The sequence below is a fragment of the Rhinolophus ferrumequinum genome, chromosome 5, assembly GCF_004115265.2.
Source record: "Rhinolophus ferrumequinum isolate MPI-CBG mRhiFer1 chromosome 5, mRhiFer1_v1.p, whole genome shotgun sequence".
In the NCBI taxonomy this organism is placed as follows: Eukaryota; Metazoa; Chordata; class Mammalia; order Chiroptera; family Rhinolophidae; genus Rhinolophus; species Rhinolophus ferrumequinum.
The window spans coordinates 70,151,138-70,295,316 of record NC_046288.1 but is presented as its reverse complement, the minus strand read 5'-3'; the positions used below and the strand labels follow the sequence as shown (position 1 = coordinate 70,295,316).

Genomic DNA, 144,179 nt, shown 5'->3' with positions numbered 1-144,179 from the left:
TTGGTAACTTGCCCCAGGTCACATGGTCTCTAAACCCTCCCCTGCCACCATGTTCTAGCCACACGGGCCTCCTTACTGTTCCCCGTATATGTCAAGCCACTCCTGCCTCAGGGCCTGTGCACTTGTGTCCCTCTGCCTGAGACGTGTTCCAGGTCTCTCAACCTGGCAATGAATATACATACACCCAGGGAAATCACAAATAAACTGAGGAAGCTCATCTTATCTTTAAATTAGAGCTTTGGGTTCAAGTTCATTCTTTCTGTTTTAAGCAGAATTTGACATAACCTGAGAAGGAGCCAGGACAAATAGTTTAAAGAAATGGAAATGTGTGAAGAAAGCATAAAAACCAATCTATTCATGGTACAGGAGGGGAAATGTTGCAACAGTATTTCCTATACTTTCCTGCTCTAAAATTATTTCTCACTTTGCAACTGAGAAAAATCATGCTTATTGGGCTACTTGATTTGAACTTATGAATGGGCATATAGTAGAATAGGAAAGGGTGATTGTAATGTTTTAAGAACTGCATTTTACTTTAAAATAAACTGTTCACCTACACATTTGGGGTAGTCAGAGGACAGGGGCAAATGCCATTTAAATATGAGTTCTCCATAAATTGCAAATGAAATTAGAACCGTAATGTAGTATAGACTTACTGTATTGTGTATATATTTTGTCATTGCTCTTGTCATACTGATACAGGATCCAGGCGTGTTCCCAGGATCGTGACCTGGCAGTCGCAGAAGAATGGGAATGCGGGTTGGAGGGGCAAGGTCTAAGTAGTACAGTTTTATTGTAAAGTGCAAGAGAACAGCTCTCCGAAGAGAGGGGGGATCCGAAAGTGGAATGCCCCCCGGGCTGAGCTAGGCTGGGAACTATTAATGCCTCTGAGTCAGAGCTGGTTGGTCTCCTGTACCTGGGCAGTTCATCTTGGAAGGCTCTGCCGTTTGAAATTGTTTTTTTACAAGCTGGTTGGCCCTCTTCACCCGTGCTGATAATTCTGACGGGCCTTGCAGTTTGAATTTGTTTGTTAGCTCTTTTAAAGTTGTTTTCTTTGGCTTTGATTTCTCTCGGCCTTAATCCCCTCCACCCTGGCCATGTCCGTGACTGCCGGTGGTTTTTCTATCTCAATACTGTATCGTAACTATTTGTGGAGCGTTTCCCCTATTGATTGTCAGCTTCATAACAGTAACTTCTTTTTTCATCTCTATAGTTCCAATGTCATATGGATTGTTGATTTTACTTATAATAAATAATGACCACCAATTTTTACATTAATTAAAGACAAATTAGAACCCTCAAAATCTGTTAGTGAATTAGAATTCAGCCAACACATATTAGCTATGACTCTGTCAGTTGTAAGGGGGAAGAATTTTAACTCTAATTGACTAAAGTTAATTGTGGATCTTATAGTGGGTAGTTCACAAACTTAAAGCACGTCTTGCAGGAATCAGGGTAGCTCCAGGGGTATCTGGGATTGAAACTGGACACCAGTGCTCCAGAACTTTACACCATCTGTCTGTCATATTATCTGGTCTCTCTTTGTTTATTTTCACTTGTTGAAGATAAGACTTCTCTGTGTGGTAGGGAAGAGGGCCACCAGCAGCTCTGTGTGTTTTATCTCCTTCCCCCTTCCTCTCCAAATGGAAAAATCCCAGAAAAGGCCACGTTTGCTCCAGCCTGGTCACTTTCTTACCCTAGAACCCTTTAAGATGGCCCGGGGAGTGGGAGGCCGTGACCTTCCACAGAGGAATGGCTGAAGGACGAAGGAGCAGGCTACGAAGAGGGAATCACTCAATTGAGGGAGAGATCCATCCCTCTGCTTGGAGGAGATATGCTAGATAGGCAAAAATAACAGAGAGCCACCTCAGAAATATTTTGCTATTTGGAATAAATCTTACATTCATAGATATTTACTGCGCTTCAGAAGCTTGACACTGAAACTTAGGTATAGCAAAGTCTGAGACCCAATGTCTCTTCAAAGAGTTCCCATATTGTTTGGGGAGGACCGACACCATCACACATGCTGATTTCACCTTCTCAGCCCTCAGATCCCAGGTCAAAAGTCGGTTTTCCTAATCTCTAAAACTAGGCGCTCCCCGATAGAGTTCTGTCGCTTCCCTTCAGGTAACTTACGTTTATATGTCTGCTTGTGTGCCTTCTGTGAATAAGTTGATGTTCTCCCACCAGATTGGAAGCCCTGTGAGGCAGGGGCCAATTGACGAAAGCTCTCCATTGCATCCCCAGCACTGAGCACAATATTTATTATGGAATAAAGGATGGATGCCCTTGCTGAAGATAACCATCGTGATTAACTTATTTGAGGAAGTGTGAAAAGAAAGCAAAACTGAGAGCCAAGACTGAGCCTTGGGGAAGGCCTAAATTACACTGAATAAAAGGAAGAGACAGATGCTGAACCAAACAGAGATGAGCCCAAGAAGGGAGATTTGGCTTATCAAGCATCACTCTAGCAAAGATAGGATGAGGTTTCAATGAAATGGAGACGTGGCAGTGTTTACTGCAGTGACTCAGAAAAGGATTTAAAAAATAATTATTTTTAAAGTCACAACCCTCTACGTTTGTTCTAGAAGAGCGAGATGAGATTCAACTCACAATCCCTGCTGAACCAAATTAAAACTGGTCTTCCCTTGGGTCAGGGAAAGCTTCCCTGCTTAGAAAAAAGCCTAAGTACTTGGCCTTGAGCCCAGCCTACAAATTTGAAGCCTTTAAGGGGTCATTGCAGCCTATAAGGAAAATGAATAATTTTTAAAAGTTTCTGCTTGCTATTTATTTTGTTAAAGGTCAGAAGTCGGGATTCACTTCTCATGGGAGAAAGGAGTGATTAAGTCTTTTGCTATGCAAAAAAAGATGCAAACTCTTGTACTGGCATTGAGGAGCTGAAACAGTGAGCAGAGCGCTGGGGGCTTCTTTACTCTGGCTGCACATTAAGCCACATGGGGAGCTTTTAAAACATAATCATACCCTGGCCCTAATCTTTATAGGTACCATGCAATCACTGGAATTTTTTAAAAGCTCCCCAGGTGACTCTAATGTGTAGCCACTATTGAGAACCACTGAACTAAATTATTTTATATGATAAGGTGAAAGTATAGTATTCCTTGGGGGCAGAGATTGTATGAGACTTTTGGGGATTTACCATCCTCTGCATATTAGAACTAGGAGAGATCAGGAGATAGGAGAGGCAGAACAAGAGAGGGTGGTCTTTGATCTGACCCAGGAGTGGACCCTCTGCAGCTTTGTGGCTGGCCTAGGGCTAAGGAGATAGCCACCAATATTAGCTGTCCCCTAAGTCCCATTTCTGCCCCCCATGAAAGGGCACAGCCAGCGAGTGAGCTTTAGGATTTGTGGCATCTGATTTATGACCAATGTCACATTTAATTTGTTTTGCACTATGTGATCATTCCTCCCAGGAAACTTGTGTTAGTAGGGCCATGCGGAATGAGGGAAGGGGCTATGTCCCCACTCGGGCAACTATGGCAAGATGGCAAAAGGTACCAACAGAGCAGCCTGGTACAACCATCTTGAGGGAGGCGACAAGTCTATCTTTCACCTGGAAATCTTAAGGTGTATCTGGTAAGACACTGGATTTCCCACAGTACTGCAGAATGAGGGCAAAAGATTTTATCTGAATATAGTTTTTAAAAGTAACATGAAAGGGCAATACATTTGGGAACAAAGAGGTCAAGGACCAAGGAAAGACTTTAAGATTTGGTGCTAAGATCTGTGGGAACATCAAAACCACCAGTTTCAGGGGCATGGGGTCACATGTGCAGGGTCTTATGAACAAGGTCTGTGCGTGCATGGGCATGCTTGAAAGGTGGTGAGAACCAGAAAAGCAATAGGGGTACAATTACTCAAGCAACACAGGCACCATTGAGTAGCACTTAGTCCAGAAACATGGCAATAAAGAGAGAAACAGAACCTCAGCTAGTGGAGGTTAAAGGATCAAATGAGGTTAAAGGATCAAACGAGGATGCCCTTCTGTATTTGATTTCAAGACAGGATGGAGGTGTGTATGCTTGAATAGAAAGGAAGAGTCACCAAGGTTAGCTAAAGAAGTGGCAGAGGGCATAGGTGTGAGCCCACAGACATAAGAGAAACAAGCATTTTTTTAGGTGAGTGGTCTTGAATCTTCTGATTGGGCCATGCCTATTGGTAAAACATGTTTGAGGGCTTTCACTGCATCCAAGTATGTTTACTTACTTATAAATTCCTTATATGTGCCATTATTATATCATTATAACATTTGCAAAATGGATATTTTAAAATGACATAAAAATGAAATATTTTGAAATAGTTTCAAAATGTGATTTATATCCATTACATTATTAATAGTCATAATATTTTTAGCGGCAGTGAAGTAATTGAACATGCTTCACGAGTTTTGAAAATCTTGATTTAATATTTTGTATTATGGCAATTTCAAGGTCTGGTTTTAATTTCAGCTTCTTTTGACACTTGATTTTATGTCTGTCACAGCTGAAAAAGATACCTCACAAAGATATGTAGATTGGACTGGAACTAGTGTATCATTTGCTTTGCTTACCAAATCATGATACTCATTTTTCACCCCGACCCATCAATTATGCAAGGGTTGTTACTGAAATTCAGCTAGGAAATTTCCATCTTCCCTGATGTCAATCATCTATTCTTTTAAACTAACTGTAAAGTGTTTTTTCCTCTATATTTTTAACAAATGGGTTTCAAATCCATTGAAAGTCTTTGCTTAGGAAAAAAAATTATTTTATATAAAATTCACTGATCTTAAGCTCAAAAGAGGATTTTTAAGCAGTGGAAAATTCAATTTCCATGTTTTTCAAATGTGCAGATATGGCTGCCTTTACAGGTAACAAACTTTAATTATTTGGAGCAACAACATGAAATAATTGTGGAAAACTCTCACCTCCAGTTTCCAAAATGATCCCTCCATAGCATAAATATATTTTTAAAAACCAATGACTTTTTTTAACTCACTGTTAAAAATCACCTTTACCTTGAAGGGATAGATTAAACATATCTACTTATTTCAAAAATATCTGCCAGGTAGCATTATATTGACCTTCACTTGTCATCACAGAGCAGATTGGGAAGATTTATGTTTATTTGTAAAAAAAAAAAAAAAATGAGTATAATCTTGAAGTTTGACAATGATTTTACCTTGAGATAACTATTTTGTCTGTGGTATATCTGCCCTTGCTGCAACAATGCTGTGTGAGAAAGCACTGCAGGACCTCAACGGCCTGTGGTATAAATATTTGTTCTTGCTGCAGGCTTGGCCCACTCTGCTTTTGGCTGTGGGTTAGTAGTTGGCTCTGGGCGGTCCCATGGGTCTTGCTCCAGAACCCAGGCTGACAGGCAACAGCAACCCAGGACACATTCTTCTTATGGCTCCTGCCATTGAGCAGGGACTGGCTAGTGCCTTTCAATCCTCTGCTCATGCAACAGCCTCCAACATCTCCTTGGCCAAAACGAGTCACACACTCAACCCAGAATCAAGGGTGGAAAGAGCATGCTGCTCACCATGAGTCCATGTGAAGGGTTTTGAAGTGTAATTGTATAGTAGGAGAAAGAAGAATTGAGACCACAATTCAGTGCACCACAGGGTCCCAAGATTTTCGTGGTCACGTCTCATCTCATTAAAATATATCATATGAGGTCTGATAGTTAAGTTCGCAAACTCATCCTAGAAAAAGGGCTACATGCCTCATTGCTGAATTATCACTACAGTCACCTTTGAAGTACTCCCCTTGGGAAGCTATGCACCGACGCCAGTGCCTAGTCCACCCTTCAAAGCAATTTTGGAAGTTTTTTTCTGGATTGGCCATCAGAGCTGTCGTCAAATTATCTTTGATGTCCTGAATGTCATCAAAATGTCTTCCTATCAATATTTCCTTTATCTTTGGGTAAAGAAAGAAGTCATTTGGGGCCAGATCAGGTGAGCAATGAGGGTATTCCAACATAGTTATTTGTTTACTGGCTAAAAACTGCCTCACAGACAGTGCCGTGTGAGCTGGTGCATTGTTGTGATGCAAGAGCCATAAATTGTTGGTGAAAAGTTCAGGTCGTTTAACTTTTTCATGCAGCCTTTCAGTACTTCCAAATAGTAAACTTGGTTAACTATTTGTTTGCCCAGTTGGTACAAATTCAGAATGAATAATCCCTCTGATATCAAAAAAGGTTAGCAACAGTATTGCAATAAGTTCACGAACTTAATTGTTGACAAATTCCACCAGGGCAGTCCTATTTTGGTAACCTTTCCCTAGACTGTCTTTATTTCTATCAAGGCTCTTGTTCTATCAGGAGTTACATGAACACAGCTTTTAACTAAAACGTCTTTTTTTTTTTTTTTTAATGGAAGTCATACCCTATTGAATTGACCATTGAATTCTTTCACTGGATACTTTTCCTTAGAGGTTCTCACACACACAAAAGTAATTATTGAAACAGAACCTCAAAAACTCTATCAATAAAGTGAAGCATACCAGCAACGTCTGTGTTTTCCTCCAACAAAATAACCAAACTTCCCAAACCACATAATTTGTACTAATACTAATCTGTTCTATTTTGCAGGATTGTTGTTTTGTTTTGTTTTTTCATATCTTCCAACAATATTTTTTGGCTGATTAAAAAGTATTTTTTTTGTAACCATATTGTTTTCAGTGTTTTGTTTTAGCCATTTTCACCACCATGAGAAGAACTAGAGTTTCCACCAAGTGGTGTTTGATTTGTTTGTTTTTCAGTCTTAAGACATCTCATACAAGCATGCTAAACATTTATCATTCAGTTTAACAAAATGTTGTAAAGTATTAGAGTGATATCACATGATTTTAAATATTGCTAAAAAGTAATAGGGGTCTTTCACGTTTTGCCTGCTTGATTTCTTTTTTATGTGACTTGGTATACTATCAAAGGAGAATATTCACAATATCTGAAGAGAATATCAAAACACTCTTCCCTTTTCCAGTTACATATCTGTGTGATACTGGATTTTTTTAATCAACCAAACAGTCTAGCACCACAGGTTGAATACTACAGCGAATTGAAGAATCCAGCTGTGTTCTGTTAAGGCAGACATCAAAAAGATTTGCAGAAATCTAAAGCAATGTCCCTTTTCTCACTAATTTTTATTTCTAAAAATACTGTTCTTTTAAATAAAAATATTTAGGTTAATACATAATGGGTTTGTTATTGTTATTTTAAAATGAATTAATAAGCAATCTTTTTATTGTGGTAAAATATGCATAATAAAATGTATCCACTTAATCATTTTTCAGTGTACAGTTGGGTGATATTAATAAACATTCATACGTTGGGCATTTATCACCCCCATCCATCTCCAGAACTCTTTCCATCTTGCAAAACTGAAACTCTGTATCCATTAACTTTCCATCCAATAACTTTCCATCCCCTCTCCCACCCGCCCCTGGCAACCACCATTATACACTGTCTTCATGATTTTGACTACTCTAAGTGCCCCATATAAAAGGAGTCATATAGATTTGTCTTTTTCGTGTCTGGCTTATTTCACATAGCATGTCTTCAAGGTTCATCTGTGTTGTAGCATATGTTGGAGTTTCCTTTTTTTAAAGCTGAATAATATTCCATTGTATGTATATGCAACATTTTGTTTATCCATTCATTCATCCATGGACACATGGGTTGCTTCCATGTTTTAGTTATTGTGAATAATGCTGCTATGAACATGGGTGTACACATATCTTTTTGAGACCATACTTTCGATTCTTTAAGGTATGTACCAGAAGTAGAATTGCTGGAACATATGGTAATTCAATTTTTAATTTTTTGAGTAATTGCCATACCCTTTAACATAGCAACTGTACCATTTTACATTTCCACCAACAGTGCACAAGATTTCAATTGCCTTTTTATTTCTGTAGAATCAGTAGAAATGTCTCCACTTTCATTTCTGATTCTGATAATTTGAGTCTTCTTTCTTTTTTTCTTAGTCTAGCTAAAAGTTTGTCAATTTTGTTGATCTTTTTGAAGAAGTAACTTTTGATTTCGTTGATTTTCTCCATTGTTTTTCTATTCTCTATTTTGTTTATTTTTCCTCTAATCTACATTATTTCCTCTTTTTTTTTTTTTTTTTTTTTTTTTTAGCTTTGGGTTTAGAGTATTCTTATTTTCCTAGTTTTTTATGTTGTGAAGTTAGGTTGTTGATTTGAGATCTTTCTTTTTTTTTAATGTAAATGTTTATAAATTTCTCCCTTAGCACTGCTTTCTATATGTCCCATAAGTTTTGGTATAATGTGTTTCCATTTTCATTCATCTCTAAATATTTTCTAATTTCTCTTGTGTTTTCTTCTTTGATCAATTTGTTGTTTAAGAGTGTGTTGTCTAATTTTGACAAATTTGTGAATTTCTAATTTTCCTTCTGCTATTGATTTCTAACTTCATCCAGTTGTGGTCAGAAAAGATATTTTGCATGATATCTATCTTTTTAAATCTATTTAGATTTAATTTTTTGCCTAATATATGGTCTATCCTGTAAAATGTCTCATGTGCCCTCGAGAATTTCTATTCTATTGTTGATGGGTAGAGTGTTTTGTATATGTCTATTACATATAGTTGGTTCATTATGTTGTTCAAGTTCTCTATTTCCTAGTTTATCTTCTGTCTGGTTATTCTATCCATTATCAAGAATAAGGTATTGAAGTCTACAGCTATTATTGTAGATTTGTCTATTTCTTCCTTCAGTTCTCTTAATTTTTGCTTCATTTACAAGTATTTTGATGGTCTGTTATTAAAGGTATAAATGTTTATAGTTCTTTTATCTTTATGCTGTGTTAAAACTTTTGCTAACATATAATGTACATTTTTGTCTCTTATAAACTCTTTTGACTTAAAGTGTAGTTTGTCTAATATTAGTATACCCACACCTGCTCTCTTTTGATTACTGCGCATAGAATATCTTTTCAATCTTTTTGCTTTCATCCTATTTGTGTCTTTGAATAAAGTGAGTCCCTTGTAGACAGTATATTGTTGGATCATAGGTTTTTGTTTTTGTTTTTAAATCCATACTGCCAATCGCTGTCTTTTGATTGGAAAACTTAATCAATTTGCATTTAAAGTAATTATTGATGAGTGACTTACTTCTGTCATTTTGCCATTTTTTCTTTGTGCCTCAGAGTTTTTTGTCCCTCATTTCCTGTATTACTGTGTTTGATTTTTTGTGTTTAGTTGATTTTTTGTAGTTAAATGTTTTAATTCCTTTCTCATTTCCTATTGTGTATACTCATATTCTATAGCTATTTTCTTTGTGGTTACTATGAGGATTACTTAACATCCTAAAGTTATAACATTCTGATTTGAATTTATAACAGTTTAACTTCAATACATACAAAAATCTCTGCTCTTTACAGTTTCATATCTAAGATTTTCAGTTGTTAATGTTGCAAAATTACATCTTTATGCATTGTAGTTTCAAAATCGTAAGCTATTAATTTTTAAAAAATGAATTGGTCTTTTATGTAGAAAATAGATGTGGAGTTATAAGCCAAACTTAAAATAATGCTAACCTTTATAATTGTTCGTTATTTACCTTTACTGTGATCTTTATTTCTTCATACAACTTTGAGTTACTGTCTAGTGTCCTTTCCTTTCAATCTACAAGACTCCCTAGCATTTCTTGCAGGGAAAGTATAGTAGGTATGAACTCCCTCAGCTTTTGTTTATCTGGGAATGTTTTAAGCTCTCCTTTACTTTTCAAGGACAGTTTTCTCAGATATAGGATTCTTGATTGACAGGTTCTTTTCTCTTAGCACTTTAAATAAATCAGCCCACGGCCTTCTGGCCTCCAAAATTTCTGATAAGAAGTCTGCTGATAATTTTATTGGGGACCTCTTGCATGTGACAAGTTGCTTCTCTCTTGTTGCTTTTGAGATTATTTCTTTGTCTTTCAACAGTTTATTATAATATATCTCAGGGTAGGTCTTTTTTGAGTTCATCTTACTTGAAGTTTATTGAATTTCTTGGATGTTTATATTCATGTTTTTCATCAAATTTGGGAACATTTTGGCCATTGTTTCTTCAAATATTCTCTTTACCCCATCCTCTCCCTCTGTTCTCCTTGGTGGTGTCCCACAGGTACCTTAGTCTCTGTTTACTTCTCCAAAGTCTTTGTTTCCTATCCTTCCACCTTGATCATTTTTATTGTCCTATTTTCAAGTTGGCTATTTCTTTTTTCTGCCTGTTTGAAGCTACCTTTGCATCTCTGTAGTGAATTTTTCATTTCAGTTATTGTACTTTACAGCTTCAGAATTTGTTTTAGGTTACTTTCTAGGATTTCTATCGCTTTATTGGTATTTACATTTTGTTCAGACATAATTTTCTTGACTTTTTCCATGTCTTTCTTTAATCTTCGAACATCTGTTTTTAAAATTAAATTTATTGGGTTGATATTGGTTAATAAGATTGTATAGGTTTTAAGAGTACAATTCTATAATACATCATCTATATTTTGCATTGTGTATTCACCACCCAAAGACAAATCTCCTTTTGTCACCACATATTTGGCCCTCTTTACTGTTTTCTACCTCCCACACTCCCTTCCCCTCTGATAACCACTATACTGTTGTCTGTGTTTATGAGTTTTTGTTTGTTTTTCTTGTACATTTGTTGCTCTCAGTTTTATATCCAACATATGAGTGAAATCATAAAGTTCTCAACTTTTTCGGTCCGACTTATTTCACTTAGCATGATAGTCTCAGGATCCAATCATGTTGTCGCAAATGGCAGTATTTCACCTTTTCTTATGGCTGAGTAATATTTCATTGTATATATGTACGTCTTTAAGACAGTTGTCTTAAAGTCTTTGTCTAGTAGATCTGTCATCAGGTCTTTCTCTGAGAGTTTTTTTTTTTTTTTTTTGAGTTTGCTTTTTTCCCTTTGAATGGGCCACATTTTCCTATTTCTTTGTATGCCTTGAGGTTTTTGTTGTTGTTATTGAAAACTGGACATTTGGATCCAATAATGTGGTAACTGGAAATCAGATTCTTCTCTTTTCCACGTTTTGCTGGGTTTTGTTTTGTTTTTCTTTGCTTAGTTTTGATTACTGTAGGCTGTGTCTTTGCCAAGGATCAGCCTGAGTTGTAAATTTAAGGCCCTTTTTAGGTCTTTTCTGAGCCTGTACCTTTCCCTGGGCATGTATGGTGACTTTCTAATTTCCCCCATACATGTGGTTGCATTGAATATCCTAGTCTTTAATGTCTGATTCCAAAAAGAAAATAAAGAGAAAAATGAAGGGAGACAATAAAGCCTCCAGCCTTTTAAATTCTTTGGAAGTCATGTCAACTGAAGAAGGAGGGGCTTGAAACAATGGAGAGAAGTGCAACAAAAGTGGGCACTGCTGGGTCTGTACTTCTGTGATCAGAAACAGAATACAGATCTTTAGTATTGCATGGTATTTATTGCCCACCCTTGTTCCCACACACTGCATGCAAGTGGCTCCAGGAACATGTACACAGCTGCCTGCCACCAGCATGGGTGATGGGGAGCTGTTGCTGGGCTAAGAACTAAAACTGACTGAAACTTGCCATCCAAGCCTTCCCCTTCGACAGACTCCAGAGTTCCAACATAGTTACATGAGACAGGTTGTGTGTGTGTGATTATTGTCTGAGTGGGGAGGTGAAGTCCTGATACTTCCTACTCTGCCATCTTCCCAGAATCCTTGCCTGCTTGATTTTAAGGGTCTTGAAATTGTGATGCCTCCAAACTATAACAAATATCTAAACTACAAGGTACATTTAAGGTGAGGGTCATCATTTATGAAAGTAGATAGGATATATATGCTATAACCCTATATTTCAAATTTATTTATTAGTAGTTTCAAGGAATATGGCCAATTTCTAGTGATATCATTGTCTTTTATAATGTTTTACGTTGTCATGTGGTTGACAAAGGGCTTGTACCAGGAGTTGGAAAATACAGCTATGCTATTTTGCATGTGTGTCCTTACATTATTAATACCATATAGTTGGTCTAGTCTTTCTTTTCATGTATAAAATTGTTGTTGTTGTTGTTGTTAGCCCATTTGAGAAGGGTGATTTAATTGAAACATGAGCACACAATCTGTAAAACCACCTTCCACTACTCAGGTCCACGTGTTCTAAACTGCTGGATGTGAAATGCCTGAGGCTATCGTGATCAACCCTCCTTGAAACCCTTCCCCCAGGACACTTCCCATGCTGAGTGTGCAACATGGCCAGTGAACACGTAGACTAAATGTGGACAGTCCTTTTACTAAACACTGAAGTTTAATTTTATTTTCATAAGTGCATACAAATGCAGCTTCTAATATTGATCCTACAATCCTGTTTTGGAGAATGCAAATTCAGGCCAATACTTAACATAACGGTAAAACTTCTTAATAGAAGATTTTAATTGTTTGTTCAGGATTAAGTTCTACTGGCAGGATCAGAAAGGTTACCCCAAGAAGCCTGCTTCTCTTTCTTGGCTCTCTGACCCAATAGCAGATCTTTTTCTTGGGCTAGCATCATGTAGTAAGGGAACAAACAGAGTTTCGGTTTAATTCTCAGGGTTTAAAAGTTTCTTCTTTTTTCTTTTCTTTCTCAAGGTTACATTATCTTTGTGACCTAAATAAAATGTAATCTGTACAGTATAATTTAGAAATTTCTCAATATGTCTGTGCTTGGCTAAAATTTGTGTTTCTGAAAATGGGCTATGGCTTTTCTTTGCTGTTTATGGCTGTTTAGCTATCCATTTTGCTATAATGAGCTCTGGCAATATTGAAAGAGTCATTTCAAATTAAAGTTGTTTTTTCCTTCCTGAGCTTGTTAGATACCTATTTATGCCAAGACAGAGAAAGTATCTTTGCATTTCCAGGAAATAGAGAAGATCATGAGATTGCAAATAGGGGTCAAAAACAGCACAGTGGCTAACAAAGTGTCATGCACTTCAGGAAATAGGAAAGCAATGTGAAGAAGGTGAAGAGCAAATTATGAATGGATTTCTTTTTCTAACAAAGTGTCCAAAGAATTAGAAGAGGAACATTAAGACTCATAAGAAGAGTAAAGAATAATTTGACCTGTTGAAATAGCATACTCTGAATCATTGGGCAATGAGCGAGGTTTAGCTTAAGCCATCCAGCCTCTCCCTGTTATTAATAACAATTTCTAATATTTTTATAGCACTTTGCAATTTACATAGAGCTTTTCTTATTGGTGGCACCCTCCTTCTCATGTTCTCCCCTGGCCACCATGAGCTATCACCAAATCTGATCTCAGAAATGCATTTACTCAACTTATTCGCAGTAAGCAGCTTCAAATCTTTTATGGAACAAGACAGGGTCAAACTGAAAAAAAATTCATTCAAATAAAGGTAAAATGACTGATAATGTTTAATGTGTGACCTTTCCAGAGGCAGTTTTATTTTACCAGAAGATAAGGTCTGAAGTTAAACAGATGAATCTGCAATTCTACAGGTCAGGTGACAGGAGAGGCTTTCTGGGGGAAGGGAGAGCATAGGACTTGAAATGCCCTTTTGATATTCCTGAAATAAAACTACTTTGGAAACCATTTTTCTTTCTGTCAAGGTATTCCTCTGTCAGGGTCTACATAGTGAATTGCATACATTTCTTAGATTGGTTGAATTTTATTAAATAGAATCCAGATTTTCAAACCATCCAAAAATTTAGACTCTCAGAATTTTAGAGATTGGGAGATACCTAAGAGTTATTTTGGTCAAACCCCTTATTTTATAGATAAGAAAATTGAGGACAAGAAAGCCTAAACCGTTCTGATTAGTTAGAGCCACAAAGATTAAAATGCTTTAATGATCAAGGAAGCTGATCATGTAAACATCGAGTTGCTCAAGAAAGTCTTTTAAGATGTATTGTTGTTATTTAGACACAGGCCAGGTACTGGATGTTGGGTATTTGTTGTTGTCATTGGTCCATAAATCCAACTGAATTACATCTGTGCAGAAGGAGATGTCACTATTTCCATGCCTAGCAACGTGCTGCTCTTATCTACTATAATCATTACCTTTTTTTCCTAGAGTCATCATTATTACTTGCATTAATCTTTCGTAATTCTCTGTATAGTCATAAAGTTAATATACAGCAGAATACTAGAAAGTCAACAGATTCTTTTTAATACCGGGTCCTTTCATCCCCTTAGAGATGTCCTTCCTAAAAATACAGTATTTTTGAATTGTTGGACTCCTTGTTACTTTTCCGCCATCACGGGTTTTTGATGGAAGATCTTTAGAGATCATCTTATTTAGGCATATCGTGTTTTCAGATGAGACACAGACCCAAAGAGCCTCACACCTCATTTGTAGCACGACTAGAACAAGAGCCTGGGTTCCCTGAATCCGTGTCCAGCTCCTGGCCACCATACCACATGGTGCTATTTTACACGCTTAGGAGACTCTAGTGACTCCAGAAAGACACTTATCCCATACATTTCAAACCTAGAAAATATTATCTGGCACGATTCATTTGGAGTAAATTCAATTCTGGAATAGGAGAGCAGACTAAGTTATTCTCTTCCCAGGCTTCATGAGATCACTGGAAATTATGTGTTAGTGTCCAAGAGTTTGATTTTTCCATTCAACATTCTTCTGTTTTGTTTGGCCTTACAAGGCAGGAAAACACTTAATTGAGTGATAAAGCCAATAAAATCTGAATCGGCTGTTTGTTTTTCTCATTAAGTGTCTCTATTTTGTGTTTAAAACTCAGAAACTCATCTGAAAGAGCAAAGGTTGCATCCAAGATGAACGTCAAAGAATTCCTAAGACAACTGACTGGTCCTCAGAAGAACTGTTCTTTCTGAGAAAAAAGCCTGGTGACTCATGCTGGTAAGTTTGTAATCTGCCATGAAAATTGACCACTTATGATTCCTTGGCTGCTTGTACACCGATTCATCTGAAGGAAAATTGGAAAAAACAAAACAAAACAAAAAAACAAACCCAAAACAAAACCAAACAATCAATTGTCTGGGTTATTTGGCTATATAATGACAAACATATAGCTAGGTATTTGCTAGTACCTATGACTGCCGAAATTTTTTATCAGCCAGACTGGACACAGTCTCACTGAAACCTGCATTATAGTCAAGGAGCAATTTGTTTCTACCTGGCATATAATTGAAAATTTAAGGCACAATTTTTGATGATTACTAGCTTAATGAATGAGCAAAACTTAGCTGGATAGGAAACAGCACAATTCATAAAATCAAAAATTAGTTGAAAGGAAAATATATAAGAGAAAGGACTGAAGCAATCCAGCTGCGACTTGTAATCAGAAACCAGCATACTGTTGGCATAATGAGGTGCATTTTGAATGTAAATGCTCATTAAGACAATCATTTGAAAAGTCTCAGTATAATGGCAGGGTCTCTGGAAGGCTAAGAGCTGAGTTCTCCTGATTACTCACAAGAAAGAACATCGACCCATAACTGTCTGAGAGTCCAGCAAAGAAATCCCTGATGCCTAGAAAACAGGGGGGAAAAAACCACACCAAAGCAGGGAATTGTACTGAATGAGGAAGGCCGGTCCTGACGCACATCTATTCATCGGTCTTCAGAAGCTTTACTGCTCAGAGCTACCAAATTTCTAACCACTAGCAGCCTGGGCTTTTGTTTCCTTTGTTTTCCATTTGTTCACAGAAGCAATAATCACATTTAAATTTATATTAATTGTTTGGATGATGGGCATCATTTGATGTCAATGACTAAGTAACTTGGGTCGGCCCGGTCAAATATCAGAGATGCTGTTCCTGACCACCCAATCTACGTATCAGACATCTCCATCCATCACAATGTTTTGTTTTCTTCACTCCAACCATGATGATTTAAAATTGTCCTTTTTAAACAGAGAAGTTGTTTATATTATTACAGCACCTGTCCTTCATGGGGTGTGAGCTCTGTCAGATCAGGTTCCTTGATGATCCACTTCACTGCTGGATCTCCAGCGTCTGGGATGGATCCTGGCGCATGAGAGACACTGAATAAATATTTGTTAAATGAATATCTGAAAGCCTAAGGCATATGGCCTTAATTAGATCTCTTCCTTTTCTTTGGAATGAAAACTAACTTCCAAGTAGCCATGCAAAGGAGAAAGTCCTAATAGAAGACAAATAGAGAAACTGGAAAAAGTTAGGAATGACTAAAACACAAGACTGAATTAAATACACAGAGCCAGATGATTAAAAATAAAGACTAAAGTTAAATAATTGTTAATTGATTATTATCAAATGATTTAATTTAAATGAATTTACAGGTAAAAATTCAAAACAAAATAAAAAGATTAAAAGGCAGAAATAAATTAGGCAAAAAAAGGTAAGATAATGTGGAGAAGGTTTGAGATACAGGGTTGGGATGCTTCCTGCAGTGATCCCTGGGGAATTACATGCTGGGTGGGTCTGGATCTTCCTGGCATCAAAAATCAGATCCCATTTACCAGAAACAACTCAGATTCAAATCCTGAAAAGCGTAGATCATTCTGAGGTGAGGCTTAAAGGAGACAAACATGTAAAGGTCTTAGCTCTGTAAAGGTCTTAGCTCTTAGTGAATATTCAAAATTGTCACCTATATATATAATTTTAATCAACAAACAGGGTGCTAACGAGCAAAGCTTCTGCATCTCCCTTCCTGTAGCTACTGTGTTGCCCTTGAGGTTGAAGGAGTGACGATTTGTGCAGAAAGTCAGCAACCACCTTCAGGCAACATTTTGTACCATTGCGTTTTTCCACTGTTGGGCACTGAGTTTGCACTAGAACCCTACATCTGGAATGCAAAGGAAGAATAAGGATAAGGATTCCACTTACAAGCTCTATGGAGGCACATATAACTCGTCGTCAAAGGCGCACCTACGTCCTGTGCTATATTTTCACCATAATCTCTATCTACTTCTGTTATGCCACTTAGCACTGGCAACTGTGTCTATAACCTTTTCTCCTACAGTAAATTTTTCCAGGGCAGAGGCCTGTCTTACTCATTGTTATGGATTGAATTATGCCCCCCCACACACACACCAAATCCACATGCTGAAACCCTAATTCCCAATGTAACTATGTTCGGAGATAGGGCCTCTAAAGAGGTAATTAAGATTAAGCAAAGTCGTAAGAATAAGGCCCTCATCTAACAGGACTGGTGTCCTTGTAAGACGAGGAAGGGACACTAGGATGGGTGCATTCACAGACAAAAGGACAACTGAGGACAGGGCAAGAAGCAGCCATCTCCTTGGAAACCAAGCATAGAGGCCTCAGGAGAAACCAAAGCTATCAACACCTTGACCTTGGACTTCCAGCCTCCAGAACTGTGAGAAATAGATTTCCGTTGTTAATGCCACCCAGTCTGTGGTATTTCATTATGGCAGCTCTAGCCAACTCTTATATTCATCATTGGTGGGAATGGTAGATTGGCACTCAACCTCCCTCCAGTGTGTCTTCCTGTCCTATGGAGGCCAGAGAGCTCAAAATGTCCTCTTTCAGTTTCAAATGTAAATTAATTTCCCCAATTAGATACCCTCATGGGCGATTTGGGAAGCAGGGGCCATCTTGGATTTGCTACGTTGTTGTTGAGACAAAGCCCTGGAGGTTCCGAGGTTTTCAGCAGCAGCATTCTAGTATCCTTAGTTTGAGGGTGTTGACAATTGTAGGGGTAGGGGTAGCCTCTGAATCACTAGCTGGCAGCTAAGGCATTTTATCCTCAAACTCAGCAGTTCCTGAAGGTGATTTGATTCTCCCAGCCCTGACTGTGGCAGAGGGAGCAGCCACCTTGGTGGGCCACCTTGGCAGTGTTGTTCTGATAGCCATTTCTGGAGCCCTGGCCTAAATTTGCTCCTCAAGGCTTTGCTACTCTTTTATAAGTATGCAATGGTCTGTTTCAAATCTCTTTCTTAAGAACACTAGAGAATTTTTGTTTTTGTCACTGAACCCTGACAGGTGCATTCTTCTCTGTGCCTTTGGTATTGAGCATAACACCCGGCATATGTAAAAGACAAACCTGTGTTTATTGTTGTTGTCTAAACCTGTGCATCTTCATCTTTGATATGTATCAGAATCACGTGAAAAGCTAATAAAGAAGACAAAGGCCCATGCTCATTGAGAATAGAGCCCTAGTCTCTGTATTTCTATTGAGTTCCTTAGAAGATTCTAATACCCACCAAAGTTTGTGAAGCTCCGGTTTAAACATTTTCTGAGGCCTACTGGGGACCAGGCACACTCCTAAGCACTTGATACTCAGTGACTCATATAATTCTCATAATAACCTTATGAAGTAGGAAGCAGTATTATCTCCATTTTATAGATGAGAAAACTGAGGCATGGAGAGTCTTGGAAAAGTACCCAGATCATACAGCTAGTAGGCGGTACATCTTAGTATCTAACTTCAATTACCAATGGACTTTGAACATGAGCCCCAAGCTCATGACCACTATACTCTTGTGCTTAGATGATCTCCTCTCTCCGCAGAGGCTAAAGATGAATCTCATTTAAATTTAAATCAGATTGCTCCAAATATATTTTTTAAAAAACTTAACAATATCCCAGGATCTCTGATCAGGTTATTTAGTTATTATAGAAAAACATTGGGCTACCAAAAATCTTTCTAGCAAAACAATAGTCTCTTGGGCAAATGCCAACACTTCAAAGTCTAATAAAACCTATTTACATCAAGGAATAGCTTGAAGGAATAATTGCTCTCAGATACAAAACTAATAATTCCCTGAATTTTGTTATTATCTGTGAAGTGAAGAATAGCAAAAGTGACCCTTAGGTCCATTCATTTGAGAAAACATTATACATTTTTCAAGAAGAGTAGATGAAAATAGTATTATTTCGCTGTAGAGTTCCACACTCCTTTTTCTTACTAATCGTGCTTTTACATTTTCAAGATTGCATCTCTAAGATTTAATAAAATCTTATTATTCTTCTAATGCCTAGAAATTAATAATGTGGAGGAAGATATTAGAAGATGTCTAGAGAACTTGTTATAGAGATGTGCAGACATGCACAATGAATAAAAGGAAACATTCTCCTCTTTTATACTTTGTAACCCCTTTAGTCAGTATAAGTTCTGAAATTTAAATTTATCATTATTAAGAGGGAGGATTTCTGAAAACTTCTGGAGATGTCATTTTTATCTCTAATTGGGTTCATAAGACTAAAGTGGGACCTGAACATTTTTGAGGCAAAAATGACCCTCCCTTGTCTCAGAGAGGAAATGTGATGCTAAGCAAGCCACGTACAAATCACAGCTCTATTATTATACACTTTATTGTGACTTTTGATAATCTAACTTTCCAGTTTTAGTTTGCTAGTCTGTAAAATTTAGAGACAATAACCCCTACCTTATAAGGTGTTCCAAGGGTTAAATGAGATAATATTAGTTTTTTTCCCTCCAGATTGAATCTCTACAGCTCTGAAGCTAAAAGATAAACAATATAAACAAACAAACAAATAAATAAATAAGAGAAAATACACAACAACAACAACAACAAACCATGCACACCAAAAATAAACATTCTGGAATCATGGGTACGCACGAGACATATCGTCAGAAAACTCGGCTATGAACTTGGAAGCTCTGCTTCCCTCTTGTTGTGTGACTTGAAACAATTCTATTAATTTTACTCTTGAAAAGACCAAATTTCACTCTTGTCAAAAGGAAATGAAAATTTTGACTTCCCAAGTTTGCTCTAATTTGGACAGTCTATGTTACAGGAAAATAAAAAGTAATTATGAAATTTATTTTAAAACTTTACACCATTACTCATATCTCAAAAACCTTAAAATGTGCTTTTCAACCATCCACTTTTTCTGTCCCCTTTCTTTATCTGTATTGTGAAGTTGTTACAGCAAATGAGTCAGTTGAGATGGAACCATTTATTTATCTGATGTCATATGTCAATGTCAATGACAATCTCTTAAAGTGTTTCCAGTATATTTTGATATTAAATAACATCACACACATATACACACACACGCACACGTGCACACACACACACAGTCTTACTAAAATACTAGTGGTGAATCATAGCCACCCCTCCCTACCCCCTAGGGGCTGTGGTTTGACTTTGCCATCTTCCTTTTCCCTTATCAAAAGTGCTATTTGACATGTATGTTATGTTTAGTTCCATGAATTAAACTTTGTTTTGTTTGGGGAATCTGGATAGAATATCACTCTTTGTTAAAAACCAGCACAATGGACCACTGGACCTAGATGTCTGCCAAGGGGCACCCCAACAGTGGAATCCAACTCATCAGGGCCAAACCAGCAACAGAAGACCAATACAGCAGTGTAAGGGGCCAAAGACCCTCATAAACCAGAAAATCAGAGTAGAAGTGCTGTAGAGACAGTCACAATGTTAGGGAGACAAAGAGGGGTCCAAGTAGAACGGGACTTTGTGGAGGGAGGTGTGACTAGAACAAGGGCTATTAAAGAATTATATTAAGAAGACAGATACCTCTTGTGATGGTTAATTTTGTATGTTAACCTGGTTGGATTGTAGTGCTCAGTTGTTTGGTCAAACACTAATCTAAATGTTGCTGTGAAGGTCTTTGGTAGATATGGTTAACATCCACAATCAGCTGCCTATACATAAAGCAGATTGCCCTCCATAATGTGGGTGGGCCTCATCCAATCAGTTGAAGGCCTTGAGAGGAAAAACGGGTGTTTCCTGGTGAAGAAAGAATTCTGTTTCAGGACTGTAACCTAGAAATCCTGCCCGAGTTTCCAGCCCCCTGCCCTAAGGATTTTGGACTCACAACTGCAATGTCAAATCTTACCTGAATTTCCAGTCTGCTGAGCTGCCCTACTGAGATTTCAGATTTTCCAGACCTCACAATCACGTGAGTCAATTTTTAAAAGTGAATCTATCGATATCTATATATCTATATCTGTATCTGATCTCTCCATTTGGTTCTGTTCCTCTGGAGAATCTTGACCTCTGTTGTTATTTTTCTTCTCTAATGCAAAGATGTAAAGTTTGGAAGACCGTTGGGCTGAAAGTTTGGACTTAAAGCAGAAAGACTTCAGCTAAGCAGCCCCATCTAAAGAAAATTGTTGATGGTCATTCTTTCCTGTGACGAGCACTTAAGAAGTACCTGCTACCTTTTAGGCACCGTATTAAGTACTAGACTTAGGTTAGGTTCACACTTCATTGCCTGGGGCCAGAGGCATGAAAGATGGGAAAATGGACGAGAGCATGTTTCGATACTCAGCCTGGACTCAGGAAAAAGGTATGACCACCTTTCCAAACAGAGGTGGAAAGTAGAATCAGAAGGGGGTTTTTTTTTCAAGAGGGCTTTTGTGAGCCTTGGGATTTAAGCATGTCTGGTGTTTTGCAGTTGTGGGAACACAAGAAGCAGCACCCTGGACAGTGGCTTTGGGGCATCAGACATCACTGAAGCAGGCAGAGCACATCGCAAGCAGAGTTTTTCCTGATCATGCATGTGCCACTTCCTGAAGACTTCCGGAAGTCACGGGGAGAGACTTTGAAGAGGAGCCTGATGTTTTATTCCAGCAAATGAGAGCTAACTATCCAGCAACAGGTAATTGATATCACTATGAGCTCATTTGTTCACAAAGACAGCGAGGTCTGTGACATTCATGACACAACACACATAATACTTTTTCTTGATTTTAAGTCAATTCCTGACAGCACACAGTTCAATCTAACCTACAGGCACAGCCCGCTAAGAGAGGTGTCCCCTTCTAAAACAACAGCTGAAAACACTTTTCCTTGTAGATTATAGAGTTTATGCAAGTCATGCTCCTATAAATAAAGTAATTACATATGCCAGTATACCCTAAAGTATGCCCCATTTTTGTGTTAAGCTGGCAGGGTGATTTTGATGTTGTCTACACCCTTGCTCATGTGAGGTCAGTGGTTTGCAAATATATCCCTGTACCCTCTCACCCACAGTGAAATCTGTAAATACATCAAAGCAGAGTAGGTCTGAGAAAGGCAGGATTGGACCCAGAGCCCTACATGTGATGACCCAGAAGTGTCTGTACTCTGAATTTGAGGGAATTTTGAGGAGACTTCTCTCTGCCTCTATTTTACTTTTGTCCCTTTTGATATAGTTTTAACTACTCAGATGAGATTGCTAGTCCTCTGTTAGACTGGATCATGTTTCACTCTAAAATGGCAGGAATAGAATGTTTTCTCAATCGCCACCCATTCTGGCTAGCGTAAGGATTCCCGAAGCAAAGTTCTCCCTTGTGGGATGGATATGGGAATCTACACCTTCTGTTTCTTATGCAACAGCGACCTCAAAGCATATCATTTCCAGATAGACAGATGGGAGACTAAAGGGGCCTGTCTACCATTACAGCTCTTTGTGTACTGGTCTCACCATCCCTTTAGGACTGAGAATTCCTTGAGAGAAGGGACCATGTCTTACTCATCTTTGTATTCCTAGCGCAGAGCAGTTGTTCTGAAAAGTTCTGCTAAATTGAATTGGAAAAAGAGAACAGAAGGCGTTCTAGAATTGAATTATACTTCAACACACCTGCTTCTATCTATGTAAGAAAAACTTTTTATGTTAGGATTAAGATTTTTTTTTTGCTTGAGCATGCCTTCAGAATCAAATCCAGACTTCTTAGTTGTTGCTTTAAGACTACAAATTGTTCTCCCCTTTAAAATAATTTAAAGCCTCTACCTGTGCAAAGAATGGTGCTGGGTACTTGGGCACTTTCATGTATTTTGCTACATTTATTTCATTACTTTCCATTCATTCCCTTGTCAATAGACCAGGGCATTATTGTTATTTACTTATCTCAATTTTCATATTTAATTTATTCATACTTACTGATATTTTAATGGTACCTACTTTTGTTCTTCATAATATCTCTTCAGGTGGGTAATTTGCCCTCTTGTTACAGATTAGAAAGCTGAAACTCTGAGTGGGGAAGGGACTCGTGCAGTCCCAAAGGTACATGACAGTAAGGGAGCTAGGCTGTTTTCTGACCCCAGGAATCATGCCTTTTCTTCTGCTCCACAGTTTTATCTTCTTTCCCCTCTATGACTTTTAACCCTTGCAACATAATCATCCTTACCTCTTCTTTCAACTCAAAAGAACAGTCTCCATAGTTTTGTTTTCTGGTTCAAAGTGAGGTTTGTGCTGGGAGATTCATGGACGAGTTGGGTGTTGGGATGGAGAGATGATAAAGAGTTGAGAAGATTTACTTATCTGCAAGTTTGAGAAAATCTGCGTTGTGGGGGAATGTTTTGTAGAGAAACCACATGTTTTGTGGAGAAACTACATGTTTTGTAGAGTCTGTCATTATTTGCCTTTAAGTACTTCGCCCACCCCCCGCCTTCCTCTTCCCAAAGTTGTTTTAATAAACAAACCTGATGAAACAGGTTTTTGGGAATCTGTCTTTGCTATCACAAGATTCTGAACAGTGGTGTTATGAACGTGAGGTTGTCGTGCAAAGAGGCCAAAGGTCCAGTAGCTTTGAATAGCTATTATTTACCTGCTCTTGTCTCCTGCTATTCAGAGTGCAGTCCTTGGATCAACAGCATCACAATATCCTGGGAATTTCCAGAAATGCAGCTAAGCAGGTCTCGCTAGTGGAATCTTCTGATCCTGAAAGCACATTAAAGTTTAATGTAGTTTCGCTAGAGTTTTGCAGCAATCTTGGTCTGTTCTCTTGGAATCTTACCTGTGCTTTGCTTAAAATAGATGCATCACATTTGAAATAAACTCTTGATGATTTTGGCAAGGTTATTCCAATGTGTGTATTATTTCATAAGCCTTTTTTTTTCTAGCTGCCTTTGGGAATGCCATTCAATTAGTGAAATCAGTTACTTCTAGTTCTCCTAAGAATCTTTGATATGTGTCCCTGAAGGCAAGAACCACGTTGTATTTACCTTTGTATGGAAATACAGTTTCTTGTATGTAAATACTCAATAAATTGAAAGCTGGATGACATTTGAAGGAAAGCTGATTGAATGAATGAATACCTGGAAGAAGAGGAATCGAGATGGTACATTTCTTGAAGAGTGGGACAGTGACTCAGTCATCCTTGAATTGCCAATGTGTCCCAGAAAACCTCTCAATAAACGCTTCCTGGTTAAGTTAGATGAGAAGTCCTTGACTGTTTATTCCTGGCATCAGACCACAGAGAAATAAAATGGGTTGCAAAGGACAGTGCTAGGTACCTTCACAGTTATTATCTCAGCCAGTCATACAACATCCTGTGAACTGGGTAAATGAGTTCTGAAATCTAAGAACCTGGCCCAAGCTCACACAGCTGGTGTCAGACCTGATAATTCTTGCAAGCAGTAATTCCACATGTCATTGTGTGCATAGCCCCGTTTCTGCGGAGATTGAAAGGTGGAAGATGAATGATCCTTTATAAGAAAATACAAAAATAAACAACTCTCTGAATTCCCCTCGTACATCGGAGGACCCGTGGCTTTGGAGGAAAGAGCTCCTCTTCTTGCCTTTAAACTACAGACGAAGCAGGAACAATGCAATAAAAAGCTACTCCTTAGCAGGTCGTTTTCTGCAAACGGAACGCAGGTGCTGGGACCTTCAGGCGCGGGGGGGACCAGAGAGGAACGGACCCAAGGCCCGGCAGTTGCCTGGTAACGCCCGCTGGAGGAGTCCCAGCGTAATAAGGTCCCGGAGAAGTGTCAGTAGCCCTAAGTGGGACCCGGTAGCCTGTTCTCTTCGCGCCGGCGGCCTGTCCCCGCTGCTCGGCGGGCTAGGGCAGGGGAAATGTTGCAGGAGGAGTCGGATCTATCTCTCACTATTGCTCAGATAGTTCAAAAGCTCAAGGGCTCCAATTTGTACGCTCAGTTGGAACGGCAGGCCTGGGTAAGTGAGGCAGAGTGTGGGAAGGGATGGAGACGGGCGGGGCTGCGGCGGTGCCCGGTGTGCTGCACCCCGCTGACCTGAGCCAGGGTCCCCCTCTGGTCTCTCCAGCTCCGCTCCTGTGCACGGAAAACCTCTCTTCCAGGTGTAAGGTCCACTTGCTCAGCCTCGTGCGTGGGGTAATAGATTTTTACAGAAGGGTGGGGCGCATCATGCCTTTCTTCAGGCCAGAGAAACGCTGAGGCTCTTCATTCACGTTGCAGTCCATTACGGGGTTTAATTTTTTTAACAGCTGGAATCAGTGGAGGTAGGTTGGATCACTCCTTCGTTTTAATGTTCTGTAGGTGGGTTTGGGCCCCAGGTGCCTTTTTACTTTAGTGTCAGTCTGTCACCTTTTTGCACTCGACCCTCCCTGCAATAATAATCTCTCTATCCATCTACCCTGCATTTATTATTTTCCAATGTGCTAGGTTCTTTGGATGCAGAGATTGACTAGGAGATCTTTGCCTTTGTGTGTGTGTGTGTGTGTGTGTGTGTGTGTGTGTGAATGTCATATTAATGGAGACGTACAGTATGTAAGTTTTTGTGCCTGGTTTCTGTCATTTATCATGATGCTTTTGAGATTCATCATGTTGTTGATATTTCAGTAGTTCTGTTCCTTTTTTATTGCTAAGTAGTATTTCATTGTTTGGATAGACCACTACTTGTTTATCCATTCATTGGTTGCTGGGCATTTCAGTTATAATGAGTTGTTTCTGGTTGTAGAGATTATGAGTAAAGCTGATATATACATTTTAATATATGCAAGCTGATATATAATTTATAGGTTTTTGTTTGAATATTTGTTTTCTTTTCTCTGGGATAAATACCTAGGAGGAGAATTACTGAAATGTATGGTAAGTGTATGTTTAATTTCATAAAAATCTGTCAGACTTTTCCAAATTAGCTGTAGCATTTTGTGTTTTCACCACCAATTATGAGAGTTTCAGTTCTCTGCCTCCTTGCTAGTACTTGATGTCAGTTTTTTATTAATTAGTCTTCATTTATTAATTACACTCCTCGGTAGGAGCACGATGAATCCCATTGTGGCTGAATTACATTTCCCTAATGACTAATGATACTGAGCATCTTATCAGGTTTATATCTTCTTTGGTGAAGTATCCTGTTCAAATCTTTTACCCATTAAAAAAGTTGTGTTTGTTCTCTTATTGTTGAATTGTAAGGATTCTTTCTATATGACACAGTCCTTTATCAGATATGCATCTTGCAAATATTTTCTCCAAGTCTGTGGCTTATCTTTTTATTGTCTTAACCAGGTCTTTCAAATAGCAAAAATTTTTAATTTTGATGACACGTAATTTTTTTTATCAGTTTCTTCTTTTATGATTTGTGCTTTTTGTGCCCTACTTACGAATCTTTTACTGTTTTGTTCTAGAAGTTTTGTAGTTTTAGCTTTTACATTTGGATCTGTGATTCATTTTGAGTTAATTTTTTAATATGATGCAATGTAAAGCCTTTTTTTTTTTTTGCGTGTGGATGTCCAGTACTATACTATACCTATTTCTTTCTAATGCCTATTTGTTAATTTCCTTGGTACCTTTGTTGAAAATCAATTTAGTACACACACACACACACACACACACACACACACAAACTATTTCTGGCTCTCTATTCTGTTCCATTGATAAATTTGTCTATCACTACGCTAATAACCACACTTTTGATTTTTGTATCTTTAGAGTAAGTCTTGAAATCAGGTAACTCATTTTGTAAATTACTACAAAAAAACTTGCTTGGATTTGGATTAGGATTCTGTTGAATTCTAGATCAATGTGGGGAGAATTGACCTCTTAACAATATTGAATTTTCTGACCCATGAATATACTTTATCTCTCCATTTATTTATATCTTCTTTATTTTCTATTGTCAGTGTCAGTTTTACACTTCAGTATACGAATCTTGCAAATATTTTGTTAAGATTTTCCCCTAAGTATTTCATGTTTTTTGATGCTATTTTAAATGTTGACATTTCTTCTCACTTCAATTTCCAATTGTTTCTTTTTTTATTTTAAAATTAAAGTTTTTGTTTAGAATTTTTCAAACATAAAAGTTGGTACAACACAAATTTCCCCAATTATTCCAAAACATCCTTTTGACTAGAACTATATTTTATCATTCAAACCATAACACTTTAAAAAAGTAATCTATAACTTGCCTATAGTAAAACATATACTTCTTAAGCACAGAGCTCTGTGGATTTTTACATATGGATACGCCTAAGGAACTCCCACACAAAACAAAGTAAGCTCATTTAATTATGCTGGGACAACAGGTATAATCAGGACTGTTTGCTTCCTTGTGAGTAGATTCCTGTTAGATCTTTTTGGCAACAGTAGTATCAGTCGTATATTGTAGCCAATCAGAAAACACATTTGTTTGTATCATTCCCGGTGATAATTTTGAATACTTGTTTAAGGTGGACATAACCAATTTTTGTCTTTAAGCCCCATTCTTGCCAAATGTAGAAATTTACTTGAGGCACTTTAAGGTAAATTAATTCCAATTCAGTGAATTAGTATTTAAAAGTCTTCCCATCTATTTCCTTCTCCCCACCTCTGCTCCTTAGGGCTAGGGATCCTTGGAAATGTGCCCACTTCCACTTTTGCTTCCTGTCAGTGAGTGCACAGGCTTTCTTCACGCAGATTAATTTGCCTCAGTCCGCAGTGTGTTGGTCAGGGGCCAACTCCAGAGCTGGTACTTAGGCACCAACCCTTGGAGTCTTAACTGCCCCTTGGAGCCCAGCGAAGGGTGGAGGGCTGATACCAGATTTCTCACATCACATTCCTGTTGCCCCTCACACACATGAACACACCACACATGTGCTTGTGGGCACAGACATATTTTTGTGGCTGTTAACTTTAATTTCCAGCTGGGAAAATGGCTCTTTGCTTAGCTTGCTCCAGTCAAGGTCATCACACCACCTTTGCCACGGAATTCATCTGAGGCTCCGAGTATATAGCTACAACGTGTCTCTCTTCCTTGAAACGATATTCTGGGACAGCAAGGGGGGGAATAGAATAAAGTAGTTAAAACTCTATAGGAATTTTGGGAAAGGCATGTGGATTTTAGGGAGAGTTGGGGAATAAACATGACTTTAGAGATTTTTATCTTGTCAGGGGAAGTGAGGAGGGGTAAATAAACCATGTTAGTGATAGGACATGATTTTATAGAGAGAGAATTTTAAGTTTATTTTAGTGTGTTAGGAATAGGGAGCTACCTATAAGCAGAATCAGAAAGCAAAGTAAAATTCCCAAATTAATAAAGGCAGAGGGGAAAGAAATAGAATAGAAATTTGAGCAATCCAATGAAAATAAGGAAAAAAGTTAAAAAGAAAAAAGAATAAACAAAATAAGATGTAATAAGAAAAACGTGTGTATTATTTATTACACTGAAAAATTCTGACCACTAATAATCATGCCTTTTGGCTTAATCCTATTAAGAACACTAATTTGCGTACAATACATAGTTTCCTAAATACAATAGATGAATTATTTTATACACACATTTTAAACATATTATGTATTTCTGATTCAGAAGTAACCTTGAACATTTTTAATCAGTAAGAATATGCAAAACAATTACAAGTGGAAATAACACTGACCAAGTGCCCCATGTTTTTATCCCAGAGACGCATCACATCAGAGAAATCTCAGGTTAAGAAAACTTCGAAAAATGTTGTGTTGTATATTAAGAATGTGTTTTGGGGACTGGAGAGAATAACAGCGTTCCCTTTGGCTTAAAACAGTCAAGAGTTAGAAGCCACTGAACTCAGAATTAGAAGGCAGCAGCCCCTGGAGGAGTCGGCATTCTGCGGGGGGAATCCAGGACAGCAGCACATTGTTTCTTCACTTTAACCCCTACACAAGGCTCAGCTCCAGCTTCCCCTTTAAAAGAGATGCTGAGGTCACTTCTATTTCAGAAGAGTAATCACTTTTTCACTTTTTCATCTTATTAACTGCAATGAATGATAATTTGTGAAATGCTTTTCCATTTTAAAACATAACACTCTGTATCCCAACCAATGCAGACACAAGGCATTGTTGGGCATCTGCGGGTAACATCTGCACCCCACCAGTCTGTGTGCCTTCTCTAAGCAGGAAGCATGCAGGGTGTGGAGCAGCCTGGAGTTCAGCTGTCAGTAGCACCACGGAGTTGATAGTAGTCTCCTTTCCACTGTTAATTATAATCATAGCTATATCCCTTTTCCTGGCATTGTAATCTCATTGGAGGCTTTGCATCAACCCCTTATTCCTATGAACACATTTGGGACACAGCATATTATCCTCCAGGTTCGAGGGTGGAAAGTGGCAGGCAGGCAGCAAGAAGAGTGCACACAGTCTCCCTTGTTTTTCAGGAACCCAGGCTTGCCCAGCATAAGACTGTAGCTGGACCCAACCCTCTGTATCCGCTGGGAGACCTCGCCCGTGGACCACACACCACCTGACCCAAGGCCTCTTGTGATTCCTCTGTCTCCATCTTCCCAGCTCCGGCTGCAGTTCTGGTCCAGGAACAAACATATCATCCAGGGCGGACATTGTCACCACGACATTGCCCATTCCCTCAAGGAGAGCAGGCGCCCCTTGCTCAGGAGAAGCAGTCACTTTAGAAGGATCAGAACTTTCCAGACTCATTCTCCCTTTCCCATCTTAAATTTCCTTTGTGATTTTGTCAGGCTCTTGGCCTCCATTGCTGTGACATCCTTTTGATTAGGGTGAGGATAATCGCAGAGTCTCTTACATGCTTCCAATTTCAAGCCTTTGGTGGCCAGCTTTCATTGCTGGCACCAGGCCCTCACTATGTCTTGGTGAAGCAAGTTGATTGGTGGCAGTTTAGAGGGTAATGGAGGAATTGGTATCCTCATCTGAAGTCTTGCTCTTTCATTGCCTTGTGCCATCTTTTGTGGACAGGAAGCTCCACCATCTTTCACAGATCTTTTTCGATTGGTTCCCTTCCCTGAGCTTCTTGTGTACTTGGTTCACCAGCAGCCCGCTGTTCCTCTTCAGCTTGTGCTGAGACAGGCTGGCGTTTGCAAGTCATATTTTTCTCCCCTGACTTCTTTGTGCAGTTCCAGTTCTTGCCTTTGCATTCTCCACACTCAGAAAAGAAGTTGAGATTGATAAAAAGAAAATCTTTCCAATTGTTTCTTGTTTGTATACAGAAACACAATTGATATTTGTCTACTTACTATGTATCCTGCGACCTTACTAAACTTACTCAGTTATAGTACCTTTTTTGCGGATTGCTTAGGATTTTCCAAGCACGTTTCATATGTGAATAAAGATAATTTTTACTTCTTTATTTCTAATCTGTATGCCTTTGATTTCGTTTTCTTGCCTTGTTACACTGGATAGTGCCTCTGGTGCAATGTTGTATAGGTGCTTTTTGTTAGGTTGAAGAGGTCTGTTCTATTCCTTAGTTTCTGAGAGTTTTATTGTGAATGAATGTTGAATTTTGTTTAGTAATTTTCATGTATCTGTAAAGATGCTCATGTGATTTTTCTTTTTAGTATGTTGATATAGTGAGCAATATTGATTGGTTTTGAATTTTGAACCAATTTTGCATTCCTGAGATAAATTCCACTTTGTTACAATGCATTATCCTTTTTTATATATTTTTTGATAATATTTGCTAATATTTTGTTGAAGATTTTGCTTGCATTTTCATTAAAAAATGGTTTATAGTTTTAACATCTCTGTCTAGTTTTGATATCAGATAACGCTGATCTCATAAACTGAGTTGGGAAGTATTCCCTTTGTTCCTTTTCTGGAGGGAGTTGTGTGGAATTAATATTATTTCTTCCTTATGTATCTGGTAGAATTCTGAGTAAGGTCATCAGGGCCTGGAGTTTCCTTTGTGGGAACATTTTTAATAAAAAATTTAATTAGTAAAATATATGCAGGGCTATTTAGGTTATTTATTTTGTTGAATGTTCCATGTGTACTGGAAAAGCATTAGCATTCTGCTGTGGCTTTTCTATAAATATCCATTAGGTCAAATAGATTGACAGTTTTGTTCCAGTGTTCTCTATCCTTACTGAGTGTGGAGACTTCAGTCAATACAGACAGGAGGCAAGCCAGGTTCACGTTTTGTTATTACTGTCATCGGCTTGCGTGCGCCACAGGCTTCAGATTTGGTGTACTGCTGTAACTTTGTCCTTAGAAAGGGATGGGGGCATTAGAGGGCTTTTCTCAGTGTTTCTACTACATCCTCAGCTTGCATCTGTCTCTGCTTCTCTGTGCCACACAGGGACGCCTCTCTCCATCTCTTAGTCCTTCCTCAGCAGTAGTCTGTTGTTTGTTACTCAATCCTGACTCACGCAGGTACAGATGTTCTCTATTCCCCTGGTCCTGTCTCAGTCCATGTGCGCTGGGCGTGGGTCTTTCTCAGTATTTCTGCCTCTTCTGCCTTTGGCAGCCAAACTCTGCCTTGTATCTGTGGCAGGTAACAGGTGAAAGAGGAATCCTGTTCCTCCTAGTGCTGGCTTACCTCTGCTTTGTGCTGGTGCAGGATCCTGGACCCAGGAGAGTTTTCTTACCTTTCCATGAGGAAGATGATTTTTGCATCTATCTCACCCCCAGAAACAATGAATTATTGCCTTGTGTTCAAAGTGGTTTGGTTTCTGAACCCTCCCCTAAAGGTTTAAGGCTTTACTCTCACATCAGAGGAGAGTTTGGACAAGCTGACATTGTTTTATGCTTGTTCTGCAATGGCGGTCTATCATTCTTGCACACCTGTGCCACAGAAAGGGCCTTTCTGCAGTTTCCTGCTCTTCCCCCAGTCTTTTGTGGGGGCACCTGGTAGAGACCTATGGAAAAGAGCATGCAGGGGAGTGTGAATTCCCTTTGTGCTTTGGGCTCCCAGTCATTCTAAACTGACACGGTAGCCCACATCTAATCTATAACAGTTAAATTTTTAGCTGATTAGCCGACTCCTTCTTTCTCACTTGTATGATAGCCACCTTTTCCTCCTGTGCTTTGCCAAAGGTAAAATATAATAGTTTGGAGTTCCCTCTTGTTACTCTTTAGAATTTAATTCACTTGATTGTCTTACATCTTCAGTTTTCTGATGGGTTCAAAAATTATGATTTTGTAGATTATACCACTTTTTCTCATTGTTAGGGTGGGAGTGACATTTCTTATACTGGCTTTTTTATATCCTATGCATAAGCAGAACTCCAGTAATAAGTGTTTAAGAATTATATCTGTATCCACGAGAAAGATTGGTCTATAATTTTCCTTTCTTGTAATGTCTTTGACAAGTCTTATATCAGGGTTATGCTGGCCTGATAAAATGAGTAGGGAAGTGTTCCTTTCTTTTTTATTTTCTATTTGCTGCAAGAGTATTATGAGATTGTTGTGGTTGTTTTTTTTTCCTTAAAAGTTTGAAAGAATTCTCCAGTGAAACCTGTGTCTCAGATTTTATTTGGGGAAGTTGTGTTTTTTTTTAAATTTGTAGGCTTTATTTTTAGAATAGTTTTAGGTTTGCAGAATAATTGAGCAGAAGATACAGAGTTCCCGGACATTCTTCCCCCCCCACACACACATAGTTTTCCCTATTAGTGTGATACATTGTGGCAATTCGTGAAACAATATTGGTAAATTATCATCAACGTCCTCAGTTTACATCAGGTTCACTCTTTATTTATTTACTTATTTATTTTTTCATTAAAATTTATTGGGGTGACAATGGTTAGTAAAATTACATAGGTTTCAAGTGTACAATTCTGTATTACATCATCTGTATATCACATTGTGTGCTCACCACCCAGAGTCAGTTCTCCTTCCATCACCATATATTTGACCTCATTTACCCTCATCTGTCATCCTCCTCCCCTCTGATAATGACTGAACTATGTGACCCAGCAATCCCCTTTCTGGGTATATATCCAAAAAATCCGAAAACATTTATTCGCAAAGATATGTGTACTCTGATGTTCATTGCAGCTTTATTTACGGTGGCTAAGACATGGAAACAACCATAGCATCCTTTGATAGGTAATTGGATAAAGATGTGATATATACACACAATGGAATACTATTCTGCCATAAGAAAAGATGAAATAGTGCCATTTGCGACAACATGGTTGGATCTTGAGATTATTATGCTAAGCGAAATAGACAGAGAAAGTCGAGAACCATATGATTTCACTGATATGTGGGATATAAAACTGAAAGCAACAAAGGAACAAGACAAACAAATAAAGAAACAAAAATTCATAGATACAGGGTTCACTCTTTATGTTGTACAGTTCTATGGGTTTTGACAAGGTATAATGTCATGTGTCCACTATTCCAGTATCTTATAGAATAGTTTCTCTGCCTTGAAAATCTTATGTGCCCCACCTACCCATTCCTCCCTCTTCTCCCAAGCTCCTGGCAACCATTAATTGATTTATTTATTTTTTACTGTCTCTATAGTTTTGTTTTTAAGAATACCATATAGTTGGAATTATACCTTATGTAGGCTTTTCTAACCGGCTTCTTTCACTTAGCAATATACATTATGTTCCTCTATGTATTTCTTTCTGAATAATATTTTATCATGTGGATGTATCACAGTTTGTTTATATATTCACCTATTGAAGGATGTCTTGGTTGCTTCCAAGTTTTCACAGTTGTGTATAAATACAACTGCTATAAACATTCCTGGGAAGATTTTTGTGTCAACATACGTTTTCAACTCCTTTGGCGTGATTGCTGGATTATATGGTTAAGACTATGATTAGCTTTGTTAGAAACTGACAGCTTGTCTTCTGATGCGGCTGCACCATTTTGCATTCCCACCAGCGATGAATGACAGTTTCTGTTGCTCCACATCCTCACAGCATTCGGTGTTACCAGTGTTTTAGATTTTAGCCATTCTAATGGGTATGTTGTAATATCTCACTGTTATTTAAATTTGCAATTCCTTAATGGCACGTCATACTGAGCATCTTTTCATATGTTTATTTGCCACCCGTACGTCCTCTGTTCAGATCTTTTACACATTTGTTTAATTGGGTGTTTTGTTATCGTTGAATTTTAAGAGTATTTAGTATGTGTCAGGCACATAGTAGGCCCAGGGGATACAACAGTGAATAAGATAAAGTTCTGCCCTCATGAAGAGATGATAGTGTTACAAATAAATACAGGTTTACAAACCACGATCTGAAACCTGGGGCCAGATTTGTTTTGGAATTCATATGTTCTTCCAGTTTTTGAAAGCTAATTTATGCCTATGCTGTATATTATTTAATAGCCTACCATGGTCTTGCAGGATCTTGTAATTATACACATTAATATTTATGGAGCAAAATGTATGAATTTTCACACTAAGTGTGGTAAATAAAGGACTAAATAGTCTCATGTCAATTCAGGTCAGATCACATTTTGCTCTTAAATGAATTCAAGTCAGGACATATTTAGCCACCAATTCAGTTATGAAAAAACTTTGATTTTCAATGCTTTTCCAAGTTTTGGAATTTCAAATATAGGATTATATATCTTTATTCACCACACTTAGTGTGAAAATTCATACATTTTGCTCCATAAATATTAATGTGTATAATTACAAGATACTGCAAGACGATGATAGGCTATTTAATAATATACAGCATAGGCATAAATATATCATCAGACAGTTAATTGCCTTGATGTAATAAAAAGTCGAGCAAGGGCATAGAAAGAAAGATAAAGCAGGGTAAGGAGATGACTACATGGGACACTCACAAATGTGTGTTTGACTAGTTCTTAAGAGAAATAAAATAATAGACCTATACTATAAAAATTTATAAAAAATATAGAGATCTTTTAAAAGTAATGCAATCTTGGGCTTGAAAAATATGTGATGACAACTTTAGTTTATATCCAGTAGCACAAATTCTATACCCATTTAATAGAAATCAGCTAACTCTTAAAAGGCAGTTTTACAATCAGCTTTGATAATATACTTTTAAATAATTGGATGTTTATTTGTTACCTGTCTTTAAAAATTTATTCTAGAGGGCATTTTCCTGTCACCAGCATTTTTTGGACTGCCTCCATTTTGTCTGTTTGAGTATACTCAGAAAGTGTTAGAGCAGTGTTGGTTCAACTTAATTAGAAAAATAAAAGCACACACAGAACATGTCAAAACCAATATAAATGATTTTTAGATTTTTCCCTACCACTATTGCTTCTCTTTTTGTATTATAATTAAACACAGACTGTATTGTAATATATCCTTTTATATATTGAAGTTTAATTATTTAAGATCTTAGTGTGATAACATGGAGTTCTGTGTTTCTAAGAAAGGGTTATGTTTTTTATTTCTGAGTTTCCTGAGTTACGTTGTTATGAAGTAAACCTGCATCTTAAAATTGAATTTGCTCACTCATCCTCTAGGCACTAGAATAATAGCCTAAATTCAAATTTGATGTCTAACACTAGATCAGCATTATTATTTTGGATTGTGTGTTATTTGTATTTAAAATGGACGTTGTGTAAAACCTCATGTCATTTCCATTCCATTAACTATTTAGTAAGTCTTTTTGTTCAGATTGTTACTATAAATAATAGAATTGTGAAAGGAAGAAAGCTGGAGAGAGAAGAAATAATACAAAGGATAGGATGTTGTCACAAGTCTAGATAGAACCCCAGAGCATCTTAATGCTAGTGTCTCTTTACTAAAAAACTTATGGGATTATACTTCAAGTATTGTTTGTTTTGTACTCATCATTATCAGAAATAGGTACCATGTACAGAGAATTTCAAGACCATAAAAAGGAGAGAAGAAGCTGTCCATTTATTATTTATTTTAGGGAAATGAAAATTAAATGGATTTAATTAAGTTGATTTCAAGTAAATATATTTTTTGTAAGGCATGGATAGACAGAACATATATTGGTATTGAATTCCTGTGCCGTGATTAGAGCTTACTATCTTCTGTCTTTTTTTTTCTCTCTAGGGTGGTATTTGGCACATACTAGGGAAAGCTCCAGATTGCACTACTCCCGATGACATATAAATTAATAATTCAGGGACTCTGATTATGTTTGGTGTAAGTCAAGGAGTGGTATCATCCTCACTCATATGTTCCTTGGCTACTGCCATGTCCTTTAACCCTGGAAAGTAAGACAGTGAACAAATAAATTTCAAAATAAGGAACCTCTTGTTGTCATAGAATATACGTACCTGAGGGATAAGATAACTATTAAAATGTGAGTTTACTTTGCGTAAGTATATCTCGTCATGTTTTATTTCAGCACTGAGTTGCTTAGAGAAGGTCGTGTAAGATTCTTGAATTAGAGAAGGCCAAGTTGAAATGAGAGGGGAAAGACAGATTACTAAATGTGAACTGAAGACTGTTTCAGGCATAAAGTCTATTATGAAAGGAGGCTAAGAAGTAAAGATGTGGGCAGAGTAAGGGGGTGTGAGCCAGCCAGCCAATGCTGGCAGAGAAGTGGATCAGCTTGGGGATATCAGCTAAAGAAAGCCAGTGAGGGAGCCATCTCTAGGTGAGAGAAACCAGAGCAGGGCTCCAGTTATACAACCCAGATTGAGCATAGGGCATGGTCAGCTTGTACAGAGCCAACATTTCCAACTAAATTTGAAACGAAAACTCATTCCTGGCTACAAGCCATGTCCACTGGGAGGACTAAGATTACAGAAACAAATCTGGTCGATTCAAAAGTATTAGGAAGAAATGGGGATATCCAATTCAACATGTTTTGATGAGCCTCTCTTCTGTGGTGGTGATGGACTCTTGAGAGAAATTAAACAAAGTCCAAAAGAATTATGTTAATGATAAGTATGCTTGGAGGTTGATGTGGGAGAGGGCACCGTGTCCTTTCTTTAATCACTTCTCCCTTAGCTTTTTGTTTATGTCCCTCAATGCACTGTGAGTTCAAGAGTGAGGAGAACTCTGTCTTATTTTTCTTTTTATATCCAGCAACTGCCACACAGAACGTGTTCAAGTAATTGTTGGAAGAAGAATGCAAATGAATAGGCTTATCGTAGTTTACAAATTATACTGAAAGGAACTGTCTGGGATGGAGAAGCCTTGGATGGCACCCAACGTGGTACGATGGGAGTGTATTCCCAGTGTAGGAACGGTGAGAAGGCCAAGCCGAAGTTCTCGGTTGGAGGGCGCTTCTAGAGAGACAAGGTTAGATAGGTTGGGTGGGTCTAGATTTTTACAGGATTGTAAATGCCAGAATGAGTTGGCCTTTATTCTATAGGCAGGGAAGGGGTCAATGAGGTATTTTGAGGAGGGTGGTTTTTAGGAACATTCATCTGGCACCGGTGAGATGGACAGGAATAGAGCAGAGTGTTCCAGCTCCATCCTCCACTTCATTCCTTCCCACGTGCATCGGAGCTTCCACGTTTCCACAGCCTGTCAGTGCACAGAGCATCCCCACGCCTTTGCTCCCCTTGTCCAGTTCCTTCGATGAGAATTACGCGTAATTGTTCCTTTCTCTATGAATGATACCTCTGCTGTAACGTATTTTCTTTCTTATAGTGGAATTAGTTTTATTTTTTTATTGGCTCTTTTCTTTTCTGGACTAAAATTCCAGAGAACAAGGACAATGTCTTATTTGTTTTGTGTTTCCCATGGGGTTTTGCAGGTGTAGATCAAAGGAACCTGTAGTGCGAATGCATTCACTGGAAACATATTTCTGAAGTACTGTGTGACAGCTATTGTGCAGGGTGTTGGGGACAGTGATGAAAGACACTTGTCCTCAAGAAGCCTGTAGTCCAGTGCAGTAGTTCTTAAAGTATGGTCTGTGGACCCCTGGTGGTCCCTAAGACACTTCCAGGTCAAAACTAGTTAATATAATATAATATAATATAATATAATATAATATAATATAATATAGTATAGTATAGTATAGTATAATATAGTATAATATAGTATAATATAGTATAATATAGTATAATATAGTATAATATAGTATAATATAGTATAATATAATATATAATACAATAATACCTGTTTTAAAAAAGAAAATCTTATTGTGCTGACATTTGTGCTGATGGTAAAAAGCAATGGCAGTGGATTTAATTGCTGGTGTCTTAGCACAAATCAGGGAATTGGTACCAAACTGTACTAGTAGTCATTATACTCTTCACCACCACACATTTACAGTTAAAAAAAAAAAAAAGCCAGTTTTACTTGAGTGCCCTTGATGAAACAGTAAACAATTATTAATTATATTAAATCTCATTTCTTCAATATACATCATTTTAATATTCTGTTTCAGGAAATAGAAAGTATGCATAAGGCACTTCTGCTGTATATTAAAATAAGATGATTATCTAGAGGGAAAGCACTCCTGCAATTAATTGATTGAGTTACAAGCAGAACTGCTTTTTTGTTGTTGTTAGTGAAACACCATTTTTACTTCAAAGAGCAATTGACAAACTATTGTTATTCAGACTTAGGTATTTGGTAGATATTTTCTCAAAAATGAGCAAAGTGAGCCTCACTTCAAGGAAACCATTATGTGTTGCCAATGATAAAATTCAAGCTTTAAATAAATATTAGATTCTGTAAAACTTGTATCCACCACTGTGAACTTGATGGCTTCCCAATACTTAAAGATTTTTCTAATGATATTGATGGTGATATTAAGAAATGTTACTTTTTGGATATTGTTTAATGAAATGTGTCCACTGCATCACTTAGTTAATCGATATATTTGAAATGATCAATGCTTAATGTTACAAAATCATGTATAAGTAGAAGATTGATTCAAAGTGCAAGGCAGATCGATCATGTTTATGTAATAAAGTATGAAAAGTTTATTGATATTCAGATTCAACATTGCAACTAACCTTGAGGAAATTACTACTTGTCAAATTTTGGTATACTATCAAAGAAGAATATCAGCCTTATTAGGAAAGGACATTACAATATCCTTCTCTTTTCCGGTTACATATCTGCGTGACACTGATTTTTTTTCATATACATCAATCAGAACAAGCTAGTGTCACAGATGGAATATCACAGCAAATTGAAGAATCCAGCTATCTTCTATTAAGCCAAGCATCAGATTTGCAAAAATGTAAAACAGTGCCTCTTTTTCTCATTCATTTTTGTTTCTGAAAATACAGTTCTTTTAAATAAAAATATTTAGGTTAATAAACAATAAATATTGTTATTTTTAGATGAGTTAAATGATTTTTATTGTGGTAAAATATACATAAGATTTACCATTTTAGTCATTTTTAAGTGTATAGTTCAGTGATATTAAGTATATTCACACATCTCCAGAACTTTTTCATCATCCCAAACTGAAAGTCTGTACCCAGTAAACAATAACTCCCGATTTCCTGACCCACACAACCCCTGGCGACCACCATTCTACTTTCTGTCTATTTGAATTTGACTATTCTACCTTATTATAAGTGGGATCATATGGTACAGTAAGTCCTCACTTAACATCATGGATAGTCTGTGTTTATAAGTAAAATGTTGTATAACGAAACCAATTTTACCACAGACTAATTGACATAAACGAGAGTTAAGTTCCGATGGCATCTCATCAATTTTATAACGAAATGGCGTTGAACGAAATGATATTATTTGAGGACCTGCTTTATTTGTTTTCCTGTGACTAGTTTATTTCACTTATAATGTTCAAAGTTCATCCATGCTGCAGATGTGTCAGAATTTTCTTCCTTTTTAAGGCTGAATAGTATTCCATTGTATGTGCATGCCAGTTATGTTTATGTATTCATTTGTCTGTGGACACTTGGTTTGCTTCCATATTTTAGCTATTGTGAATAATGCTGCTGTGAACATGAGTGTACAAGTACCTGTTCAAGTCCCTGCTTTCAGTTCCTTTGAGTATGTACCCAGAACTAGAATTGCAGAATCAGATGGTATTTGAATTATTATGATATTTTTTGAGGAACTGCTGTACTAATAAGCAAAGAGGTTTGATTTTTCTGTTTTAATTTCTAATACTGTAAATTATCAGTGGACACCATCCACTCTTAGATCATTAGTAATTTATAAGTGTCCTGAGACTTAAACGTTTGAGAGTCAGTCAATGGTCTAGTGGAATGAATGCTCAAAGAGGAATGGCCAGAGTGGTAAGAAGAATCTGTCATAGGAGGAGAACTTCAAGAAACCTGGAAATATTTGTGACCTTGAGAAGAGAAGCTTTTAGGAAAGACACAATAGCCATCTTTGAATATTTGTAGGTATCTCACAGAAAAGGGATTAGGCTTATTTTCTGTGATATTGGGGTGGAGGTGGGGTGACAAATTTTAAGGGGAATCAATTTTAGCTCATAATGAAGATTTTTTAAATTAGTTTCAGGTGTATAAAACAATGTAATAGACATTTACACCCCTCACAAAGTGATAGCCCCCTCCCCCAATCTACTACCCCTCTGCTGTCGTATTTAACTGTTACAATTCCATTGACTCTATTCCCTATGCTGTACTCCATATCCTGTGATCATAGCTATATATAATATATAGATATTTTTAATTAATTAATTAATAGTTAACATTCTGTATTATTCAGCTTCAGGTGTCTAGTCCAGTGGTCAGGCATCTACACAGTCTATGAAGTGGTCCCCCTAATAAGTCCAGTGCTCATCTGATCTACAAAATCTTCACAACATTATTGACTATATTCCCCAAACTGTATTTCATATCCCCGTGACTATGTTGCAATTACTAATGTGTACTTTCTAATCCCTTTACCTTCTCCACCATCCCCACCCACTTCCCACCTAGCAACCCTCAGTTTTTTTCCCCCCTATATCTCTGAGTCTATTTCTGTTTTGTTTGTTTGTTTATTCTGTTCTTTAGATTCTACATATAAGTGAGATCATATGGTATGTTTCTCTGTGAGACTTATTTCATTTAGTATAATATTCTCTAGGTACATCCATGTCATTGCAAATTGTAAGATTTTATTCTTCTTTATGGCCGAATAATACTTCATTGTATAAATGTACCACAGTTTCTTTATCCAGTCATCTACTGATGGGCATTCAGTTGTTACCATGTCTTGGCTATTGTAAATAGTGCTGCAGTAAACATAGGGGTATATGTTTACTGCAGCACTATTACATATATTTTTTCAAATTAGTGTTTTGGATTTCTCTGGATAGATACCCAAGAGTGGAATTGCTGGGTCATAAGGTAGTTCCATTTCCAGTTTTTTGAGATGCCTCTATGCTGTTTTCCATAGTGGCTGCACCAATCTGCAATCCCAGCAGCAGTGTATGAGGGTTCCCTTTTCTCCACATCCTCCCCAGCACTTGTTTGTTGATTTATTGATGGTAGCCATTCTGACCGGAGTGAAGTGGTATCTCATTGTGATTTTATTTCTGTTTCTCTAATGATTAGTGATGGTGAGCATATTTTCATATGTCTGTTGGCCATAGTAGAGAAATGTCTCTTCATGTCCTTTGCCCATTTTTTAAATTGTTTGTTTATTTTTTGGTGTTGAGCTGAATGAATGTTTTATAAATATTAGATATTAACCCACTGTCAGATGTATCATTGGCAAATATCTTCTCCCATTCAAGAGGATATCTTTTTGTTTTATTGATGATTTCCTTTGCTGTAAAAAATTTTTTAGTTTAATGTAATTCCATATGTTTAATTTTTCTTTTGCTTCCGTTGCCCAAGGGGATATATCAGTAAAAATATTACTCAGGGTAATGTCTGTAAATTTACTTCCTATATTTTCTTCTAGGAGTTTTATGTTTTCGGATTTTATGTTTAAGTCTTTAATCCATTTTGAATTTATTCTTATCTATGGTGTAAGGAGGTGGCCCCGCATCATTTTTTTGTATGTTTCTGTCCAGTTTTCCCAGCACCATTTATTGAATAGACTGTCTTTACTCCAATGTAAATTCTTGCTTCCGTTGTCATAGATTAAATGACTATATAGGCATGGATTTATTTCTGGGCTCTCTATTCTGTTCCATTGATCTATGTGTCTGTTTTTATGCCAATACCATGCTGTTTTGATTACTGTAGTCTTGTAGTATGATTTGATGTCAGGTAGCATGATACCTCCCGCTTTGTTCTTATTTCTCAAGATTGCTTTGGCTATTCAGGGTCTTTATAGTTCCATATAAATTTTAGAATTATATGTTCTAGTTCTGTGAAAAATGTCATTGGTAATTTGATAGGGATTGCGTTGAATCTATATATAGCCTTAAGTAGTATGGAAATTCTAACTATATTAATTCTTCCTATGCATGAGCATGGTATATGTTTCTATTTATTTGTATCTTCTTTAATTTCTCTCTTCAGTGTCTTATAATTTTCTGAGTACAGGTCTTTTACTTCCTTGGTTAAATCTATTCCTAAGTATTTTATTGTTTTTGAAGCAATTATAAATGGGATTGTTTTCTTAATTTCTCCTTTTGATAGTTTGTTATTGGTGTATACAAGTGCTACTGATTTCTGAATATTAATTTTGTATCCTGCTACTTTACTAAATTTGCTTATCAGTTCTCATAATTTTTTGGTGGAGTCTTTGGGTTCTCTATGTGTAGTGTCATGTTGTCTGCATGTAATGACAATTTTACTTCCTCCTTTCCAACTTGGAGGTCTTTTATTTCTTTTTCTTGTCTGATTGCTGTGGCTAGAACTAAGTTGAATAAAAGTGGTGAAAGTGGGCCTTTTAAAGTCCTCTAAAACTGACAGGTTTTTTCTCTCCTTTCCTTCTTTTTCCTTATAATTTATCAGCTGAACAGCTGAGCTGTTTGACATTTAGAGTTTCTCACATCCTGGATTTTCCTGATTGCGCACTCATGATGAAGCTTAACGTGTTCCTCTGTCCTTTGTATGAATTGTAAGTTGACAGCTGGACCCAAAGGCTTAGACTTGAGCTGACTCAGGAGGCCACATCATTGACAGTGGTATTCTCTCACTGAGAAGGACATAATGTCTGGTTGTCTTTTGCAAGGTTAAGAGCTGCTTCTGCTCCATGCCTAGAATTAGTAATTCATTAGGGGTTGCAAAATGGTGATATTTTAATTATATCTGTTTTAGTTATTAGCTGGAATACTTTTATAAAGAGACATTTCCCCTTATCTATTATTTTGTTACCCAATAGTACAATTCCTATAGGAAAGGCAGGATAAATGACTTTTACCACTTTCCAAGATAATAAGTTGGTTCCCTATCATCTTCAATTTTTATTACTTTACCAATATTTTCTCCTCAATGTGGCCTTGTGTGGAAAGGATGCCCTGATGAGTCAGTTTTAAAAATTCATAGGTTCTAGGCTGCTCCAGTCTTTTCAGACCTCATCTGTTATACTGGATTAGACAGAACCCCTCCCAGTGTCAGCTCCTGTTCTAAAATTGGCTTATCATATATTCCAGTGAATACTTGTTGGCTACTTTGGAGTTCTCCTGTTTTTACATCCATCAACTACGCCACTCCTTCCTTCTGCTTCTTCCCGCACAGATGCTAATATCATATAGGTCTTGTGTCTATTGGTTTGTACACAGATGCTGGTATTTTAGGTTTGTGGAGCATATCTCATCACCAAGTTTTATTGTACATCTTTTCCTTGGGGTTTTGGTTTTTCTACCTAGTTGCTTGGTCTGTTTTTATGTGGAAATTAGGGAGATTGAAAAACCCAAAAACTCACTGCCACCAATACCATCTTCCCAGGAATGGGTTGAATCCTAGAAGAGTTAGAGCGGCATTGAGAATAACTGAAGTTTCTATCTGGAAAATCTGGTGGATGGTAATTACATGGATGAGGATTAAAAAATAGAAGAGAAAGAGCACCAGATAGTGAGTAGAAGAGATGAGCAATTTTTTATTTCTTAGGTTTGAAATGCTTACAAGACACCCTAATACAAATTCCTTCTCAAGAAATAGCCTTCTAGAATCTGAGCTACAAGGTTGGACAATTAAGTTCGCGAACTTGTTTGCAAGGATGTTGCTAACCTTTTCTTGATATCAGAGGGATTATTCCTTATGAATTTGTACCAACTGGACAAACAGTTAACCACGTTTACTATTTGGAAGTGCTGAAAGGCACTTTTCCAGTGCGTGAAAAAGTTAGATGACCTGAACTTTTCGCCAACAATTCATGGCTCTTGCATCACGGCAATGCACCAGCTCACATGGCACTGTCTGTGAGGGAGTTTTTAGCCAGTAAACAAATAACTATATTGGAACACCCTCCCTACTTACCTGATCTGGCCCCCAATGACTTCTTTCTCTACATGAAGGTAAAGGAAATACTGAAAGGCAGACATTTTGACGACATTCAGGACATCAAGTGTAATACGATGACAGCTCTGATGGCCATTTCAGAAAAAGAGTTCCAGAATTGCTCTGAAGGGTGGACTAGGCCCTGGTGTTGGTGCGTAGCTTCCCAAGGGGAGTACTTCGAAGGTGACCTTCATGATATTCAGCAATGAGGCATGTAGCACTTTTTCTAGGATGAGTTCTCGAACTTAATTGTCCAACTTCGTAGGTGATGAAAGAGCAACATGTTGAAAGTAACTGAAGCCATTATAAGTTGGAGAAATTACTATTTTTGGTAAAAATTACAGTATGAAAAACCAGTAGAGTAGATAGCCTGCACTTGAAGATGAAAGACATTACTAAGCATTTGTGAAATAGTTTTATATATTTTCTATAAATATGCACAACAGATGCAGGTTCACCGTGAGCAGCAATCCTAAGAGGATGCACTCCCTTTTATGGCGGCTGCTCCGGGTTTCTGGGCGTTGGGTGTAGGTGCTGTACATGTTGGATATAATAGTAATAGAGGGAACTTAAGAAATCTAGGTATTTTTCCTACCAGAAAAAATACATGTTAAGTATTCATAAAAACCCTACATGATGCTAAATATTCATAAGCTGCAAGTTTTTATATTTAGACTACAGTCTACTATCACAGATTGTCTATTTTAAGAGTAGGTGAAGAAGTCTGTCTTGTGAGTTAGTCCCGTTAATTTTAAGGTGCTCTCATCTCAATGGGGAGTTTTTAAATAGTATGCACATTTGGACATTCTTTTTAAAATTTTCATTAGCGTTAAATATCAACCCAATGACTTAGTTTTGACCTCTGTCTTTTTCTTTTTTATTCTTCTGCTTTCTAAAATTAGGCCAGTCTTCAGAGACCTGAGATTAAACTTGAATCATTAAAAGAAGATATTAAGGAATTCTTTAAAACATCAGGTTTGTAAGTTGCTTTTTTTTCCTAATTTTTTTACAGCAAAATAAGGAAATATTTTACTTGAAGGGAATATTTTATCCCCAGGTGTCCAATTACTTGCTCAAAATTGTGAAACAGTGTTTGGATAGGTTTCTATTTGGAAAGAATAAGAACTTTCAGACATATCAATAAAATGCTGCAAAAATTCAGGAGCACAGGGGGAATGACTGACATTAATCAGTTGTTTCTTTTTAACTTCTGAGGTTTTTTTAATTCTTTTTTGGGTTTTGTTGTCCATTTATCAGTTTTCAATACTGTTACCTTCCTGATCAAAATATATCCTGAATATATATTATATAAAGAATCGCCCTAGTTAAGCAACTGATCTCTTACTTTTTTTTTGTGAGGGATTTTTTTCCTTCTACACTTATTTTCTCTCCTCATTTTTACCCTTTCAAAGAACAAAAGAAAATCCTGCTTCTTTTTAGAACAGGAAGAGAGGTTCCCTATGGCAGCCTTTGCACATGGAAACTGAGTTGTTAAGTGGTTTGCTTACCCAGAAAAGTTCAAGTACTAAGCAGCCATTCTAACATGTCTGACTGGTGGTACCTTATACTAATCTGCTTCTGTTGTTCAGGAGTTAACTGACTAGTTAATTGTAACTAATACTTGTGATCCGTGTTTATCAAGTGCCTGCCTGTTTCTTGCCTTTCCCTTAGAACATTCCGCTTAGCACGGGTAGTACAATGACTAAAGATTTGGGCATTCACTGAGTACCTCCACAGCAGAAGAAGGAAATTTTCCTCCATCTTGAGAAAATGGTGCAATAGTTTACGTAAAAAAAATAATATCATGTTGACAGCGCGGCTACTCAGTGTCTGCCAATGTGTATAGTGAATATATAGGAACTGATTCCTTAATTGACAGTTCATAAAGTTCTTTCAAAGATAAATATGCTGTACAGTTTTAGATAAATTTCATTATAATGTATACTTATTTTGGAAACTAATATGTTTATATATCTTACTATTTTTTAAAACAGGTTGGGAGAAGAAACTTCAGAATGCTGTTTATAGTGAACTGAGTGTGTGAGTTTTTCCTACCTATTTTGAGATATTGTTATTTTTAGCTATATTTACTTTGTAAGTACTGAATACAGTATTGCTATATACTCTCAGTGTATTATTATTTTCTCATTAGTATTTATATACCATTTCAAATAAGTTCATCCTTTTAAAAATTATAGTTCTGCCCCCCTCCCCCCCATTTATATTAACAATTCACTTATGCAGTGTAATTAGGGAATAAGATGTTTCTCATAAGTTAACATTTCAGAAAACTGAAGCCTACCAACATTTTTTTATTGTTGCCATTTTGATATTCTCCTTTTTTTTTTTTTTAAATAAATGACCACTCTAAATATAATTAACTTTTTTTTTGTTTGCAAAATTGGAATCATTATTAAAACATCAAAGTTTTTATTTATGTGGACTTGCCCTCAGAGTCTGTTGAGCTATATAGAACTATTTTTCATTACAAAAATACAGTTTTCGATGTTAGCTTTTGTCATTTATTGAACATTTATTATGTGCGAGCGCTGTGCTAGGTACTGGGAATATAGTGTACAACAATAAGAACAATCCCTCCCTCACAGAGTTTATAGTCTAACGGAGTTCTCATTATGTCTGCTTTTTTTTTTTTTTAACTGCTATCAATGTATCTGTTTCTCTGGCACTCTCTAGTCTCTAACACTCCCATTTCCAACTTGTGCCTTCTAATCTGCTGTTAACTGGGAAACAAGATAACCCAGTCTACCAGAACAATTTCTAAATAAAGAGACTCAGATGAAAGCCTGTGGACCTGTGTTTAGACACACATTTTTAAAATTAGTATTTGCTTCTTTGCTTATCGCCATTTTCCCAGCTGGATTTGAAGTCTTAAATTACATCATATGTAATTGTTATCTATTAACTAAAGTTGACTGTGACTATACCTTGGGTACTGGTCACCAAAGGAATGGACGTTTATCATGACAAGTAAGGTTTTAAATTCACAATATGTCTAGAAATGTCACATTAGGCTGATTAACATGAACATGGTGACTTATCTGTCTATTATGTATAAAGCTTGTAACTTCAGTGTCTTCGTGTCTGATACAAAGGAATCAAAGCATATGTTATATGTAATTCCATTGATTTCCATTTGATGATTGCTATTTCTGTGGTCTAATACAATCCTGAAAATTGTTCTATTAAACGAGCCTTTTACTTGTGTCAGAACAGCGTTTCATTCATTGTCATACCTTCAGTGTCCTACACAATAGATGGTAATTAAATATTTTTGAATAACTTGTTGGGATTTTTGAAGGAGTCCAGTAATGCGACCTTTTTTTCCTCAGTGGGATTCTGAACAAATTGACAAATAACATAAATGCCAAAGAGATCAAAATTATACTTTTATTTCTGATACAGACTAGGTGGGAGGACATAGCTGAGTGCAAGAGCAAAACGAGTCCTTTAACTAAACTCCAGGATTCAATAGATTCCAGTTACACAGTGTTGGTGAGCATGTCCAGTTTATTCTTCCACAATTTAACAGATAAGGCATTGAACTTCTTCTGTGGTATAGAGTAAAGCCCTGCGAGAGGCCAGGAACGTACAGTAATAGAGCCCTTTTCAACATGGAAGGACACGTCCAGAGTGGGGAGGAAGTGTTTCCCCTAACATAAATCTGAATAAAGTGGGACTCAGCGTCTGTTGTTGCATTATTCATTGGCAGAAACTATTAAATGGACAAGTAAAGAAAACAAAAAGTAATTGGAGCCAAAAAAAATAACTCTGATGCCTAATAGAGGTATGGACACATGAGCTATACGATGATACCTAAAAATTGCTCAGTTCATTTGACTGATTTTAGTAAACTGTCCAAAGATTTTGTCAGATTCTGATTTAACAAGTATAACCGAAAACTTTCCATATTCTGTTATTTATATGAAATGTGTAACTGTAGCCTAGGTTAGCTCTTCCCACTTAAGATTGCCTTTGTTGTTTAATTATTGTTCATTATTTGGTAGTAACTATTTAATATTATATTAATAATAATTTACATTGATTGAATGCATATTTTATAACAAGCACTGTGCTGAACAATTTATCTGCATTGCCTCATGTAATGTAATCTTCAGAGCGACCTTATGATATAGAATTTATCATCACCATTTTACAGAAGAGAAAACTGAGGCTTAGACCACTTAAGTAACTTACTGAAGATCAATAGCTAGTAAATGGCAGTGTGGGGTTTTGACCTCCAGAGGTCTGATTCCAAAGCACATGGAGTTTCACTACGTCTCACATAGGTTTGTATCTTGCCTGGATTAAAAGTGTTACGAAACAAGAATTATGTTTTACTTTTCATTTAGTATCTCCTATAGTATCACATAAATGACATTGAGTCAGAAAATAGTAATTGAGCCATCAACCAATGCTAACACACGATAAATATTTGTTGAATTGAGGAGCTCAGTGTAATTATTAGTCCTAAACTTACTATAAAGATTTCACTAAGACAATCTTTGCATTGAAAATGCACCAATTTCTTTCTGTGTCTTAGTCTTCATCGTACTTTGTGTAAAGCAGTTTATAAAGAATTAGATGACTTATCATTTTTCCTTGAGGAACATAAATTAAAGAAGTAAATAAACCTTTTAAAAATCTTTATATATACAGTATAAAACCATACATCATAGTACTGTTATAGTAGGTATACGCATATTCAAATGTCTACCATACTTTAGAGAAGTAGTAGGCCAGCAGTGGGCCAAAATGTAAAGATTTTAGAAAATGGGTATTTTACACTAGACCTCAAGACCTGGTTCGTGGCGTTTGCGGGAAGAGTGCTCAGGCAGACCTGAATCAAAATATTCTAATCATGTGGTTCTTCTTGCCTTATTTGAAATGTTACTGTGCACTTGTTATGTGTGATGTTTTGAGGATCATGAACAAACTAGATCGTCTCTGCTTCTGTGGAGCTTACCTCCTGGTGGGCACACAGACACCTTAGGCAATTCCAGAGCAGTAGAAGGAGGCGTGTGGTGGTGTGTGTGTGTGGGGGGGTGGGTACCGGGAGCACAGAGGGCAGGTGCTGACTCAGGTTGGAGATGTCACACTGGCTGAGCCCAGGAAACAGTGCAGACCAAGATCAGAAAGCTCAGCTGGAGTTAGTCAGAGGAAAGAGAGAAAAGAACTGCTTTAGGCAGAAGGAAACAACCGCCTCAGAGATTTCAGAAGGGAACAAGAGGCTCCGAGACTGAGAGGTGGCAATATGGCACATTGGGGAACCAAAGGGGTGTGGCTGGGTGGTACAGGGGAAAGGGGCATGGTAACGGATGATGCTAGATAGGTAGGCCAGGGATGTGCTTCATACTCAAAGCTTTATAGACTGGGTCTTAAAAGCATTTGGGTGTCAATTTAGAATTTTAGGCACGGTAGTGACACAATCATATTTGCATTTTATTCATTCGGCAATGTGCTGGTTATCCAGTATGTGCCCGCCTTATGCTAGTCACTGGTGAATAAGGAAGGCATTGCTCCTGCATAACAGCCAGGCAAATTGGAAAATGGTTTGAAAATAGTCTGGCAGCAGGGGACACTGCTTAAGAATCTGTCAGATAAATGCTGGCAAAAGATGTTGGTTGCCTAAAACAGTGTCAGTGGGGTGGAAACAGATGAAAAGTAATGAGGGGGATGGAACGAGGCAGGAGTCAAGTTTGCTGCACAGTTTCCGTGCATTCTTCCTGTCTGACAACCCTCATCTCTTCAGAGTACTGAATGTGAGTGCCACGAGGACAGACATTGTAGCCTGTTTTGTTCACTGCTGGGTCTCTGTTGCCTTAAGTACTTAGTAGGTTCTCATTAGATATTTCTGAATTAATACATATCTAACTTGATTTGGGTTAATATTAATGATTTTGGGGTTGCCACTTCTTGCTACTTGGTGTTTTTGGATACATTTCTTTGAGAGTTAAATAACTCTTACAATCATCAGTAAGTGTTCTCCAGTTTCAATCCTAAATTTCTAGGTTTTTCTTAAGTTTTGAAAGAATTAACATTAAATGGAAGGATTTTAAAGTGATATTTAATTTTAAACTGCATGTCCCTTTGCAAATCATATATTGAGCAGTATGAAATATATATTTTTAAAACTATCTTGTATATAAGAAGAAATACTGAGGTATCTAGATATTATCAATTTTTTTTCCTTTGAAAAAGGTGATTTACTTAGGTATGTGGAATGTAGATTTCACTGGAAAAAACAATTAGCTAGAAATAATCAGTAAGTGAAACTGCTTTATAAATTAGGTAGAATAGGTTGCCTTTTTCTATTCTAGAAATGTTTCTTATGGACATTTGAGCTTAGGTTCTGGGATTCGTACAAGTGACTTGCTATATCATTAACGCTTCACATGCTGACGTCCCAGTTTGGATGAGGAATGTATAGTTCTTGATTATTGGAACATGGTTGCTTTGCTGTAGGAACGAGTCCTATGACTAACTTCAGTAGGAGTTATATGTTGTTGTGAAAGAAATATATAAGGACCCGCTAAGTAAACGTTGAACTTTCATGTTCTCCTATTGCCTTCTCTATGATTTCACGTCACCCTGTACCTCAATCGTTATATTCCAATCATTCTGGCTTCTCTGATTTTTAAACATTGCAGGTTTCCACCTCAGGTTCCTGGCTGTCCCTCTGCCAGGAATGTTCTTCCCCCAGATCTTTGGATAGTAGGCTTCTCATTCTCACTCATGTCTGAATTCAAATATTAGCTCCCCTAGATATCTTTCCTACTCTCCCAAATCACTTCTATATCATTACGCTGCTCTCATTTTTTCATGGCACTTACTACTACCTGATATTATTCTTTTTATTTATTTTTTTTATAATTATTGACTGTCTTTCCTTACTAGAATGTTAGGTATATGAGAATAGAGGGTATTGTTTTAATCACCACCATATACTCGGTACCTAGAATGGCTCAAAAATTTGTTGCGTAAATAAATGTTTTCTTAATAAAAACAATACATTTTGAATGTAAAATGTAAAATTACTTAGAAAACAGAAATAATTTCTAAGACATTAAATTTTTTTAATTTTACTAAATTTGTGAATTTATGTATTATGTATTAAAACAGGGCTATTAAAATAGATAGTATGTATATTGTCATTTCAACTGTATAAAAAATATATAATCACATAGAAAAGGAAATTGAGGTAAATGAAAAGAGTTGATATGTTAGTAAGTCAATAGATTTTTTTTGACCTTAAAAAATTCCTCTAAATGTTATACTTATATGTTAAAATTAACAGTTATGACAATTTTCCTATGAGCATTTACAGAGCTAAATAATTTTAAAATTAACCTCAATTTATGAATTCAGATTATTATGCAATTTAACAAAGTAATTCAATTGCTAATCGAAAACTACAGTACTAGTAGGATAACAATTAACATTTTATTAGCCTGTTGCACCTTGTGTAAACACAGAACTGCTAACAAATATTGTTTAATTAATAACATGGACTACAGAGGTAAGTAATTTCTAACTAAAAGAATTCGTGGATTACCAAGAACAATGTACAATATTTAGCTGCCTCTTTTTCCCCCTAGGTTCCCTTTACCTAGTCATCCTGCTGCACCTCCCGAACATCTTAAAGAGCCTTGGTGTACATGAGAAAAGCACAGGTTGGCTATTGTTCATTTTAATTTTATTTTTCCATGCCAAGTTATACAATGAAGAGTGAAAGATCCTTGCTGAGATCAGGGTATATATTACTCATTACGTGAAAAGCTGGGTAAGAACCACTAAAGTGGCGTGAATAGTATTTGCGTACTCTTCCTTTTTACTTACAGTAACCGAGGATCACACCTATTTCACTAAAGTAGTCCTGAAAATGTTGAGTAGAAGAAAAAAAATTGTGTACCATACTTGCCTGAAATTTAAAATATGATGAAAGTATCATGCAACATTCATTCTTCATGCTCTGGGATATTAAAGAAATGAAATGGTAATGAACTGACTCATTCTTACCTTAAAATTTTGGCTTTTGAAGCCAGTGTTATTGATACTGTATTTGAAATATTATTTGTTCTCACGTGCTACTAATTGTGTTCTGTTGCAGCAGTCAAATGAATTTGCTGTCTAAAATGAGCCGAAAACAGCTAAAATCACTTTAAAAGAATAAAATAACTTAAACAGAAACAATGTAAAAAGCTGTTAAAATACAAAATAAGTTCTGTCACATGCCCCTGACTCTACATTGTCCTTTGCCCTGGTGCAACCTGGCCCACCTGTCTGCCAGGTAGCACTGTTCCTACTTCACAGTGCTGGGTAGGGCTCTGTGACAGCCGCTGCCGAGGCATTTGATGGAAATCACAGAGTTGATCTTCTTTCTCCATCACAGTCTCAGAAATTATTATGAAGCATTTCAAATATACCCCAAAGAACTTCCATCGTCTAACTTCAACAATTATCATAGAGGTTCTGCTGCACCAAGAAATGCCTGTGGCTTTGAGTTACCATGTTGCATAGAAGTGGATCTTAGGCAGATTTTATTTTTCAAGTTTTACTTAAAAAACCCTCAAAATTAGATTGTGAAAGGAAGCAATATAAACAAAAATCATGGAGATATATGAGGAAATATGTAATGTTTTTCTATCTCTACATGGTACCGTTAGGGCTAACAATTAGATAATAGTTATTTATTGATATGTCATAAAGCATAATCATTAAATGATACATGTGTGAAATAATTGTTTGATATTCTGTAGTATAGATATAATTCACGCCCCCCCACCCCCAAGTAAAAAGGTTGGGTCTAAATATCTTTTTGTGAAATTTGAAAATTTCCAAAAAGTTTGGAGAAAGTATCAGTTTTGGCATATTAGATGTAAAAAACAAAACAACAGTTGGTTTTTCTGTTACGACTGAAGAGATAGGTAAATAATAGGTCCATTCTTACAGCCTACTGCTAGTTGCTGCGAATATATATGAATAGTAGGTGTATGTATTCTCTCTTTTATCTTGTGACCCATGAAAATTATGGGAATTAATAAAACACGTTTTATTAGAAAACAGTCTCATTTATTTATGTCGTATATGGGTGCTTTTGCACTACGGGGTCGGAGTTAAGTAGCTGCAAGAGACGTTATGACATGCAAAGTCTAAAATGTTTACTGTTGCCCTATTACAGAAAGTTTGCCAATCCCTGCATTGAATGATTCATTCTGTAACAGTAGGGACTATGTTTTTTTATCCTCAGCATCTAGCACAGTGCCTAGCCCACAGAAACCTGTCAATAAATATTTGTTAAAATAACCGATTCTTTAACCATGGTCATGCTAAATACCTCGTCTACCAGTTAGTGTTTGCCTATCTTCCTATATTTGTTCTCCTCAAGTCATCTAGTTCTTCAGCTTCCTGTTCTATTGAGCAGGTCTCTCTTTGCATGAAAGCAACCTAGTTTGGATTGCATCACTGCCATTCCATCATGTCCCTCTTGCACCATTAGATTTCTATTCTGTTTACCATTCCAGTTTTCAGGCTAAGGCTACCTCTACCGTCCACTTTTTCCTTCTCCCAAATTGTTGAATACTTAGGAGGAAAATCACCTAAGTTTTATTTTTACCGTTAATTTGGTCTAAATCCATTTATTCATCTTTCAGTGGATTCATTTTGCTTCCTGTCAATCCTTTTATTGTTCATCATTCATTATCTGCTTTCCATTTAGGTTTTCCCAAAGTTTTTCCATGCAAGTGTAGCCTGAAATTCTACCTCTACCTCACCCATTTTTAATATTTGCCACTTAATATTTAGGTCAAACTTTCATAGCTTCCTTTGGTGCCCCATCTTTTTGGCTCCAGTCCTCTATGATCGACTCTCTACTGTGTATTTCTCTGTGAGAGCAAGCTCAACATGTCTAAAAGTGAGTTTATGATGTTATTCCTAAAAGGAGTGTCTCTTCCTGACTTTCCCATTTCTGTTCATTGGTTTCCATCATTATAGTGATTTAGACTTGAAATACCTTTGATCTCAATTTTCCATATCCAAATAGTCCCTCAATTCTATAAATTATTTCTTCCCATAGTGTTATGTATGGCCTTCTTTTCTTTTCCATGATCAAGGTCATTGCCATAGTGATCACAATGACCATGATGATAATGACAACTGTCTTTTATCGAGTGCTTACTTTTTTCAGGCATTAATTCCTATCCTTGTCTTATTCTTACTTTCGATGTGTCTTTCCCATCACCTTATGTAATTTCAATACAATTATTATTAACCACAAGCAGATGAATAGCTTTACCATATCTTACTGCCTTCTAATGAACTTTTAGTGACTCCCAATTGCCTCACAAGTTAAGTTCCTGCTCCAAAGCCCCCGCTTCCCCTTTCACCTTATCAGTTTCTGCTGCTGATAAGTGTCCTATGCACCCTTCCAAGTGAATCATGTTGTCTTTCTCTCTTGCATCTTTAACACCTTTCTTATTTTTTCTTGTCACGGAAAGCCCTTTCTGCCTGCTTTGCATTATGAAAATCCCACCTGTTTTTTGAGGGTCAGCTCAGGTCACATCTCTTCTCTAATGTTGTTATATTACTCCTGTTGTAAAGGATCTCTCTTTTGGACTCTTTTAGCACACGATCATTTTATGGCCCGAATCATGAATTCCATTCTATTATAGTAATTTCTGTACACATCTTTCTGTCTTTTGTTATAAGTCTTTTGAAAGCAGTAAAAAGTTAAAAATGTTTTTGCATATCCATCAAATCTAGTATACTGACTTTTATGTAGCAGAAGTTTAGTAAGTTTATGTTGAATGAATAGTAAAGACGTTTGCTATCACACCAATGATTACAATATTCATTTAAAAGATATTTACTGAATACCTGACCTTCTCTGCTATGTGCCATGGGAGATTCAGAAATAACTGAGATACAGATTCTGCCTTAAGATAACTTCATGGTTTAATAATTGAAAGAAGACTTGGATACAAGTAGTTGTAATAGAAACTAGAAAGTGCTGTATGTTGTAGAGGAGGTGGCTGGGAGGCTTTGTAGGAGCACTGGGAAGGAACTGGGACAGGTGGTTCCTTACCAGGTTGTTCTTTGCTCTTCATAATCAAAAAGAACTTGAACAATTTCAGTTAGTGTTTCCTTCTCCTTTTATTCACTAAAATATGTGGGCAGAAAATATTTTGGGACTGGACCCTGGAGAATATTTTTCCCATTAAAATTTTGAGTTATTTAACTTCACTTAGCTCTTGCTTTTGTCTTCAGAGTTGGGATGTAAATCAGCTCTCCACAGTTTTTGGCAAGCTGGATTGGTGTTTAATTGTCTGGGCTAATGAAGGAAAGAGGCTTCTTATCCTGTATCAGCATTTCCCAGAGTAATTTCTGCTGAACACTAGCCCTGAGAGACGCTCCACAAAAAGGGTTCCGTGGACAAATAAGTTTGGGAATGAGGCACATACTGCCTTCTTCTTGGTGAATCACAGTGTACTTTATTATTTTTAATAGACTTTATTTTTTACAAGAGTTTTAGAAGTACAGAAAAGTTGAGAGGGCAGTACAGGGAGTTTCCATAGATCCAATACTGGTTTTCTTTATTAACTCCTTACATTTGTTACGATTAGTGAACTGGTATTAATACATTATTATTAACTGAAGTTCGTACTTTACTCAGATTTCCTTAGCTTTAACCTAATGTCGTTTTTCTGTTCCAGAATCCTATCCAAGATAACACATTACATTTGGTTTTCATGTCTCCTTAGGCTCCTGTTGGCTATGACAGTTTCTCAGACTTTCCTTGTTTCTGATGACCTTGACAGTTTTGAGAAGTACTGGTCAGGTATTTTGTAGAATATCGCTCTGTTGGAATTTGTCTGATGTTTTTCTTATGATTAGCCTGGCGTTGTAGGTCTTTTGGGAGGACGACCACAGGTAGAAAGCGCCATTTATATTCATCACATCATATCAGGGTACACACTATCAACGTGATTTAGCACTGTCGATGTTGACCTTGATCGTCTGGTTGAGGTACTATTTGTGAGGTTTCTCAGCTATGATGTCACTCTTTTTCTCCCCCTTTGTATACTGTACTCTTTGGAAGGAAGTCACTGTATATGGTCCACACTTAAGAAGGGGCAGTTATGTCCTATTTCCTTGAGGAGGGAGTATCAACAGGAATTATTTGGAATTTTTCTGCATGGAAGAGTTGTCCCCCCCTTTTATTTGTCCAATCACTTATTTATATTAGTATGGACTCATGGATATTTATTTTATTCTTTGGGTGTTAATCCAATACGCATTCATTTTGTTGCTTACAATCTATTTTGGCATGTTAAAGGCTCAGAGAAATTCTGCAGTAAGGAGACTGTTCAATTTTATTTAATCCAGTGTTGTTCAAACTTATGAGACCATGAAATCCTATTTCCATGTAAAATACTTTGGGAATTGCTTTGCTATACCTCTCAGAGAAAGTAGTATTTGGAGAAATTGATACACCTCATGATAAATATAAATGCGTGAGTTTTCTTGTGTGCTAATAAGCACACAGAGCTCTAAGTGTTTGCCAGGTAATACTTTAGTGCTTTACAAGTATTCACTCATTTCGTATGCATGAAAAGCCTATGAGGTGAGTTACTCTTATGATCTTACATCCAACTTCCTAAAAGTAGTAAGTGGAAGAATTGGGGTTTGAACCTGGAAGTCTGGCTCTAGATGATATTCAGCCCATTTCTGTATCCAGTCCAGAACTGCTCAGGCAAAATCATAATATGCTATGATTGTATTTACCCTGTTCTCTGTCAATCCAGTAACCTAAGCAAAAATGAGAATTTTCTTAGTTTTACATTATTTCAATTTGAATCCCCTTCCTGACTCGTCTTTCTGTCTTCTGTATTGTCACTCTATTTCTTTAAAATTTCAAGATATTTAGGATATAATTCTAATCTTCTACTCATGTCTGCGAGGTTGTTAATGACGTTGTCCCTTTTTCCCACTCAGGTCTGATTTCTTGCCTTCTCACACCGTCCCTCCCCCTCCTGCCACTCCGCTCCCCACTTCCACACATACACATTCTGTCTGTCTAATCATACTCGACCTCTTAGTTGTTCCAGTAGGGGCACCATTGCTCATGCTGTTGCTTCTACCTGTAACTGCCTCCCACATATTTCGGGCTAACTTATGCACATTCTTCATGTGTCAGGTTACATGATAGCTTTTTTAGGAAGGCTCTCCGACCCCCAGATTTCAGATTTTCAGGTACTTTTCCTGTGTCTCCAATCCTTTACATGGGAGGCACTGTGTACTTCCTCCCACAACATTGGGTTGTTTGTATCATTCCCTAGATGCCGTAGTGTCCTGTGAACACGCACGATCAGTGTCTCTTTTCACAACTGTATCTCCGGCATCTGGCATAGTGCCTGGTACATGGTAGGTGCTCGATATACATATCATTACAATGACAAGTGAATTGAATAAACAAAAAAATGGAAAATATTCTCTCCTAGAAAATATTCATACCCTTTTCCCTAGTATAATTACACTTGTAGAAGCTTATCTAAAGGAAAGCATCAGAGAAACACAGAGACTTATGTTCATGATAATAGTGAAAAATTTAAAAGAATCTAAATGAACAATAGAGCTTGGCTTAAATATAACATGGTATCATGTTACACAGGCATCAGATATGTAATTTTTAAAGAAATATGAAATATGAAAGTGCATACAATATCATCTTAAATGGAAAAAACAAAACATAAAACAATATAATTCCACTTTAATTAAATATGTACGTGAATATGTATATGTATATGCACATACATATCTCAATTATATACATACATGCATAGAAAAATGAAAGAAGAGAACAAAATGTTAACAGTGGTTATTTTTGGCCGATGGAAATTTGTGGATGCTTATTTATTATTTTATTCTTTACATAGTGTTCTGTTTTCCAAATTATCTTAAGTAAATGTGTTACACTGATAATCAAAGAATTACTACAATCTTTTTCCATTAGGTAGCTGGGTTATAATTATTTTGTTTTACTTTATTTTTTGAGAGGGTGAAGAAAATAGTTGTTAATTTCGTAATTTCATAGTTTTGTTTTAGATGCTATATATTATGCAGTTTTTCAAGATTCCTTATTTACTTTCATTGTTATGAAAAAGGTGATAGCTAATACCCATTTAAAGATTTCAGTACAATTGTGATTCTTTTATAAATCTTTTGCCTCTCATTGATTAGAAATTCCTTTATTTATAAAACTGTTGAAATCCTTTGAGTTAATATCGTGGATTCCAGTTATTAGGGAAACTGATTTGAAGTCAGCAGTAATTTCATTTGGAGAGGATATGGGTTTGGGTAAAAGGTAATGTCTTCCTATTTAAACATTTTAAATGTAAAAGGCCATTCATTTTCCTTTAAATAACATTTAAAGCTTTATTTATTTTGTAAGTCTTTTGGGTAGAAAACATTACTTTCTTTGTATTTTGTATTAGTGCACTGTCATTTTTTAAGAACTTATTTGCTACTTCCACTCTTTTTTTGCTGCTAAGTATATATTGGAATTTTTATTTAAATGGTAGCACAGGAATGACTATGATTTTTTTTTTTTTGGAGCATTTATTTTTGAGATTTAGGGCTTATTCAGCTGCCTCTACAAATAGAACCTGAGAAAAATTAAGTATCTATAAAACTGGAGCTAAAGTGGACCTTTACATTTATCCAGTTCAACCTCTGGAGTTTATCTCCTTTTGCTCAAGTACTTCTGAAAACAGGGAACACACTATTTCACCTACTTACATCATTTTGGTTAAGTCTTTTACTTGTTAGAAAGTTTCTTTTTTATATTCAATGGTCATATGCTCCTTATAACATTTACCTACTGGTCCTAGTTTTGTGCTTAGCATATAGAAGGCACTCAATATACATCAGTGAGTCAGTGAGTAAGCAAAGGAATGAGTGAATACCACTTAATTAAGATTATAGTTCTTGAGGGACCTAAAGGATGACCCAGCTTGAAAGAAGCCACTTTATTCAGCTTAGATTTCCCCTCATTGTCAGGAAATTCTAGCCTATTTCTGACGTCTATGGAAATGGCTTCTCTGACCATCTGACTGAGATTCTTGCAAGGGGCAGCTTTGAAAAGCCCTACCAACCTTGTCATTGTATCATAAACATGGAACAGGGTATGGAGAAGACATGGTGAACCACTGTGATCACTTTTCTTTCAGTTTTTAAACAATTTTAAAGGAAGTGGTATGTGTTCTTGACAACTAGAAGTTTTGGTATATCCAGCTTCCTGTTTCTTTGCTCATTCTTTTATACTCTTTCTGTGGTTTATGATATATGGACTGATAGAGCCCCTATGAAATTTTTGAACCTGTCCCATATTATTATATTTATCTGTTTTATCCTCCCCACCTCCACCACAAAAGTGATGTGTTTCTTAGGGGCAGGAAGTTGTTTTTATTCTTCTTTAGTGGCATGTGTTGAACTAGGTGCCCAATACATATTTGTTGAATCAGTTTCTTTTCATTATTTGGAAACTCAGTGACTACACTTTATTTTCCCCTGTTCTAACCTCAAAAATTCCATTTTTTCTGAATATTGAACATACTTTTCCTCTTTCCTTCCTTCAGTTTTCAGTCATATTCTTCTGGGTTATTTCTAAGATTCTGCTTTAGTTGTGGAGCACAGAAAAAAATGGTAATTGAATAAAATTTGATCAGCTTTGGTTCAGGTCTTAAGATTCTTTCCATTCTACTCTCATGTGTTCTTTTTAAAAGCTTCCTTATTCATATAATGAGGGTAATGATACATATGTCACAAGATTAATAAAAGAACATGTAAATTACATAGCTCTGTTTCCTAAACTCTTCATTCAGAATGCTTTCTTCTGATGTCTGATTTCTGTGTAACTTTTTTCTTAACTATTTTCTCTCTCTATCTAAAATATGTTAAAGTTCATAAATTGAAATACTTGGTACAGTGGGGTATCCATTTAGGAGAACTGTAATTAATCACTTAAAATTATAGTTTATAGAAAATAAATACTTGAACGAGATGTTTTTGCCAAAATAATTTTTTAAAGGAGAAGTTGACATATATGTTATAGAATATCTTATATATTGGTGTCGTTCCAGAAGGTGTCAAACACACGCTATCCTGAATGACCTTCATGTTTGAGGTTTTAGTGGGCTTTTGTGCTGTATTAAAATTGTATTTTGCCATCTAGAAAATATGTGCAGTATATCTTATGAGCCACACATTGAAGTTTAGTGTGACTTAAAAATTTTTTTTATATCTGAGAGTTGTCTTTTTATCAGTTTAATAGCTCTTTTTATGAGTAGTTGAAAATGAGGATTTTTTTTAATTAGAAAAGTGAGTTTTTGCATAAATTTTACAACTTAGTAAGACCTCTCGCCAAGTTCAGAAAAATTTAGCTCTACATTAAAGAGAAGCAAGATCCAAATTCAGCTAATCCTGAGCAAACATAATTCACATTTAAGAAAAAAAGATTAAAACTAGATGGAAGCCAAATGACACATCTGAAGAGCACACTGCTCCTGCTGGGAGGTGTAGCTATAGTGATTTTCTCTAAAGAACCACTAGAAGCTTAAGGACGAAGCGTAATGAAATAATGTACACACACAGCCCAAGGTCAGGAAGCCATCAGACAGGACAGTCAAACTTACCAGCAAAATGGTCAGTGGCCAGAAAGTCCGTCCCAAGGCCGCCTCTGGCAGCCTGCCAGCTTTTGTGTGCGGTGCTTGCGCCGCGGGTCCGTCCACCGCCCGTGGGTGAAGCCCGTTCCCTGCTCTCCGCTCTGCACGAACATTAGGACATTTGGAATCATAGTTCAATAGATAGCAGTTTTGTTCTTTATATAATAGGAGAAATAATAAAAATTCAAGGATTGGATTTTTAATCTTTATGCAAATTTTATTTTTATAGTATTGATTGAATTAAAATTACTTAAAAAAAAACACAAAACACCTCTCTTGTACCTGCTACCGCCACAGTTGGGCGTGGGGGGAGCAAGGGACAGACGATCTGTTAGAGGAAATGTTATTTAAGCTGAGATCTAGAAGTTGAATAAAATTGATCCCGATAAATTGAGAATAAGGGTGTTGGGGTGAAAGTGGGCTGTATTGTTGTAATTAATGTTGATCAGGAATCAAGTACTCTCATGTATTTTAAGTTTTGGATCTAAGAGAAATATTTACAGTGAAAAAATTAAAGAGGATTGAAAATAAGCCAGTAAATGGAATTAATTTCGGGGGTATTTTATACAGTTTATTTAAGAGTTTTATTTTATTCTTGAAAAATCTATTTGCATATATTTAATAAAATAAACCTTATACATTTCACACAGCTCTACATTTCTCCTATAGATGAGTATTTTGTTTTTGTTCATTCATTGCTTAGGCCATTGTATCAAAAATAGGTTTAAATTCTTGCAACATTACTTAGAGTAGAAATCTGTTCAATTATTGAGCGTCTGTTGTGTGCCAGACAAAGTGTGATAATGCACCATAATAGGTGAACGAATCGGTGCTTTGAGAGCCCATGAGCAATAGGCACCTAAGACCAGCTGGGGTGGGGACTCCAGGCAAGAGAAGGCTCAGCAGAGGTGAAGACCTGAAAGGTGAGTAAGGTTTATTCAGATAAAATAGGAATAAGTATGCTGAGGATTGGAGGGGCGCATTGAGAGTATATGCCAGATAAAGGCAGTAATGAATGTATTCAAATATGTGTTAACAGAGAAGCTATGACTAATGATAGTGTAGTAAAAGCTATCAATTATTGAATGATTATTATCATTATTATGTCATTGTTCAAAGTGACATAATAATGTCTTGTGACTTTACATCTTTAATTTTATAACAACCACATAACAGAGCTATTATTATTATTCTACTTTTATTGACTAGTTATAATTGTCCTTTGTGAATAATATAATGTATAGTTCTTTTCTCTTTATTTGGTCTAAATTTTGGAGCTTTGGTATTATTTTATTTTAGTTTCAGTGAGTCAGAAGTGGCCTTTTTAGGCTTAGGCATGTTTTAGTAAAAAGCCAAAAAATAATTATGACATTTTATCTTGGCATTAAAAAGAGTAGTTTGCTAAAATATGATATATATATAGATAATCAGTCTATGACGTACTATTAAAATTAACTTATTATTTCAAATTTACAAGAGATGTAGGTGATAGAGAAGAAGGTAATCAATAGTGTGAAAAGCTGTAAGACAAATCCTGATTGTGAGACATTCTAAAAGATAGCTGTCTCGGACACTTCAAAAAGTCAATTATCATGAAAAAGAAAATGACAAAGAGACGCTGGATTAAGCTAGACTAAGAGACCTAACAACCAAATCTAATGTAATGAATGAATTTTTATTGGATCCTAGATTTTTAAAATCTGTAAAAGACATATTGGGGACAACTGGAAAATTTTGAATATGGACTATATATTAGATGATCTGAAATATTATTAATTTTGTGTGTGTGGTAGTGGTATTATGGATATATAGGAGGTGGTTCTTATTCTTAAAACATTCATGCTGAAGTATTTAGGTCTGAAAAGTCATGTTTGCAAAAATGATAACATAATAGTTTCTATAAAATTTTATTTTTTACTAGGTCATTAGTATGATTCCTGAGTATCAAACATTTATAGAATGCTTAAATTTAATTTACCTTTTTATTATCTGCTATTTTTTCTTATGATGTTTATCACCATATGACTTACTGATTTTTTTTTCTAATCTATCCCCATTCCCATCCTTCACTAGACTGTCAGTTTTATGGGAACTGAGACTTTTCTGTTACTCATGGCTTAATTCACAGCACTAAGGATAGTGTCGGGCACATTGTAGGCAGTAATCCATATTTGTTGACAGAACTAATAAATGAAGATAACCAATCTCAACCAACCTCACCATTTCTGTATAACCATATCTTTAGTGTTTTTACCAGTGTTTTTTTTTTTTTTTTTTTAAATCAGTTTCAGTATTATTAACCAGAAACAGTGACAGATTGTTCCTTGTTTCAGGGAAGTTGGGAAAAAAGAATTTTGAAGAGTTTAAATAGTATGTGCACTGAACTGAGCATCCCATTGGCACGAAAGGTACTTTTAACATTTAAGTTTTTTACTGTGAATCAAGCACTATGAAATATGAAGTTATAACTGTTAGGCAGATTTATCTGTTTTTTTTACTAGTATATCACTTTGTTTTGAAACAAATCTGTAAAAGGCCAATTATGTGGCTGTATTCTGTATAGATTTCTATTACGTATGCTGTAATGCTTTTTGTAATAAACCTATAACTTGAGAATAAATAGAAATAAAGGACAGAATCTTCGGTATAGATTATTTAGAGATTTGGCTGTACTTTAAATGCACTTTAAAGATTTTAATTACCTTTAGTCTCCTTACTTTTCTGCTAATTAGCACAATTAACCATATTTTTAAATTAGAGATGGAATTCAGGCACTGTCATCTTGTAATAGCCAATATGGTACCATCTTTATTAACAATCAGTGTTAACATAGGGAATTAAAAGAATGATTTGTCATCTCTCTGAACTATTTAGATTGAATACTATTAGATTTACTTAGGTCTAATACTCAACATTTGTTTGTCAATCTGGGCTTTGAGGTGGGAAGAGATGAAAAAGGAGAGAAAATCCACTTGAGGAATGTTCTGGATTCTTTACAGCTGCTCACGAGTAGGAGAGAACAAGTTTCTCTTCATTTCATTCTCCCTACCTGATATTTATTCCTTGCTGTTGGACAGAATATAGTGGGTGTACTTTGGATAATATCCAAGGACAAGTCATGGAAGACACCAGAAGGATGGTGTAAAAAAGGATAAATTTATATGAAAAACTGTCTAAACATGTAGTATTGTGTACTATACTGTCTTTCATATAGGACAGGGGTGTCCAAACTTTTTTCAACGTTTTTCACCAAGGGCCATATGCGGTAAAATACACAAACAGCCGGGCCACTCACTCGAGGTGAAGTACGTATTGCCTCACCTGGTTTATTTAAGTAAACTAAATATATTTTTGGAATTTGCTGCAGGCCAATAAAAAATGGATCGCGGGCCGCAGTTGGCCCACAGGCCGCAGTTTGGACACCCCTGCTCTAGGAAGATGAGGCTACTGACTCCCATTCATGCTCTCTTGGCCAGTCCCTCTTGCGATGCATTTCTGAGATTGCTGGATGGGGTAGGAGGTGTAGTGTGTGGCGGAGGAGCAGTTTTTCTTAGTCAAAGTTACTGGCCTGTACAGATCATTTACCTTCTTTTCCTGGACTCATTAGCTGAGCCATTGAGACTAAATATAATAGTTAAATAATAATAGTAATTTAAGTGTAATTCCAGAAAAGTTTACCATGTGTAATGAAATGATTTTTTCTTGTGTTATAGTAGCTTATTTAAACCTTTAGATAAGTTATTGATTCTAATTTTTCAGCTGCATTGCTAAACTTCACAAAATGAAACCAATTTTTAAATTACCTTTTTTAGAGGCCAGTTGGGGAACAGAAAGAACTTCTCAATAAATGGAATGAAATGGGAACTGATGAACCAGGTATATGAAGGACTTTTTTCAAAATGTGGTAGTGGGAAAAAAATTGCCTTCTTAATTATGGATCCAAAATAACAATATTAACAATTTTTTTGGACAGGTAGCAACTTTCCCTTCCCATGAATTTACTATCATCTGTTTTGTTTGCTTACACTTGTACTTTGATCTTCAAAAATCCCTAACCTTGGTCAGTGTTCTCCATTCTTTTGAGAACATTTAAATCAATTATACTTTTTTTAAAGCAGCATTTGAAAACATTTTTATAAAAGAGTAAATCATTCCATGGATTTCTTAGACTCCTAGTTAAGGTAAATATTTTTCAAGCTTTAATTACATTGAGATGTTAAAGATAGGTTAAATGGTGAAAAGTTTTAAGACATTTAAAATGTTTTTAAGAACTTATTTTGGTCACTCTAACGTTTAAAATTGAGTCAACCAATTTTATAAACACATAATGAGTGACAACTACATATAAGGGAGAACAGTTCAATACAACCAGAGGAGCTCACTAAGAATGCATTGCTTGTATTCTACGTGTTTTGAGAATTCTCATGTACAATTTTTATATTATATTGACATTGTTTTTTTCAGTTCAATTGTAAATAATCTATTACAAATTTATGAAAGGGAGACTCTTAATTTCTTCCAGAATATGTCATCTAGGCTGTGAAGGGAAGGACTGTCTTTTCATTTTTATGTTCCCAAGACTTAAGAAAATGTATGACAAATAATCAATACTCTACAAATGTTCAAATTAATCTAGCTGCACAGCAACGTATGAAAGAATCATTAACATTTATTATTAGTAAACATTCATATAATGAGTTAACTGAAATTTTGTTTTAATCTATCTTCTTAATTCTAGATTTAAGCCTTTTCAGACCTGTTTATGCACCTAAGGATTTTCTTGAGGTATGTTCTATTGGTTAAATATGTGTATATTAATAAGGGAAAAATGTGAAAGAAATGATGATGTAAGAATATCTCCAGGCAGAGGAATCTGCATGTAAATAGCCCCTGAGCCACGGGAGCAGTGGAGTGACATGATCAGATTTGTGTTTGGAAAATGTTCTTGGAAAATACATTGGAGTGTGGAAAGATTAGAGGCAAGTAAATCAATTAGGAAGATTTTTAGTAAAAAATAGTGACTGTGAATCATGTAGCCTGCTGCCTGGAACATAGTTTCTCGGTGAATCTTTTCCCGTTTTCTTCCCTCCCTGTTTTAGTAGTCCAGACAATAAACAATGTAAATACAGGCTACGTTAAGTAGCACATTATAAATGACTAGTTAGTATATTCTATCCCATCTTGACTAAGGGTCACTACAAGACTTCCGGATATCCCTGGAGATGAGCATAGACAGATAACCAGCTGGAAGTTGATCCAATCTTTAACTGCTGAATCGCCAACACATGGAACAAGACTTAGCATACACTTGCTCAATGAATAGGTTTTGAATGAATGAATGAATCTTTCACAATTTATTTTTATTTCTTTTCTGAATCTGTTGTCTCTGATACCAGTTTGCCAGCATTAAACGTTGTTAGAAACTATTTCAGGCCTTTTGGAGTTGTAGTCTCCTTTTAACTTTAAAGAGAAGTTATATTGGTCAGAAATTGCCTTTATAGCGATCCCATTATTTCTCTTAGCTTCTTAAAGGTTTCTCCCAAACTCTTTCCTTTTCTAGCACTGAGGGCTGAAATTTCATGTAATTTTTACATGTTACCTTTAACTGTGTTTTCTCCTTGATAGTCATACATTCTGTTTCCTTAAGAGTTGTTGCTGAATTGATCCTTTAGTATTCATGCTAAGATTCTTCTTTAGTTCAAGAACATTCTCTATCATTATTTCCTTAATTATAGTTTCTGCATTTCTAGTATTTTCTATTACCGCTGTATTCATAATTTCTTTTCCTTTTCTGTTTTTATAAGTTTATAAAGTTCTTTTTAAGTTCTTTTCCTTTTCTGTTTTTATAAGTTCATATTGCATGATACCTTATTTGTGTAATTAGAGTAAAATTGTGTTGTTCTTTATTAGTCTGTGTTTAACATTGTTGATTCTTTGCTAAGCCATTTATTTTTAATTTTTTAAATTAATTAATTCGTTTATTTTTTTCCTTCTTCCACCTCTCCCCCCCCCCCCACTCCAGTTCAAGCCGTTGTTTCTCAGTCTAGTTGTGTAGGACACAACTCCCTGGCCATACTGGTGTTATGGGCCTTGTGCTCCCCCTGGCTGAGGGGTCAGTCGCCAGTCGTCGGCTGGCCACTCACAGCAGCTCTTGCCGGCTGCCAGCCACGCTGGCCACTGGCCACTCATGGTGGCACATGGTGGCCCACGGCAGCCCACGGCAGCCTGTGGCAGCTCATACATAAGAATTTTTTTTAATTAAAGTTTATTGAAGGGACAATTGTTAGTAAGTTACATAGATTTCAGGTGTACAATTCTGTAATTCATCATCTATATCTCACATTGTGTGTTCACCACCCAGAATCAGTTCTCTTTCCATCACCATATATTGGAAGAAGAAATTTTTAAATAAAATTACTCATCATAACATTATACAGCAATAAACACTACAAGTACTATTTTTAAAAACATAATATATTATGAACATTTTTTCATATCATGACCTACATTACTTATATTAATTGAGGCATATTACACTGTATATTCTTATATAAATTAATCATAATTATTTAAATAATTCCCTCTGATGTGGGAATGCTTAAGTTGTTTTGGTGGGATGCTTAAGTTGCTTTATGTTCTTCGTTATAAGCAGCACTTCATTAACATTCTTTCTGCACTATTTTTACAAACATCTTTATTTCCATAACTACACTCATAGAAATGAGATTCCTAGATTAATGGATATGCAAATATCTGACTTTTTTATCTGCTTAATTTTGAAAAGTATGTAAATGGTCTTTCTTGTTAGCTTGGCGTCTGAAAATTTCCTCTTTTTTTTTTTTCCACGTAGGTTTGATTTAGAGATGATACTCTGCAATATTACTTCACCCTCTTTCTTAAAACATTGTCTGTATTTTTTTTCAAAAGGGTTAGAATTGGTTCTAAAATTTTCCCTGGTAAATTTTATAATCAAGCATTTAAAAAGTTTTTTTCTATCACCTTCCCTGGAAAATTATTATAATCAAACAATTTTTATTTTTTCTTACCATCAAAAAGTTTTCCTTTAAAACTAAATTCCTAACATTTTAGTTTTATATGGTAGATCATCAGTTGGACTACTAAGCCATCCTAATTAAAGCATGTTTATGGCATTTTTACAGTTTAGTATAATTTTACAGTATTTTAGAATGTCACTAGAGTATATGCATGAACCCAGCAAGTTTTTAATTTTGTGGTGATACAAGAATATGACTGCCAATTTTATAAGTGTAGACATCCTATAAGGAAACTAATTAATTTTGTTGGATTTGTTTTTAAAGGTATTAATTAATCTTCGCAACCCAAATTATGAAAATGGTGATTCTCTTAGTTTCAGGACTCATTTGGGTTTAATTCAAGTTCCTCTGAAAGTAAAAGACATCCCTGAATTGGTAAGTATAGGCATTTAAAAACCAATGAGCATATTTTAGAAAACAATCATTAGAAAAATACTTTAGTGCAGCATATATCTAACCAATAGGACCATCTGCTAAATAAATTGAAAAGTTTCTTTTTTATTGTAAATGTGTCATATAGAGAGTGAGTTGCTCTGCTAGTGGGATTAAAGATGAGCTGACATTGACCTCTAAATGCTTTTGCTTATTCCTCATTTTACTAAACAGCGTAGATTTATAAGACAGCTTGTTGGGGTTCAGGTGCCTGATGTATGACTATAAAATGTATTGAAACACATTGTGAATTTCATAATTTTTTTAAAGAATATACATTTTTTAATTTAACCAACCTTTATTAAGCTCCCAACATGGTGAGGCACTGAGGGAGATAAGGGAAAGTAAGCAGAGAAATCAGTTGATTGTCTTTCAGCTCCAAATCTACCTTTTTCTGCTCTGCTTTGTTATACTGGAACTGGACCTTATAAACTCTCTTTTGCCACCTGGCTTCGTATTAGGCTTTGTTACAAGGCTTCTGCAAGGACCCTGCAGGATCATCATAGCAGGAGAAAGAGGCTTCCTTTCCTGGTTCCCTTGTGTGGGAACCAGCTGATCGGCATGCAGAAGACCCAGTAGCACTCACCTGGGAAGCCCTTAACCAACCAGCACTGGCCTGTACCCTCTGGCAAGTTTCGTCATCACCTCTGGCCTGCATGTTCCTGTGGCAACCACTCCATCGCCATAGAGATCTGAATCTCAGTCTTGAGGGCAGGGGAGGAGATGCTTTCCTGGATTCTTTGTTCCTTCTTGATTCACTGTCCTTCAGCCTAGAAGTCATGGTTGCTTTCTGTATTTGCTAATTCTGTTTTTTCCTGTTCACATTTCTGGTATGGTTTCTATTTCCTGATTGAACACTGACTGATACAAGAAGCAAGATGATTATTTACATAGGACTTTGGAAAGCTCAAGAGTTGGAGACCCCACATGTTATAGAAGGCCATGCTGAGCCATGGGGCTGAACGTGGAGATTGTATGCAAGTCTGTATCAGGAGGAGTTAGACATGCCCCAGGCCCCTACCCCCCTGCGTAGTCAGGTGACTACTCCTCCCCATAGGAGACCGGAGGCATGTTCATTAGAGAAACAATCAGAAGGGATACGAACTCAGAGACCTCAGATACAAAGCAGGACAGGAATGAGGCACTGTATGGAAAACAGAGGGATTAAGTGAAAGTTAATCGAATGGTGAGATTAATTCCCTCATCCCTTACCACCACGACTATGCTTTCCCGGTTCTCTCCTTCCTCATCCTCTACCAGAGAAGAGACTAAGAGAGCTTTGAGGAGCCCTCACAAACAGGGCAGCTGGCTGGCTATCAAGTTGCCTCACAGTGAAGCCCACCACACTCTACTCCCAATCCTTGCAGACGGATCTTCCATCATAAATGACCAGCCTGGGATCTACGGATACTTGAAATCTTCCAATTTGAAAGGCAGCAACCAAAACTAAGACAAACAAATGAAAAAATAATAATAATCGCAAAAATAGCCAATGTATGGAATGAGCACTTATGACCACTGATAGTTGTTTCAGGTTTGAATTACATTCACACTCACAAGATGCAATAGGCCATAACCTGTCACCAGGTTCACTTAGATTTATAGAGTGACACAGAACAGAAAACAGAGCATGTCAGTATATCAGCATGCCATTATCAGATAGATCTTCACTGGAAATCCTTACATCCAACCAGATGCTACTTCTTAGCCCCCACAAGGATTGCATGCAATGGGAGGTGACAGGGCCACACAGGGAAGTCTCATATACAACGATAACCACTTCTTGCAGTGCACATGAACACAGCTTCCAAGTACTCTCAAGGGACACCACAGCAGGCAGCTAAGTCCTGTGTTTTCCAGTAGATTTTTTATAATCCACTCATAGTCTTCCATTTCCGATGTAATTTACCAGTTAAGCGTCAAGCATCATATTTTTTTTCAGTAAATGACATTGCTTAGTAGTATAGCTGGCTCTCTTTAATTTTATAAAATTTTGTATAAAATAACAAAATATAAGAGAATGGAAAAGAGCTTTTAGGAATAAAAAATATGGTATGCAAAAAAAAGGAAATCAGTAGAAGAGTTAAAAACAAAGCCAAGGAAATCTGTCAGAAGACCCAGCAAAAGAAAAAAGCTGAAAAAATGAAAAATAAGAGAGAAATGGTTTGGTTTTTTTGTTGTTTTTTTTAATTAGAAGATCAATCCAGGAGAGCTAACATCTGACCAGTCGGAGTTCCAGAAAGAGAAAACAGAGATAAGGGATTATTAAAATTTCCAAGGACTGAAAGACAGAGACCTCCACTATGAAAAGGCCCACCTAGTACCCAACACCATGGATAAATGAAGACCCATAGCAAGGCACCTGAAAAGAAGACTAAAAACTTTTTATAGAAGAAAAACTGAGTACATGTCTAAGTATCAGGAGTCAGAGTGGCATCTGACTTCTCAGCAGCAGGACTGGAAGCCAGAAGATTTTGAAGTCATGCCTCTAAAAATCCAAATGATTTCAAGCCTAGAATACTGTATGTAATCAACAGTCCGTCAACTGAGAAGTTGGAGTAGACATTTTTAGATGTACGTGATCTAAAGTATTTACTCTCATTCAGGGAGCTATTGGTAGACGTGCCCCCCAAACAAGGCCATAAACAAAAAGAGCAAATAGAGGACTCAGGAAACAGGATTTCCACCCAAGGGAACCATTTCCAGAATGATAATGAAGAAAAAGAAACTCCAGGACCAAGTCTGTGCACAGCGATTCCGGATTGGAGCAGGAGATTGGAGGATTCCAGGATGAATGCCTGCGAGAGAAACGCCAAAAGTCCAGATGGTCAGACAGGTTTGTCCAGAGGCTAAATTACATTGAGGAGGGTGTTGTCAAAGTTGTTCAAGGGTGTAAGAAGTACATGATTAGAGGAAATTGTCTAAGTGAAAAATGGTTTAATTATGAACTGAACAAAGTGAAGTGCAAGAAAGGAAACACATTTATAGCATATTATGTGGCTCAGCAGTGAATAAGATTTAAATGGTCATAATAATGCAAACTCTTAATATGGATTTAATCAAGAATTGATGTATAATTATATTGGAATGATGGAGAAAGGAAAAGAGAAGTACATGAGCTAAAATCCTCATTTAACATAAAAATCAATAGATACCTGAAACTGGTAAATTAAAAATAGCAATATGCACTTGTTACTTGAAATATGGAGATCTATACCAGAAAGAAAGCTGAAAGTGATTTTCCCTGGATTCTGGGTCAGTTATGAGTGAATGTGTGTATATTTTGTTGGGGAGAAATGTGTAAGATAGGGAACTGCTATTTTGTTGTTGTCACAAGTCTTTTAGCCTATTTGACTTCTTAAACTACTTGCTGCATGTAGAGACAATATAGCATGATGGTGAGATGATTAGATTCTGAAGCCAACTAACCTGGGTTTAAATTCTTGCTCTGCCACTTACTGGCTGTGTGACCTTCAGCAAGTTTTCTTGACCTTGAGCCTTAGTTTACTTTTTTGTAAAGTTGGAATAATAGCATCTCAGAGAAGTGTTGTGCAGATCAGTAAGTTAAGATCGAAGTTATGGGTTGAATTGTGTGCCCCCCAAAAGATGTGTTGAATTCCTAACCTCCAGTACCTGTGAATGTGACCTCATTTGGAAACAGTCTGTGCCGATGCAGTCAAGTTAAGATGATGATTCCGAGACAAGGAGAACGTCATAGGACAATGAAGGCAGAGATTGGAGTGACGATGCAGCTATATAAGCCAAGGAACCCCCAAGATTGCCGGCAACACCAGCGCTAAGAGAGAGGCGTGGAGCAGATGCTCCCTAGAGCCTTCGGGAGAGCATGGCCCCTTAACACCTTGGTTTTGGACTTCTGGCCTTCAGAGCTGTGAGAGCAAATTTCTGTTGTTTAAGTCACCCTGTTAGGGGAATATAGTAAGCAGCATGTAACTGTTCACTATAACTACTCACTATAACTTAACTTGATAACAAGTTAAGTTTTAAGAAGTTATCTTTTAAAATTGTTTAAAGTCTTATATTTGTACACTGGTTTTGTACAAAAGAGGAAATGGCAGATTCTTCTCCTGGAAGTGGTGGGAAGTCCTCTCCAAGGTACTGCGATTTGCACAAGTTTGAAGGATTTCCAGTAAAGAAGCAGGGAAAGTTGATAATATATGAAAACCCTGTGTGTGAGTGGGACTAATTGTGTCTTCTGTCTGTCTGAGGGGACCTGGAGCTGATGTGGATTCATCCTTAGCTATTGGCACACAAAAGCCTGTGACTAATTTTCAAGAAACTGGCTATACTAAGAGTATGGTTAATCCTTCTCTTCCTGTGGTCATTAGGCATAGTTGTTCCCGCCTTCACTGAATCACGTGGCCTGGAGATGTGATGATTCAGAATGCATGGTTTATCTGTGACCCTGGTCTGTCTAGATGAACTTGGTGAGGCTCAGTGAGTCTTGTGATTCTATAATGGATGGCCCTTAAACATAGTTCACAATGGCATATAGACGTATACAAGTTAAAAGGAAATTTCTTAATACTGATATAGATTAACTGTAAAGTGAAGTTGCTGATTAATTCCTATTTGCTAATTCAGTCATGTGGAGGCAGCAGATTGGAACTAAAGTTCAGTAGTGTGGTTTAATATTTATTGAGCCCTCTCCTATGTGCCACTTAGCACTATGCTAACTACTGGGGGTGCAAATGTGTATGAGGCAGTCCCCTTCTTCCAAGAGCTTCAGGATAGTGGGGAGATGGGTACTAAAAATGGTCATGTCAATATGATGTGATTATATGCTTTGGTAGACGTTGACAGAAGGTAATACATGTGCATAGAGAATTGCTTAAATCAGCCTGGAATATCAAAGAAGATGTCCCAGAAGGCACTGTGTCTTGGGTGAGTTTTGAAGGAAATCTAAGATTAGGGCCCAGGTCTACTGATGTTGAGTAAAACGTAGTCCAGAGCAGTGAAATAGAAAATGGATGTTCAGAGTTGTTTATGTTCCTAACATGTCTTAGCATGAGTCTAATTCTCCATTGTGAGTATAGAACCTCATACTGAAATATTTATTGGACTTAAGTCCCTCTATAGTATGAAGGTCAAATTTATTAAAAAATCAAATACATTATTAATTCTAATGATTTCAATGAAGGATGAGTTTTAAATAAATGGCAGACAGTGCTTGAGAATGGAAGAATTAACATTAAATTTTTACCTCTTTAGTCATTAAAAATTAGTAACTTATGATGCAGTGCTTTTTTAAAACATAGACAAAAATGAAGTTTAGTTAAAAATTGAAATATAATGGCAGTTATTTAAAATCAATACAAAAATGAAATGTGCGTACATATTAGGCTGAAGACCTGTCTTGTGAGGGACATTAATAAATTACTAACTTAAATAATAATAGATAATTTGGAAAGATTAAAACTAATTCCATTTTTTTAAGGAGAAGGAAGTTTGGTTTTAGCAATTAGAATAGTAACAAAACACTGAGGCAAATATTAATAGAAATATTTAATTACTTAGGAAAGAAAAATAATATCAATAATATGGCGTTGTTATGTATTTTAAGTAACAGACAAACATGATTACTTCCCCTAGACATTACTAGATAAATAGAGGAAGTCTGGAGAATAAATCTAATTTATTTGTATTTTAGCAGAGCACTTGATGGTCTAATTTTACTTAAAAATTAATTTACGTTGTTTTGGATATTTGCAGTGTTTAGTTGACTAAGAGCTGACTGAAGTACAGTACCATAGAAAGTAGAGATACAGAATTATGTTGGTAATTTTAGACAATGATTGCGCGAAGATAAAATTGACAATTGCTGCATATATTGTGTGTATATTTGTGTTTCAGGAAATATTTGAATGTTAATAGTTTTTTACTCAAAGGATAATTATAATTCCTTACTTTACTGATTAGCCTGTTACCTAAAAAAGGCAAAATCAAGAACTACTTTAAAAACAGTTTTTCAAAAAAAACATTGGCATCCCTCATATTGGTCAGAAGGCATCAAAGTAAAACTTTTTCTTAGAAGAAATTAGGAGAAAGAAAAATACTATTAAAGGCTCTACATTTGGGAAAATATTGTGTGTTTCTTTTCCCAATATATATAATTTTTTCCTAAAAGCTTTTATCTTTTCTATTCATGTTTATTTCACATGAAAATAATAAATGTTACATAGCAATACTTATAATAAAAAAAATTATAGTTCTGCTCCTTAATTTTGAGCTAGTGTGTTACTATTTAAATGTTCAATAATGTCCTTTTCTTTTTTAGATATTTGAATGAAGCAAAGATTTTTTTACATTGTGATTTTTATTTACACTGATATTTAGGTGAAGGTGATTTTTTTTTTTAATGATGTGTAGCAAAGTCAGAGATGTACATTAACACTGTGTGTGTTATTTTTCAGAAAGAATTCTTTGTAGAACTTGGCTTAACTACAGGACAACTGGGTATAGATGATTCCACACAAGTGCCTCCTGGTTAGTATTTCACCCATATGGCATATAATTCATGGTAAATGAGAGTGAGATGAAGGTTGATCTTGTCATCTCCAAATTAATCTAGTAACTTTTTTATGTCTGAAAACTAAGCATGCTTTTTGCCTTTCCTTGGTTACTCTTAATTATCGAACAGAATCCTGTATGTTCTAATTATCAGAGTTCAATTAGATCTTATCTTTTTATTTGAAGATCTTTAAAATAATTTTGAAAAGTCATTGTACATACATAAGTCATTTTGTTGGCAAAATCTTCATTGGCAACACTCATATTTCCCTTTACTGGCCATCAATATCTATTTTTATTATTTTACATATTACCAAACTAAGCTAACATGACAGTCTACTTTGAATAAACTTAGCCTTTAAAATTAGGGTCTTTTAAACTTTAACCATCCAGAAAACTTCCCTGACCTTTCTTTTTTGTCATAAATACATTACGTTTTTCATTAAAAAACAGATTGATATTGAGGTATAATAAAAGAAAGTAAAAATTGACTTAAAATATGGGAGGCCTATGTTGTACTAGAAATAATACTAGACAGGAGTCAGGAAACTGTTTTAGTCTTTCATCTGCCGCTGGCCAGCTGTGCGTTGTGGACAAGTCGTTTTATGTCTCTGCACTTGTTTCTTCCTCTATAAAATAAAGAATTTGGGTATTTATTGTTCTTAATAATAATAAACATAATAATAAATAGTTACTGAGCATGTACTATGTGTTATATGTGTATTATCTCATTTTAACGTCTCAGCAATCTAGAAGGTATGTTTATTACCACTTTTAAAACTTTATTAATATGAGGTGTGATCAAACAATACAGTGAATGTTTAAATAAAAAAATTTATTACAGTAAAAGAAACATTGCCATTAATCCCCCTCAAAAACTCCCCCTCGCTTCGAACACACTTATCCCATCTTTCTTGCCATTTTCTGAAGCAGTTCTGGAAGTCCTCTTTCATAAATGCCTTTACTTCATCCTCCACCATGACAATGCTCCATGTCACACATCGCTTCTGCTATGGCAATTTCTGACAAATTAAAAACATTATGGTCATTCCTCATCCACCTTATTCAGCAGATCTGACACGATGTGACTTCTGGCCTTCCCCAAAGTCAAAATGACCATGAAAGGTAAATATTTTGAATTGATTCAGGTCATTGAGGCAGCCGTGACAGTGCAACTAAAGACACTCATGAAAGAGGACTTCCAGAACTGCTTCAAAAATGGCAAGAACAATGGGAGAAGAGTGTCTGAAGCGAGGAGGAGTATTTTGAAGGGGATTAATGGCAATGTGTCTTTTACTGTAACAAATTTTTTTAAAATTTAAGCATTCACCATATTTTGTGATCACACCTCATATATAATACATATGGAAAAGCATATATATCATGAGAGAATGGCTCAATGAGTTTTTATGAATTGTATACATACAGATCAATAAATTGAAGCCCCCTCTTAACCTCTTTCAATCTTTATCATCGTGTCAAAGATAACCACTATTCTGATTTCCACCAGCATAGATTAGCTTTGACAATTCTATGAATTAAAACATACAGAAGTATGTACTCTTTCATGTTTGACTTTTTTTGTTCAACATTATGTTTGTGAAATTCAGCCATATTGCTGTATTTATAAATCTTTTTTTTTTCTTTTTTACAGTATAGTGTTCCATTGTATCAACATAGCACACACTTATTTATCCATTCTATTGTAGGTGGGTATTTGGGAAGTTTCAAGTTTGGGGCTATTCCAAATAAGGCTACTAAGAACATTCTAGTATGTGTCTTTTGGTAAATATATGTATACCCATCTGGGAATGCAATATCTTGGTCCTAGGGTTTGCATTAAGTTCACCTTTAGTAGATAAGGGCTAAAGAATTTTTAAAAGTGGTAGTAGCAGTTTACACTTCTACCAGCAATGTTTAAGAGTAGTGGTTGCTCTATATGCTTGTTAATGCTGGCTGTATCCCATCTTCTTTGCCTTAGTCATCCTGGTTGCACAGAGTGGTATTGCATTATGTTTTATATGATACGAGTAGAAGTGTTACCAACACTTTAAAGTTGAAGATGTGGAGATGTTAAGTAACTTGTCCAAAGTAACAAAACTAGTAAGTGGTGGAACCGAGATTCAAAACTAAGCAGTCTGCCTTCATGAATGGCAATTGGTGTCTTTGTAAAAGATATCCGACAGATCCCTAGCCCCTTCCGCAGCGAGACGTCAGTAGTATACCACCTGAAAGATGGCCCTCACCAGAACCCGATTATATTGGCACCCTGATCTTGGACTTCTAGCCTCCAGAACTGTGAGGAATAATTTTATGTTGTTTATACGTAAATTACCCAGTCTGTGGGTATTTTGTTATAGCAGCTGGGAACTAAGACAGCTATCTTCTACTTCTGTATGATAGCCGTACATATCTAACAAAAGGAAAAGGGAACAGTAATATACCTTGAATGATATTTATGTGTTTCACTTTTGAAATAATCCTAAGCAGTGTTTTAAGTTATTCTAAACCTTATAATAGCTATGCTTTAGAAAACCTATTTATTATTATTCCTTAGAGTACAGTTCTTTTTTCTTTGATTCACTCATAATATAACAAATATGTGTAAGACCTGGCTAAGGGTCAGGGACTAGTGAATACATAGATAAGACGTAATCTTTGCTTTTAGGGAAGACATAGTAGAAAATAAGTTTCACATAAGAATTGGTATGGTACTTGCTATTATTATATGCAAAGGGCAACTGGGATAGAGTAAAGAGCACCTGAGTCTGTCTGGTGGAGGTTGATAATCTCTTTAATTTATGCAGTCATTTTTGCTCTCCCTATTTCTCAAAGTGTTTGTGTTTGTCTAGAAGCAAGTTTTATGTTTAGGATTAAGTTTAAGTGTGACTTAAGGAAATATATCCTTTTTACTCATCTTTACAAACCTGTGTTATCTATGTTTTATCAATACTTTTATACAATTTTTATATTTGAAGTGCATTCCTCACTCACTTACCAGCTGTTGTATAAAGGTCAGGAGAAAAGTCCCTACCTTTGTAATACAGAATCCTTATTTTAAATACACACACACACACACACACACACACACACACACACACTTACTACGAAACCATTTATAAGACCCATGGTAAAAGGGGAGCAGGATTTGCATTCTTCCATAAGGCTTTATGATGAAGTAGGGGTCGTAATCTGATACTATTGTCTGAATATACATAATAATGAATCTTATTAGGTATGGGTGCTACTAAATAGATTTTCTACAGCTTATTATTTCTAAAAGAAAAAAACATCTCCAGTTGGCCCACCATTTCCTGAAGTGCGTTGCATGACGCATTCACCCAATGGCCTCTGAAAAAGACCTTGTTGTCAAATAAGGTTTGGGAAAGGCTGTGGCATATATCTTTTAAAAATATGCAGTGTGCGTTACTATCTTAAAGACTATGAGACTAAGTGAACTTTTAGCTCAGCATCTCGTAAACTCATTTTACCAGAGAATTTTTTGTTTCCAAAAAGATCCATTAATATAACATAGATGCATATATTAACATAGTGGTTCTCAGAACATCCTTTGAGAAACACAGGTTATAGTTTGGAAATTCTGGTTCTGACCTCTTTGGGTTTTTTATTCTTGGACTAGAAAATAGCATTTATCGTGTTTCCCCGAAAATAAGATCTAACTGGAAAGTAAGCCCTAGCATGATTTTTCAGGATGCTCGTAATATAAAGTAAGCCCTACTGTATTTCTCCAAAAATAAGACCTGGTCTTATATTAATTTTTGCTTCAAAAGATGCTTTAGGGCTTATTTTATATTACGAGCATCCTGAAAAATCATGCTAGTGCTTATTTTTCCGGTTAGGTCTTATTTTGGGGGAAACACGATAGAAAGCAAAATCATTGTATTTCACGTAATTGAATAGTTACTTTCGGTAAAGAAGTCTTTTCATTTTTATTTCATACTACTTTTAGTGATAAAACACTATTATCATCTACTTATAAGAGACATGAATTTACTGACAACTTTTGATTCTTTGGTTACTGAGTCTCAGCAATTATAGCAAATTAAAATGAAACTGGTAGTTATTTTATATGCTGTCTTTGAAATAAATATATTCAAATGCTTTAGTGATAGGAAATGATTATATGTTGTCAGGGCCCAAACATGTAATCATTTGTTTACTTGGTCATTATATAATCTGCTCAACTACCTAATTTAGAGCCATTCAGAGTAGAAAAAACTAAAAGAAATAGGGTACTCTGGTTCAAATATTCTATTTAGTAAAATCAGCTTCATGGATAATTTTTAAAATCTAAAAAATTAGGGTCCTGGCCACCCCTCACGGGGGTGGAGGACCAGCCCGGAGGCTTGACCTCACGTGAGGCTCCAACACCCCTCCCTCCGGGCAGAGGGAGCAACCCGCCAGGCCTGCGCGCTGCTCAGCCACCTCTGGAGTCGCCAACACTGCCCTCCTGCACCGAGCCCACGGCTGCCCCTCGCCTGTCAGCCTGTCGCCATAAAGATCAAAGATGCCAAGAAACCCTCTTTCCCATGGTTTGGCATGGACATTGGGGGGGAACTCTCATATTTTGAACCTATTGATATCACAGCAGAGGAAGAACAAGAACCTGAGAGCTTGAAAAGTGTTCGGAAATATTTTACTTCTAATGTAGTATATGGATCCACTGGTATTCGGGATGTATACCTTGAACTAAAGGATTTAACACTTCTTGGATGAAGAGGAAACTTGCACTTTATCAGATGTCCAACCCAGGACCTGCCTACTTTTGTTCAAACGGGAAGAGATAAATGCTTCCCAACACTAGGCATGGTGCTGTGTGCTACGGGAGGTGATGCTTACAAGTCTGAAAAAGATTTTTGTACACTTGGAAATCTCTACCTGCACAAACTGGATGAACTTGACTGCCTTGTAAAGGGCTTGCTATATATAGATTCTGTCACTTTCAGTGGACAGGCAGAGCGCTATTATTTTGCTAATGCCTCAGATGCTGAACGAGGCCAAAAGATGCCTTTTAACCTGGATGCCCCCTGTCCACTGCTGGGCTCCGGGGTCAGCATTTTAGCAGTCCATTCCAAAGACAACTATAAACGAGTAACTGGGACAAGCCTTGGAGGGGGTACCTTTCTGGGCTTATACGGTTTATTGACTGGCTGTGAAAGTTTTGAAGAGGCTCTTGACATGGCAACCAAAGGTGATAGCACTGACACTGACAAGCTGGTCTGTGATGTTTATGGAGGAGATTATGAAAGATTTGGTCTGCCAGGTTGGGCTGCAGTGTCTAGCTTTGGGAATGTGATTTATAAGGAAAAACAAGAATTTGTTAGTAAAGAAGATCTAGCAAGAGCTACTTTAGTTACTATCACTAATAACATTGGTTCTGTGGCACGAATGTGTGCTGTTAATGAGAAAATAAACAGTTGTCTTTGTTGGAAACTTTTTACATGTTGGTACTCTCTCAGTGAAACTTTTGGCATGTGCACTGGATTATTGGTCAAAAGGTCAAATGAAAGCATTGTTTCTAGAACATGAGGGATACTTTGGAGCAGTTGTCGCACTTCTTGCTCTGCCAAAGTTAGCTAACGTGTCAGGTTTCTCTCTGCTAATAAATGTCATCCAAGAGGAACTGAAAACCAGAGGAATTATTACTGCCTTATTTGTCACTGGGAACCAAAGGATAAAAAAATAGCACTATTCGTGTTGATTTTTAAATGTCAAAATGGTAAGCTGCTAAATGTTGCCATATTAAAGGAGAGAACTCGGCAACAGGTGAAGTATTTCTAATTGAAATTCTTTCCCTTCTGTGTATAGCAGGTGTTAAATCCTTAAATGCAATACAGCCTCTGATTTTTGAGCTTTCTCTTAAAAAAGATTTTCTATTTATTTTATGGGGCCAACTTGACAGTACTGTATGCTCAAACACAAATCTTAACAATCTCAGAAATGTTTAGCTCGTAAAAATGATTGATTCTGAATATTTGTTACAAGTCTGTTCTGCTGTGTGTGTTTTGGTTACTAGTAAGCAGAAAGTAACATTCCCTGTATCAAAATTAATTGAAATGGCAATCAAAGGTGGTCATTTTTATGTGATTTTAGAAATTGTTAAGGCAATATTAGTTATTCATTATTGCAGTTTTCCTAACATGCCCCTGCCCCAAAACACATTTACATGAACTTTCCCCAGAAGTACACGTTTCAAATGCCACAATTTAATTGAAATACTATTGTTAAATATTAGCCTGAATTTCAAATGAATCCTAGAAAATGCACGTTTGGTGACGTTGAACTTTCTTTATTTTATTAGTTAATCGGTACATTTTTAAATGTTTGATTACTTATCTGAAAGCCCATTTAATGAGGTCCCAGGACTATTGTAATGGAGTATGGTTTGCATGCATTGGTAGAGAGTTCTGTGCTCTTTCTCTACCACATTTATCTCAGGCCCAAACTCAGTCATTTCTGTTTAATTAGGTCTGAACCATCAAAGCTAAAGATTTAATTCCATTATGAACAAAATCAACAAAATCACATTTATTCTAAATGGATGTTATGGAAATCTGAAAGATGAGTTGTTTTGAAACTCTGAGATTCTGAGGCAGTAGCAGAATTAGAAAAGGATCAGTGTTTTGTACAGTGTGGTAATAAAAGAATTATAGTTCCAAAAAAGTTACCTAATACTGAAAAGATTAGCAAATGGAAAATAGAAAATTTAATAGCACCCTATTAAATATTGCTGTGCAAAACCTGGGCATCATAGAACAGGATTGTAGAAAACTGTGTGGAAATCTTAGCCTCGGACAGGTCTCCGTCTCCTTCTGTGACCAGATCTTACCACCAGCCTGCTACCGAGTTCAGGTAAGAAGTTCAAAGTGCCTGAACATGAGCTTTCTGCTCAATAGAGCGTCAAGTGCCAAGATGGCTGCCAGATTGTCAGGGAACCCCGGCTGTGCTTCCCCAGAGAGTCACATGGAGTTCATGACCTTTAACACACAGTGACCCCATTAATTAGAAAAGTTTAACTAATCGCTGTTGTAGAATCTAACAAAAGCAATCAGCAGGTCCTCTCTCAGGTGGTGGGGAGAAAGAAGAGGAAAGGAAGTTAAACGGATTTTCTCTGGGATGGGGAAAACAGCTAAGTTCTCCCCCTCATGGTTTTATATATTCTTTTCTTTTTTTCAATACAATTTTATGTGTATTCATATAAAACAATGAAACAGCACCAAGGACATTTGTAAAATTTCGTCATACAGCATTGCATGTAGTTGTAGAAAAACTTTAAAACTGGTCATCAGAAACGACGTGGGGTTTTCCTAAGATACTTCAGATATTCAAATCCATACAAGCTATCTTCTGCGTTCCACAGTTTAAGATGAAGACCCCTCACATAATGTTGAAGATGTGATGCAATCTGTACTTGAATTGGCATCGTACTTCCTCAGACTTAGGCTGCCTTCATCACAAGTATCTTCCATCCCTGAGAGAGATCAGCTACGCCAAGCTGGCTCATCACCTAAATCACATTGGTCAAAATACCTAGTAACCAAGCAGATTAATGAATTCAAAGCAGGAACCCTTTCATCATCTTTGCTGTCCACTGAGAGCCTGACTTCACAGCGCCTTCTTGCAAGCTGTCGAATCAGTGAGTGAGCCTCAGGTAATAAAGGTTTTTCAAGACAAGCCAATAAAGCATAAAGCCATCTTCCCAATTCTGGAGTAAAGTCTCTTTCTCCAAACCAATTACTCAGATATACCAAGACACTGGTTACTGTTGCCTGATTCATTCTGCTAACAATACTAAGCAAGGGAGGAAAACCAATTTGTATATAATCTATTCCAGGATTTTCATTTTCAGTTGGTCCAACAGCCCCTTCAGCACATAGCTGTTCACCCAGACAAAATTTTTTCCAGCCTTCCTCATCTTCAGATTTTCGCATGGTCATGTTACTATCCAACTGCTGTGATTTCTATGTCTGTTCACTCTTTCGAACAACTGAAAACTGTGCCACTTGCTGCTGTGGCCACTGAAGTGTGGGGGAATATCCTTAAGGAGCAGGTTGGCATCCTGAAAGGGAAACATTCACACTTTGCTTCCTTTTCAACTTCTTTGGGTCAATTTGAGCTACCACGACATCTGGACATTAAGCTGCTTCGATCTGGACCCGCTTCAAATATTCTTGAGGCGTCCTCGGTGGTACAGAGGGATCGAAACTTTCTGTCAAGTCGCAGGGATCCATTGACAACAGCCGGGGCATCAACTCTTCCACTGCAGACTCTGCTGGTACCACACCACACCATAGTTTCCAATCCAGCCAGTTCCCTATATATTCTTTTTCATTTGGTTTTAATTTTTAAATAACTTTTATGGAACTATAACATGCATACTGAAAAGGACACAAAGGATACATAAGTATACAGATCAGTAAATTTTTACAAAGTGAAGACCTTGTGTAGCCTCCAGCCAGATCAAGAAATGATAATATCAGCATCCCAAAATCCCCTTACGCATACTTTCAGACTCTACCACCCCCCACATGTAACAACAATTCTGACTTCTAACATCATAGATCAGTTTTGCCTCTTCTTTTACTTTATAGATATGGAATCATACACTACGTACTCTTTTGCATCTAGCTTCTTTAACTTAGTGTTTGTGAGATCCATAGTGGTGTGTGTGGTTATAAATCATTCATTCTCATTGCTGTGTCATATAATCCATTGTATGCTATTTATCCGTTCTATTGATGATCATTTGAGTTGTTCCCACTATTTGGTTATTATCAATAGCGCTGCTATGAATATTCTTTTATATGTTTCTTGGTAAAAGTATATTTGCATTAGGGTATATACCTGAGACTGAATTGCTGATTGTTTTAGGATTTGCATGTATTTAGTCTTTCTAAATGTTGCCAGTTTTCCAAGGTGGTTGTACTAATTTACATTCCTGCAACCTTTGTATGAGAAGTTCATTTGCTCCATTTCCTTTGCGTTTAGAATTGTCAGTCTTTCTCATTTTAGCCATTGTGTTGGGTATGTATTTCACAACAGTTTTAATTGAATTTCTCTGATGATTAATGTGGTTGAGCACCTTTTCATATGTTTATTGGTCCTTTGGATTTCCTCATTTGTAAAGAACCTGTTCAAGTCTTTTGCCTATTTGTGTCAGATAATTGCCTGTCTTTTTCTTCTTGACTTACTAGGAATTCTTTATGTATTCTGCACACAGGTCTTTTGCTGGATATACATATTACAAATACGTTTTCCAACTCTGTGGCTTACCTTTTTCACTCTCAGCAGTGTCTTTTGATGAACGGAAGTTTTAAAATTTTAATTTGGTCTATTTTGAGTCTTCTCTTGTTGATCAATACTTTAAAAACCAACCTTTGCTTCTTTCACATGATTTTTTTAAATGGCATTTGTATAGTGGGATTTTACCTAAGTAGTAATAAGGCTTTTTTTTTTTTTTTCAGATTTGCTTTAATAGTAGATTACAGTAGAAGTAGGACTTTGCAAATGAAGCTGACAAATATATTTATAAATTGAGATTTAATGACATACAAAATTATATTAATTTCAGGTATACAACATAATGATTCAATATTTTTTTACCTTTATTAAAAATAATTCCAAAATATTCAGATGCTATGGTTATAATTCTGAGTATTAACTGTTGGTATTAGCTATAGACAATGTATCAGTATTTCCAAATAGTGAATGAGGCACAACAGTAACATTTGGAAATCAGATGGAAGTATTACCTTCTGAAATTGTAGCTGAGAAGAATCAACCAAAAAAATGATACAATAAGCCACCTGCAGAGTTCACCCACAATAGGAAATGTTTTAGAAATAAATACAAGGTGTCACCAAAAATTACCAGGCAGATGCTAATCAAAATAAAACTGACGTACAATAGATTGAAACTCCAGAATTTATTCCATGCTTATGGCAATCAAGAACACAAATGTTTGAAGGCAAGGATTCTTTTTTCTATCTATTTAGTGGACATGTTGCCCACAAAGAGATCCACTACCTCAGCAAGTACACAACTGGGTCCAGGAAAGAGTCCTAAAATGACTCTTGGGCACTAGCTCTTCCTATTAGAAAGCTATGCTCTGTTTATACAACCAGTCTCAGTGATCTGGTCGGATGAGTCTCTCATGGTAAATTAAAACATTGGACTTCTGGCTTATACATTTACTTGTTATCTGTTGCTTATTGTGAGTCAGAACCCAGGATATATTAATCCCCGAGGGAATTGACAAAGGGAAGTCCTTCATGTGTGTAACTGATGTCTGGACTCTGGAGTGGGGAAGCTCCAGCAAATTCCCTAACCTGCCAAAGGAAAATAAACATATTAGTCAGTCCAGGAAGCGTAGAGAGTCCCAAACAAGATGAACCCAAACAGGCCCACACCAAGACACATCATAATTAAAACGGCAAAGTTTAAAGACTAAGAGAGAATCTTAAAAGCTGCAAGAGAAAGGCAACTATTAGTAGTTACTTTCAAGGGAACTCCCATAAGATTATTAGCTGATTTCTCTAAAGAAACTTTGCAGGCAAGAAGGGATTGGCACAAAATATTCAGTAATGAAAAGTAAGGACCTATAACCCAAACTACTCTATGCAGCAAGGCTAGCATTTAAAATGGAAGGAGAGATATGCGAAGTGAAATAAGTCAGACTGAGCATGATTCAATATTTGTATATATTGCAAAATGATCACTACAGTAAGTCTAGTTAACATCTATCACCATGCATACCCGATTTCCCTGAAAATAAGACCTAGCCAGACAGTCAGCTCTAATGCATCTTTTGGAGCAAAAATTAATATGACTTGGTCTATATTATATTATATTATATTATATTATATTATATTATATTATTAGTTATATTATATGTGGTCTTATAGTAAATAAGAGTGGGTCTTATATTAATTTTTGCTCCAAAAGACGCATTTGAGCTGATTGTCTGGCTAGGTCTTATTTTTGGGGAAACACGGTAGTTACAGATTCTTTTTTCTTATGATGAGAACTTTTAAGATTTACTCTCTTAGCAATTTTCAAATATGTAATACAGTATTGACTATTCTCACCATGCTGTGTGTTACATCCTCGTGACTTAATTATTTAATAACTGGAAGTTTGTACCTTTTGACTCCCTTCTCCCATTCCCCACCCCCCCGCCCTACCTCTGGCAACCACCCAAGTTTTGTGGAGGTTTTTAAGGCAAAAAAAATCAAAGATGAATGGGCAGAAATGTTTTTGTGTTGTGAGAAGATATTCTGTTTTAACAAAGGAAAATTATCAATTTTTTCTTCTGATTAAATGTACTTAACTCTCTTAATTTCTACAAATTTTAAACAACAGAAAAAAGATTTTTCTACATACAAATTTAAATATTCTTATAGTTTTCTACAGAGCCATTCAGCTCTAAAAATAATTCAAAAATAATTCAAAATAATATCAATACCAGAAAAAAATATCATTATAAATGTGCTTAATCATATTTGTGTTTAATAATTTTATTTTCTTTTACCATTTTTAGAACTGTTTGAAAATGAGCATGTACGTATTGGGCAAAAAGGTAAGCTTTTAATTATACTTATTATAACTTCTGAAAATGAGACCATCCTAAGTAGACGTCTGTATCACATACCCCAAATGAAATTTAATCTCTGAAAAGCTAAAAGCCTAAACAGGAGTAATATTTAACTAATAATACATAGATAATACAATGGGACTCTTTATAAAGAGGGGAAATGCATCATTTGGCTTCATCAATAAATGTCAGATGAAGAAGTCCACAGATGGTTCACTGAAAAGGAAATATAATAGTAAATGCAGATACACATTCTTCAAGGATGTTAGCTTAATCCATTCAGCAATAGAATTTCATTTTAAAATCAAAGAAGCAGGTTCTGTCTTGATGCGCCCGCACACTTCTCATTAGTGTTAATGGGAATTATGCTCCTGCATCAGGAGAAAATGTAACCTTCACACGTCACCCTTCCCGAGGACTGTTCTAATGGTAAGACTTAATAACCGAGGCGGCTCCACCGTTCCGGGGAACAATTTTAATCCCATCTTCTGAAGATTTTTTCCTTGTTTTTGTAAATTGTGTTTTATCTTTGAAATATGAAGTACAAATAACTCTTTGTGTCAGAATGAACCTTCTATGGCAATTTTATTGTCATATTCTAAACTCCCTAGTTTAATTTTTCAAAATCATGTTAACTTAAAAGACGTCATTTTTGTGATTTCACATTTTCATTGAACACGATGGCAAATTTAAAATGTTTCATCTTTTTTTATTTCATATCATCTCTTTGTTTCATTTGGTTTGTCATTTTCATTTAGTATAAGATTTTTTTTTCTCTTTTCTTTTAAGAAGAAAATACAAGAAACAGCACTGTTAGGCAAATATCAGCAGTTGTCTAGTATGTCTTTTTTTTTGGGGGGGGAGCTTTGTTTCCAGACTGAATAGCTGGTATTTTCATTAAAGAAAACAAAAATGAAAATGAAAATAAAAGTATAATACATTGATTTTGTGAATTTGGCTGCTTATGAACAAATTTTGTCCTTCTTAAAAGGTTATCAAATCTTTTTTGTTTTCTTTAAAAAAATCCCTCTTTTCTGTTGATTGTGGCAGCTGGGTAAGAAGTCCCCTAACAGAATGGTATCTTACATTCTTTGTAATTCTTAGCCATAATACTTCAAATACCATACTACTTCCAAATACTAGGACATTGATGACTTAGTAGAATATGCATAAAAGATTTAGGATTTCCATAGATATGACTTTACTTGATCATGGAATCCAAAACTTATTATATACATGCATCATTAGTTTCAGATTCATGGAGCTGTGGTTAAAGCAAAGTGGTCACAAGGTACCTACATTAAAAACTTTTACCAGGCAGGGTAGGAGGTGGAGGAGCTTAAGGCTTAAAACTTATATGGCTGGAAATAGGGCCACATCAAAATTCAGAGAGTAAAAGAAGGTTGCCGAGACAAGATGTATTTATGTTAGCTATCAAGATGAAATGTTAGCTTCCCAAAAGATTGTCAAGTAAAGATTTCAGTGTTATTTATTAAATGATGCATTTTCTAATGAGATTTTAATATACTTTTGCCAGTTCTAGTGGAACAAGATAGCGCCGCTGCTCAACAATATATCAGACAAGGGAGTCCCACAGCACTGAGAGCTGAGTTATGGGCGCTCATTTTGAATATTTCCAGTCAACCTGAGGTAAGAAGGAAAAGGGATAGGCCAAATCTGAACTAGTGATATTTATTTTTCAAAGGCCAGTTATTCAAAATAGAAATACTTTTGCTTATTAGTCTAATATCCTTTTTTTAATTTTCAAAATTACTATAGTTTGAGTTCTAAGACAAGAGTAGCATAATTTAATCACAGTGTGCTTAACATAGAAGTTTTTGTTATTTACAATTAATTGGTGTGCACTTACATATACATCAGAACAATAAGGAAAATTTTAAGGACTGGAATCTGCCAGTTTAGATCAGTGAAGATGTGTGGTAGAATTGGGCAGTTAGAATAGGGAAAAATAAAGAGAGGCAACTCATATAAATAAATGAGTGCTTTGTCCCTACAGTTACTTTTGAAATATGTACTATGTTTATGGTTCTAAAAATTGACAGATTATGTGGGAATATTTGTATTTTAAGTATAAGAACAGTTTATTTTAGGAAGTATAATGAATATGAAATCACCAGCGGACAGGTAATAGATTCAATAAAGAAAAACTATGTAAGACATTGATTGTTTTTAAAATACTTTTAGTGGGAATTTTTTTCTTAAGCTCATTAATCATATAAGTCATCCATTTAAATATTTGAACAAATAGAAAACTAATAGTTCCCCAGCTTAGTGGCTAAAAACCTGGGTTTTAGAATCATATGGACCTGGTTTCAACTCCTAGTTCTCCCAACTTACTTGAAATGTGTCACTGAGTGCGCTACTTAAATTTCTTCAAACCTCAGTTTACCCATCCTTAAATGTAAATACTAACATATATATCACAGAGTGGTTGTGAGAATTAAATGAAATAATGTATGTGAGTCTTTTAACACAGTGCCTGACGTAAATGGTCACCATTAACGGTATTAATAATAACTGCATATTGCATATAATTATGTTGTAAATTAATTATAACTTATAATAATGCAGTTTTAAGAAGGCAGACATTATTATCTATTATAAAAACTACACTCCTAACCTTTGCCAATCACGTATGTGTGCGTTTCTGCGTGTGTGTCTGTTAAATCTACCACTGTGAACAGCGCTACCAAGAATCATTTGCTTCTTTTTCGAAAGCATAAGGTTTGTGATTCCTTTCAGAGCAGTTTTAGACCAAATGGTAGTGCTGCTCTGTTGTGACACTTTAGAAGTAACAGTTCATAAAACAGTTTTGAGTGTGTGTTGGGCATTTTTTGTGAGTGTATCGACCCTTGTGGAATGTTTGTAACTCTTGTCCTGATCTGTGTAGATGACGTACCAGCTTCACTGGTCCGGAGCTAGATGAACAAATCCTGTCTCTTTGCAGAGGAACAAACTACTGCCATTTCAAAAACGTTTAGAATTTTCCCAGAAATATCCTGGAATAAAAGTAGTAATCTCAGATAATAATCGTTTATTATAATCATCAAAGGCATATTTTACACTTGAATTTTGGAGCTAATAGTCATCTTTATTTTCTAAATGCAAAAGGACAAGTCTGTAAATAGAAATTCGTATTTTCAGAAAAGTAACCTTGATTTTGTTGAAAAAAACACTTTCCATCATTCACACTTATTTTCAGCTATACAAGTGTGACCTCGATGAACTATACAGCAGTTCCAAAATAATTGTTGAGGGTGGTACATTAGAGAGAGAGAGAGAAACACAGGAAGAAAAGAGAATACTTACCTCTTATCACGAATATTTAATCAGAGCTTTTTGTTCAATTGCTTTTCAATCACTTAATATAAGCTACACATACAAATGCAGTTGTAGGTCAGGAGTTAGAGAGATAAATGGAATATTTCACACCCATAAAGCTATTTTTTAAAATCTCGTCTTAATAGAGAGACTTTGGATATAATGCTTTAAGTTCCTGGTAATTAGTTTTAGTGCTTTCACAAAAACATTATCAAACTTTGATATTTTTCTCTTTTCAAGAAAATATCTTGAAAAGATATTTTCAAGATAGGTTTAAAAGGTAGGTTTAAAAGGATGGATTTTACATAATTTCTTTCCTACGTATTTTTAGGTGTGTGTCAAAATATCCGTATATAGTATACATTCATATTTTTAAAATTTGTGCTTAACTTTAGCTTGCTAATTAAAAGAAGACAGAAAATTCCTCTATACTTTTTTTAGGTACTTACTTACTGTAAGATAGCCAAGACTAGTATTAACATGTAAGGTTTTCTTTAGTGATTTCTAAATAACATTCTCCACTTACCTAGGTCCACAACAATGCCTGACCTTGACTTTCCTGGTCACCCCACCTCGTCTTCACAGGGACTGTTTTTGACCTTCACTCTCTTCAACCACTTCTTTTTAGAGTCTTAGCAAAAGACTTCACCTACCTTCTACCTAGAGAAAACAGAAATCAGCATAAGAAATTCATTCAAATTCCTCCTAAACCTGTAAACTTAATTACATCAGCACCTGTTCTTGCCGCCTCTATTTTTACAGCTAAACACTCTGAAAGAAAAGTCTATGCTGGCTGCAGTTACTGCCTTAATCTCATTAATTACTCATTCTACCTTAGTCTGGCAAACTCCCCACTGCATGCCTATCGTAACTGCCCTAGCCAAGGCAGCTATGCAACAGATATTCTTCTTTGTCCCACACCACCCTGTCCCACAACTCTTTCTTGTCTGATGGAATTTCTTCAGAAAGATCGGTGTGGACTGATGGAGGTAAACCAGGGCTAAATAAACTGCCTGAGAGATGAATGGAGGGATTTGGAGGAACACAGGGGTCAGCTAAAGCAGTGAGATATTTCCATTTCCCTTTAACACAACTACTACCCCCTTCATTATTACCATTACTCATTTTTGTAACCCTTGTTATTAATGCCCTGACCATCTATTAGCCTAATGCTTAACTGGATTGTAGTCTCAAGTCCCTCCTTCTCTCTCTTTCCTTTCCTCCCTTTTTCTCTCCTTTCCATTTCCCTCTCACCCTTCTATTTCTTATTCTCTATGAGATTAAACATTAGCCTAATCTTATCACTGTATAGAATTAATCATAATTTATAGGATTCTCATATTTAGAAAACTGACTTCTTTCTTATGCTATAAAGTTTAGTATGTTTAAACGTTTTTGCATTATAATAATTTAGATATTAGAAAGGCAGTACACGATATAGGAACATTTGTGACAACATGGATGGATCTTGAGAGTATGATGCTAAGCAAAACAAGTCAGACAGGAAAAGCAGAGAACCATATGATTTCACTGATATGTAGTATATAAACCAAAAACAGAAAAGAACAAGACAAACAAATGAGAAACAAAAACTCATAGACACAGACAATAGTTTAGTGGTTACCAGAGGGTAAGGCGGGTGGGGGGTGGTAGATGAGGGTAAGGGGGTCAAATATATGATGATGGAAGGAGAACTGACTCCGGGTGGTGAACACACAGTGGGATTTATAGATGATGTAATACAGAATTGTACACCTGAAATCTATGTAATTTTACTAACAATTGTCACCCCCAATAAATTAAGAAAAGACTAAAAAAGAAAGGCAGTACAGAGTAGTCCTTCTGGTTTTTGTATAGGATTTGGGGCCAGGTTTCCTGGGATGAAATCTTACTACCTTTGTAGCCTGGGACAGCAACTAACTTTTTTCTCTGGACATCAATTTCTCAAGTGTAAATGAGAATAATAATCAGAACTGTTTTATTTTGTGAGCATGGGGGTCAAATGAGTTAACTCATATACAAGGTCTGACAATTAAGTTTGTGAACTTGTTGCAACGATGTTGCTAACCATTTTTATATCGCAGGGATTATTCATTATGAATTTGTACCAACTGGACAAACAGTTAACCAAGTTTACTATTTGGAAGTGCTGAAAAGGCTGCATGAAAACATCAGACACCTGAACTTCTCACCAACAACTCACCACTCACACGGCACTGTCTGTGAGGGAGTTTTTAGCCAATAAACAAATAACTATATTAGAACACCCTCCCTACTCACCTTATCTGGCCCCCCAATGACTTCTTTCTTTACCCAATGATAAAAGAAATATGAAAAGGAAGACATTTTGATGACACTCAGGACATCAAGGGTAACATGATGACAGCTCTGATGGCCATTCCAGAAAGAGTTCCAAAACTGCTTTGAAGGGCGCACTAGGCACAGGCGTTAGTGCATAGCTTCCCAAGGGGAGTACTTTGAAGGTGACTGTAGTGATATTCAGCAATGAGGCATGTAGCACTTTATTTAGGATGAGTTCGCGAACTTAATTGACCTCATATAGTGGGTAAAACAGTTCCTGGCACCTAGTAATTACTGAGTGCTGTATTTACTGTTAAAGTTAAATTATAGTTAATCAATTTAGGAAACATTGATTGAATACCCACCAGGTGCCATATCTTATCCTAAGTGACAGGATTAAGTATATTTATTGAGCATCTAGAATTGACCAGGCATGGAAAATGTAGTAGTGAATAATGGTTATTATTTATTAAATGATTATTATTTATATAGTTATTAATGATTATTATTTATTAAAGTTTGAGGCTGATTCACACTCTACAAATGTGATCGACCTTTAATTTTTTTTGTTTGTTTTACTTTTTACTCTAGGATATATTGTATTATGAACAGCTTAAGACCAATGTGATACAACATGACCTTTTGGTGGACAGTCTAATTTATAAAGTAAGTAAAAGTGTGCATAGATTTTCCATTTCATTAATATCATTAAACAGTTATTGAGAGTCTTTAACATGCAGGGCCTATGCTATGTATGATGATTCATATTAACCTTGAAAAATAATTTTAATTGTTCATATTTGTGAAGTTAAGGTTGACCTTTGAAATTTGCAGTCTCCATCCAATGTTATCTTCGTTCCCTTTGAAGCTGTCCTCATTACCCTTTCCTGCTCCTCATTTTTTGATTAAGAGAATGATAAGCATTTCTTGTCCTTATAAATTTAAGTTTCCCATACAAAATGAAAAAGCAACTAAAAGGAAAATCACACTATAATATTTTTATTTTATCTATCTCATGATTCTTTAGAAGCTACTGGTTTATTCTCTTGTATCAAAGTCATTTTTTATTTTTTATTTCTTTTAGTTTCTAGACATATGGTTAAGCACCTCTCAAGTTTTATGGTAGGGATACACTGAGTTTTTGTTTCCAGGCCTCTGATATAAAGTTGAGAAGTACATGCTGTAAGCATGATATAGGACATGGCTGATTCTGGATTAATAATTGGTCTATTTAAAACACTTGGATTTTAAATTTAGAACTTGTAGGACAGAGGAGAAGGGCATATTATTTCAGGTCTCAGAAACAGGGTAAAGAAGATTACACACTGAGGACCTGAACATTTATCTGGGTAGAACATGACCAAGGTTAATAATAGCAACTACTAACTACTGTGTTTCCCCGAAAATAAGACCTAGCCAAACCATCAGCTCTAATGCGTCTTTTGGAGCAAAAATTAATATAAGACCCAGTCTTGTTTTAATATAAGACCCGGTCTTATGTAGTATAAGACCAGGTATAATATAATATAATATAATATACCAGGTATAATATAATATACCGGGTATTATATTAATTTTTGCTCCAAAAGACGCATTAGAGCTGATGGTCCGGCTAGGTCTTATTTTCGGGGAAATATGGTAGCATTTAATGACTGCTCACTGTGTGACATACAGTGTTCCAAACTCTGTATGTACATTGTCGCCTGATCCTGACAGCTACCTTATGAGTAGCAGATACCAACATTTAGGCTATAAATGGTAAATTATTTCCTGGAAAAAAAAAAAACCCAAAACTTGCATTCTGCAAAATCATGCATTAAAAATAATAGAGCTTATGGGAAAAATAGGGTTGGGGTAACTTTTGCAATTTGTAGCCAGAATACTAAAGAAAGACAATAATTGGTAGCTTGGGAGATGAGTTGGACAGCTCAGGCAGGCTGCTCCTGCAGGAGCTATCAAAAATGTATAAAAATAATACAGTGGAAATGCAAAAGTAATGCAGATAGAAGTGGTAGACGGGACTCCTGGGGTGCTGTTCAGGTGAGCATAAGAGGAAGTAAAGCAGCTGAGAGATGTACATGCAATGCTGGGTGGTGGGTTCCTCTCTGGAGAGGGAGCCCCCAGTGCAGTCATTCATTTCTCATTTTCGTGAAATGCAGTTATAAGGGATCATGCTTGTGCAGCAGCTGAGCTGAAGGCCCTTTCCTTTCCTGATTATAATTCTACTGATGTTTGGCTCCCGTTTTCAAAGAAAGATTCATATGAACCAACACAATTTCCATGTTATACTGGTATCATCCTCTTACTAACCAGCTACACATTGACACGTGTGTTATAACTAAACAGGAAGTACTATTATGTTGAGCATTTTACAGATGAGGGAACTGAGGTAAAGGAAGATGAAAGAAATGTGTTTGCATTCACATGTTAAGTAGAAAAGCCGATTTGAACCGTGGCCACCTAACTTCACGATCAGACTTTTAACCACTGTACTCTACAGGGAGCACTGATGAGAAGAGTTAAGAGGATACAGTTTTTTGATGAAAAGTGTTGACTGTCACAGAGGTTTTACATAGATTTGGATCACAGGTACTAACTAGTATTAACTTGGAGGTCAAACGACTGTGCTTAGAATTATTGTAGCAACAGCATGAGAGATCTTTTGGGCCTTAAGACCGTCAAGCTCTTTTCTATTCAAATGAAAGAAGACTCACAAGAGAAAACATTCAGAAAACCAGGGAGTGCTATAATAGTCTGAGAGTTCTCTTGGCAGCCAACGTGAATGTCAGTTTGAATCAGTAAAGAAAATCTGCTGTGAGAAAGAGGTAAACAGTTTGTGTCTGAAGAATTGAATGTAAGTTTTGTAGAGCCAATCCTGACTGCCCACAACATGAGTGTTTGGGGGAAGATATCTGTCTCTGATTGTTCCTGGCTTATGTTAATTTCGCTCTGCTGATCTTGTTGGAGCAACTCCAAACGTTATTAAAGTCAGCCCTTGAGGGAATGGGCATTTTAAAAAATTATTTGAAGTTTCATTACGGCTCCCTTTGGCAAAGACTCATTTTTAATTTAACTGAAAATAAAGTTGAATTGTTTTAGTGGTTAAAGGAATGAATGGAACAAGGCAACACTAACTATAGAGCACCAGCAGACCTTCCCTCAGCTAAATTATTAAATGGTTCTTTCTGGACTGCATTTTTTCATAATCTTGTGTTTTATCCCTGCCATCTACAGTTTTCCACCACTTACTATGACCTGACAGTTTATAACAATGTTTCTCAACTTTTTCCTCCTTATTACCCCCTAAGGAGAAAACTTCACTAATTTTTCTCTAATATAAAAATTAAATGCCAAAGGATAAGATTTTGTTAGGTAGGGGTAAGCTTTGGAGGTCCACAAACCATTGTAATGTGTACAATTTGGGGGCCCCCAAGAACCAATTCTCACCCGCTTAGAGGCAGTATCACCCCTGCGGAGAATTAATGATCTCTACCTCTGCCCACGTTGTCTTCTGACATAGAAGACCGGCCCCTCTTTTCTCCTAATCTGTGTCTTTGAGATTTTCCAGACTTAGCATACATTCGGCTGCCTCCAGAGTCATCCATGACTCATTCCATTCTCCCGTATTGCTCTTTGCTCAACAGCCCAGTTGAATTTTGTTGAGTAAGCATTATTATCAGGGATTTCGGCAATATTTCTTTACAATCATTCCCATATTTCTACTTTGTATGTTTTCTTGCTGGTGAGACTGTAGACTTCTTGAAAGTAAACATTGTCTTGTTTGTTTGGTAAGAAGTGATGACTTCCAAGTGAGTCATTACAAAGGCATGGAAGATTTTTGGTATTTTGAGAGGATGGCAAGAATGAGGACCTGAACAGTGGAAGATGAGATTGGAATAGTAATTTGATGCCAGATTGTTGTGGTAGCTTCTGGATGTTATGATTACATCTGTTTTTCCAACTTTTAGGATAGCTAGATATTAGATTAAAAGGAATAAAATTGAAATAAATAATAAGGAATTACTAATAGGACCTAAAAATCTGTCAGCGATTTGATGTCAAATAATGTGTCATATGTATTAGTCAAGTAAATTTATAGCAGTGATAAAATCTAATTGAGAAGTTTATAGTCATACATAAAGTAATAAATTACAGTAGTCTTTCTAGATACTGTGAATAAATATTGCGTGTTTATTTAGGTTCTGTTCAATATTCTCCACTTTCAATTTTAGGATGTGAAGTTGACGGCAAGCAATGATGATTATTATTTTGTATTTGAAGATTATTTATATCAGGTAAGTTGAAAATTTAAATATATAATGTTCTTTTTTAAGTTCTCTAACTCACGATGCTTTAGGAGATATCTCTGTTGTTAACTGAATCCTCCTGAAATCCAAGCCATGTTTATTTTTTATCAAATTCAGTGTTCTGAGTTTGCAATAAGGTTAACTTTTGTTCGTATGTGGGATTAGGTGGGAGAACCAGAGTTCCCAAATAAGTGTTTGGACTGTGCCTTTTGGTTGTATCTGTTGCAACCAGGAAATGTATAGGCACAGATTCTTAGGTCAGGTATCAAATTCATATTTAAACCATCCCAAGATGTTTAGAGGAAGCATTTTACATAATACTTTTCTATTAAAGGTATTGAATAAATAATTAAATGTTTTGAAATAAGTTTGAAGTGTGATGATTACTCTTTGATCATTTCGTATGCTGATATTGTGGATATTTGGATCCTTACCTAGGTTCTTTTTGTTATCTACTAAAATAAAAATATCTTATCATAAATAGGAAGCATATAACTTATATAGAATTGCCTGGATGGTTTTTCTTAAAGATCTCACATATATATTAATACTTTGATTTTATGTAAATGTCAATATAAACGCCATGGGGAAAATATCTAGATTCCACAAAGCAATTTTTGCTCTATTAAGTGTGAATAAGTCCTCGCTGTTTGAATTAGCAGGTTTCTGTTTGGTAATAGTGTAGTAGTGTGCATATGTTAAAAGCAAAAGATAGAGTTAAGTAAGAGTCTCTCAAGAAGGTTCAATTAATCATACCTTCCAAGAACTAAAGCCCAAAGTCTCTAAAAAATTTATTTATGAAATTAAAATTGGAAATAACACTAGAAATAATTTTAAGAGAATTTCAATAATTTCAAATACACAATTCATTTTTTTATTTTAAAAATAGTAAAGATTTAAAATCCCATTTTTAATTTAAATTTAGTTATTATTTAAAATTTGGAAAATGCAAAAATCTAAAAGTTTATTCACTTATGTAGCCAATATGTAGCCCGGTGCCTAATTCTTAGTACTCAATACAATTTTGAACATATGTGTACAGATAAAGATAATGCTTCATCTAGATAGTGTTGTTAGTTTACTGATAACCTCTGTACTTAATAAATATTTAGTGGAAATGACCACTTTTGGAATGGCAGCATAAGGAGCTCCATGGAACCATCCTTAGCAGAAAAACCATAACTGGTGAAAGTTATTTCAAAAACAAAAGCATTGAAAGTATTGGAACTGTCATACGGTCATACATCAAGTCAGCAAATAAAAAGCATTTATTCAAGGAAAGTTACAAAATCTCAGTAAGGACCATCTGTGGCACTTGAGCCGTAATGCGCTCTCCCCGTCCCTTCACCCCCAGATCAGCCTGAAGGAAGCTTCAGTTCAGTTGCATGTGGCCAAGAAAAAGGAATTCCCTTTCCCTCTCACTTCTAGTCAAGGGCTACAGTATCTCTATAGGAGGGCCAGGTAGCCAGTATTTCTCATACCTCTCAGCTCTGTGTTGCAGATGCTAAATTCTAGAAGAGTGCTGCCAAGATGTCAGGGGCTCCCTTCTCCCACCCAGCCTCCACTTACAGGGCAGACCTCTGCCCCAAGAGCTCTGCCTACTCTTGAGAGGCTGAGAATCTGGGGCCCCACTGCCCTCACTCCAGCTTGCTCATAGGGTAGAGGTTCCATACTGGGAGAGGCCAACTGAGTAGACCAGAGGCTACTGTCCCCACCCAGAGCCTTCTCAGAAAGTAGAAAGGTCATTCTGAGAGAAGTGAGCTGCTGTCCCATTCCTAGCTCCAGAGTAGTGACTCCGAGATTTTGCCCACCGAGGAGAGGCAGCCATAAGAAAAAAGAGCTCTGAAACTCTCCTTAAGGAACTGACTTTTAAATGGAGTTTAGGAAAGTTCAAGCCTAATAGGAATCTCTAAAACAATGGAGATTTTAATAACAGGTAATTAAGAAGAGACAGTTAGCTCCATGAGAGTAACTACACACTAAACCAGAAGCCAGCTATATACCAGACAGGCCAGGGATAGAGACACATAGGAAGAGTACTGATGGGGCAGAAACAAACCTCAATGAGTGGCCTCAAAAATGGCTTCTGCAATTGGGTCAGACTGTGGTACAATTTATGCCTGAAAATAATGGAGCAATCAGTTGGCAATTAGTGGAGATTAACACCTGGTTGTAATACCAACAAAAGCAGAAAGCTTAGTAGGGAGATCAGGCAAAGAAACAGAGAACCCTGCTAAAGCCAGTGTTGTCGGAGAGTGACTGTGTGTTTGCCCAAGGCTCTGCCCTCTGAAGTACATCAGAGGTTTCATACTGTGAGAGAAATAAACTTCAATAAAGTATTCCAACTAACTCACTAAACAAGCAAACAACAACAAGCCCCCCTACTGTAAGAGGCCCTACATGTCAGACTTAACAAAGACTTCAGGGACAGCCAGTTAGCTCAGTTGGTTAGAGCGTGATGCTTATAACACCAGGGTTGCCGGTTCGATTCCCACACGGGCCTCTGTGAGCTGCACTCTCCACATCTAGACTGAGAAACAACTGCTTGACTTGGAGCTGATGGGTCCTGGAAAAACACACTTAAAATAAATAAAAGTTAAAAAAAAAAAAAAAGACTTCAATGCAGCCATTGTATGTATGTTCAGAGAACTAAAGGAAGCCATGCTTAAAGAAGCAAAGGAAGGTCTGATGATGACATCTCAGCAAATAGAGATCAACAAAGAGACAGAAATTATTTAAAAGTACCAGATGGAAATTCTGGAGTTGAAAAGTACAATCAATAACTGAAATGAAAAATTCACTGGAAGGACTCAACAGTAGATTTAAACTAATTTTATAATTTATAATCTTATAAATTATAATCTTATAACTTTATACTCTTTGGCCAACATCTCCCCACTTTCTGCACCCCACAACCCTTGGTAGGTAACCACCACTCTAACGTTCTGTTCCTCTGATTTTGGCTTTTTGAGATTCCACATGCAAGTGAGATCGTACAGTATTTGTCTTTGTCTGTCTGACTTATTTCACTTAGTATAATTCCTTCGAGCTTCATCCAAGTTGTTGCAAGTGGCAGAATTTTCTTTTTCCTTATGGTCAAATAATATTTCACTGTATTTGTATACCACATCTGCTCCATTCATCCATTGACAGACACTTATGTTGTTTCCATAACTTGGCTATTGAATAATGCTGCAATAAATGTGAAAGTGCAGATATCCCTGCAAGTTCCTGATTTCAGTTCCTTTGGATATATACCTAGAAGTGGGATTGCTGGACCATACACTAGTTCAGTTTTTAATTTTTTGTATAACCTTCATACTGTCTGCCATATTGGCTGTATTAATTTGCAATCCCTTCAACAACGCACTAGAGTTCCTTTTGCTCCACACCCTCACTAATACTTATCTCTTGTCTTTTTGATGACAGCCATTTTATAATAACAAGTGTGAGGTGATAGCATATTGTGATTTTGATTTGCATTTCCCTGATGATTAGTGATGTTGAATATCTTTTCATATACCTGTTGGCCATCTGTATATATTCTTTGGGAAACTGTCTATCCCATTCTTCTGCCCATTTTTTAATTAGGTTGTTTGTTCCTTGCCATTAAGTTATATGAGTTCTTTATGTATTTTGGATATTAACCCCTTATCAGATATATGATTTACAAATATTATCTCCCATTCTGTAGGTTGCCTTTTCATTTTGTTGAATATTTATTTTGCTGTTCAGAAGTTTTTTAGTTTGATTTAGTCCCACTTATTTATTTTTGCTTTTGTTTCTTGTGCCTTTGGCCTCACAGCTAAGAAATCACTGCCAAGTAAATGTCAAGGAGCCTTTTATTATGTTTTCTTCTAGGAGTTTTATGGTTTCAGGTCTTTAATCCATTTCAAGTTTTTGTTAGTAGTGTAACGTAGCGGTCCAATTTCATTCTTCTGCATGTAGTTATCAAGTTTTACCAACACGATTTATTGAAGATACTATTCTTTCCCACCTTTGAATATTCTTGGCTCCCTTGTCAAATATTAGTTGACTGTATATGTAGGTGTTTATTTCTGGGCTCTCGATTCTATTGCATTGGTCTATGTGTCTATTTTAATGCCAATACCATCTGTTTTGATTACTTCAGCTCTGTAGTATAGTTTGAAATCAGGAAGTGTGATGCTTTCTGCTTCGTTCTTTCTCAAGATTGCTTTGGCTATTTGGAGTTGTTTTGTGGTTCTATACAAATTTTAGGATTGGTTTTTCTATTTCTATGAAAAATGCCATTGTAATTTTGGTAGGGATTGCATTGAATCTATAGATGGCTTTGGGTAATATGAACATTTTAACCATGTTAATTCTTCCGATCCATGGATATGGGGTATCTTTTTATTTGTGTCTTTTTCAGTTTCTTTCATCAGAGTCTTATAGTTTTAAGTGTACAGATTTTTCACCTCCTCGGTTAAATTTATTCCTTAGCGTTTTATTGTTTTTGGTGCTATTGTGAATGAGATTGTTTTCTTTATTTCTTTACCAGATATTTTGTTGTTAGTGTATAGAAACACAACTGTTTTCTGTATGTTGATTTTGTGTTCTGCAACTTTCCTAAATTCACTGATTAATTCTAGCACATTTTTGGTGGAGTCTTTAGGTTTATATATATATGATTATATAATCTGCAAATAAAGACAGTTTTATTTCTTTCCTATTTGGATGCCTTTAATTTCCTCTTTCTTTTTCTTTGCTTTTCTTTCTTTCTTTCTTTTTTTTTCCATTCCTTAGAGTGATCTTTTAAAAATACCAATCAATTCGTGTCCCTTGTGTGATTAAAACCAAAAGGACCAACATCCTTCTTGGGGCCTGGGCCTACGTGACACTCTGACGCAGCCCACCCCTCCAGCCTCGTCGCTCCCCTTCGCCCCGACGCTCTCTCATCCTGAAGTTTACTATCCTCCTCTCTACCTCAGGGCCATTAGTCCTGCAGTTTCTTAATGAGGGAAGTTCATTTTAAGTTCATAAAAAGTATGTAATTGTATACAGTGATGTAAAGAGTATTGCTCTGTCAAATTCCTATTTTGCATTTAGCTCTCAGCTGAAAGCATCACTCTTACATACACCTTTCCTGACCTACTCCCCATTCCCTCTAACACAGACACACACAGCAAGGTCATGGCCATCAGAACTGTTCATCTGAAGTGCTATGTAATGCTTTCTATGCTTTATATTTATAGTACTTATTATAGTTTATTTGATTATTTTATAATCAAATTCCCATATAAACTCCATAACTGTTTTGGTCCTCTGTGTTCCTTCTAGTGCATGCTGTAGATCCCAAATAAAAATTTGTCTTAACATCATATACTTTTTTTTTTAATTGATAGGGTTTTGTTTTTGTTTTTACTGTTGGCAAAGAAGTTTTCTTCTTTTATGTGAAATCTTAAAATTAGTCATGATTGCCTGACTAAGGTTTTACTGTCACTGTACAGGGTTCTAGTTAGAGTTCAGTTCTAGTTGTGATGATGGATCCTTTATATGAACTGAGTCCTAATAGAAACAGATCCATTGATATACAGGTGATGTGTTATAGAACTGTACACTTGAAACCTGTATCATTTTATTAATCAATATCAGCCCAATAAATTTTTTTAAAAAATTTTAAGAGGCTGATAGATATATCAGCCAGCTGCAGCCTATAATGGCTACAAAAAATGGCAAAAAAAAAAGAGAAACAGATCCATTGGTATTGCATAATATTAAAGAAATAAAACAAACAAAATAAAATGAACTAAATATATACTAGTTGGCAAAAAATGTAACTTATTAAATTTTTGGTCCTTCCTATGCTATTTCAGTCCCAAACACGAAATTGTTATGACACTAAGCACATGAATATATAAATTATAACATCAACTGAAGGCCAATAATGGCATGATTTATAAATAGCGTGTTGACTATTCTACTCAGAGTGTGAGTAGAGAAAGTGTAAATTTGACAATTTCATCCCAGGTGGTGACTGGACAGAGGAGGATTGTCGACTTTAAGTTACAACTACAAAGGCTTATTGGTGGTGGTAAAAGGGACTTTCTAGGTAACAAATCTGCCTTATTTGGTTAACAGGGTCAGTAAGGGCATCATTTTAAAAGAGAGCAGGAATATTTTCTCCAAATAGTGCCAGAATTAACCCTTGAGGAGATACTCATTTTGTCTGTCCCACATTAACTTGGAAAACTTAAAAATGACTGAGTCTGACAAATAGAATTATTTACAAACAGTGAGTGCTTTTTCGGAGAAAAAGCAGAATGATCATCAGTACATATGTATTGATCTTTATGTGTAAATGATACCACATTTGATGAGCTTACATTTCTAGCTAAGGAGGTAAGACAATTACATTAAAAATGTTTTGAAATTATTTTAAAGTGTTTATGTAAAGCACTGGATATAAATTAATTAATATCACAGACAATAAGTACTATAGGAGGGTACTTTTACCTATATTTTGCATTTTTATCAATATTTTACTCTAAATTATATCGTTTAGATTTCATATTTTTTCATAATTTTTTCAATCATAGATCATGGCCTCTGCTGCTTTTAGTACTTTGGAAATGACACTAAATAAGCTTTAATAGGGATCTTTATCCCTAAAACAGAAACAAAAAGATAATTACAATACCTAAGTTCTGTCTTTGGGAATTATGCAGAACTAAGTTTTTTTTATGTGGATAGCTGCTAAGAAAACACTTTCCATGATCATACCTTTTAATAATTTATATGAATTATTAGAGAGAAGTTTATTTTAAGTAATAAAAAATATGTAATTGTATACATTGAAAACAATATTTTATTATCAGAAATTGAGTTCTAATTTTTTATATATGCATGTGTGTGCGCATGTGTGCATGTGTGTGTGTGCATGTGAGAGGTAAGACAGAAGAAAGACTTTTTATCATTAATCACAGACGTTCCTTTCGTAGAGCTGCCTAGCAACACAATCTGCTGTCGAGGAAAATTGTTGGTGATAAGGGAATGAATTTAATGTTTCTGGCCATGCCCTGGGTCCAACCCATTTATTGGGTTTTGTGACTAGACTACAAAATTAGATAGCATATGGCATTGCTGTGTCCATATAAAGATGAGAAAAACTTCAGCAATTCCTCTTTAAGGAAAATCCGGGCCTATATTACAAGGATGCACTGCTCCCGAATAACTCGTGGCAGTTACCTAAATTTTATAGGCAACTGCACTGACTATTCTAGAAATAATGTTTTGAGTAAATAAGTCAACTTTTTATCATTCCAAAGTTTAGTTAGTTTTTATTTTACATGAAATTCTTAAAAACACTTAATGGTGTTGAAAGTCTCAAATTATGTCAGAGTTTTAAAATGTATTCAAACAGAAGATGGACCTTACCTCAGGGAAGAAAATTGGGTAGTGCGAATATTATTTTCGGGTTCCAGTACTTAATGGCATCATGACAACCTACAAGTTAATTTATTGTCCGAAGTGTATAAAATATTCATGGGGAAGTATTCCTATACAATAAGGGAAGACATGAGGATTTACTCTTTCTGTCCTGTGAAAAATTCTCTATCATATGCTTGCCTTATGTAGCATATGCTGAGTAGCAGTACTGACATATTAGAAAATGCCAAAGTTACAGATAGTTTAATGCCATTGAATGAATGGAGTTTAAGAAAGATGTGATCAGATATTCTTTATTCATATATCCATTTAGTCAAATTAATAAGAGTGTTCTGATACAGGAGCTGTATAAGAAGTGTCTGGTTCTTAACGGCAAGGAATTAGGGGGAGAATGGGAAAAACAAAAATAAATGTGAACCCCATGCATGCTGTGATTGGTGAGGAGAGTTAGCTTAGCACGGCAGTGACCAGCTCTCAGTTCAGGTTAGCGTTCATGAGCCCCCTGTAGAGAGACAGCAAGGCCTGTGTGAATGGAAAAGAGAGAACAAATGTGAAAGATGTGTCAATCATTAGAACCACTTCCTCTTGAAGACATGTTCAACTACCTTGCCCTCCTCCCACCTTCTAGTAGTAATTACTTGACAAAACCTTAACCCTAGTTGAGTACAGTTCCACACCAATTCTGTGGCTGCAGCGTGCATTTGAACAGCTGCAGTGGCTGGAGAAAAACATGCAGCCATGACAAACTAGTTTTACTTTAAAGTTATACTGCTGACCTCAGGAGTTTTCAGTTCTGCCCAGCAATTCTACATCATTCATCCATCCTCCTAGATGGCTTTTTACACGTTCTCTCTTTTCAAACCTCCACCTCTTCCCTTTCAGCTGATCACTTTGAGTCCTTTTTCTGAAAAAAATGAAAGCTCTGAGAAGAGAACACCCACATTCTCCCATCACCACATGAGCTGCCCCTACCTACAGCTGCACCCACATACCCACCTTTCCCTTCCTGGTATTATGGATAAACTGTCCTTGCTTTTCTTTAGGATAAAGCCAATCCCTGCATTTGGACACTATACCTCATCTCCCCTTGGTACCCAAAGGCAGTGCAATGGTAGTGTTTCCATTGTGAGTGTCCCCATCTCTTGGATCACTCCTCTCAGTATACAAAAATGCTGTTATTCCTCTCATCTGAAAAACAAAGCAAAATAAAATGAAACAAAAAATCTTTCTTGATCCTACATCTCTTTCAGCTACTGCCCCATTCCTCTGTTCCTTTCTTCAGTAAAACTGTTTTTAAAAAATCTGTCGGTATCGTTTACAATTCCCTTCCTATTCTCTCTTTAACCGTCCTTCATCAGACGTCTTTGCCCACCTGCACGACCAGAGGTCATAAGCTGAATCCAGAGGTCAGTTCCCACCACTCATCTCGCTCTGTTTGAGCATTCAATGACTCATGCCCTCTCCTTAATTCTCTTTCTTCACTTGGCTTCTAGCACATTATGCTGTCTGGTTTCCTTCTATCTTACTATGGCATACTCGTTCACCTTTGCTGGTTTCTCCTTATCTCCCTGCCCCAGGAGTACCCCAAGGATAAGTCCTTTGACCCCTTGTTTTTCTTTAATGTCCTTGCCTTTATCTATTCTCGTGGCTTTAAATACCATTTATACACTGACAACTCTCACTTTTATATCTCTTTCTGGACCTCTCCCTTCAACTCCAGGCTTACCTATCTGCTGTTCTTCTGCCAGAAATCTTACTACGGATACAAAATTGGAATCTCAGAAGTTAAAACAACCACTCAGGTTAGCATGAGAATCGGCAGATCTTCGCTTGCATCCCAGCGTTGCACACCAGTACGTGATGTCTAAGATATGTCCTCTGGCATTATCACCTTACAGTCACCACTCTTCTCTCTAGAGCATCTCAGATATCGTGTCTTCTGTAGTCAGCAGGGACTCTAGGGGGACGGATGTAAGCCCAGAGCTTCTCCTAACATTACTGTGTTCCCACCAGCCTGTTAGGGCAAAGTTAGTACAAATATTTCTTTAGGAACTGTTTTCTCTCTAGGCAATGGTGGAAAAATATGTGTAGGTATATCTTCATTTTGCATTATTTAACGTTAATAGTATCCGTTTATTAGTAGTAGTCAAATTTGTTTATTATTGTATTAGTTGTATTACTCTGTTAGCTGTTTTAATTGTATTAGCTTATTATTGCTGCTATCACAATTGACCACCAATTTAGTGGTTTAAAACAAAATCAGCATATTCTCTTGAGAAGATCAGAAGCCTGAAATGAGTTTCATTGGGCTGAAATCAAAGGGTTGTCAGGGCTGTGTTCCTTCTGGAGAAGAGAATCCATTTCCTTCCCGTGCTTTTACCAGCTTCTAAAGTACAAATACATCTTTGGTGCGTGGCCACTTCCTCCATCTTCAAAGACAGCAGATAGCATGTTCAAATCTCTCTCACTCTGACCCTGTTGCCTTTCTTTCATTTATAAGGATCCTTGTGATTACATTGGGCGTAGCAAAATAATCAAGGATAATCTCCTCATCTAAAGATTTTCAATTTAATCACATCTGCAAAATTCCTTTTGTCTTGTACGGTGGAATATCCATAGGTTCCAGGGATTAGGATGTGGATATCTTTGGAAGCAGGTGTGTGTGTGGGGGCATTGTGCTACTTACCATGGTGGTACAGGAAGGTTTGCCGAGAGTTTAATATTATTTACTGGTTTGGTAAAACTTTATAGATTTAGAATATTTTAGAACCTAATGATTTTACTAAATTATTGGCAAATATTCATCACATTTATAGGTCTAAAAATAAAAATATGATCATTTCACAGTATATACAAGTATTAAATCATTATGTTTTACCCTGAAACTAATATATGTCAATTATATCTCAATTTAAAAATGGTATGATTATGTCAATAGATGCCCAAAACATATTTGAGACTGTGCTTAAGAACATCTAATTTTTTAACTTGTGGTTAAAAAAAACACACAGAAACATAAAATCATGTTTACCACCTTAACCCTCTTAACCATCTGTAGTGTTAGGTATATTCACACCGTTATGCAACCTAACATCCTTTTTTTTTTTTAAAACTATTTATACACTACAGTGAAGAATATTTTTGACATATGAATAATATTTGTATAAAATCACATTTGCTATCTTAATGTAAGTTAATGCTACTTATGTTGAAGTACTAGAGATATTACCATAAAAGCAAGGAGAGAACGAGTCTTTTTGGAATTTCTAGCTAATGAATAAGATAAGAAAAATAAATTAGAGTTATAAATTGCAGAAAGCATACAAAATTATTATTGAGTATAGATATATAAAAATTCAAGGGAATAAAGTGAAAACCATTAGAACTAATAAGATAATTCAGTTAAATGCCTATTTACCAAATAAAATATTAAAATCATTTATTCTTTCAAATATGAGCAATAATCATTTAGAATATGTAATGCAAAATAAAGAGCCAGGCAACATAAGAGACTGAGCTTACTCACATAGCCAGCCCCCTTTCCACTATATACATAAAAGAAATTCTGGATAGATGATAACAAAGAATGTGAATACATAGCCAAATATTCATCACATTTTTCAATGCACACGCCCTTTGACTAGGCTATTCCATTATATATTTGTCCTACAAAAATATTCATGTATGTGTGAAATGACTCAGTAAAAGGTTAATTATTTTTACATTGTCAGAAATAGCATAAAGTTGAAAATCATTTAAATGTTCATTTTTAGAGGTCTAACCCATTAAATAAATTATGGTATATACTTGCAATGAAATATGATGTAGTCCTTAAAATTAAGCCACCCTATATGAAGCAGCAGTATATTCATTTATACTGGTATGAAAAGATCTCTAAAATACATTGTTAAAAAATAATAATGAGGTACTGAACATTGTATATGGTGTCCTACGACTTGAGCTAAAAATGCTGTGGTCAAAGTCACCAATACCTAAATCCAATGACCGATGACAAATCCTCCTCTTAATTAATCTCTCAACAGCATTTGATCCAGTTGTGCCCTTTCCTCATTTGGCTTTCAAGACATCGCATTCTTTTCCCCCCGTCTTACTCTACGAGTCACCAGAGGCAAATCCAGCATTTTGGGGACCTAAAGCTTATACAATTTGGGGGGTCCCTCTTTAAGAAAGAGTATATAATATTATAAATATAAAATCAAGTAAGAACATGTATAATTGTTTAGAATAAGGGGGAGAATAACAAGTTATTTGAACCATAGAAATTCAGGTCCCCTTTTTCTGAACTTTATTAAGCAGTTTAATAGAAATACGTACATAGAAACACTATCTGATTACAACCTGACTTCCCCTCCTTACCTAAAACATACTACATCTCCCAGCAACTCCTAGCCCTCAAATGGACTCATGCTAATGAATGGTACAGAGAACCTTCCTTAGCATCATGGGAAATCCACCTCTCTTGGTTACTAGACTGGTTCGTTCTCTTCTCCTTAATATCTTAATGTTAGAGTGTCCCAGGTCTTAGTGCTTGGCCTTCTTTTCTCTAGTTACACTCACTCACTTGGTGATTTCGCCACGCTCACCTGTCTTGTGGCTTTCATTACCCTCTATATGTTTATAACTCCCAAATGTATATCATCAGTGTAAACCTCTCTTCTGTGCTACAGACTAGTATCTCCAACTGCCTATCCAACATCTCCATTCAGATATTTTGCAGATAATCTCAAACTTAAAATGTTGAAAACTGAACCCCTGATCTCTCACTCCCAAAATTGGTCCTCTCAACTTGCCCGATCTCAGTTGATGGTAACCATCTTTCCACTTATTCAGATCAAACATCTTTCTACGTGGCATCATCCTTGATTTCTCTCTCTCTCTCTCTCTCTCTCTCTCTCTCTCTCTCTCTCTCTCTCTCTCTCTCTCTCTCTCTCTCTCTCGCGCGCACACACACACACACACACACACACACCATCCAATCTGTTAGTAAATCCCACGGCCCTTCCTTTACACTGTATTTAGAATTTCACCATTTCCCCCACTTTTACTATGCTGCAAGATGGTTTCCCAGGGAAGCAGACTCAGATGGAGATTGGTATGCCAGAAAAGATGAGCTGAGACATGTTCCTAAAAGGGATGAAGCAAACTTTCATGAACCACAACAATGACTTTAATAATTTAGGTGAACATATAGAGAATATTATAAATGTGAGGAGGGATAACAAATTATTTGAGCAAAGTCATTTGCTCATTTTGTTGAAATGATAAACGTATGTTTGGTCTAACATACAATTAGACCAACGATTAGAATCCTTAATAAACAAATGATTTAAATAAATCAATAATTTAAAAACCATCAGTGTTAAAAGGGACTCAGATAATGAACTGGAAAATAAAGGAAATGCAAATGGAAGCTTGTTCAACCTCATTAGTAATTAAAGCAAGATGCCATTTTTTAACTTATAAGAAGATGATAATCTGTTTCGATGAGAATAACAGAAAATACACTATTTTACTGCTGGATATGTTTAAATAAATAGAAACTCTTTCTGGTGGGCAATCTAGCAAAGGATATCACAAGTTTTAGTTTTAAAATGCCCCTAGTCTAACAAGACATCTAGGAATTTAAGTAAAGGTGTACATAAATATTTAGCTATATGGAAGTTCACTGCAATATTGTTTATAGTTCAGGAAAAGTGGAAATAATTAAATGAGCAACAACAAAAAAAGACAGGTTAAATAAACTTGTTCATCCATATAGTGGAATATTCTTCAACATTAAAAAATGTGGGTAGGAAATATTTAATTTAAAATATTAAAATAAATAGGTTATAGAACAACATGTATAATCCTATTTTGTTTGAAAAATTTATACATGTGTGTATAAGACTAGTCTGAAAGGATATATATATACATAAGAATGTTAACACTTGTGGGATTATGGGTGTTTTTCCTCCTATTTTGATGATCTGTGTTTCTAATTTTTATCATAAACATATTGCTTGTGTAGTATTTTAAAATATAATAAAAAGAAATGAGTATCAATGGTTGGTACACATTTCACCCTTGGGCCTGACTGATGTCCAGTGTCCATACTGATCCTTTTTCTAAAGCTGGCCCCTTTCTTGTGTCTTGCAGCCACAGTTTTCCTCTCCATTCTCTCTTGCTGCGAGTCCAGCCCTGGCTTTGTGTCCCTATTCTGTTAACTGGGCTCCAGCCTTTTCCAGTCATTCCCAAATGCTTTTCTTAGTAACATCTTTTGAATTCCAGGTCTTCTAATGCCAGGACCCAGATTTCCTGTAACTAATTGCCTTCCCAGGGATTGGACCCCTGCCCTAAAATTGCAGGTGGATGTCAGCAATCCAGTTCCTCCTAATGGACATCCTTAACTCTGATTTTCTGCCCTATTTTTCTCTTTGGGTAGAGCTGCCACACTCTACCTGCTGGTCAGAACGAACAGCTTCTAACCTGTATTGGGCTGCCGCTTGCTGCCGCTGCCACCGCCGTCCCTTCTAAATATCATTATTGCCTCCCCTCCCACCCAGACATGCCCAACTGCCTGCTGCTACATCCCAGCAATGAGTCTAGTTCCAACTTCCGGCACTTCCCAAATTGCTCTATGCCATTGTAGTTCCCTAGGGTCCCCCCATACACTGCTCATCTGTTAAATTTTTCCAAAGTACGAGTATTTCTCTTTCCCAGCTGCAAAGCACAGTAAAAGAATCAACTGATAGCACAACTTATATTTTCTGCTGTTGTTCAAGATTTAAGTGGCTAACAGTAAGAAACCTTTGGATGAATTTTGGATGAAACCTTTGGATTGACATCCACTGTAAGCCCATCAATAGAGGGCGCTCTTCCCATTTCCAGGCACAGTACTGAACCTGAAAGATACTACCTGACCGCCTCCAAGGCAGGAAATAGCAATGAATTAAACAGTGCTTAATTGTTTGTTTTTTCCAATGTTGTACCCAGGTTTTACTTTGTTTTTCCCGGGATACATCTGTGTTGGCTCACTTTGCATACAACAGTGCTTCACCACCAAAATCATACATAAGAGGTAAAATTTTAGTAACATAAAGGAAATTACATTATTGTACCAAGACTGTTTATTTAATAGCATACATTGGTTTGTCGAATTTTTTATTGCAAATTATTTAATAAGTTTTCTCTCAAATGACTATAACTATCCTCTCTCCCACTTAATAAATGCCCAACCTACTTACAACAAATCACAGGAAATCGGTTCCCAGTAGCAGCATTTAAAGTTACATTATTAATCTTACCTACTTGCTCTTTCTGTTTTTGTCTTGTATTTATATCTTTTATATCTGTTGACTTTTATTTTTCCTTCTATGAGTTTATCCCATGAATTTGCTTTTTCTACTTTTTTTAAATCTCCTATATCCCTTCTCTCAAAATATTCTACAACACTTAAAACTTTGATATAATTTACATACCAATAGGTCTCTAATTTCTGTTTGTGCTTTCTTTATCACTAGCTGCCTACAAGATATCGCAGTTTCAATATCCTGCCATTACCTGACAACTGAACTAATTTCACCTGGAACCCTTTTCCAACCTCTCCTTTTTATTAAGTGGTGAACACCCAGCACTAAAAGCTGTTGTGGTTGGTCACTCTGCTGTTCCCATAAAGAAATGGTTTCTCCTAAGTCTGACTTCTGCCTGCGCACTCCAACCCCTGCCCTAGGACAACCCCACAGCACCCTGTGCTGGGGCAGGCTCCCCACTACTGGGGCCTCTCTCTGTTCAACTGCTTCTGAATAGAACTTATAGAAACCTTTCATTTGCTTGTTTGTTTCTTTAACATCATCTGCTGAAAACCTGATTATACAACTTAATTGCCTAATGGACTGACCTCTAAACTCAGCTAAGATTTCAAGGCCAACTGCCCAGAAGTTGCTTCCGTCTTAACCTAGCTAAATTTGCTTTCTTGATTATTCCACATTATTCCATATTCATATTAGCCTCCATACGTTCCCCACATGGATTTCCACTCCTCCCCCGCAAAAAATCACAGGTCCTTGAAGAACTAGCCTGTATCTCACCAAGTCCATCTATCCGTCATTGATTTCCTGCTCATCTAAACCTCTAAAACACTTAAAGCCTGTGACAGAAAGTTTAGCAAACATTTCCTGTATCTCTCCATCCTGTCATCTATAATCTATTTTCCATCATTCCATTGTCTCCATACATCCGTACACACAAACCTAGTCCTGTTGTCTCCACCTTAGCCTACATTGGTCATGGTTCTTATTCTTCATCTCCTCTCTGCCACCACCCCCAAGAACAACAAAAGTTTTTCTTTATTTGATTAAACATATTACCTTAAAGCTCAGGGCAAGCTTGCATGTGGCTTTTCATGCAAGACTCAAAGGTGTTAGAAAAACTATCTAGATAAAAGCTACCTAAGGTGGGAGGTGGGAATAAACTCAGAACCTTAAAAGTTTTGAGGAAAAGCTATTTTTTTTAAAACTCCTTTAAACATTTGAATGTGGTGAATATATTTGAATTTTTGGAGACAATTCTGATTTCAAATATTTAGCCTCATTCTTAGGTGATATGAAGTTTTGGGATTCCAAAAATATTACTACCATATAAAGACATTTAGTTTTTAACTTTTCAGTACATCTTATAAAAATGTAAACTAATGAGGCATTGCAAAGCTTAGGACTTTCTTTAATGAATAGATTAGAATTGTTTATAATTAGCAAAACAATCCTAAGCTTGTAAATAGATGCTTCTCTTAAGTGCTTAAGAAGCTTGAAAGCATTTGTTCTTTTCATTGTTTTATATCACTTACCTTGTACTTAAGTTTATATTACTGATTTTAATTGATGAAAGGATTTGCTAATATCAAAAACTTGGTGGACATATTTTCAAATTAATTCCATATCATAAAATGAAATGAAATTAGATTTCACTATTGCAGTTTTTAAAATCCCACTACCAGTAAATTCACAAAATCAGTTAATTTTTCAGTTTTGTTTCTTTTATTTAAGCATACTGAAACCCTCTATGGCTTTCTCTTACAGGAAAACTAGGAATGGAAGAATATGCTGTCTTTTATCCACCAAATGGTAAGAGTAATGCTATTGCTTCCTCTAGTGGGAAACAGGAAAATTACAACTTTCATAATAGGAATGACTTTCTTATTCTCTGCTTTTAAATAATTTATAATCTAATAATAATTTATTATCTAAAACCTTCTGTAGAATACCTATTTTAATTAACTTTTCCATGTTTGTGGTAGGTTTGTGCTAAACTACACATACCTTCTCTGGTTTTCCTTGAAACCAATAATAATATTTGTGAGAAAACTAACTAGACAGGTGTGTGACTCCAGGCGCTTAGTTTTCCTCTGAAGAACACCAGCTGGCCCATCCGGGGCCTCCCTTTGGCTTTACTGGAGCAGAGCACTAAGGAGGGGGCTGCCTTACGCTGTACTTTGTTCTTCTCATAATTTGATAAATGCAGTATTAATGAAAGAACAAGATTATGAAGAAATATATCACCAAAATAATCTAGTTCCATTCTACAAAGGGATCAAATGTATAATGAGCTCATGAAATATTAAATATTCCTTTGAGATTATTAGACTTTTTAAGATACGCTTCTTGGAAAGCAATATGTATCAGTCCCTATGATGATATTAAATTGCATCCTGAAGAAGTTCTTTTACTCCAGCAGAGTTAAGAACATGGGCTTTGTAACCCAGCAGACCTGGGCTCAAATCCCAGTTCTGCCAGCTCACCCTATGACCTTGGGTAAGTTATATGACTTTGCTGAACTTCAGATTCGTCATCTATAGCATATGGATTATAGATTCAATGAGATACAGTGTATAAAACAGCACAGTGCCTGATGTGTATTGAGTGCTCAAAAAATGCAGGTGTTGTAAGTGTGTTTAGCTTCATTATTGACCACTCCATCTAAAACTTTCATGGCACTGTTCTTTCTTTTCACCTCTTAGAGTGGTGTCCCAGGTTCTTTCACGGGACATCCACGGGCGCCTCTTTAAGCACTAGTGTTCCCCAGTGTCCCACCCCACCTTTGTTCTGCTCTGCTTTCACACATTTACAAGGACTTTTTATCTGCTCTCTTGGCTCTATTTGTTAATTACTCTAAAATGTATATCTTCAATTCTGACCTCTCAATAATTAACTCAAACTTAATATGAACTCATTAATTCATCTTCTTATGCCCACTATTCAAAAGAGAAAACAAAAACTAAATTAAATTACGAAACAAAACAAAAAAGCTCTGCTATTTCTCTCTCAGTTTATCATACTCTCATCCAACCCATAATTCCAGGCCTAAAACCTGGCAGTCATCCCGACTCCTCTAGGTCTCGGACCCCGCCCATCTGACAATTCACCAGGACCATCCAATTTTATCTTTAAAATACATGTGGGACCTCTCTCCTCCACCATCACTGCTGCCTTGTTCTCTTTAAGGCTTTACTATCTCTACCTTGTTTATTGCAACAGGTACCTAACCGGTCTCTCTTCTAGTCTTTTCTAGCTTTGCTCTGTCTTTGACAATATTGTCTGAGTTATACGTCTAAAGGGAAAATATGAAAATCATCGTTTTTCTCCTTAAAGGTTTCTTATCAGCTCCCCATCTCTTTATGAATAGTGTTCAAGCCTTTTGGTGTGGCAGTTGAGGACACATCTTGAGTCTGGCCTCTATTCAGTCTAACTTCACGTCTCACCATTTGAGACTTCAAATGGTGGCTTCACGTCTCACCATTTCCCATCTTACTTTTTTTTAAATCAGGGTGATATCAAACTATTAATCACACACACACACACACACACACACACACACACACACACACACACCTGCATACTCTCACAAAAGCATCATGCTGCTTCCTACCTCATTACTTGGCTTGTTCCCGTGCTTGGAGTAGCCCATTCCCCCTTCACTAACCTGGCTGGTAGGCTCAGTTCAGGCAACCTCCTCTTCGGGAAGCTTTCTCTGCACCCCCAGGTTCGTGAAAGGCCCTTTCTCAAGGCTCCCACAGCACCCAGTGTGAAAATCGTTGGTCTCTCTTAGGATATTACCTTGACATTGTTTGTGTCTGCTTTATCTCCCTCTCTGGATTGCAAGTTTCCTGAGGTCCAGGACCACATCGTTGGTTTTGTTCCCCCAGTATCTGGCTGTAGTGGGAATTTAATGAGTATTTCTTTGAACTGCTTAGAGGCTTTTCAATTTTAACATTTAGGTATAACCTTGGTTACATCTATCTCCCCAGAAACTTAATTTTCAGGTAACTTTTTATAAATATTTATCTCTGCATCAGGAAGTAAACAGTAACATACCTGTGAAGAACCAAAACAGAGGTCTATGGAGTCTCGTTCCTTCTCTCTATTCAAAGGAGAACTTCTCCAGCTTAGTTCAGAACATACTAGCTTTTACTAACACACATGTCTCACAGACTTGGATCACTGGTTTTTATGCCTTCTGCAAAAAGAGAAGCATGGAAAGAAGCTGACAGAGATAGGAAAAATGACTAACAGTACTGTGTTTCCCCTAAAATAAGACCTAGCCAGACAATCATCTCTAATGCGTCATTTGGAGCAAAAATTAACATAAGACCCGGTATTATATTATATTATATTATATTATATTATATTATACCCAGTCTTATAGTAAAATAAGATTGGGTCTTATATTAATTTTTGCTCCAAAAGACTCATTAGAACTGATGGTACAGCTAGGTCTTATTTTCGGGAAAACATGGTAGAAGTAAAAATCAGAGACCTTACCAAAAAAAAAAAAAAAAATCCCAAACAAACTATAAAACAGCATGTAACAGCATTCTAGCAAGTCAGTGCAGGAGTATTTTATGTAAAAGCCAGTAACCCTATGCCTTTAGAAAGGTATCAGTGGATTGTAGCATATTATAATAATGTAAGACTTTTATAATGAACAAAAGGCACCAACAAAAAATATTGTTATAATAATAACAGTAATAGTAGTTACAGCAGCAGTACTGACATTTTCCAAGCAATATTATATACCAGGCAGTGTGCTAAGTACATTACATGCATTAATTCATTTAATCCTTACGAGAACCTTCTGAGCCAGGCACTACCGCGTTTCCCCAAAAATAAGAGCTAGCCGGACAATCAGCTCTAATGCGTGTTTTGGAGCAAAAATTAATATAAGACCCAGTCTTATTTTACTATAAGACTGGGTCTTAATATAATATAATATAATATAATATAATACTGGGTCTTATATTAATTTTTGCTCCAAAAGATGCATTAGAGCTGATTGTCCGGCCAGGTTTTATTTTCAGGGAAACAGGGTAATATTATCCCTATTTACAGATAAAGCAGCTGAGGCAGAGTATTAACTTGCCCAGTGGGTAAGTGGCGAAGCCAGGCTTTGAACCCCAGCTCTTTGACTTCAGAAGTGACGTTTTTGATCACCATGCCCTCCTGCCTCAGGAAGTGTTACTGAGTTCATTATAGTGTCTTTTAGAAGAAAAAGTGGTTAGCATATTGAAAAAGTAAAAGATGGCCACATGATAGGTTCTAGAAAGATTTTCCTTGAGACTAAAAACAGTTTAATGCTAAATGAGGTAAACCCACAGCTGTTTATAATCTTAATTCTTCAGAATCATTTCTTCTCTCAGATAGTTTTAGAGCCTTACCGGAATCAGGGAGGACTCTTCTCTGGGCAACGAATCTGAAGTGGCAGAACAAGAAGAGACAAAAACCAGTTGGTCTGCGGTCCCTTTTCACTTAAGGCAATACCAGCACCATTTTTACATGACCCACCCTGTTTTTCAACCTCTGCCAAAGACAGGAGTACTCTGAAATCTCAAGGACACCTCTACCCCCCTCCCACACACACACCCTAAAGCTGGCCTGGGTTTCTGTGTCCCAGGGGCCCACACAGTGGTTTGCTGGCAGCTCATTGATACGCTCTGTCCCTGACCAGGCAGGTGCTTACAAGGGGCAGAGGTTTGCTCCCTCACCCACCCTCCCGTGATCCCCTTTCCTCCATGGCAATAGCAGGCCAGAGTGGTGTGACACACAACAAGGTCTCTCACCTCACTTGAGGCCTTGTCAGTGGACAGATTTTTTTTTCTAGTTGATTCATTTAACAACTGATGAGCAAAATTTCTGAGTTGAGGGAGACTTGTCACAGGTATTTTATAAGCTTTTCTTGTTTTTATTCTTTGTTCAACATGAATAATTTGTCTTTATTCACTTAATAAATACTTACTTAGCCTGCTCTGGCTCCCTCTCCTAGGTGGCGAGCCACAATAAAAATGCCTGCTGCTAGGGAGCTTACATTCTAGTGAGGGAGACACACAGTAAACCGATAAATAGCTAATGGATGTCATTTCAGCGTGATGAGGTGAACAGTGAAAGGGAACAGGGAGGGACTGATTCCAGGTAGGGAGGTGAGGGAGGGCATGAGCATTTTAGACAAGGTGGTCAGGAAGGGTGCCTGCCGGTAACTCTCATGTCAGCTCCAAGGGAACCGTGACCTTCATAGTTTGAATGACCAACATATCTAGCACCTAGACTCACGCACAACATAAAGTCACTGATTGGCAAACATTATTAAATGAATGAAGGAATGAATGTAGAAGAGTATACAGGAGCAAGAACAGAAGCAGGGAGACAAGACTTACACATAGATCTGAATGAGACTCAAACAAACATCAGAATTTGCTAATAATACCTTTTGTATCCTATAAGACAAGAGAAAATAAGTGCTAGTGAACATTAGGTAGAGGAGTTTTAGGGCTCTATAGCAATGGTTCTCAACCAAAGCCAATTCCACCCCAGAGAACACTTGGCAATGTCTGAAGACACTAGTTATCATGGCGGGGGCGGGGAGGGAGGTGTACTAAAGGCTCTTAGAAGAAATAATGAAAGTAGATCATTTTAAATCTGCTTGCAAGTGTCAAGTGGATAAACAGCAATGTACTTTTGTCATCTATATTAATTAAATAGTTTAAAACATCTCATAATCCAAAATTCATTTGATGTTTAACTTTAGACATAAATTGAAACCTAATTTAAATTTTATTTAAACTATGACTTTTATTTAAAGTATGACTTTTAGATTGATATCTAAATATGGATATGTTCTGATGTTTGGGGAAATTTTAACCACTAAAATAAAATAACAAAGTCATATTCTGAAGTTCTAATTCAGAGAGATAAAGGAAATAGTTAGAAAACAATGTAATCATTGTCCTAATCCCTGTTCTTCCTGACCTGTAGGCTACATGTGGAATGAGAATAAACAGAGGAAGTGATTATTTCAACAAACGAATTAAATAAACAGTACTAAGTAATCCCAAATGAAAGAGTGTAAAAATTTGCTTTCAACTGGAGTGATGTTAACGTGAATCAGATATGAGAGTTATGGTACAACTATAAATGCTAAGTATTAATAGAGACAGTGAGGAAATGAAGGGAAAATATTTAGTAAGTGCAAAGCATGTTAATATTTGGGGTATTTTCTGAGTCATATTTGCTATTTATATCTCCCCTAGTTCAAGATTTATTTTTGTTGACAGTGTTTACCAAAGTATGCCAAAAGCCCCGCTAAACCATTACTTTATAAAGTTATTCCTTTGGAATGGGGTAGGCAGTTAATATTTTAGACATTCTTCAAATAGCTAAAGGAAGGCTCAAATCTTAAGGTAATCATTCACAGTAGACTTGCAGAACTCTAAGGCCAGATAAGAGACAGTGTCCCAAGCATCCCAATGGCTGTTAGAAGTAAGGCTCTTGGATGATGGCCAGGTGAGTGAAACTCGACCCTTGAAAGACAAGTGATGAGAACCAAAGGAAAGGATTTTTGAAAACCTGCCCAAGAACATGACAGCCTCTGAGATCAAAGAAATGTCCTAGGTGGTATGTGCCCTTTGGTGTTAATGGATTCTTCAGTGCTTCTTATGCCTCCTACTTTTGTTTGCCAGAGTCAGACTTCGTCCTTCTTCAACAAAGTGGATGGACCGTGTACCCTCTTTCAGGGTCATAAGTCCTGGCTTAATTAAGCTGAAGTGAACCCTTATCTAATACTGACCAGAAAAGATTTTCTTAGGTATAAGCTGATACTGAAATGTGGTACCATCCCTTCTGACAGCATACGAGGTCGGACAATTAAGTTCGCGAACTCATCCTAGAAAAAGGGCGACATACCTCATTGCTGAATATCACTACTGTCACCTTCAAAGTACTCCCCTTGGGACGCTATGCACTGATGCCAGACCTGGTCCATACTTCAAAGCAGTTTTGAAACTCTTTTTTCTGGAATGGCCATCAGAGCTGTCGTCGTATCACCCTTGATGTCCTGAATGTCATCAAAATGTCTTCCTTTTAATATTTCCTTGATCTTCAGGTAAAGAAAGAAATCAATGGGGGCCAGATCAGGTGAGTAGGGAGGGTGTTCCAATGCAGTTATTTGTTTACTGGCTAAAAACTCCCTCACAGACAGTGCCGTGTGAGCTGGTGCATTGTGGTGATGCAAGAGCCATGAATTGTTGGTGAAAAGTTCAGGTCATCTAACGTTTTCACGCAGCCATTTCAGTACTTCCAGATAGTAAACTTTGCTAACTGTTTGTCCAGTTGGTACAACTTCATAATGAATAATCCCTCTGATACCAAAAATAGGTTAGCAACATCGATGCAACAAATTCGCAAACTTGATTGTCAGCCCTTGTAAAATAGCTATGGTTACTGTGCACCTGCTGACCGCTAAAGACTACACCGGTGCACTTTAAGCACATTACCCCATTGGTGTTTAGTGCAACCCAGTGCAGTTGGTCTCATTTATCACCATTTTCAGAAACGAGGGTAGAGACTCAGAGTCCTGGTAGCTTGTCCAGAGTCACACAGAATTTGAATTTATGTCTATGACTTTGTTGGCCATTTATAATTCAGCACTGAGTTGTTTAGAGCCGCCTGTCCTATATGTTAATTATTTATAAGTGAATTTTTATTTTGTTTTATTTACAAGCCTTGAGTATATTTAAAATTGCTTAAGGTCCCATCATTAACCATGTGTATTGAGCATCTCATTTGTGGAATGCTTGTGCTGGACGCTGAAGGTAATACGCAGTGTGAACTGTGGCCCTAGCCTCGTTCAGCTTATAGGACAGTTATAGATTCCAGAACTTGGAGGAAATGCAGTGAAAGTGTGATTGACCGTGAGTCACCTTACTACATGCCTCCTTTATTGTTGCTTAACAGTTGACTAATTCATTCATTTTAAGTTTCCTAATTAAAAGTGCTTTGTGCCGATGTAGGTGTTCCTACACTTAGCATATTCTTAATAAATATTTGTAGAAGATGAAAATACTAATAGTGAGGTCTTCAGTTCTGACTGCCTTAACCTGCTTGGGCAATGCTTCGCAGTACCTTAACAGTGGAAGGAAAAGTTTTTGCAATAAGAATATAGGGGTTTTGTATAATAATAGCAATTTTCTTTGAGATTTAGTATTTTAGAAGGGTATAATATATACGTATATTGCTGTAAAGCATCAAAATATGCCTTCCATTTATTAACTTATTTTTCTTTCCTACGTCAACCTTATTGTAGAAAGGTAGAAAAGACTTTTTTTTATTATTTGTTAAAAGTCTATAATTGTTAAAGGAAATAAAATGAAGCAGCAGAGAGAATGTAGGAAAAGATGGGTGTCCATAGGAGGAAAGAGACTCAGCCAAAGATAGAAACGAGAGAGAGAGAGACTTTGAAGAAGAAATATGGTTTTGGGGCCTCCTTCTAAGTGCTCCATGGAGCTAGAGATGGTGGCTATAGTGTCATTGGGAATATTGACTTTTAATGGGGATCTAATCTGGTTTTGACATTTGTCAGTTTCTAGAAAGGAAAATATTTTTAAATCAGTAAAGAATCTTACCATTGGAAGATTCTCATGTGTCCCGTTGTCTCCAGATCTCACAATTTTTTCTGCATTTACTGTAGACATATTTGTTAAACATTGAATTTTAGCGTTAGCTATTTCAGAGGCAACCTTAGTGCCTTTGCAGGACAAGCAGTTGCTGAACCTCAGGAGGTTCAATGACTTTCCTTAGATTCCCGATGGCTCTGTGGTGAGCCCACTGTGGAATCCTGGTCTCCTGACTAGAGTACTTTCTTTCTGCTTCTCTAGTCATCATCTATTCATCCATCTACCCGTTCATTTATTCAGCAAGCATGTGTTCATCAAGTATGTTCATGGCATCGTGAGATGCGTGCAAAGATGAGTAGAACGTATTTCCTGTCCTCTGGATCACTCTCTCAAATAGCTAATTATAACAAAAAATATAATGAAATTATAGTGATGGAAATGTGAACAAAGTGCCACGAGAATACAGAAGAATACACATTTAATTATGATGAAGAGGTCAGGATGTTTCTCTGAGGTTGTGCCTGACCTTTGTGAGATTTTGATAGGCTGAGTAGAAACCAAAAAAGCATTTAGGATACAGAGTTACCAGGTTCAAAGCTACCGAAGTGTGGAAGTGCATGATGAGTTCCGGTGATTATAAATAATAATCTTGAACCACAGGCTATACCACAGTAGGCATGGAGTCAGGAGGTGTGACAAAAGGGGGGCTCATGAGGTTGGCGGAATGGGCACGGGGATCAAGAGGTACTCACTTCTAGTGACAAAATAAGTAAGTCCTGGTGATGTAATGGACGGCATGGGTGCTATTGTGTAAACTTTCTATGGTGACAGATGGTAACTACACTTATAGTGGTGATCATTACACAGTACATAAAAATGTCAAATCATTTTGGTGTACGCCTGAAACTAGTCTAATATTGTATGTCAGTAAAAAAAAAGGGCGGGGGAGATGTATCTCGGGTTGCCGTTATGAGTGGTTAAGACCAGATCAAAGGTTTTGAGTTTCATTCTGTAGACACTTAGCCTATTTCACAAGGCTAGGATATGAATTCCATGAACATAGGGGAAATATATTCATTTTGATAGCTCCAGAGGTACAGGGAAGGTTTTTTAACATTGGTTAATTGGATGACTCGGAGCTCAACAAATATTTGGTGGGTGGATGAATGGTCAGTAGAAAACCCTCAATGAATATGATGTAGAGGTCTTTTTCATGGTCTCTTTAACATGTTGGGAAGATAACCTGCATCATTACAGAAGTTGGTTGGAGCGCTGAGCGTTTGGGGGAAGGGATATCAATTCGGAGGTCCAACGGTAAGAGTTCATCAGAGCCTGATTCAGGCCTGGCTGTAGGAGGAGCGTGAATGGTTGGAAAATGGTAGAGGTAGATTCTCTAGGGTGTCATATATTCATTCCATCAACATTTAATAAGTACCCATTATATTCTGGACACTAAGCTTATCTCTGGGGATGGAGGTAAATAAAGCATCGTTTTTGCACTCAAGGAGTTTATTCTGTTAAGAGAGAGAGAAATAAAAAATGGTTACAAAATGTTATGATAAGAGTAGGAAAACATCAGTTGTTAAGCCCTGACTTTGCGTCAAGTGTCGTGATGAGCACATTACATATCTCACTTAATCTTCACAACCTCATCAGTATTATCCCCATTTTATAGGCGAAGGCAGGTCTATTCCTAATTTTTGTAGCACTCAGGCAGGAGAACAAATGGAGGCCCACTTACCTTAAGTCTAGATATTTAAAAGTTATAAATCAGATGAATAAACTGATAATAAAGTCTGTTATCTTGTCTTGACAAATATATCTTTATAACAATCTGGAAGGCCAGGTTCAGATTCAGAATTCTCAGACTCCTCAGCAGTCCCTAGCTTCTGGTATCCCCACCCCTTCTCATGCATGGCTCCACCCCACACCTGGACAGGCGTCATGCATGGGGACCTCCTAGGTCCAAACTCTGTTCTCATCTTCCACAAATAACCACCCTTGGGCCACCTTTCATCAGGGAGGTGGCTCCACCAAAGAGGAATGTGGATTCTGGAAGCTGGCTAGGGGCTTTGGGGCTGGGAATTTCAAAGTCCTGGGTACCTGGGTTGTGGTCTGAAAGGAGGACATGGATCCTGGGTAAGCGGTACAGTCAGCGGAGGGCCAGAGCAGGGCTCTCACTGCTTCCCCCCTTCCCCCCCACCTTGGTCTGAGAGCAGTGCTGTATGAGGAAACAGGTTAATGAATGGCCCTAAGTGAACACAGGTAGAGAGTGGTACAGCCAGATCCGTTCAGGACTGTCCAGGTGCGTAGAGGAGAAGGGGTACCTCAGTTAGTCAGGGCAAGTCAGTTGATACAAGAGTACAGATTAGTGAATTGATTGGGGGTAAGGAGGAGGGAGCCAGGGACATCCTTCTAGGAGGAGTGTTGTTTAAAATCTTGAAGGGGTGAGGCTGGGACAGGGCTGGAGATGGAGGAGAGCATTGCCTAAGCCCCAGATGCTGAAGGAGAGGTGGCAATCAATTTGGTAGGATTAGAGTTTTGCTTGTGGGTTGGGTAAGAGAAATGAAGCTGTTGGCATCCGATTGTAGCCAAATCCTGAAAAGTTAAGTACCCTTGTCTCCTGAAGGAACAGGAAAGGAACACAGTCACACTTAGGTATAAGGGCTGAAGAAGACCTAGAAAACAAAGGTGACCAAGGCTTTCTTCCCTGAAAACTAGGGGGGTAAGGAGTTCTTTAAAGCAAGAAAATCCAGAAGGAGGTGCAGAGTACTGGGCTTTTACAGTTTGAATTACAGGTTAATAATGAGATACTGGTGGAAAGAGAGAGGAAACAAGTGTGAAAACAGGGTCCAGGACATAGCTACTGTTAAGGAGTAGGCTAAAGAGAGAACTGGCCAAAAACACAACAAAAACAAGAAAAGCTGAGCAGCAGAAGTTTCTGGGATGCCGGGAGCCTGATCTGGTAGGCGCAAGTTTGAGAAGGAGCTTTCAGTTGCTGGGGGCCAGGCCACACAGAGAGGAGAGCCGCGGATTCAGAGGTCAGAAGTGGGGTTGTAGGGGTAGAAACCAAGGAGTTGAGGATATAAAATGAGGGAGCAAATAAATTAATTTAGATGATTTTCAAAGAAATGAAGCTTGGCTTCAAGGGCAGGAGAGAGATTAGAGACTTGTTGGATGGCAAAGTAGGGTCGAGGGGGAAAAACTGGATTTCTAATTATGTTGTTGAGAGTATTTATAATCAGTTATAATGTCCTTGGCTGAAAGGTGCAGTGGAATCACAGACACTGACGACACGAGTACTGTGATAAGCCCTCCCACCCCTTGTCCCTACTCCCCCATGAGTGGGAGTGAAGAGCAGATGCCACCGCTGTCCGCCTCGAGACAGGCAACCTCTGTAAACTTGCCCTGTCTGTGGCAATCACCAGACGAAGCCCAGGACTTCCAGGTCAGCCATTATCCAGTGACTCTCGCCTCCATGGCTCCCATGGCTCTGTTATCATTCAGGCCTCCGCCACTCCCCGACCTGTCCTTTCTATCCCACCATTACTTCTCTTCCTAGCACTGATCCCTGTCTGACGTACATTTGCTTATTTTATCATACATTTGCTTATTGTATCATTTGCTTATTTTTGCTTTTAATAAAAAGTAAGCTCCAGTTGTCAGAACAGGGCCTGGCACATAGTAGGGGCTCATTACATATTTGCTGAGTAATGCACATAAAGCAGGCAGACGAGAGAATTGGTGGGGCAAGATGTCAAAGCAGAAGTCTGCAAGCTTTTTCTGTAAAGGGTCAGATGGTAAATAAATTAAATTTTGCTGGCCACAAACAATCTCTGTCGTCTATTCTTCTTCTATGTTTGTTCAAATAATCCTTTAAAAATATAAGAGCCATTCTTAGCTCACAGGCCGTATAAAAACAAGCCACGGACCTGAGTGTGGCTTGCCAGCTGCTGTGAAAGTCAAGGAAATGAGATTAAGAACACAGGTGACGATGTTAGCTCTGAAAAAGTAAAAGGAGACATCGTCCTCTGAACACCTCGCTAAAGGGAGATGAGGAAACAGATGAAATGTGAAGAACATTTGGGGTAAAGAACAGACAAGTGAGGGACTTCATGTCAGTGGCATGAACTGAGGAGGAAAAGTGAGTTCTGTAATTGCGTGTTAAACACTTGAAGAATAGGAAAGTGTGGAAAGGACGGGGTGGCTAGTCAAATAGAGATGAACAAGAAAATGAATAAGCAGACAGGATTCAGCCAAAGTTGGACCACATGAACCTGGCGTGTTCTAGAAGATTAGGGAAAAATGGGAAAAGGTAGATGCTGAGAATTATAGCCTGTGAAGCCTAAGTGCGCAGAGGCCCTGGCATACTCGTTCACAGTGATACTGGATTTTCCTCACACTCTTTTTTGATCACATCACTTCTCGCAAGAACAAAGAAATATGAGCTAACTGGTGAATGATAATATCAATAAATAACTTTTAGCAAGGGCCCACGCTATTTATTTATCAATGGCTGCACTACAGCCATTATTTCACTTAATCATATTATGTAGGTTCCAGCATGATCTCTGATTCACACCTTCAAGAAGCTAAGAAACTTACCGAAAAGCTCAAAGTTCTTAAGTGACAGAGCTAGATGAACCCAATCAACTTTGTCTGACACCTGGTCCTGCTCTTAATTTACCCCGATCCGGTGCTAATTATTGGATTACTATCAGTGTAGAAATCCTGTCCTCATTGTCTTGTCCAGCATTTTTATAATGTTTTAGATGAGGATGTAGCTAGTGCACTTACCAAATGTTTAAGTAATGTGGAACCAGAAAGAGAGAGTAGGGAATACGTTAGATAGAATAATGAGAGGCCAAGATTATCTCAAATTGGAATGGTTCACCAAAGAAAACTAGAATAAGAGGTATACTAGAGATAAGAATACGTAATCATTTACTTAGGTCACAAACAACTGCATGAGGGCACTGTGTCTTAGCTGTGTATTGTGAAGAGAAAAAAAAAGGTGAGAGGTCTGAGTCACCTTGCTTTAAAGATTGGGGTGGAGTGCAGCTTCTCCAGAGGGAAATAGAATAAGGAAGCTATTCAGGACCACTTTGGAACTGAAGAACCATTAAAGAAACTCACAAGGTCTTCAATAATTGAAAAATCATGTATATTTTTTTTGAAAAAAAGCTCATAGAGTCTTAGAGCAAGATCAAATAAAACACCTGGCAGTGATGGAGGTGAGGGGAGAGAATGATATCCGCAAACATGTCTGAACGTTTGCAGAGAAGACAAGTTGGACGTGTTCTGTATGACCATTGTGTTCAGTGTTGGGAGTAACAAGTGAGGGTTACAGGGAGGCAGAGCTGGGTTCAGTATGAAAAATAACCCCCCAAATGAAGACTGTTCAGCACTGGGATTGGTTGTCGCACTGGGGATTGATGCATCCCCTAGAGCTGGACGTGTTTTCAGTGGAGACGGAACACTCATTTACTAGAGTTTATTCTACATGACCTCTGAAGTCCCCACCGACACTGAGAGTGTTAGCCTCTGAACACGTAGGGTGAATAAAGCATTTCTGTACTATTTTTCAAAAAAGTAAACTTCTCAGCCTTCTCCCCTACTGTGTTTGCAACCTGATTTGGTACAGTTGTTAGATACACGCTGTGTATACTGTGGTGTGTATATTACAGAACCTAAGCTGTACAAATTCTAATTTTTCACTTACATTGCAACAAGATGTTTAGCACCCCAAGATAGGCTTTGAGAATTTCTTTGAAATAGATGTGTAATTTACTTGTATATGATTCTTGCCAAAGACTACACTGAATTTGTACTGTATTTCTGCCATTATTATTTTTTTTCTAAACCACATTCTATGATATAATCTTTGGTAAGTTTACAAAGGAATACATCTACAGAGGGTGCCAAAAAAAAATGTATACACAGTTTAAGAAAGGAAAAAACTGTATTAAAATTGTGGTACTCAATACATACCTATAACAAAAGATGATTACAAGTCATGTATATACATTTTTTTGGCACCCCCAGTATACAAGAGGTACCTTGAAATGCTCGCTTATCTTTTTTTTTTTAATTTATTGGGGTGACAATTGTTAGTAAAATTACATAGATTTCAGGTGTACAATTCTGTATCACATCATCTATAAATTACATTGTGTGTTCACCACCTCGCTTATCTTTTAACAATTAGATTCAAATATGCAGGATGAAGTTGTTTCAGGAGGACATAATCAATTGACTTTCTGAAAGCATTGTAATTACTTCTTAAACGTAGTTCTGTGATATGCCTTGTTCTGTTTTTGTCATGTTTTTGTAACATATATTCAAAGTTTTAATTTTTCAACGTTATCAATAGAAAGTTGACTGGGTATATGTTGAAAACCTTTAGTTTGCTTTTCTAAAGATATTAAAAAAGCATATCTTGTTAGTTACCATCACTAAGTCTTTCTGCATTCGTGAACATAGTTGAAACAAAAATAGGAAAACTTTCTATTTTCAGTTTTAATCCTCTAAAATTTACCCAATAATTCAGTGGATGTACTAATTGAAAATAAATGCTTTTTTGTTTTCTTAGGTGTAATCCCTTTTCATGGATTTTCAATGTATGGTAAGTTGGGCTTTAAAATATTCACTGTTTTATTATACTTTAGAAAATTAAACGTGAAGAGCACACTTTATATCATATCACCCACACATTTCCCAAGTTATTGTGGACAGTTTTAAACATTGAGTTTAATATTTGTTTATTTATATGTCCAATGGAAAAAAATTAAAGCCTCATCATAATGGCTCAGGTTGACAAATCAGTTAGATCATACTGTGAAAGTGGCTCTGTGGTTTGCCATTGCTGATTCGGTGGAAACTAGAGATGCACGTTAATATGTAGTTCTAATCGGTGTAAAATGAGGTTGCTTAAAATCTTGCACTAATGCTCATAAGTCTTTTGAAAAAATAATAGATCAGAAAGAATGCGAAACGAGCAACCACACTGAGTTTGTGTTCATGATCTCTCCAGACTAGTGGGATGTACTGCAAACGTTACACTGAAGCATTCGGTCATCGTGAGGTACACGTGGAAAAGAGGTGTGCAAACTCAAGGGCCCTGAGTGCTGATGCGGTTCAGAGCTGGTCCCCCAGGACATGCCACTTGGCATGAGGATTGTCTTGAGCTAAAGGCAATTGAGACCCTGTGGGCTCAAGAGAAACTTTGACCTCTCCCCTAAAGAATTTAAATTAGGGGTCTTGCCTGTAATAAAAATTGTTGGGCGGCCGGATGGCTCAGTTGGTTAGAGTGTGAGCTCTCAACAACCAGGTTGGCGGTTCAATTCCTGCATGGGATGGTGGGCTGCACCCCCTGCAACTAAAGATTGAAAACAGCAGCTGGATGGAGCTGAGCTACGCCCTCCGCAACTAGATTGAGGGATAACTACTTGGAGCTGATGGGCCCTGGAGAAAGCACACTGTTCCCCAATGTTCCCCAATAAAGTTTATTAAAAAAAAAAAAGAATTCTTACCAGAAGTAAATTTTGATGACCTGTATGTAAATCAGGGTAAACACCTCCTTACTGAACATGTGCTCTTCTCACCATCAGGCCCCTCCCCCATTCCTTAGCTCAGCATGTCATGTATCCCTCATTTTCCCTTTCTGTCTCTGAACCTCTGCTGCATGTGGGGGTCTCTGACTCTCTCTCATGTGTGTAGGGCTCCTGTGTGTATGAACTTAAATTCGATTTTCTCCTGTTAATATGTGTCGTGTTGGTTTGATTATTAGACCAGCAGGAAGAACCTTTGCAGGGTAGAGGCAAATTCTTTCTCCCTGACAGTGGCTTCCAGGCCTCCCGTGCCACTGATGAGGAATGCGAGAAGCTTAATGAAGGTTACAGAGGAAAAATTCTCTGCTTAATACCACTTAGTTATTTATTTATTTTATTAGCTTCAGGTGCACAAAGCAACATCATAGTTAGACATTTACACCCCTCACAAAGTAATAAATCCTCCCCCATCTACTACCCCTGATACCGTTTATAGATGTTACAATTCCATTGACTCTGTTCCCGATGCTGGACTCCACGTTACATGTGAACTTGTTGAAGGTTGTTCTCCCCAATGTTGCTACTACCCCCAACCTTTAGGCTAAACAGAAATACTCTGATGTGTTACTTCTGTAAAAAGAATCGGCAATAAATGAACGCTTTTCTCTGTAAAAAGCCCGTCAGTGTCCAACATCAGACAAACGTGGTGAATGACGTGATATAAAACTTGTAAAACTCGCATACAGAGAAAAGGACTCAGAGTACCTAGGAACTTCGCAACATGCCATGCGTGCTTGGTGGTGCTGACCGGGACGATGAGCGATTTAATGTAATTGTTGCTCTGCATACCAGTAGTCTGGAGAAATCATGAATTATAGGCTCTCGGCTTTATTCTCTTGAGCAGCCAAAGTTTCATAATATAATGCATGATGTTATAATGACCTTTCAGCATATTCCTCTTCTATAAATATGTGAGGAACTTAAAATAGAAAACCTAAAAAGGTTAAGAATATGAACTTTTACCTCTAATAACAAAAATGGTGGCCCTTTTATCCTGTTTTAATAATTCTGACTGCAAGAATTTCTCAAGTGAATAGTTCTTAGACGGTGTACTTGCGTGATTTGGAAGACAGTTAAGTTTACATCTTTTAACAATTGTCAGAATACAAACTACATCAACTCCTGCCTGTTCACAGTTCTGGTCGTTTAAATAGGCTAAGGCTTACACACCCGAGGGGAAATGTTCATTAAGGAAACAGAGGATGCAGAATATATATACACTATTTTAGACAAATGTGTTAAGCACCCACAAATACTTTAGCAGTAACCACTTATTTAGAACCAGTAGAACAATCATTAGTCCTCTGAAAGGAACCCCAGGTAGCACTTTACCATTTCAGTTTTAGTCACTATATTTCTTTCCAATTACTTATGGCTTTTAAAAATTGATTCAAAACTTTTCTGTTTAAACTTGTCTATGAATGCATGTTATTACTATAAACTGTTGACTTAATTCTTTCATGTTTATGAACTTATTTTTCAAATTGTAGTGGTCCTGCAATATTGTCAATTAATTCTTTTATTCTTTCAGTTGCACCCCTTTGTTTTCTCTACCATGAACCTTCCAGATTGTATCAGATGTTCCGTGAGATGTACGTGCGTTTTTTCTTCAGACTTCATTCCATCTCTTCTCATCCTTCTGTAAGTTCATAAAAAATCGGATCAAATCAGACTCTAATCTGTTTTCTCTTCAGAAAAAGTCTCCTCCCCAATTAAATCATAAAGCAGCAAATCTCAATTTGGGATGTCAGGCAACACGTTTCTATAGGAGAAATGAAAGAGAAGAAGAAATTTTGATATTTAAATATTTTGGTGATAATTGGAGAGGAAAAGTTCCTTTATTAATTGCATTTAAATGATATTTTATATGTTAAAAGAAAAAAAACCTAGAAATCTCTATTATTCTCTTTGACAAAGGTGCCTGCCTTGTTTGAACACTGATTTCCTCATCTGTGAAATGAGGTACACACTGTTTCTGGGGCGCTGTAGAGAAAGAAGTCTACCAAGCACCCGGTAGTGCCTGGGTCGTGGCAGGTGTCCAGGAAATATTAATACGTGGCGGCTGTTTTTATTGTTGTTAGGATCACCATCATCATCTTTGTTCATGAAAATCAAACATTTACTTGTCACTTATTTTTCGGTGTCGTGTTTGGCTAATTATCATACTACTACTAGATATTTTCTTTGTGTTTATTCAATGGGTAGCTCCTTTGGCCTCAATATGAAAGTCAAGGAGAAGCGTATTGGGAGTTGAACATTTTTATCATCGTATCTTTTTCCCCACTATGAGCCTAAGAAAAAGCAAAGTTTATTTTATTTCAGTGATACTTTTTCCACTTTGGGGCCTGCTTTGGTCTACTTGTCAATAAGTTGACTTGACTCTCCAGAAGAAACACTAAATTGGAATGTGTCAGGGCTACCAAATTTCCCCAAAGAGGAGACTGTCCCTGCTGCTAAACTAAACAGCTGTCCATTTTCCCACCAGCTGAATCCTCTGTGTTCCTCCAGTTTTGCCCTCAGACATCCTAGTGAAAGCTGGCCAATAACAGAAACCCAGAATGTCACAGATGAACAAGTGAAGCACCACCAGTGATCTCGGGTTCCTTCTCTCGGAGACAACTTATTTAGCGCTTATCTTTCATGCATGTTTCATCTAAAATCATCAGAAATGCATTAATAATTCTCTTTCCTAAAACCTCATTCTCAGCATCAGATTTCTTACACCCACCTTCTGTACCATTTTATGCTTCAGACTCAGTTCACAGCCATGGTGTTTTTTCCCTGCGCAGAACTGAAGCTCAACCCTGAGCAATTCTGGGGATTCCTTCACTATCCCCACACTGACCCTGCCTGAGGTGTCCTTTTTCAGTGAATTGATGGGGCCAGCCCTGCCTCCGCCCTTTCTTTATTCAGTGGAATCAAGACTTCAGGCGGTCATCTCCTGTTCTGGCTTGCAGCCAGACTGAGCTATCTGGAACCAAGACAGCCGTTTTTTCTTTAGAAACTCAAAAAGAGGATTAAAAGTTCCAAGCAAAGATCAACCCTGAGGAATGCTGAGCCGCAAGAAAGACTTTATTCAGACTTGTCAAGTAATAAACATACTTGAAAAACCATCTGCTTAAATAGGTTACTTCCTGTACTCTACAAATAATCCCCTTTTATAAAAGTAAGTTTCAGTAAAAAAAAAAAAAAAAAATCTTTTTACGGAATAATCAAATATTCTTGTTTGATAACTTTCTGATGCAAATTTCAAGCAATGAGCAGCCGTCAGTCTTTCCCTGTGGATAGATTTCAAAGACAGAGTGAAAAAAAGGCAGGAAATACTTTCCCTGATGGGTGAGGCAGCTGGCAGAGAAGGGACAGAAGGGTGTGGTTATAGCACCAGAGAAATACCTGGAAACTGGAATGCATCCAGAAAAAACTAATTTTGCTGGGCTTACCTGATAATATAAGGCTTACAGAGTAGCAGCTTTTCAATGAAATGATGTTTTCCTTGGACTCTCTGAATATTACATACCAAGTTATGTGGGGAACCTATTGTGTTAAAATGGAGGCCCCTTAGAATATCTGTAAGAGTAGGTTTCCATGAAGAGGAACAAAATGTATGTTTAAACAGTGTTGGAGATCATTAGTCCATTTCCTGTTCTTGACTCTTAAACAGTATAAAAACGATTTCTGTTGAAAAAAACATTTATGTTGATAATATTTTTCTCATTTCCATCTGAATTATCAGCAGAGTTAAATTTTAAATACTAACATATGTATTTCTCTTGTGATTTATTGTTGTTTCCAGGGTATTGTGTCACTCTGTTTGCTCTTTGAAACTCTTCTTCAAACTTATCTCCCCCAACTCTTTTATCATCTACGAGAAATTGGGGCCCAACCGTGAGTATTTTTCTCTTAACTAAAGAATAGATTGACATCAGAAGTCACATTATAAAGCACTTGCAAATATGCAGTAATTTTTCAGGGAAATTAAACTAGCACTTTCCCCAGTTAAAACAATTATCAAGTAGCAAATTGTAACTCTACCTTGTGCCAAAAATTCTTGGAAGGATTATTTGCTAGGGTTTTTGTGACTGGTACGAGAATCACCAAAATGAACTAATTTCTATTCGTAATGAAAGGTGTTGCCCAAAACTGAGGCAAAGAGTTGGGGAAACAAATACTACCTGAGAAATGTGATAATACTAAAATTAAGTCAGTTTAGGCTCAGTTTATCAGAGAACAACTTATGAAAGCTATCTAGGTTAAAGTTGGCTGTCTTTTAATAAAGGAAACTAGATCAATTACCTACCAATGGTTTTACATTGTGACTCTTCCTTTCAAAAATTTCAATATATGTTCATATTTCTCAGTAGGAGTTATTGGGGAACGTGCAGGGAACCCTGGTCTTCAATATTATCTGTTCTCTCTTTTTAAACTAACAACGTCTAAGGCAACAGAAGTTCCCAAATGTTTTATGGATGTTTTGTTACTGTCTTGTTCTCGGTGCAACCATTTTCCCCTGTTGAGGAGGGCATATTTGAAAGAAGGATTAACTCTTTGAGGCCACAAAAGGATTTAATGGGAAGCAGAACAGTTTAGTATTTGTCTTCTCCATACTTGAATCCACATCAGATGGATGGGTGAGTGAGTGGGTGGGTTTAAGAGACAGGCTCAGATTCAGATTCTGTCTCTACCAGATTGTATAAACCTGGTAAAGTTATTTAAGTTACCTATTCTCAATTTCTTTCTTTAGATCACGGTAATTTCCTTGTGTTTAAAATCAAGAGAATCTTACAGAGAGAGTATAATTTATTGAATAGCAAAAATATGCAGCTAGTATCTTAAGCATTCTTTCAAGTATTTTGCGAGGCTTGCCTGAAACTAAGACTATAAGATCACCTCATTGATAGTGAATTAGTACACATCCTGAAAAATTAAAGGTGGTAGTGAGTTTTCTAAAGGCTGAATGAACTATAACATAAAGGCGGGCCCAGCAGATATAATTCTTCCTCTTAATACTTTGAGACCACTAATTTGAGGACTCATGGTTTCTCTCTCACCATTGTACTTTGGCAGGTTTTAAAAGAGTACTTCAGTTATAAATGCCCAGGTGGTTTCTAAGACTCACAAAGGAGTTACTTTAACAATAGAATCCCTTGGACTCTTCCAACCTTTTGTAAGATGTTGCTTTTTGTAAAACAAACAAACAAAGAAACAAAAAACCCACTGGTAAAATTCATTTTCTTTTTTCTTTGCTTACAGACTTCGCATATCATTTAAATGGATGGTTCGAGCTTTCTCTGGATACTTAGCTACAGATCAACTCTTGCTTTTGTGGGATAGAATCCTAGGGTACAACTCTCTGGAAATTCTTCCTGGTAAGAGTAAGTGCTTGCTTGTCAAACACATACTGTTTCTGTAGCAAAGCCCTTTTCCTTTCTGACATTCACCACCTGTATTTGGAGTTTGAGTCTCCAGTTACCTCCCATTTCTCACTCATGAACATTTAAGAGATTTGTGTTCCATAGAAGACAAGTACTGAGGTTCTGCGACCTGGGTCCTTCCGTGGAACCACCCAGCACCAGTCTGTTCCTCGTCTGTCTCCTTGGCTCCAGGAAACTCCATTTCTCCTCCCCACCTCCCTTCCCTTTAGTCCAGCCAGATTTATTGCCCCTCAGCACCTTTGAGGCCTGAGCAACAGACTGCAGGCATGTTAGCATTTGTTCTGTGCTCCTCGACGACCACCTCAAACCCAAACTGGCACTGAGCCTCCCGGCATAACTGCCGTCTCAGCTCTCTGGACTTCAGGTTAGACCGAAGTCAAAACCTTTCCCTTTTTGCTCATGGTCTCTGACTCCTACCCTGGTGGCTGAATTTCCCCTTTTAGATATTCTCTTAAGCCAAACATATTTCATGGTTGTTGTTTTTTGTTGTTGTTGTTTTTTTCCAGGAAGCCACCAATTCATCTCTTATTTAATAATTAAGCAGTTCTTATGGCCGCTGTCTCACAAGACAACTCTATGATAACACATAGGGCACAGATCGTCATTAATTACATTGTTTTGCTTCTCTTGTACAAAGTGGTGTCAGTTATTTTTATCATTGGGATTATCACAAAATTCAAATAAATACCAAGGATGCCAAAAAATATATATACACATTTTAAGAGATGTTATCTATGTATTATTTTTCGAAATTGAATCGAATTACGGTAGCAATGTCTAGTATGACATTCTCTTAAAAGATGGTGTTAATCAAGTGAACGCTAGCGCCATTTATTGGATTACAATTTTAATACAGTTTTTTCCTTCCATTTTTTGGGCACCTTCTGAATTACAAGGTTTTCACAACAATGTACGGAAAGCAAAAATGTTGGCAGAGTGCGGGGTCTGACCTTCTCCAGTTCTGTGATACGGAACACATTATTTAAACTGTGAGCCTGTGTTTCCTTCCCTTACATTGACTGATAGCATTGTAAAGACACCTTTCTGGGAACTTGTGGAAATAATGCTTAATTGAAGAAGACTCTTTTCTTGTAAAAGATTCTCTAGGTGCCATATTAACATATACTTAAATGCTGATAGGTCTCAAGTAGTTGGATGGCACTTGAAAGGGAACAGTAGAGTAATGATAAAGGTCCAGTGAAGAGAAATATTGTCCTGGTATAATCAGAGATATCACTTACCGATGTTTTTAACAACTCCCACCTAGTATCCTTCTGTATTAATTGTTTCTAAAGCCCCTACAATAGGAGTTAGGAAACAGTGGTCTACCCTCCTCTCTTTTGGCTGAAGGACAGTGACATATGTAACCTAGACATAGCAGTCCTAGAAGGCATCAGGTGTAACTTTCATGTTTCTGACAGGCGGTCCTCGTCTTCTCTTTGAACCCTTCAGTATAGGGTAATCCCTGTCTCACCAGGTAGCCCATTTCATTTCTGGATGATACAGCTTGCACTGTATCCTGTTAAAATGTACTCCTGTTAAACCAGGGTCATCATCATGTTTCTTCTACTGTCACATACCCCCTTTTCCCAGAGTTTTCTTTTTTTAAGCTAAATAGACTTGTTTTCTGCTACCATTTCTCAGGCAACAGAATTTTAGACTTTCCACCACATAACTCTCCTCCAGGTATGCCCTAAGTTTGAAAAGTATTTTATGTAGCTTTTCTTCTCATTTCAAAAAAGATCTTAGGGTATATGAAAGAAAAGGGTCCAGTACTTTCTGATAATTAGGACTTTCCAAAAGTAGAATGGGTTTTTTAGCTGTCACCTGAATGCTTAAGAAGTTTTGTACTATGAATTGGAAGACCTTCCAGATCTCTTCCCATTAAAACCTCTCATTCTGTGACTTCTCACCCCTCAGCAAACAGCAGTAAAAGAGAAATGCAGAAATAAATGAATACTGCATTTGCACTAAGCAGGCATGATGCTGTGAGCTCAACACCTTAATAAAACAGTGACTGATGAAGAGGTAGGAATGCAGTCCAGACTGTTGCCTGAGTGTTTCTAAACAATCACCAGGGAAGGATTCTAGAACATGTAGAAAGGGAACTAGACTGATGTGAGCTCCCCCATCATGGAAATCAAATAAAGAGCCACAGAGGAGCTAATTTTATGTAGATGTGCACAAATTACTTTTGACAATTTCAAATATTTTAGGTTATTTTTTGGTCTGCATGTTTTGGGTCCACCTGTTTTGCTCAAGTGAGTTATTATATAGTCTTTAGAAATGTTGTAGTAAATATTACTGGCTTTAATTGTGAATTAATTAGCGCCTTTTGAAGAACAGTTTAACGCAAAGGCATCTTAATACTCTTGATAGAGCTGTTTAAAATTAAAGTAATGAGAAGAATTTAAAAGAGCAAAAGTAAATAGTAACATTTCTATATTTCATATGAAACGCGATTTCAGTGGGAAATATCCTACAGTGTAGACCTTTTCTCCTTGGCAGACAAATCCGTTGTGCGGAAGGGTTGGGTAACGCAAACATGGGGCGGCCAGAAAGGCACTTCTGTGATGTGACACCAAGATAAATAAAGGTCGTGAGCACATGAGCATTTCAGACACTGAGGTCAATTAGTAAACTGCTCTTTTCCCTCTTTTTATCTACATTTGGAAAAACAATTTCCCGCCATATGAAACACTTTCCTGCTATAGCAGGAAACTTGGACCATCCTGTTAAGCTTTCACCAACTCTGTTAAATTATACATAAAAAATGAAGTAGTGATAACACTCCTTAGCTTCTAAAATGTCTCCATTGTCAATTATAGTTCCCAGTGTTAGGAAACTAAAGAAGGTGCTGGTCCACATAAATGGTTTTTTTTGATAGTCTTGTAAACATAGACGCTCAATGACTCTAAAGTACGTACATTTTCTCTTTCTCAGTTAAAGGGTAAATTCTTTGTCCAGATCCCTTACACAACTCGTTTACATGTTCAATAATCCCAGCTGATTTGACTTTTTAAATTTTGTTTTACCACTACTGTTTTTCCCCCAGAATATTTCTAACTGTTTCTAGTGCTTTTTTTGCCAACCTGTCCAAATCCGTTGTCCCCTAGAAAAATGCCTGTGTGTCCCCATCACTGGTTGCACTTGGCCAGTGTCCGGTAACGTTAGAGGCCTGGATCCTGAGTTGTCCTCCTCAGTCGTAACCACCCGCCTGTGTGAGCCCAGGACCCAGGGCATCACCCTCCATGCCATCTCTAGAAAAACGTTCTGAGCGACAGCAGAGAAGACAGCTCTTAGGCAAGCACACAGATTTCCATGTCAGGGATAAGTCATGCGCTTACCTTCAATCTCAGTGACATCATCACATAGTGAGTGGTTAGATGCTTGGGCCAGAGCCAGGGTTGTATTTAATCTACCATTTTCTACCTGTATAACTCTGAACATGTCACCCAAACTCACTGTGCCTCAGTCTCCTCATTAGTAAAATGGGGCTAATAATAGTACTTAATTTATAGCGTTGGTATGAGAATTAACTGGTATTATCATTATTCCCACAGTAAAAATGTGTGTGTGTGTGTGTGTGTGTATACACACATACATACATACATACATATATACATACATATATATATATATATATATATATATATATATATATATATTTAATTTGCATTAGCTATGAAGTATACTTAGGAACCAGTCTTCCAAATAATTTTGAAGATTCCTTACCATTCATTTCCTAAACTTCAAGGACTTGTTGGGTAGTGAATGCATTACCATCAGTGGTGATGAAAAAAAGGGGGCCGGGGGCAGGGGGAGAAGTCACAAGTCGTCTGTTTCCAGGCAGCACTGGTTCCTTACCAGCACTGCCTGCCTCTGACATGGGTCCTTGCCTTGTTCATGGTGACTCATTCCCTCATATGGGGTTTTATGGGAGATTATACAGAGGGTGCCAAAAACATGGATACACATTTTAAGACAGGAAAAAACTGTATTAAAGTGGTAACACTCAATATATACTGATAACAAAGGATGAATACAAGTAACGTATATACATTTTTTGCCACCCCTAGTATAATGAGAAGTACTGCATGTTAGCATTACTCTTTTTTCATATACGTATGTTTAATGGAAACAAAAATCCAAATATTGTTTTCTACTCAGAGTATAATATTGACCTTCGAGATGTCCTATAATGGTTTTCTTTCAAAGTTTCAACTTTTTCCTACAGCCAACGTAAATGCAAATGTCAGAATCAATCCCACAGCAGCGCCCCCCACAGACATATCCATTTGTGACACTCTAAGAAAGTTCAATGCTGAGTATATTATAAACATGGAAATGTAACAAAATATTATAAAGATATTTTTAAGAAAAGGCATTATTGCCACGTTTTTATCAGGATGCCTTTTCAATGAAACATGATATGGTATATTTAAAAATTCAGGCTCCAGGTAACTTTGCAGAAGCCTATCTATTGGATTAGTAAGAAACACCTGATTCAAAATAAACCTTAATTTATAGGACAGTCATTATATCTTCATGTTATTTAAAAACTGTTATAATTTAAGTTGTAGGTATAAAAGAAACAATTTATAAAATGGCTTTTTTGAGACCATTGAAGTTTTCTTTTCACCCAAACTGTGATATAGTTTAGCCATCAGGCACTGTTCTCCAGAGGAGACGATTTCCATTCATCACAAGCCCTTAACTCCGAATGCAGTTGTGCAAAGCACGAGTTCTGAGCTCTTGTAGTGGGTTGTGGGCATAACAGTTAATTTGCCGGCTGATGAGAAGGCCAGCAGCTGAAATAGTGTGCATTCTTTTCCAGTCCTGGCAGCTGCTGTGTTTGCTTTCCGAGCAGTAAACCTGATGGAGGTGACATCACTGGCTGCAGCTGAAGTAAGGATAAGTTTCACTCCGATGGGATGGAAATAGTTTCTGAGAGATTGCCAGCCTTTGGCACTTGTGTCTCAGATGCATAAGACACACTTTACCCAGAGCCTAATTTCTTAACTTGGGTAAAACCTGTAAGTTCTGAGCTAAGTAATACAAAGAAGTCAAAAGTCCTTAATTTTTTACTTGAAAATAATCTTCTTGCAAAGGAGTCATAAATAAGGTATTATAGGAAATCATTACGGGAAACAAGAAAACCTAGTAATTTTAATAGAAACTGTTGGGTCTTATGTGGCGTTTTCGTCTTAGTGTTCACATCCATGTGTTATGCTCATCGAACAAAGTAAAACTAGTTGAGAGAGTTAAAGTGTGTGTATTTGGATGATATAGTAAAGATACATGGGCTTTTTTGGTTATTTTTAATTGTGGGTTAATTATTTAAAGCTGGTTTCTTTTCAATAGTGTAATTTATACCTGAAACATGGTTCAATTAAATAGTGACTTACCATATTAGTCAAGTTTTTATCTCTCATAGAAATGTAAATTTTATTCTTAAAATAGCTGCCTGAATTCTTTATTTAAAGGGAAGAGGATGTTTATGCGTCTTGCAACTGAATAAACATTAGTTCCATCTCAAAATGATTTCCTGAACTCAGTTACTTCTTATACTAGTACAACAGGACTAGGATTCCTGATGTACGTTTATTTATAGAAGCAAGTTGAAATGTTAGACCTCTTATAAACTCATGCTACCTTGTATATTTGAAGAAGGCTCAAGGCTAAAGTCCAGCTTATTTTCTACTGCAATTTTAGCATTTTGCACATGTTCTAACATTAAGATACTCAGAAAAGAGAAGGGACGTTGTAGCTTCATCATAGAGGTTTAAGACAAATACGAAGAACTTAAGAGTGTGTGTCAGTGACAAAATTACATTGTAAGATTGTTTCTGTTGTACCTTATTTCAAAGGCTTCACTTTGTTGATTAGAATACTGATATTAATAATTCTTTTTTGTTTTTTATGTTTCAGGCAGTTCTTGCTGACCTTTCTACTTTAAAAGTTATGCCTCTTCTTCAGATTTTTTTGTTTGCCACTGTCACCTGATCTTCTTCAAGGTCACGACAACACATTTAGTTTTCCATTAGAAACTAATCATGAACTATGCAAACTCTGCATAAAACCAAAATTAAATAAGCCAATAAAGATCATGTTCCCTCCTCAGTTAAACCTAAGTAGTTTTTTTACTTTTTGAAACAGTAACTCTGCACACCAAATATTGCACTGCATGCTGCTGGCTTTCAAGAGAGAAGCAACAGACCTAACTTCTGCTAAAGTGAGCATACTATGTACAAATAATCCCAATTTGTAAAAAGCATGTAACAATATATGCAATAAGAACTAAAGATACTGTAAATAAACTTGAAGAGGTAATGTAGCCTCTGGGACAATTCTCTTCCGTCAGTTTGTAAATTTATCTCTAATGTATTGTTTTGTCTTATAAATTGCTCTTCACTCAGAACCAGGGGTGGGGTAGGATGTGGGAAGACTAGTAAAAAGATGATGCTTTTAAGTCGAAATTCAAATGTCCTTGGGTATTTTTAACAACTGTTCTCTTACCAGAGATCTTCTATCTCCCTCTCCACTTTATTTTTCCCTTTAGAGTTTTCTGCTGGGAAGGTCAAATACAGTTGTGTCCATCTGACAGTATTTTATTCATTATTTCCTGAAAGAAAAAAAAAGTCACAATGATGGAGTGGTCCGTTCAAACTTCTCAACCTTCCATCTCTTGGTTGGAAGACTTGACACTGGTGAGGCCTGTTGCTAGATTCTGTTACTTTTGAAGTATACAAAGAGGACACATCAGGGTTAAATGAAGGGAATGAAAACTAAAAACCGTATCTACTTTGGCGGCAGGTTGGTTTAATGAGATTTTCTTCTCAGGCAGAACATCTGAGAGAGTCTAGAAGTAGGTACTAGATATTCATTCTAGAACTGAAGACCTTATACAAGGCATCTGTCTTATTTGATCTTTATTATAAGGGAAGGGTCTTATTGTGTATTACTTCCTAAAAGACCTATCATTTCTATAATATGGAATAATAGTGTATGAAAAAAAAAGTCCCAAAACCGTTGTCTTTCAATTTTAGGTTCAAGTTCAAGATGTTGATCATTATCACAAAACTCTAAATCAATAGATTTATACCCTTTCTGAATGCCTAGAATCGTATTAAGTTTTATCCAAATGTATTTCCTGAGTCATTTATTTATAGAGACTATATTAGGGAATGTATGAGGTTGTAGCATAGGACTGACTGCAGGTGTAGTGGTGTTTGATATAAGTAGGTGTTAATTTGAAAATATATATTATATGCTTTTATTTATTAGGTACTTGTGGATTTATTGAGGATTAAATAATTTATTCAGTGATTGATTCCTAAGACCCCCCATTTTATTGCTTTTGAAGGTGTGACAGTTAGAATCATAAGCTTTGCCATTCAGTGTGTGCAGATGGACACTGATTGCAAGGATAAGCACACAACTATCACTTACCTCTCTCATTCCCTCACTCTGAGAAGATGAGAAAAAATTTGTTAGGAAGAGAGAGAGTTTTAAGTGAGGAAGGTCAAATTTGTAGAGATACGCCCATGTTTGGCCTCTTTCTTTAGGAGAATATACATAAGCCTTCTTACAAGCAGCAATGTGGTGGTCTAATAGAAAAAAAACCACTTGATTGGTGAGTTCTGGTTCTCGCTGTAAGTCCCTAGATAATTTAATCTCTCTTATCTGCAGTTGAGGGGGCCGTGCACGAGGGACGGCAGCAGGAAATTATTGTATTTGCTCCGTTTACCTTACAGGATTGAGTAAAACCAAATGAGAAAATGTATTTGAAAGTGAGTTTTAAACTGCAAAGCACCACGCAAATGTAAGATGTTGTTGGTAATTAATTTCAAATATGACATTTTAAAGTCCAGTAGTAGAGGATAACATATGAAGAATGTCTAACCCTATTAGCATTTGTATGACTTTATTTGATCATTTGAGACTATGTCTATAAAAAAATGAATGGATCATGACATAGCAGATCCTTACGTTTCAAACAGGTGGCTCCAGCCAGTGACTGGATCTGAATGCCACAGCCACGCCTGGGGGGCCGCCACACATTTTGCAGCAGGTCACAACCCCATCTCGGCCATGTGCCACTCTTGGCTGCTTGTTAAACTGCTGCATCACGAGCAGTCAGGCTCTCTTGCCCACTCGCTCTCTAATTGCGCCTCTTCTATCTATCCATCTATCTATCTCGACTTCCTTCCTCCTGCAACCTCCTGTGCCACCCCCTGCCATCCTGACACCCCCTCACATCTGCGCTGCCAGTGCACACAGGACGTGAGTGACCAGTGATGCTTAGATCATTACTCTGCCTAAGGCATTGGAACTGGTGGTGACATAGACGAATGGACAAATTGCAATTGGCTCTCCTGGATTTCAGTTCACCCACTAATGTAATACGTATGATATATTGTAGAAGAGTTTATCGAACAGTATTTTTCATCAGGATGGTTTGGTAACGCAGCATTCTGGCTCATTGAAATTTCCAGCTTAACTGCATAGCAGCCCCTTACACTCAGCGTGTATTCTCGCTTCCTATTAGGTTGGTGCAAAAGTAATTGCAGTTTAAAAGGCTAAAAATAATTGCAAAAACCACAATTACTGTTGCACCAACCTGATATTTCATAGGGAAAATAAAGACCATTAAGCTTGGACTCTCTCTCAACCTTCCACTTCAAAACAGCTTTATCCCCCTTACGCTTATCTCCTTCCTTCTTGTCTCAGGAAGGGTCTACTCTATTCCCACAGCTCTCTACATACAGCTTGCAGTTGGGTCACTAACATGCTTCAAGAATTAAATGGCATCCCATTGCTTAAAGGATAAAGTCCAGGCTTTGTAGCAAAGCAGGGAAAATTCTCCAGAGCTTGGTTTTTCCATTCCTATGCTCCCACACTGATCCATTATCCTATACTTAAGCCTCCCCAGATCACAGGTGCTTTGTCTCTGCCAGAAAAACCTCCGTTTTTCAAGGCCCCACTAAAACAAATTGTGATAATACCCTAGAGCTGTAAATTAGAATTAATTATGCCCTTCTCTTTGTTCTCATAAAACTGTTCTTGCACTCGTATGGCGCTCACAATATTGAGTGATAGTTTTTTGTATACGTGTTCTTATTCTCACTTAACTGTATTCTCAAGTCAATTTTCATTGACTAGTCCTAGGTATGGAAGATGAAAGAAGAAACTTGTCCATTTGTGTTTCTATCCCTGACTTGTTCTGAAGATTGCCGCGATCTGTTTTTGTTAAAATATAATTCCTTCTCAGTATCTAATCTCCCTTCGTCCACAAGGCTTTAATTTTTTATTTGGGAACCTGCGCCTGCCCCCAAGTACTTCACGTGAGGCCCACACACACCCATGGGACCTTTGGGTCCTGGCCAAGCCGGCCACCATGTGCCATCCCTCTGGCCGCAGGGATTGCTTCAGGATCAGTGCAAAATCTAAGACCAATGGGGACCCGTGACACGTGGTTACCAGGCTTTGGTTTAATCTTTCGGGGAAGCTGGATATGAAAGAGAGAGGATATAGGGTCCGGAGCTGCTGGAGGCTAGGAATGGAAGGCACAGGAAGCTACTCTGTTGACCTTGCTGATCCCCAAGCCACACTCCACCAGTCTTTCTAGCCCTGGACTGTTTAGTCACATGAGCCAAAAGAGTCTCTTTGCAACAGAAAGGATCCCATCTGAAGGTTTAGTTGGTTTACCTTTTCGGTGATCTACTATACCATGGGTATCGTTTATTTCGTATAGGATCCTATGTACATACTGCTTAAAGAGGAATCTTTTTAACTTTTTCAATCAAGACACACCCTGGCCTTATAAAGATGAATCCTATGTTCCAGACCTACTAAGCTACCTGAAGTACCTTGAACACATAGTATGTCTCTCTGTGGTGCCTGTACAGCACCTCTGCTTGGAATGCCTTCGCTTCCCTTTACCTAACTCTTACTTGTACCTCAAAACCCAGCTCAGGTGTTGCATCATCAGGGAATACTGCTCCTCTTAGGAATTCTCGTACCCTAAAGGTGCATAAAGCTGTATCATAATCATAGTGGAAGCTTGTCTTTTTCTTCTACTAGAGTGTGACTCGTCAAGGACAAAAATGAGTTCTTTTTCAGCTTTCTATCGCTAGAACACAGTGTAGGGCTTGTCCCATAGTGGCTTTCGTAAATGTGTATGGAATGAATGAACAAAGTCATCTAATATATAGTCCACTCATTCTGCTGATGAGGAAACTTGGTCAGTTCAAAGTAATAACTTACTTGTCCAGTGTCACACAACTATTTTACCTACTAAGTTGGTTTGTGGAATTGCCTGTGGAAGTCCAAAAGGGAAGAATAGTTCAAGAGAAAAAAATGTAAATGCTTCAGCTCACTCAATACTGAGGTATCATTTATGTACA

General features: G+C 36.8%; 2 protein-coding genes, 1 long non-coding RNA gene and 1 pseudogene across 3 annotated transcripts; 2 read left to right on the top strand and 2 right to left on the bottom strand.

The window, feature by feature from the left end:
* Positions 1-24,588: 24,588 nt before the first annotated feature.
* TBC1D19 (TBC1 domain family member 19) lies at positions 24,589-140,294 on the top strand. The gene is given in 22 exon segments (XM_033106673.1): positions 24,589-24,838; positions 44,970-45,042; positions 46,062-46,107; positions 51,684-51,733; positions 51,736-51,758; positions 63,140-63,214; positions 64,619-64,682; positions 65,545-65,591; positions 68,126-68,236; positions 74,725-74,797; positions 86,382-86,420; positions 87,973-88,085; positions 92,670-92,744; positions 96,311-96,373; positions 110,789-110,873; positions 112,870-112,914; positions 127,321-127,353; positions 129,870-129,979; positions 132,132-132,223; positions 133,589-133,704; positions 138,608-138,678; positions 139,702-140,294. Coding segments are annotated over 22 exon segments (1,578 nt in total). The 5' UTR covers positions 24,589-24,739; the 3' UTR covers positions 139,777-140,294.
* Positions 79,461-80,528, top strand: LOC117022580 (pantothenate kinase 3-like). Its single transcript, XM_033106702.1, is given in 2 exon segments — positions 79,461-80,256; positions 80,258-80,528. Coding segments are annotated over 2 exon segments (879 nt in total). The 5' UTR covers positions 79,461-79,648.
* Positions 82,324-83,500, bottom strand: LOC117022579 (gem-associated protein 2-like; annotated as a pseudogene).
* LOC117022546 (uncharacterized) lies at positions 104,132-105,624 on the bottom strand. Its single transcript, XR_004423063.1, has 4 exons — positions 105,522-105,624; positions 104,872-104,983; positions 104,572-104,699; positions 104,132-104,317 (listed from the first exon to the last, which is right to left on the bottom strand). It is a non-coding gene; the product is annotated as an uncharacterized LOC117022546 (long non-coding RNA).
* Positions 140,295-144,179: the final 3,885 nt, after the last annotated feature.